General features: G+C 43.9%; 3 protein-coding genes across 8 annotated transcripts in view; all 3 read left to right on the top strand.

Annotated features, from left to right (window-relative positions):
* LOC146205780 (uncharacterized) overlaps positions 1-29,356 on the top strand; it is a 33,299-nt gene extending 3,943 nt beyond the window's left edge. For all 3 annotated transcript variants that reach the window (XM_084590463.1, XM_084590462.1, XM_084590461.1), the window contains 4 exons: positions 2,344-2,463; positions 11,643-11,769; positions 16,778-16,907; positions 28,793-29,356. In XM_084590463.1, coding sequence (XP_084446589.1) covers positions 2,344-2,463; positions 11,643-11,769; positions 16,778-16,907; positions 28,793-29,039 — 624 coding nt within the window. In that variant the 3' untranslated portion in view covers positions 29,040-29,356. The remainder of the gene's footprint in view (positions 1-2,343; positions 2,464-11,642; positions 11,770-16,777; positions 16,908-28,792) is intronic.
* A 9,468-nt stretch (positions 29,357-38,824) lies between these two features.
* On the top strand, positions 38,825-53,484 carry PDCD-5 (programmed cell death 5). 3 transcript variants are annotated; one of them, XM_084590458.1, is made up of 5 exons: positions 38,825-38,986; positions 39,653-39,761; positions 43,594-43,685; positions 44,146-44,217; positions 48,034-48,225. In XM_084590458.1, exons 1-5 carry the CDS (start codon positions 38,921-38,923, stop codon positions 48,208-48,210), a joined length of 516 nt encoding a protein of 171 aa, XP_084446584.1. In that variant the 5' UTR covers positions 38,825-38,920; the 3' UTR covers positions 48,211-48,225. The 3 variants fall into 3 exon arrangements, with proteins under 3 accessions (XP_084446584.1, XP_084446585.1, XP_084446586.1); XM_084590459.1 differs by lacking the exon at positions 48,034-48,225 and adding an exon at positions 53,363-53,484 and having other exon boundaries at positions 38,829-38,986; XM_084590460.1 differs by lacking the exon at positions 48,034-48,225 and adding an exon at positions 45,428-45,960 and having other exon boundaries at positions 38,829-38,986.
* A 9,575-nt stretch (positions 53,485-63,059) lies between these two features.
* Positions 63,060-129,396, top strand: LOC146205778 (C-Maf-inducing protein-like). 2 transcript variants are annotated; one of them, XM_084590455.1, is made up of 17 exons: positions 63,060-63,907; positions 72,609-72,788; positions 77,682-77,753; positions 82,883-82,972; positions 83,058-83,165; positions 84,171-84,251; positions 84,331-84,434; positions 90,060-90,161; positions 92,438-92,521; positions 94,311-94,376; positions 94,507-94,533; positions 98,299-98,352; positions 114,842-115,292; positions 115,373-115,519; positions 115,583-115,688; positions 123,304-123,374; positions 125,633-129,396. In XM_084590455.1, exons 1-17 carry the CDS (start codon positions 63,464-63,466, stop codon positions 125,684-125,686), a joined length of 2,241 nt encoding a protein of 746 aa, XP_084446581.1. In that variant the 5' UTR covers positions 63,060-63,463; the 3' UTR covers positions 125,687-129,396. The 2 variants fall into 2 exon arrangements, with proteins under 2 accessions (XP_084446581.1, XP_084446582.1); XM_084590456.1 differs by lacking the exon at positions 98,299-98,352 and having other exon boundaries at positions 63,062-63,907.
* The last annotated feature ends 14,783 nt before the right edge of the window (positions 129,397-144,179 follow it).

Below are 144,179 nucleotides of genomic sequence, written 5' to 3'. Positions count from 1 at the left end.
ACCATATCTTGGCGCATGGCCAAGAGTCGTCTTCATCGCTCAGATGATCGAGCGCACGGATCAGTGAGCTTTGCCTCATTAAAGACCAGCTGTGCTGTTTCGCTTCTGGCTACGCTTGTAGGTGGCAATGTTGACATTTTGGTTCCCAGGCAGAACTGTCCATAAAGCGAGTCATCTATAACAAAAAAAAAAAAAAAAAAAAAAAAACCTCTATGGTTAAGGTCAGCTTTTCTGCATGGATTGTTAAGTGAAATTGAAATTAAAACTGTTTTGGATCTACAAGCTCACTGACCTGTACTACGGGATGATTGAAATAATGTAGGTCTTGTGGTGTTTGAAAGCTTAATGGCATATCATGGATAAAAGAGTTAGCTTCTGCAAGTGTTAACATATATCACACCAGCACTGTCAGATGAAAGCAGTTGAATTTAGCTGTTTAGTTTGCACAAGCTGCAGAAAGCTTTCTTGACAGCCATTTATGCAATATGGAAACTCTGAAACTTTGCATTGTAAAGCATGAAACCACAAAAAAAACTGTCACCGATTAAGTCATTTATACTGACTGCATTCTTCAACTGGCCAGCACTCAAAGTGCAAGAAATGAAACATTTGAGTGGAGCAGTGGATATTTTGCTGTCATTGCTGTTCATATCATCATCATCATCATCAGCCTGATTATACCCACTGCAGGGCGAAGGCCTCTCCCATATTTCTCCACTTAACCCGGTTCTGTGCTAGCTGCATCCACTTGACCCCTGCGAACTTCTTAATCTCATCCGCCCACCTGACTTTCTGCCGCCCCCTGCTACGCTTTCCTTCCCTTGGAATCCATATTAATATGAAAAAAATGCATGGCCCCAGTGGGCTCCATGCATTTCCCCCTTTTAGTGGAGGCAGCTTTGGGCAATCCTAAAGAACCCTCGAGGCAGTATAACATTCCAGCATGGGTGACGCAAATTGTCACAGTTGTTAAGCTGAAAAGTGAGAACCCTGGAAGCTGTAAAAGCACAGGTAATCCGTTGCTCGATGCCTAACCTACCTCTTGCTGGCACACAAAAAGCTGTTTGCATAACTGTCAGTTTGTTCAGTTTTCTCCTAGCCTGATTTGGTTCAAGCAAATCAACAATTGATGGTAGACGAGGGAACAGCTAATGTGCTGAAAGTTGCCTCTCATGGTGGCCTCTTTCATGTTACCCATCTTGCATTTGGAGTGCATTTGTTCGTGCAGTCTTTCAGTGCTGCATGAATCTGCTGCAACCAAGGGCTAACAGATCCAAATCTTAGGGATTTGATGCGAAGAAGCCAGGTATACAATTGGCAAATGAAGATGTCAAGGCTATTCATGAAGCACCAGAACCAAAATGCAAGAGGGAGCTGCAAGCATTTTGTGGTGCTTAAAACTTCCACAGTAAGCTTCAAATAGTGGCACGAACACTACCCAGTTGTGTTGAGCAATGTGGCCCCTCGCCAGTCTGCAGGAAGTGAGGGGGCACCAGACGCCAGCATGTAATTGAGGAACGCCAGCTCCCATTGCTCCCACGAAAGGGCAGGACAACCGGAAGTCTGCAGAAAAGGTGGCGGCGGTTAAAGGCCCGAGAAGCTCATGATGGCTGGTCAGCAGTCCACGTCGAGGTTCTGGTTGAAGCTAACATCCTTGTTGCCAAAATATATTACATCGTAGACAAGACAGCAGGGCAGCAATCAACTGCTCTTCAGTCGTTCTGTATTTTTCTACTTCCTCGTTCTCTCCTTCGCGTGCGCGCTTGCAACTACATTTCGTCTTTATCACAATGCGTTTTAAGCTTTCCTGGTGGGTAAGAACAGAAAAGTCTTAAGGGACATTTCTATAATGTGACACTAGGTTCAGCGTTAACAGTGTGCTCAGGGAGAGGGGCGATTAATAGGGAACCTACATAACCAGTTGTGCTCGGGGACTTGTATTGCGTGGAGTAAATAGAGTGCTTCCAGTCTGCTCCATCCTTCTGGAGCTGTTTATAGATGGGTGTAACAGTAAAGTCACTGTGGCCAGAGGGCTTGCTGGTTCTTTATGGTTATGAAGGTCAGTGTGATGAATGGCCTGCTACTCTAAGGCATTATTGTGTCCCTCTTCAATCTTCGGTGCTGGAATTGGTGAAAGCACACAGTGCTGTGGTTGCATTTTACCTGCCACTGGGCTCAGTTGAATGGCTTTGGCATTTGGGATGCTGAGCGGCCATGGGATGAAATGCCAGCTATGGGTTGCTGCATTTTGACGAGATGAAAGGGAGGAACCTCCTGTGTGCTGAGCACTGTCAGATCATATTGAGCCCTATATATCTAATCTATGTGTTTATTATGTTTCAGTCTGCTTTAACAGAACGCCTTGGCTGTATAAAAGAACTACTAGAACAGGAACGTGAATTGCAAAGAAAGGTTGCCTTCTATGAGCAGCTGTCGAAGTTTAAAGGCCTGCTGAAAACAGAGGTAGGTAACTCTAAGTATCATTTAGAATTTGTGCTTAATCCGTTAATTTAATTATTTTAGTTATGTGCAGTGCTACAGCACAAGTGGTGACTGGTTTCTGTAGCAGATAATGTAGCCAGATCCCGCAGCAAATGGAGGGAGCATTTCTTTGCATTTTTCATCTGCATATGTTGCACAATGGCAAAAGGAAATTCTTTCAGTGTTATGCCTTGCAGAAATGAGAAGTGAAGATAGCAGGCTTTTTACAAATAAAAAATATGCCAGTATCTTTGTTGCTTTGCCATCTTGGGGTCCTGGGGTTCTCTTTTTGTCGCAGTACTTGTTTTTTGTGTCTACGGTAATGTGGTGGAAAGGACACTGAACTCAAGGGCCATATACATGACATTCCATTTTTAAAACAACATGCACACATCAGTATGCTGCATTGAATCTGCTGGATTTGACATGTGAACATAAAGCGAAGCCCATTTCAAAAATGGCTGACAGGTACACAGGGATTGCTGTCAAGCCTCTTAGCAGGGCACCTGCTACATAATTGTTCAAAGAAAAAGAGGAACTTGAAGAAAAGTGCCATTTTAAGTTCTCTGCATCAATGTCTAAATGTTCATTCAGCTATAGTGCTTTATTTAGTATGTAAAACATGAAACAGTACAGCTTCATATTTTTCGCTCAGAAAACAGTTGCCTTATATAGGCGCTCGTGTACTGAAGGTCAAGGCCATCAGGTAGTGCAGTCGAACTGTGCTACAATGAATGCCGCCTCAGTGAAATATTTCCAGTTCCTTTCATCTCGTTTTAGAAAGTAATTGAACAAATTTCTCACCGCAAAGAACAATTGTTGGGATGCTTTTTCACTTCAGCAAAATTTTTACTAAGCAGAAGTGGTTTGAAAACTTATCTGTCAATAAAATAAGCATATTCCCACCCATCTTTGCACTTCCATAGGTCCTAGCTGCTTTGGTTCACTGTATCATGAAAAGGTTCACTGTAGTGCCTTTGCACCCTTGCAATGACTGCATGAATAAAAAAAAAAAGAAGAAGAAGCGGTACCACTTGACCAACTTTTTCATAAAGATATTTTTGTGCTGTGTGGTTCAATCTGACAATGTTTTTAGACGGATTTTACCTCAGTTAAATTTTTCATGTGCCCTGTCAGTTTCCTAGTAGCGAGGTACAACTGTAGCTGTGTTTCCGCTATGGTTAGATCCAACGCAGTTAGTGAATGGTCTGCCTGAAGGAGGTTTTGACATGTTCCTTCTTGAATTTATCACTGTTGATGGCATAACTCGGGCTTAGAGTGCATGAGCATGCATCACTATCAAGGAAAGCCCAGAGTTGGCGACGCTAGTAACACAGAGTAAAGCAGACAAGTCTTCTTACATGTGTGTGGTGATGTCCTGTCCTCTGCTAGTGTCGTGTCATTGCTCTGTAAAGCACTCATCTTCCTGGAATATCTTTCACAGAGACTTTGCTGGTCTTCTCATCTACTTGACACTGCAAGAGATAGGTAGTGTTGTGGAAAAAAAGTGTGAATGAGGGGAAAAAATAAAAAGCGAAGTACAGATACTGAAACTGAAGAACCATGCTAGTATCTTATTTCTCACACAATAAGTGCGTCTGTTCACTGTTACTCTTGCGGTGCATTATCCGGACGGCAATAAGGTTACCACCAGTGGTGCGGATTAGCTGGTGTTACGTTTCTCCACCGACAAGTGTGACAGCTGACGCGGCCACCGCATAGCAACAGGCAGAACCGCGAGCGGATCTGCCATTTCGGCGCCGTTCATCGGCCGCGCAACGCTTCCTCCCACGAGCAAGTCTCGACGTGATCCTGCCACGCGCCAAATGTGTGTGCGTGCGTGTGCGTGTAAAAGCTGGCCAAGCCTGGAGCTCGAGGGAGAGTGCGTCGCCCTCGCCCATCTGCAGGAGGTGGAGGAGATGCGGTCGGACCACCTGCTATTGAGTCATCCCTTCGTGCCCAGACTTGTCGGGCTCTTCATTTCCTGTAAGGGCTTTCTCTTTCCCTGTGGACTGGCAAGCCTATAAAAAGCAGCGGCCGACTCCGCTGAGACAGAGACTACTTTGACGCGCCGTTGACACGACGCTAGACACCATCTGTGTGAGAGTGTCTGTATTCTCTCCGGGTCAGCTTCTCTTCCTGTTTCTTCATGATGTTGCAGTAAAGGTTGTTTCATTAGAAGACGCCTCGTCTTTGCTGGGACCGTTGATGCCGTCCGTCGTCCACGGAGCCGCCAGGCAAACGCTACCGAGGGGCTGCGCGCCGCAGGTAACAACTGGCGTTAGCGGTGGGCTGGGCACGCGAGCCACGAAAGTAATAACTACTGGCAGCGGTGCGATACTCAGGCGCACGCGACCCAAACCTAACAACTGGTTGGCTGCGGTGGGATGACGATGACCGCCGTAACCGTGGTCGGAAGGACGAGTCAGATGAGCCAGGCGACACCGTTGTCCAACAACTGGTGAATAGCGGAGGGACGAGGACGACCAAGTCGTGACCGTGGTCGGTGAAACGAGACAGGCCTGACCGAGGTGCAACATCTGGTGGGAAAAGCGGAGATGTCCCAGGCGCGACCCATGCAACAAGCAGCTCAGCGGAAAGTCGGGAGCAGTGCAACGAGCCCTGTGTGATGACTGGTTGCCTGCAGCGGAACGACTGCGTTGGATTCTTGGCTGCGAGGTTTGGTGAGTGCGGGACTTTCTTCTACTGAGTTTTGCCAGGCTTTTGTTAAGTAGAGAACAGAGCTGGTAATTGTGTTGTCGTTGTTGCTGGGTTAATTGCAGCAAGGCAATAGTGGGCAGTAGAGAAGGCAGCACTCGGAACAGCCATGGGTTTGGATTTGAAGTCGTTGCGCAAACCGAAATTGCTGGAGCTTGCGGATGAGTTGGGTCTGGATTTGTCAGACAAACTCAGAAAACCAGAAGTGTTAAAGGTTATTCTTGCGTTGAAAGCTGAAGATGACGAGCTTTCGGAATGCCTTGAGTTTATTGACGAACGTAAAGAGGAACGTGACCGTAAGGAAAGGCAAGAGAAAGGGGAGCGGGACCGTCAATTCGCTGTGGAAATGAAACGTCTCGAAATAAACGCGGGACGCGCTGGTAGTGCACGTTGGGCTCACGGTGCAGGAGAACGGGAATCGTTCAAAATGAGTGACCTGATGCGGTCGTTTAAGCTTGGAGGGGACATTGGTTTGTTCCTGGTTAACTTCAAGCGAACGTGCGAGAAGAAAGGGTTCTCTCGGGAAACGTGGCCACAGTGCTTGCTCACTTTGTTACCCGGTGAGGCGGCAGACGTAATCGCTCGCTTGACAAAAGAGGAATCGGAGGATTACGACAAAGTGAAATCGAGTCTGCTAAAAAAGTACAGGCTGTCAGCAGAAGCACTCCGTCGGAAATTTCGAGAGTATGAGAAAAGCAATAGTGAGTCGTATACAGAGTTTGCCTACAAGGTTATGTCAAACATGTACGAGTGGCTCAAATAAGAAAAAGCGTATGGTAACCACGATAAGGTTCTACAGTGTTTCGGGCTGGAACAGTTTTACAGTCGGTTACCCAAGAACGTGCGGTACTGGGTCATGGATAGGCCAGATGTTAGTACGGTGGATAGAGCCGCCGAGCTAGCTGAAGAGTTTGTGACGCGTTGGGCTCATGGAGCTAAGGACGGCCAACAGGGGGAATTCGGCTCTAAGTTTTAGAGACCGAAGTTCAAGCCCTTTAAAGCTAAGGAGAATAAACGTGGTGCGGATGCGAGTGAAAGCAGTTCGGCCGAGGATAAAGCGACGGTGGTGACCGAAGCCGAACGGAAAAAGAGGTTCGAGGCAAGGCAATCGCGCGTCTGTTATACGTGCCAGAAGCCTAGTCATTTTTCGGCACAGTGTCCAGAGACAAAACCAAAGATCGTGTTTTTGTCATTATGCCGAAGTGACGACGGGAAAAAGTGTCGAGTGCTTCGCGATTCTGCGGCTACCATGGATATGGTTCACCCCTCTTATGTAGAACCAGAGATGTTCACGGGTGAGTGCGCGTGGATCAAACAGGCCGTGGAAGCTCGCAGCGTGCGTTTGCCAATAGCCAAAGTGCTTATTGAGGGACCTTTCGGGGCACTTGAGACAGAAGCGGCGGTGTCATCTGTGCTTCCTCCTCAGTACCCGTACCTATTTTCAAACAAGTCCGATTACCTCTTGCGCGAAAATGGGCTTGTGTTTGGAGAGGGTAGCGTACAGGCCTTGACCAGATCTAGAGCTCGGGAGCTTGCTGCAAAGGCGGTAGTACCGGAGAGGTGGTCAAGCAATGAGAAAGGGTCGAAGGCACAGCACGCTGAGATTAAGACCACGTACACCGTAGACACAAGTGAGCCTGAAAAGTCAAAAGCTTGGGGAAGCGGCCGAACAACGTGACCGCACTAGCGAGCCGGCCGAGCCTCGAACAGAGGAGTATTGTGTTACCTTGGTCGAGCCACTAGCTGAGACGGTTAGCACAGGCTTCAACGGCGAGAAGTCCGAAGTGACGCTGTTAAGCGAGGTGAATTGCACGCCGACCCACGTAGCTGTAGGAGATACAGTTCCATCAAACAAGTGTGGGGAACTATCAATAACTGAACCGCTTCTCGAGACAAAAGCAGAAGCTTGTGTAGAGCGTGGCGGAGAAGGAAACCAGCTAGGAAATGAGAAAATTGTGGTTTCCGAAATCAGCTGTGTCATAGAGCAGGGCACGCAGAAAAACGGAGGGCCGATCAGGGAAACTGCGCAGCCCGCGAGTTGTGATCAGCCAGGGCAGACCGGCTAGAAGTGCGCGTGCTCTGTAGAGAGCGAGGCTTGCGAAGGCGACTGCGAGCGACCAGAGCAGAGTCAGAATCGTTCGTGCCCCAATACCACGCTAGGTTGTATTCGCGAAAGCAACCCCAGTGCGAACGCGGACGCGGCACATATGACCCTCACACAATCCGAAGCGTCCCAGCTGTCGAAGGAGCTTGATCGTGCGCCGGTTAGCGCTGAGCGATGCGGCTCATCGGAGGACCCTGGTAACGTGAGTGGCGAGCCGCCAGAGGAAATGCCTAGCTTGAGGGCTGGCATGAGCGGCTGTTGTTCGGATTTGACTGAAAGTGAGTCATGCGCTGCTGGCCGTGATGCAGACGCGGCGCCGCACTTTGACCAATTCGACGACACCCGTGCCCTACTAGCTCCAGTTACCGCTAGAACATTGACTGCTAGCTTGTCAGATGGCCCAGAAAGAATGCTGCCATCGTAAGGAGAGCAAACTCAAACGATTGCGAAAAGAAAGCAGAAAGCCTGTGTTCCAGTGCTGCCGCAGAAAAAAGCGGAAAGGCAGGCTCGAGAAAGAATGGTGCAAGTTGAAGCTATCACGAAAAAGAAAGCGACTATCCCAAAGGTACAAATGCGCCCGTGCAAAGAAAATGCATGACTGGCGCGCAAAGCGTAAGGAGAGGGATAGGTTGTTTAGAAAAGCAAGTGATTCATGCTCATGTGTTTTTTTGCATAGAAACAGGAAGGCAAGGTTGTTCCATGAAATGGACAGCCGAAGCTTTAGTGAAAAGGGTGATCTCAACGGTAACGCCGAGGGCTTAAGTTGGAGCCCATAACGTGAGAAGAAGCCTGTATTCACTAGTTGGTGTTTTTCTTCCTGACATAGGATTTTGAACATATTGTATTGTATTATTTTTGTTTGAGAATGGTGTTTTTGAAAGAGCGATTTTCAAATTTGTGGACGCGTTCCAAGTGCTGCTGAGCTGCCCTTTAATATAGATGGGGGCATAAGAGGGAAATAGGCTGGCATAGCTTAGTGAAGATTGTGCCGTGCTTGCTGGCTGACCGGTTGAGTTTTTAGCGTGGTTGTGACGACGTGGGTTGTCAGCAAACACTCCTGAAGACAAGTTGCAGAGTGCCTTGGAAACCAGACTTGCCAAGGACTTCTTCAGGCTGACTGGCTCAAGAGAAGCAGAGTCTGACGACCCCGGCTAGCAGCAATATCCCGATCCCTCCGGACAGCAGATGCAGTCCCCTGCCCTTCGGGATCTCCCTTCCCCGGCAGGGCAGTCTGTTACGTTTCTCCACCGACAAGTGTGACGGCTGACGCGGCCACCGCATAGCAACAGGCAGAACCGCGAGCGGATCGGCCATTTCGGCGCCGTTCATCGGCTGCGCAACGCTTCCTCCCGCAGGCAAGTCTCGACGTGATCCTACCACGCGTCAAATGTGTGTGCGTGCGTGTGCGTGCAAAAGCTGGCCAAGCCTGGAGCTCGAGGGAGAGTGCGTCGCCCTCGCCCGTCTGCGGGAGGTGGAGGAGATGCGGTCGGACCACCTGCTATTGAGTCATCTCTTCGTGCCCAGACTTGTCGGGCTGTTCATTTCCTGTGAGGGCTTTCCCTTTCCCTGTGGACTGGCAAGCCTATAAAAAGCAGCGGCCGACTCCGCTGAGACAGAGACTACTTTGACGCGCCGCTGACACGACGCTAGACACCAGCTTTGTGAGAGTGTCTGTATTCTCTCCGGGTCAGCTTCTCTGCCTGTTTCTTCATGATGTTGCAGTAAAGGTTGTTTCAAGACGCCTCGTCTTTGCTGGGACCGTTGATGCCGTCCGCCATCCACGGAGCCGTCAGGCAAACGCTACTGAGGGGCCGCGCGCCGCAGGTAACAACTGGCGTTAGCGGTGGGCTGGGCACGCGAGCCACGAACGTAATAACTGCTGGCAGCGGTGCGATACTCAGGAGCACGCGACCCAAACCTAACACTGGTCATCCCAAGTGGTCGTCACTTTCTTGTTCTGGGCGGCGAACGCCCTACTGATGACAGAATAGTTGGTTCCGGTGTCCGTTAAGGCAGTAATCGTGCGACCGTCGACAGATGGTCACTTGTTCATGTCCTTGTATTGCATGTAGGCCTCAGTGTTCGATCTCGGGTTTGTGATGAGCCGAAGTCTTGACTGGAACAAGCCGCTGTGATGTCGTTGGGCGGCGGTGTCACTTTGATGTCTGGGCGCGTGATCGTCTTGGACATCTTCATAAGGAGCGTCGCTGTAAAAGCGGCATCGACGGCGGCAGAGGATCTTTGTATTTTCGCCGTGAAGCATCCTCACCTCCAAAGGTTGCTCTCTTAAATTCCCCTGCGTAGGCTGGGGGACCTTCCTTGCAAGTAGCTTCGGCCCGGCGACGCAAAGCGGGACTTGAAGGGTGATGGGGAGCATGACAGACGACTTGGCAATGCATGCTCTCCCCTCCGTAGGAAGTCGTCACTTTTCTGTGATCGCTCGCCAGGATGGGGTCGTGGAGCGTCGATGGCGAAGGCACGCAGGCTGATACGTCTGTACGCAGGCTGATACATCTGTGCGGAAGATGTGTTCAGCCTCACCACAATGGAAGCATAGTGGGCGGTTGTTGGAAGTCCTCCAGGCATCGCATTTCCCGGGGCTTAGGCGTCGATCAGCAATAGTTTGCTCGTGACAAGGGGGGCTTGGCGGGTCTCGTTAGAACGCATGACGGTGTAACGTGCCCACATAGTTCATTGTAATTGCTTCTTGCGTTGCAGCCATTGGAGATGTCACTTGTGGAACACCCAATGCCTGCTGAATTTCTTCATCAACGACATTTGCGAGCAACTCTGATTGAGGCTGCATGGGCAATGGCAGGAGTCGGCGCAGTTCTTCCCTAACCAGTTCACGGATAAGTTCCTGTCAGTCGTTGTTAGCAATGGATGTGGTGTGCGGCCAAACAGAGCATGCTTGCACTGGACAGTTGTAATGTCTAGTGCGGGAGTCTAGGGTTGCTTTCTATGTTTGAGGCTTCCATGACGAATTTATCAACGATTTTCGGCGGGTTCCTGACGAAGCAGACAAAAAAAGAAACCTTTACGCCTCGCATCAGAGATCTCACCTTTTTCTCCTTGCTCATTTCAGGCTCAGCCAGACGAAAAAGGTGCTTAATTTTTGCCACGTATGATAGGACGGATTCATTGGGGAACTAGACTCTGGACTGAAGAAGTAGTTAGCTCTTTCCCTCCCTACTCTTAATGCTTGCGAATACCTCCAACAGAGCTGTAAATTATCTTACCATCATCAAGCATTGCCGTTTCATTCTGAACATTTTGACACCTTTGAACCCCCCTTGTTCAATTTTGTTCATTTCTTTAATTCATTGCCTATCACACACGAATCAATCTTCAATTACTAAGACCACAAATTACCATGGGATGAGCTTTTTACGCAGCCCCCGATTATTTCGGACACACGGTGCCGCCACTGCCGTCGGATGTCTGACCAAAGGAGCTGTATAAGCAATCGCTTAAAATCATGTACAACTCAGAGTAACTATTTTGCACTGTGGGCTGTTAACTGCTCTGTAGGCATCACAGTACACTGCACTTTTGCCAGTCAGCTTTTACTACACAGTTACGGCATCTTAAATGCCTAACTTGGAGTTTCGGGGTGGGGGGGCTTCTTGGTGAACGACAAAGATGCTATAAACCGGTTCCTTCTATCATAGAAACAAAAACATAAATTTTCTCTATTCCAATCATTCTCAGATCAATTAAGGGGAAATGAGGGTGCTCGTTATAATACATGAAGGAAAGAAGCCAACAGTCGGCGAGGCCGAGGAAAGCGTTGGGGATGGTACTTTTATGTCTTTTTTTTTTTTTTATGTTTGCTCTGATAATCACAGAAATTGTTAATGTAATCTGATTAGGGGAAATATAATTAAACAGAAAGTAGAAGAAGAAACAACGTGCCGATGGTGGGGACCGAACCCACGACCTATGGTTGAGGGTGGCGCTGGTGAACACTCTCAAGGTTCGTATACAGACAACATAAATACCTAAGAAAGTAGCAGAGGGGACAGCGGCCGATGTAGCTCAGTTGGAAGAGCACCGGACGCGATATTCGGAGGTCGTGGGTTCGGTCCCCACCATCGGCACGTTGTTTCTTCTTCTACTTTCTGTTTAATTATATTTCCCCTAATCAGATTACATTAACAATTTCTGTGATTATCCGAGCAAACATAAAAAAAAAGACATAAAAGTACCATCCCCAACGCTTTCCTCGGCCTCGCCGACTGTTGGCTTCTTTCCTCCAATCATTCTCAGTTTAATGAGGTTTGCTCTGATTGAAAGTGACTCAACTGTTTAAATTGGTTACACCATTATTCTTGTACAGGATGCACTTGATGAAGACATAAATTTTAAAGATGCCCTAGATGAAAACTGTGTTGAGACAATCAAGGAGAAGGCGGACAAAGGAGCCTTCTGGGTTGTGGCCAAAGGTGTCCAGCCTGCAGAAGAAGGTAAAGTGAATTTCATTCTCTAACAGCGCTGTTCTTTTGTTGCAGCTAGTGTGATGCCATAATCAGAGCATGGATATTACCATATCTTCACAGCATGCCTTGCTTCTGCTGGCTTGGCTACCAAGAACTATTTTGAACTCATTACGCAGGCTTACATAGGGAATTTTTCAAATTTGTTTTTAAACCAGTGGCATTGAGTTTGTAGAGCACGTGGAATCATGTGCCCATGTGCTGAACCTCTGGTTGCAGAGCAGTAACAGACATTTTTTATTTGTTTAAGGGTGCAACACGGTTTTTGAATCTCTACGTGATCAGGCAAGAGTAATATCTGAAAGTAGATCTTATGGTAAAACAGTGGTTCCATAATGTGTCTGGTTTGATGCAGTCCACAGCCGGAGGGCATGAAGCAGTTAGTGTGCGCACTTCATGGCACTTGTCTAGTAGAATGCTTAGTGCTCCAGAAGGCATGGGGGTAATGTGTCAGAGATATGTGATGCCCTGTTGTAGTGTGGTCAGGAGAGTTGTTTCCACCTGGGCAACATCTACAAAACTAATCTACACATTATTATTAGCACCACCTGCAGTAATGAGTCGGGCTCCTTCTCCTACTGCTGAAAGCAAGCTCTGAAATACAGGGTTCAAAATGAGATACGCCGAGAAGTATGCATGCATCAGACAACCTGGTTCCGGTACCTAAGGCAGGAGTCATCTTGCAGTTGCTGTCAGCTGCAGCCATTTTTTTGTGATCGTGAATCTAATATGATTGGCCTAATGTTGACACGGTGTTGCATTTCATAATGCAACATTTTACAGTAGGCTGGAATGCACACACCATGACGTAGTGAGTTAGTGTGAAGTATGCTGTACTAAACCATTCCTCATATACCCAGCCTGCCACTGTCATTACTTTTGTCATATGTGTGCTGCTTTATTTTGGCATTGACATTATGTTCATTGTTGATGTTGCAGCATCCAAATGTGAAGAGATTCAACTTCAGCAGCTAGCTGAAATATGTTGCTGAAGCATATTATGAATGTTTGGTTTGATTTTGCATTTGCAACAAGTGACTGTGCCATTTTTTCAGAAAAAAAGGTACGGTTGCAATGTGGCTGCTAGTCCATAGGAACCATTGTAGTTCTTAAAACACGCTTGAAATGAAATTTCAGTTTAACGGGCCCCTGTTCTCTAAGTGAAATCTTGGATGGTGTTCAAAGCTGCTGGTGCCACCTTCTTGGTACCTGAATTGATGATGGATAAATGAAATTAATCTCTAGTCCTTATTGAGGCACTTACTCATAGGGAGATCAATGAGAAAATAATACTTGCAAACTGTCAGGCATGAGAGAGGTAAAAACGCGTTTATTATATATCTGTGTAGGAGTGTCCAAAGCAATATTTTATTAATTGGTATGCCGGGCAGTGGCACTACTGTTATTAATTTTGGGAAAAGTTGTGAATGTGTACACAGAGTAAACTTTCAATTAGTGCTTGCACAAGGAAGTAGCGAGATGATATCGTGCAAGGAATGATGCCAGTGAGCATATGGGCACTGATGGTGCCCTGGGATGTGTTTAGAAGGTGAGCTTCCTTTGTTATTTTTTACTGGATATGTACAAGTAATTGGCTTTCTAGTAGTCATATGCTTAAAGCTGATGCTTTTTCCGTGCTCATGCTTATGTAACATGCACCTGATTCTGAGTACTAGCTTTGCCCGTCACACTGTCTAGCCTAAAAAGAAGGAAGGTTGTTTCCATCTTTGTTATACTATTTTCTCTTCGAGTAATAGGATGAAGCCTGCAATCGATCAGCTAGCTGCCGTGGCATTAGGTGTTTCCTAAGTAGCCAGTTTCTTCAGTAGTCACTGAGCCAGTTTCAGTATGCGTGCCTCCTGCTTTGTCTGTGATTTTGATTGACCTTCTTTTTCCGACCATGAAGGCAAATTTTCAACTGTACTGGGAATCTACCTGCATCCAAGCATCCAACAAACTTTTGATCACTGTACTGTCATGATGGAATGATGCAATAGAGCAATTGCTTTGACTTGATATATGCTGTACTTCTCAAAGCCCAAACACTTTGGTACACACCAGAAAAAATATTCAGCTAAAGTAATCTCAACTAGATGTGTTTGAGGGGTGTTCATAAAGTTCGTATTACAATTCTTCATCCAAGAACACACTTCTATCACTGATGGATGAGTTGGTGCAGGCCATCACTCTAGACCTCATCATTATTTGTGTTCTGGAATAGCATTCACCTGAAAAATCACTTCCTCGTCGTCCTGGCAGTATTCTTGCCTAGTTCAGTTATTGATTATGTAGGAAGACGCAGTATTTGTCACCCTGAGACGACTGTTTGTCACCATGCATTGTCACGGAGCAGGCAAAAGGCTTTTGCAAGCGTGCAGCAACCTTCATACCTTCGATATCTGCAGGTTGCTGTAATAAATGGTGAGTGCTGACTCGCACTCACATTAACATATTTCACTATTTATTTGGCAATTATTCGCTGGTCCACAAGTGTTAGAGCACTCCGCACTTGTCACCCTGTTGGGGTGGCGCAGTGGTTACGGCGCTCGACTACTGTTCCCAAGGGTGCGGGATCGAATCCCGGCTTCGGCGGCCGCTTTTCGATGGAGGCGAAAAGCAAGGCGCCCGTGTGCTGTGCGATGTCAGTGCACGTTAAAGAACCCCAGGTGGTCGAAATTTCCGGAGTCCTCCACTACGGCGTCTCTCATAGCCTGAGTCGCTTTGGGACAGTAAACTCCACAAACCAACTCCGCACTAGTCGCAGATTTTCGTACACCTGCCAGAGACAGTCGGCAAGGTCATCCAGGCTTGTGTAAGTGACCTAAAATCTTCCGCATCCTTTAACAACATTCCTTTAGACTTGAACATTATCGCTATGCACGACCATTAGCTTGCCATGAATCTTGTTAAAATGGTGGCCCTTCAAATAAAGAAAGTGGATTCACTGGGAGTGCTTCCAATTTCCCGATGGATGCCGTCTTCTTTAGTTCGATGCCATAGCAGTACTCTGTGGTGTTATATAGAATACAGTTTTTGTGATTCACTGAAAGTAGATAGATGTTTGTTCAGTGTGATGTGTCTCATGTGCACCTTTTTTAAAGCTATAATACTGATAATAGGAACTTTATTAATTCCCCTTGTACCCACCTTTCAAGGGACAGAACAGTGTCCAAAATGTGTCATGAAATTTTGGTGGAAATAGAAAAGTCTTGCTTCTTATAGCAAAATCTTTATCTATATGAGCTTGATCTTATAGTACAAATTGAGCTCTGCAGTGTCCAAGAAACGATAATTTATAATTGTAATTTGACTTTGAAAATTGCATACCCAACTGAAGTGACCTCTGGCGGTAAACGCCATCAACCCCACGTGATCATATTTAGGGAAAATAGTCCTGATTTTCTGAAGTGCACAGTATTTTATTTTTTTTTTCAGAGGAGCTTGTCATGTTTTATATCTTGCACTCTCTCTCTTCACTGTGTCCTTCAATAAAAGGCAGTGACGGTCCCCTCCTTTTGCACCGCTTTTAGGTGCTTTTCACTAGATGGCACTACCGTGTTTTGAATTCTTTGGATGAAGCATTATGGCCCATTGAAACTTTCGTCAATGAGGCATACATTTCTCTACCGTGACATCGAGTATGAAAACAAATAGAGTAGGGTCTGGTGGGCGGAAGTTTATATTAGTTTTTGATACATCATTTGTGTCGATACCAAGTCATCATAGTTGCTGTTTTTGGTTTCCAATATCAGCCTACATAAACATGGGCACATGCACTGTTCTAAAAATCATGTTAAAACAAAATCGCTATGGAATCGACAATTTCAGACAGTAAGCTTTCCGTTACAAAAGAAAAAAAAAAAATGAATGCCTTAATTTCGGTGTCCTGTCTGTCTCTTTCAATGTATACACAATGCATTCATTTGGAGCACCATGTTTCATTCATTGAGTCTTGTCCCTCACGCCCATCTGTCATGTTTACTTTGCGTTCAGAACCTATGAAAATTTGCAGAACTATACCACAAAAGTGAACTATTAACGGCACTAAGCACTGAGAAGTTATTTTGTTGCCTATACTTAAATGCAAATGGTAGCGAACATCAGACCACTCATTGCAATGCAGCGATTACACCAAGTATTTCTTGATATCAAAATATATGTTTGGAATGAAGGACATGAGAACATGAAATGTGATTTAACAGTGCCTTAGGTTACGCCTGCTAAGCTGGAGACAAGTAATCCGGTCTGCGGCTTTAGCATACTGAATGCCATGATGTTTGTTTCACAAAGTGTTGGCAGCGGACGACGCTTGTATCACAATATAAAAAAAAAAGCAATTCGCAACACAACCACTGCATAGACATGCGCAGCGACCACCCAGAGGGGCCAACTCCGGGTGTACATTGCGAACCAGCCATCAGAGGCGTGGCTGCCACTATGCACGCGGCCTATAGGGGACGGAGTAACATAGCAGGGTGTCAGGCAGAGGATTAGGGAATTAGCGTCCCACAACTGGCGGAGTACAGTGGTGATTGTTGAGGAAGGCTCTGGCCTGTAGCAAGGCAACTATCATGACGATGATTGGGCAGCAGAGTTACTTTAGAAATAAGTGGATTCGGCCCACTAGCCTTATTAAGCAGCCCTACACTGGTGCATTCTGTGGCTGAGGCCAGTTCACTATGGCCAACTTCATCAACAGCAGGGCCGCTGTAAACATCTTTGTTTTTGTTTCTGGAGGAATGTGGTTGGCCTGTGTTGTGACTCTCTTGATGCTACCTTGCAAGTAGTGTGCACACTCGTTGCTATGAGGTTTGGTACTGAAAATGGAATATATTTTCCTGCTTTGAAACGCTCGAAAAATGGCGTCTTTGCTCCTTCCTTTCTTACGCAGAAGCACCTTGTGCCATGACCAAAGATGCTCTGATGCCATTAAAATTCATCCTCATGAATGCTGTGTTTGATTCTCTTCTCTCCTCAGAGGATGTACATCATTGGCTTGAGATGGCTGAGAGTGTCAAGTCGCTCAAAGACTCTGGTGGTTTGGACCTTTTCTCACGACTTGTAGAAGCAAAGCTTGTGCTCATGGCATGCCAGCAGGAAGCGGCCAGGTAACTAACTTCCCCATTTCTATTGCAGTCTGCACTTTGAGCTGTGCCCAGCAGAAGGGAAGGGCACCAGTAATCTTCAGCATGTGCCCCCTCCCCTCCTCCCTCGCCACTCCCTTTTCCAGTGCGTGCACACATTTATAACTGCATATTTATACCATCTGCAACTGCTTATGTTTTAAAGAAAACAAAATGCACTCGATTTGAGAGTGGCTGCACATGGTTTCTTGCCTTTACACTCAATATGCTTTGTTTGCAAGGTGGTTATTGGTGCGTCTGCCTTAATGCAGATGGAGCAGCTCTGAAAGAAAGTTGTGTAGTGGTCTCTAAAACTTCTCAGTAATTTTCCTTATTTGTCACGATATTGTTGATAAATCTGGTTCAAGTTGTTCTGGTATATAGGCCAATTGTCGGCTGGTCTTGATTTGCTTTCTGAGGTAGTAGATCAGCCTTGTTAATATATTTCTGGTGCATTTTGTCGCTTCATCTAGAATGTAATTTTTATATAAATGATGGGGAGGGCCAGTACAGTCAGTACAGGCCAGTGCAGGATGATAGTGCTTCTTTATATAAAAAGAGGGGGAAGTCACTTTGTGCCAGCCAGCATTAATTAAAATCTTCTGGTGATGACTGCATGAGCTTGTTTGTAACTGGTATTTGTGATCAAGGGCACTTCCTGTACGTTTTGTTGGTAGCAAAATCTGATAACTGGGCTTCTTGCAGCACTTTTGACATCTTTTGGCACTGAAAGATGCTTAGGATGACTTAAAGTTGTAATAACTTTTTTTTTTCCATCACTGTAATTCAGACTTGTGACGTGGGAATGTCATCAAGTGGGCTGATTTTTCTTTTTAATTTTTACATTTCACTGTTACTTGCACCTTCCTTATGCAACAGAGGTGCAGTAGCGTTGGTGATTGCTAAGTTACCTAAAATAAAAAATCTAGGGGACCCTAAAGCTCCACCTTTAAAGCTGTAACTTGTTAATGGCTCTCATCTGCAGCTCCCTTTGCGGATCCTTGTTCACATGCATGCATTTTGTTGCCCGCTCAGCTACTCATATGATCCCTTAATTTGGGCCTTTGCTCTCAGAAATACTCATCAGCATACAGTTGTAAGCTGCCAGATTTGTGCTAGAGGTGTGCACGGGCTGAAATTTCGAGCCCGAGCTCGGCTCGACTTTGAAAGGGCCTAAGCCCGGCTCGGCCTGGCCCGACGCTCAAATTTAAGGCCAGGCCCGGCCCGTCATGCCATTTTTGCAGTTGAAGCTATGCTACAGAAGGAAATAATTTCAAGGTGATAATTTTTTTCAAGGTCTTGAAATGTTGAGTTCTCTCATTTAAAATGACAAATTTGCTGAATATATAGAGAGACAGTACGTACGTAGAATTAACTTATTATGCAAAGACAACAATTTATGCATTGAATTCAGGCATTTGTGACGCTCCTTTGATCGGTCACTGACCGCTACCAAAGATATTTTCTCGGCGAGGACGAAACCTGTGTCTACACCGGGAAAGAACTCTGCTCTCGCATGGGGAGGACGCGGTAAAATGCTGTGCATTCTGCTTATCGCACTATAGCCGCATTCGAGCGCTTTCGCATAAGTTGAATGTGTTCGAGATCGGAGTGTCTGGCCCAGGCCGACTCGCCCGAGACAACTGATGCAGTCTTATCTTGAAGGTCGGTTCCAGTTCACTGACATTAATAATAACAGGTCACGTTTGAGATGTATAGAATCGGGAGTTTCGCAAGGTAGTATTCTTGGGCCTATTTTGTTTCTTTACTACATTAATGGCATTGTAAAAATATACGAGTTATCGTTTTGTTATATACGCAGATGACTGTACTGTTTTTTTCTCTGGAAAGAACATGGCGGAAATAAAAATAAAAGCAAGTGCTTTTTGTTGTAAACTGAAAGCTTGGTGTGAAAAAAATTCCCTTATTTTAAATGAAGCGAAAATGAAATGCGTGGTATTTCGTTCCTGCAGCTCATTAGTTGATGTACCGAAAACACTTGTTTTAGGCCCGTATGTAGTTTGTACAGAAAAATGTGTCAAATCACTTGGAGTGATCTTTCAAGAACACCTGTCGTGGAATGATCATGTCAGCTACCTTTCATCAAAATTAAGCAGGGAAGCGGAAATGGTGAACCATTCCAGCTACAGTAAAACTCATGATCTACTATGCTCTTTTTCATTCCCATCTGTGTTTTGTGTTTTGGGTTGGGGCAACACCACTGCAACAAATATACATAAAATTTCCATCCTCCAGAAACGAGCTCTCCACGCAGTTGGAAATGTGTGAGCCTTGGAACACACAGCACCACTTTTTCATACACACAGGATCATTAAAGCGCAAGATATATATATATACGCATAAATTACTTTGCACCTATAAACTGGCCATTAAAGGTACCTTAGACCTATTTTTAGATTTAGCCCAACTAACAGAATCTTCCAGTAACTATTGTTTTCGTAATCCATCAACTTGGCTGGTTCTGTCAACACAAACTAATTATGGTAAAATGATGACTCAACATATGTTACCAACACTACTAAATCAGTATGATGCGCTTCAGATTGATATCGCACAACTGTCACAAAAGAGTATTGCTGAACTGTTTATATAGTGTCGTTCACTGCCCCCGTATATAATGTATTGTGGTATAATATACTATGTGTGTCCTAGTAATTGGAGTCTTTGATCATGTAAACCTTTTTACTTGTGTATTTTGCATGTTCATTTTTCTTTGATCATGTACATCTTTTTACTTATGTATTTTGCATGCTCATTTTTCTGTATTATATATAAGTGTATTATGTATAATTAATGTAGTCAAATTATGTATACCCCGCCGGGGTGGCGCAGTGGTTACGGCGCTCGACTACTGTTCCCAAGGATGCGGGATCGAATCCCGGCCTCGGTGGCCGCTTTTCGATAGAGGCGAAAAGTAAGGCGCCCGTGTGCTGTGCGATGTCAGTGCACGTTAAAGAACCCCAGGTGGTCGAAATTTCCGGAGTCCTTCATTACGGCGTCTCCTCCTGAGTCTCTTTGGGACGTTAAACCCTTCAGATCAAACCAAAACCAAATTATGTATAAGCGTAAATAGTGCATCGTTCGTCAATGCTGCTGGGTGACTAGAGTTCAGTCAAGCTGCAATAAAAGCAGCTTTTTCTCCTGTCACCCTTTTTCGCTGTACATTTTATGTGAAAATAAATTCATTGATTGATTGATGGAAATATACCTTGGCCCGGGCCCAGCCCGAGGCAGAGGGCTTCCGAGCGGGCCGGGTACAGGCTTTTGGGCCAGCCCGAGCTCGTGCACAGCTCTAATTTGTGCAAGACCACGAGACATAGATATACAGCCCTGCTTTACACCATCATATGCACCTGTGTGGCCTCTGGGTACTATATCTGATTTGGCTGAAGGGTCCCGGGTTCAATTCCCATCTCGCCCGATATCTTCCCTTCAGAGCAATTGATATACTTCATATACTTACATTTCCTAGTGACATTTGAGTCATGCTGTATGTAAAGTTTCAATTTTTTTCAATTCTGCTCCTCAAGCATTCTCACCAATGTGCATTTTCTTTAAGAAGCAGCGGCATCGGTGACCAGTGCTGCCAGGTCCTGCAATGAACAAAAGCCAAACTTCTTGTAATCCCTTGTTGTTCTGCTTTTCTCTGCATCGAAAGAAGCCTCAGTTTATGTCTTCACCATGTACTCATGGAAATGGTTGATGGAAGCAACATTAATCTCATTTTTATTCTTCTCCAGCTTATAAAAACGATCTATTTTCTGTGGCAGTAGCTTCACTGGAATAGGAAAGTGGCGTCATTGACCTAGAAAACCTCAATTTGTACTTAATATCCCTTTATTTTAATGGAACTGAGAGTAGTCAAACGCATTTTCAATCTGTTTACTTTGTGAATTTTATTGTAACCACTCTTGCCCGGGCCTGGAAGGGCCTGCAGTATCTAGAAATAAAATAATTAAAATATTGAAAGTACTGAGGTGAAAGGCTAAAAATCCCAAAATGCTTAAAGAAGCTTGGCTCCAGACCTAACAGCTGCTTGCAGTTTCATGAAGTTGGTTTGCTGATGCAATCAGCATTTGAAAGGTTAGAGAGGGGGGAGATTGCTCGCGAAAAAGAAGGCCATGAATTTGAGGAGAGATTAGCCTGTGCTTTGCACACCATTTCCAATTGTGGCAAAATTATTTGGTAGAGGCACTTAAGTCTGCCTTTGTGTATGAAGGGCACCGTGGCAAAACGGTATGACACAATTCATTATTAATTTAAACAGCGCAAACACGAAGACAAAGGACAAAATTAAAGAAAGCCACAGTACAAGCGCTGACTCACAACTATGCCTAAGCCCTTTACTCCAAGGCCCAGAAAAAACAAACATGAAGAAAATGAAACAATCACGTGAAACAATCCCTGGATTCACCTGCTGCACAAAAAATCACTTAAAAAAGACACCTCTTTGCTTGAAAGAGCAAGAGAAGTCTTGCTGACACACTTATTGTCCGTTGAAATAAAATATGATTCCACTATCTCTCTCGTCATCTTCTCTTTGTGGCGATACAAAATCCTAACCTTGTCAAACTTAGGAGTGCATTTCTTCTCCTTCTTCATTATTTCACATGAATGGCAATGTGATACCAGAAACGTTTTGTCCTTTCCACTTTCCAAGTTTTTCCGGTGTTCCAATAGTTAATACAGCGTCCTGTTTGTCCTATATAACAGGCTCCACAAGAGAGTGGAAGCCTGCACACAACACCACTCTTGCATCTAACAAATGGGTCTCTATGTTTCACCCCACATTCTTGCTTCTTCGCATCTCTTTCCCTTTGAATAGCCAGGCAAATCATCTTCATCCTGAGCGGGGCGGTCAATCCGACGTCAACACCATACCTCTTGCCTACATTTTTGAGGCCATGTGAAATTCTGTGCATATACGGTACCACCGCAACCTTCCTCTTCCTTTCACCCATGCTAGGCAGGGATTTCAGCCTGTGCGTTCTTTTAAGGCTCTTCAGTGCCCGGCAACTGGCCTCATTAATAACCGACTCCCGATAACCGCCTTTGCAATCCTTGTCACTTGTCTTTCAAAACTCTTGCCCATGCCGTGGTAACAAGATTTCTTCAACGCATTTAATAAGCATGTGTTGATCATCCCATTCTTCACTAACTTGGAATGCCCCGAATTGGAGCTTAGCAAGGGCTTCATCGATCTCTGGTTGTATTCCCAACAAAGATGATCATCACCGAATTGAATCAATAAATCTAAATACTGTAACCGATCGTCCACTGGTTCTTTTTCCTCAGTCTTTTTCGCAACCCCTGGGTCCTCATCTTCATTGTGATGGAAAATTACAGCCAAATGTCCAATATAAGTTACAAAATAACTTTTTATGCATGCGTATCGAACATCATTCCCACAGTGTATGGTAAGCAATTGCTGCTCATGGGTCATATATATATTGTAATGAACTATACGAGCGGATATCCCGAAGACGAAGAAGAGAACAATGTAGTGCCGCTGCGCTGCACGAGCTCGCTGGTGTTTGCCTAGGCTAGCTGTGTTGTTGTGTTGCTCGTCGTGTAGCTTAGAGAGGGCTATATTCTTTGTTAAAACACAGTAAAACCCCCTTTCACTTAATGGAGGTGAGGATTTCCTGCCGCCCTGGAGCTTTGCAGCCGCACACTCTCGACAAGAGTCATGACCGACTCTAGCACCTCTAGTCCAACCGGGCCCTCGTCCCCCGTAAAGCTCCAGCGGGAACCTCCTATATTCAGCGGAACCGGCGACCATGACTTGGAAGACTGGCTGGGCTCGTATGAGCGGGTTAGTACTCACAACCAATGGGACGACGCCCAAAAATTCAGTAATTTCATATTCTACCTAACGGACAGGGCCAACCTGTGGTTCCGCAACCACGAGACCGATATCACTACGTGGTCTGCTTTCAAGACTAGTTTTGCCGATATCTTCGGCCGGCCTGCGCAAGCTGCGTGCTGAGCAACGCCTGCACGCTGAGCAACGCCTGCGCGGCCGTGCACAGCTTCCTGGCGAGAATTTTACCAGTTATATTGAAGATATTGTACACCTGTGCAAGCGCGTGGACGCTTCAATGCCAGAGCATGCCAAGACTGGTCACATTATGGAAGGAATTGATGATGACGCGTTCCAGATGCTTCTGGCCAGAAATCCAGCAACCATCGTCGATGTTATCAATGCATGTCAAAACTTTGATGAATTACGCAAGCGCCGCAACATCACTCGTTCTTCGCTCTCACACCAGGAGCCTCTTGCAGCTTTAACACCTGACGCAGACCAGTCGTCCTTGCTGCCACAAATAAAACAATTTGTTCGAGAAGTTGCCCGTCAACAATCACTCGTTCACGAACGTCCTGACGCTCCATCTCCTTTGGTGCCAAAGTTGCAGCAAGTCGTCCGCGAACAAGTCACAGAAGCACTTCCCACGCATCCTGAAGCTCTTTCTGTTGCTCCTTTGGCATACATCGGAGCACCAGTACAGTACAGCCAACCTTCTGTTGCAGCCCCTTTGACCTACGCGGCTGGGGCTGCGCGGCTTCCGCCTGAGTCGTTACCAACCATGCAGCCTGTCCTGCGCCCCGCACCGCTTCCTCCAACGACTCCGCTTTATACTCCGACTCCACGCTATTACAACCCTTGGCGTACTTCGGACAATCGCCCGATTTGCTACTACTGTGGTTTCGCTGGACACGTGCCCCGTCGGTTTCGTCGTCGCATGGCCGCGCCTCCCGAGCCTGCGTCTTCTGATTTCTCCCCACCGTTGTTTCGTTCTACTCCCTCTTTGCCTGCGTACGCCGTTGAACAGCGTCCGTATACGACCCATTGTTCTCCATCTCCACGTCGCCGGTCACTATCGCCAATGCGCCGGCGGCCACCACCTGCTGACGAGAGAAACTAAGTTTCGCGGTTCCTGAGGTGAGAACTGCGTGCCCTGCGAAAAACTCAAGGCCTCATATTTTACCCACGAATGTTATAGTGATCTCTATCGATTGTCTGCCTGTATATGCGCTGGTCGATACGGGTGCTGCAGTGTCTGTGATTCATGAGCGACTTTGCCGACGATTGCGAAAAGTTACGTCATTTGACTGTTTGTCGCTCCGCACTGCCAGTGAAGAGAGGATTGCACCTTTAGCAGCATGTACAGCACGTGTTGTCATTGAAGGTGTTTTGTACAGTGTTGAGTTCGTAGTTTTGTCGTCTTGCTCCCACGACGTGATCCTCGGATGGCACTTCTTGTCTAAAAATAACGTCGTGATCGATTGCGCCCGAGCTGAGGTGGAATTTTCTGCACTATGCGACGCACTGCCCGACGACAACAGTTCAGTGTGTCCTCAAAAGCTTACCATCGCTGAAGATGTCGACGTAGCACCAGAGGCTTGTGCCCTTGTGCCTCTATCGTGTCCTGCCGTGTCAGCCGTTAGTGTTTTATTTACGCCGTCTGCATCCTTCATCCATCGCAAGCGCCTGCTGCTGCCGTCTGCTGTTCTCGATGTTTACGGTGGCTTCACGATGCTACTCATCTACAATCCGTCTCCCTGCCCGATTACTCTGCTACGTCGGGAATCTCCCGGTTCTATTCAACCAGCCAACCTTCTCTCTGACCTAGAGGCCTCCGAGACCTACCGTAGTAACTACATCGATGCTCTGCAGTCCGATTCGACGCCTTATTCGTTGCCAGACGACTTCTTCCGAACCGCCATCGATGACGCTCTTCCTTTCTCCTACCGGATGCAGCTTGTCACCCTTTTACAGACGTTTCGCTTCGCGTTTGACACCGCCCAAACACCTCTCGGCCGGCCGCACTTCCACAGTCACGCATCACATTCAGACCGACTCCAACTCACCTTTTCGACAGCGCCCCTATCGTGTGTCAGTGGCAGAGCATCGTGTGATCAGTGAGCAAGTTGAGGACATGCTACAATGTGGTGTAATCCGTCCATCTCAAAGCCCCTGGTCTTCACCAGTGGTGCTAGTAAAGAAGAAAGATGGTTCGTTTTGCTTTTGTATTGATTACCGGCGCCTCAACAAAATTACCCACAAGGACAATTACCCGCTTCCGCGTATAGACGACGCTCTTGATTGCCTTCAAGGTGCCGAGTACTTTTCGTCTCCTGATTTACGTTCCGGATACTGGCAAGTGCCAATGGCCGCCTGTGACAGAGAGAAGACTGCATTTGTGACACCGGATGGCCTCTATGAATTCAGTGTGATGCCCTTCGGTTTGTGCAATGCGCCCGCCACATTTGAGGGGATGATAGATAACATCTTGCGGAAGTTCAAGTGGCACATCTGCCTCTGCTACTTGGACGACATTGTTGTCTTTTCCACCGACTTTGCCACGCACCTAGAGCACTTGCGGCAAGTTTTGGTTTGTCTTACTGATGCTGGCCTACAACTGAATCTTAAGAAGTGTCACTTCGCTGCCCGGCAGTTGACAATTTTGAGTCACATCATCTCTAAGGAAGGTGTTTGCCCTGATCCGGCCAAGCTGCGCGCAGTGGCGAAGTTTCCTAAACCGGTCTCACTCAAACAACTTCGAAGCTTCATAGGTCTGTGCTCGTATTTTCGGCGCTTCGTACGGAATTTTGCTTCTATTATTGCACCCCTGACGAAGCTACTCGGGGGAAACAGTTACTTAACTGCCTGGTCGGCCGAGTGCGACGCAGCGTTCACCACATTCCGCCACCTTTTGACATCGCCACCAATCCTTCGCCACTACGACCCAACAGCACCCACCGAAGTCCATACTGATGCAAGTGGTGTTGGCCTTGGAGCTGTCTTGGCTCAACGGAAAAACGGCTTTCATGAATACGTCGTCGCGTACGCGAGTTGTGTCCTCTCCAAAGCTGAATGCAACTACTCAGTTACGGAAAAGGAGTGTTTGGCAACTGTGTGGGCACTAAAAATTCTGACCCTACCTGTACGGTCGCCAGTTTGACGTCGTCACGGACCACCACGCATTATGTTGGCTGTCCTCTCTTAAAGACCTGTCCGGCCGCCTCGCACGGTGGGCTCTCCGCCTTCAGGAATTTGGCATCCGCGTTATATATCACTCTGGCCATAAACACATGGGCGCCGACGCTCTGTCTCGTTCTCCCCTATCCAGCAGACCTGCTTGCTCCACGGCGGCTGATCCCGTCCTCTCGTCTCTAACCATCGCTGATATACCTGTGGAGCAGCGCAAAGACCCGTGGCTCGCATCTATTATCGACATCGTGCCCACTTCTCCAAACGCCGCGCCTTCTCAGACTTTACGCCATCAAGCACCACACTTTGCCCTACGAAACAGTCTTCTCTACCGCCACAATTATATGCCTGATGGTCGACGGTGGCTTCCGTCATTCCCCGCCATTTACGACATGAAATTTGCGCCTCTTTCCATGCCAAACCTCAGTGTGCCCATCCTGGTGTAGTCAAGACGTTTCAGAGAATTTCTCAACGCTACTATTGGCGCGGCATGTACGGTTATATTCGCAAATACGTCCGCTCCTGCATCGCCTGTCAGCGCCGCAAGTCATCCACACCTCATGCTTCTGGCCCCTTACAACCCCTTCCATGCCCGGCCTGTCCTTTTGATCGCGTTGGCGTTGATCTTTACGGGCCACTTCCATGCACGGTCTCTGGGAACCGCTGAATTATCGTCTGCATCGACCACCTCACCCGGTATGCGGAGACCGCCGCCCTACCTGCCGCTACTGCCCGTGAAGTTGCCCTGTTTTTGCTACATCATTTTGTTCTTCGCCACGGCGCGCCGCATGAGCTGCTGAGTGACAAAGCCCGAGTCTTCCTTTCCAACGTCGTTGAAGCTCTACTGGCCGAATTTCGCATCATACATCGGACCACCACAGCCTATCGCCCTCAAACTAACGGGCTGACTGAGCGCTTCAGTCGTACTCTCGGAAATATGCTTACGATGTGCGTCGCCGCTGATCAGACCAACTGGGACGCTGTTCTTCCTTTCGTGACGTACGCTTACAACACTGCCACGCAGTCAACCACCAGATTTAGGCCATTCTTTCTCCTTTATGGCCATGATGCATCGACCACGATGGACACTATATTACCATATCGTCCCGAAGGATGTGAGATAAAATCAGATCACGACAAGAATTTGCCTCCATAGTGGCGGCAAATACTGATTGCATGCTACGCAGCGCAAAGGGTGAAGCTGGCGCGGTGCAGACAGTGGGGGGGAGGGGGGAGGACGCCGCTGAAGGAGCACGTCATGTAAACTTCCGCTCCGATCTGCAGATTTCGGCAGAGCAGCCTGATTGGTGCATGGAGCAACGTTGGCTCGGCGATCACTCGCTATCTACATTTGGAAGATGCAATCCGTGTTCCCGGACATCTACGTTTGGAATACTGTTGCTAAAAAAAGAAAAACCAATAACATTGCTGTGGAAGTGTTCCAAATTCTGCAATTGGGATTCACCATTAGCTGCTTATGCACCACAAAACCCAACACAACACAGCATACGTTTTTACCCTGCACAGTTTATTTTATGAGATTGGTTGTGCAGGTGCATGCAGTTCAGGCCACTCTGCACACTTTCTTTCTCATGGGTTATAATTTTGGGCAAGATACGAGAATCAAACGGACCTGAAGTCAGATATGCTACCCCTTGGCCACACAGGTATGTTCGTGGCTCTTGGCTAAAGTGCAGCTTTATATCTATGGAAGATTGTCTTTCACATAATTTGATACCTTATAACTATATTCTAATCAGTGGATAATAGAGGTACACTTTAAAGAGTTGAGTAAGCGTGCTTCAAAGTGCAGGCATGTGAATTAGGTTTCATGAGGCCAGCTGCAGGTGGCAGTCATTAACGCCTTCGCTTTAACAGGCGACACGTCTCTTATAGGCCGTTTCACGGCGATTCTCACCGCAGTAGATTGCGATTTCAGCCGCACAGCGACAGAAGGGCACGCGCTCCCGTCTCAGAGCAGCTGGAGTAGACTTCCAACAACTTAGTCACATGCCGCCCAGTCACAGCGATTGTTGCGAACGAGGCGGCCGCCAGCCAATGAAGTTCAGAGATGTAACTGTTGTACGTAGTTGTATACAAAACTAAAAGTTAGAAATGTCTGTTTTGCATAAAGTGCTTTATATTCTAATAAAAAGACATAAATTAGATACAATATTAAATCGCGTGTCCTACATTTATTGTTGATAAAATATGATGGTGCCGCCGCTCGTGCTGCACTGACAGAAATCGCTGGCGCCACAAGTGTGAAAAGGGCTGTTGCAATGCCCGACACTGCGACTGGATAGAAATTTTTCTCTCGTGTAGCATCGTGTGAAACGACCTAGACGTATTTTAAATGTACAGCAAATGTTTTTTTTATCATAAATAAAAATTATACTGTGTGCGCAAATCTTCCTGCCAATTTTCTCGCTTTTTTGTGCATTTTTTTAAGAGCTCTATAATGAAAATTTGGAAGTAGGTTTTTATTTTGTTTTACAGTAATTGTGGGGAACACTTAAGCTCACTGACTGGAAAGGCTGATATTTTGCTGCAAGTTACAACTCCTCCTTTTGTGTGCTGCAATAGGCAAAATTTTTTTGACAGTTAAATTTTAATTAATTTTTTTCTGCTACAAAGCCTGAAATTGCTGCTACGAGAAGCCTGCAGTACTAGCTCCAATGTCGCTGAAAGTACCGTCTCTGCTGTTAGAATTAAAGTATTACTGTATTGATCTGGCTGACTATTTTGTCCTCAGTACCACTTTAATAATATTTTACAGTTCACAATGTGTTCTACACAGCAAATATTAATAGATTTCATTGCGTCACTTATGCAAATATTCTTTTTCCTTTAGCGTTTCAGCTCTGTTGACAGACGTGAAAAATTCAGCGCAAGATTTGGAGTGTCTTGCACTGCTGGAAAAAAGATACCTTTCTACAGAGAGGGAGGAGGCACCGAGTCTGGATTCTCAAGGTTCAGAATCTCAGAGCGGTTCCAGCTCTGTTAAGAGACGTGGAAAATTCAGGGTGAGACTTGGAGTGCCTTGTACTGCTGGAAAAAAAAGGATACCTTTCTCTGGATTCGCAAGGTTCAGCATCTGAGAGCGGTTCTGGATGCAGTCCAGTGGACTGTGAAGTGGATATCAGCAAGAATGAAAGTAACTTTGAAGTGGACATCGGCAAGATTGACAGTCCAGAGGACTCTGAGCTGGACATCAGCAAGAATGACAGTCCAGCGGACTCTTAAGTGGACATCAGCGAGAATGAATGTGTGACATAGATGTAAACTTGATTGCAATTTGTGTGTGTGTGTGTGTGTGTGAAAGAATAAAATGGGTTTTGAGCACGTACCGGAGCACTTACCTGTGTTCATAAACTGTACATATTTATACCAATAAAGTTTGGCGAGTTGTAAGAAACTGATGGATGCGTAATTCATGCTTATTTTTGTCCTAGTTTATCAGGAGGAGATTAAATGTAGTTACAGTTTACCTACTTAAAGGGACAGAACACTGGAATTTAGGCATGAAATCTCTTTCAGCGCAATGGAAAGATTACTCTCTAAGTGTTGGTGCCATAGCAGTTTGGCTAGAAACGGCATAGAAAATTTTTACGGAATTTTTCGATCAGTGCATGCGCCCGTTTTTATGTAGTTTGATGCTGAAAATCATGAGCAGCGACCCCGATGATGCCTGGTGGTCAACGAAAGACGTACAGAAAACAAATGTAAATTTAACCCACCTGACAGTAATTAGACATTTTTAGTGTAATGTCCGTCTTGTCGAAGAAAGTTCTAGTCGTTCCTATCACCGTTTTATATAAGGAATTAAAAAAACTGTGGCACCAGTGACAGAAGCTGAAATCATACTATTAGTGATGTGAAAGGAGTGGTGGGTTCTATTTAATGGTGCACTGGGGAGAGCGCAGAATATAATAAAACTGCATTTATGAAAATCAGTGATTTATTCCTGAGATATCAATAATACGATGATAGTAACAGCGTTTCTCCGCAAGATGTCGCCTCAGTTTTTATGCGATTTTCAATGGCAAATTAAAATTATAAAGCCTCATTTCTTTGATATTGTAGTGCTTGATCTGTGCTATGTGAGGCAAGACCTTGTCATTTCTAGCATGATCTCAATACATTTTGGGCAGTGTTCTGTCCCTCTAAGGTAATTGTTAGGTATAAGTGAAAGGCATCTGTACTGCATTAAAAGTAGCATTGAACTTCTCTGTTTAAACTGATAAATACTGCAAAAAAAAAAGTGCGCAAAATTTTGTTCCGAATATTTTGTTTTAACTAGAAAAGGTAAGTATTCTTGCCTCGCAAGGCATTACCAGATGGCTGTTAGAGTCAGCCACAGTTGGAAATGAACTAAATGAAGCTAGCAGCATGATGTGACGCTATAGCATTGTTGGGTAAGCAGTACAGTCGTGCAATTTCGGGTATTGTTCAACTGGCCTACATTTCTCTGTAGACTGTCAGTTCACTATTATTCCAGACAACAGTTTGGTAGGGTTATAAACTGTATGCATGATTGAGCGGCATTTGCATCGCTTCTTCCTTTATGCACACCACGTGGTACCTCGCCCTCTTGATCAACCCAGTGCACAATTCAATGGTGATATGCAAACCTAGTTCTGAAAAGAAAACATCCATTTCAGGTTTCGTCTGTTCTATATTGTTCAGCCTTGCGTTACTTTTATCATGACAAAAGCTTGCTACAAACACTGCTCCAAGTACTACTATTTAGATGTTAACTGCTGGCAGGTAAACTAGTTCACTGTGACGGAAACGCCGAGACAGTGTTGAAAAGACTCGCACAACATTGCGTAGTAAATCACCGAAACTAGTCAGCAACTCATTCTACAAAAATTGTTTGCTGAAAAAACAACTAAACTTGCATAGAATGTCAGGCAAAGTGTTTAAACACGAAAGCCGAAAAGTACATCTAATTATGTCGCTTAGCTGTAGCCCATTTTTGGCTGTTGGTATTGAGTACTTTCATTGGTGCTAAGATTGCAGGTGCTCATGTGTTGCTGAACAGTGAAGGAGCCTGGACCTACTTGGGAGTCTGCAGCCTAGCCAATTTTTTGAAGCAATAGCTTCACTACGCGAGGTAAAGCCTAGGTCACCGCATGATGACCTTCAAACAGATTTGTGGTCAACTTGGAACTTAAGCCATAACCATTTTGGGTAGCTATGTTCCTACCAGAGGTAAAAGGTCAACTGACGTGGGAAGTAGCTTAAGACGTGAGCAGCTGCGTGGTGAGACACATGATTGCTGACACGCCTCGGCTGGAGCTGCGCCATGAACTCGGAAGAAGAGCAACTGAGCAGCCGTGCTTGTTACGGTAACCAAAGGAAAACCTTCTGCTGAATAAAGAGCTTTACCATGTGTAACCATGCTTCAGCTATCGCTTCACACTAAGTTTAACCCCTTAAGGGCTTGCGATCGACACCTTTTTTGCTTATGACGAGCTGAGGTCGTCATAGCTTTTCTGCAATGTTTCAAGGGGCTTTTGGCGAGCCCAGCTCTTGAAACGGTACTTTACCGCATAAAACATAAATAGCAGCACAGGTTCCATCGTTGGCGTTTTTCTTGAATGCAATTTTCAACACTAAATGGCAGAATTCCTGCATCCCGTCCGCGTTTTCTAAAACATGGCATCATGCGTGCGTGGATCTGATGCGGGAGATTATTCTGCGTCGGATCGTAGCACAAGTGATGACGATGTCTTTTGTTCTTCAAGTGAAGAGGATAGTGATGACATTTTTACCGACAGCGAGTCAGAAGCAGAAGACAGCAGCGATGACACGATGGCGAGCTCCCGTGACTGGTGCCGGATAGACCTGGTGATGCGAGAAGGCCCTCTGCGCAGTGCCATGCTTCGAACGCTACCACACGGATAGTGGTCTCATCTAGTTTGAATGCATCTAGAAGCAATGGTGCATCTTTTGCATGGCAATTCTAAGCCACTTTGTACTATCTGTACTTTCAAGAATTTATTTTTTATTTCTCAATGCTCCTCAAAGGTGTAAGGCATGGAGTATTGCACAAGGGAGCAGGTAATGACTAATAAAATATAATTATCCGCCAGAAATTGTTTGTGATTTTTTTTGTGTTTCAAACAAGTTACTGAATCATTTTACGTAATAAAAAACTTTGGCAATTTGGAAACATAATTTTTTTATTTATTTGGCCCTTAAGGGGTTAACAGAAGCTAAATAACAGTTTTTTTATTTTATCACTTTGTTGTCTGACAGCTAAACTACTTTTGGCTCTAGAGTGCTACAGTGTTGTATTTGCCAGCCTACATTGTTGGCAAAAACTGGGAAAAACATTTGGGAAAACTGAACAGTGTTGTTTGTGTGTGGACCCTATTATTCCTATTATTATAGTCTATTCTGTATCGTTTATCGACAAGCTTTACAAATTTACAATAACAGCACGATTTGCAAGGAACAAATATATTACTTCCCAAAGTACATACAAATTATGGCAAACGAAAGTTTTCATTCCTCTGCTATATCATATGCTCTGGAACGCACTGACTGTCATCATCAAATCACTAAGCAGGTTTGCTACAATGTGAAATGTTCCTTTTAAAGTATAGAAAATGATCGTTGATATCTCGACTACAAATTTTTGTCATGTGAGCTCTGTACTTTTTCTATATTAAGATATAATAATTCTATACTATTAACGTTAGGCCCTTTCCACCCAGTTTTCTTAAACTACTGTTTGACATGCCGATCAGTTTGTTTGTTCACTCCAATTTCTTTTGAAAAATCACGTTATTTTGATTATTTGCGATCATTATATGCACAATTTATTGTGTTGTGTGTTATTGCCACTGTATACTAAGATATTTAGTTATTTATAAAAGGCCCTTACACAGTTGCCGACTCTGCCGCCTCCGCCTGTATGTCTTGCGATGAATGCTAACCTTGAACAATAAAAAAATTTCAGGGGGCACTTTGACTCTCTAAAGTGTGTAGAGGCGAAACCCTTTAACCACTACTGTCACTGCCCTATGTTTGGCCACTGCTTGGTTTCATTTGGCGACTCTTGCTGCTGACTTTGTTTGGCACATTCTAAGAGCGACATAGGCCTCGTGTCGCTGTGCTGGAATTCATTAACGAGACTTGTTTTGAGACTACAACTTTACTAACACATATCCATTGGAAGACGACGTTCGGGGTCGACATCTGCAACCATTCCTTTGTGGTCCGAGAAGATCTACTACACTGTGTATGTGCAGTGCATGTGCTTAAGGTGTCTTAAAGCTTGCCAATTACCATTGACTAATACACTGATTATTATTGATTGCTATAGCCAACGAGCATAATTAGGTGCTAAGGTGCTAGCATAATTAGTACCGCAACCTCTGCCACACTTTCCTAGCCCACTGAGCTCAAAGCTTTAATAGACCTTGCTTCACAAACCGCGTTCTAGGTCATGCCGCACCATTATTCCGTAGCTAGCTTAGCTATAGCCAGGCTGAATTAAGCAAGTGCCTTAACGTTGAGTGCCTTGTCATTTTCGATGGTCCACCGAGCAAACACGTGGCTTTTCGTGCCACGTGTTTGCGTGCCCTTACGTGCGTGCAATTGTTGGCAGATTCCCGAGGAACGTAAGCGTTGATGCTGTGCCTGAAAAATCAGGCGCGCTATGGAGAAATGCACAGCAGTGCGATGCGGACCTGTTCAAGCGTGAACTACTGACTGGACCATGCGTCTGGACCTGGCCGCCTGTCGACGTCGCCGACATTCATGATTTCAGTTCTGCCGAGTAGTTTGATACTTGCCCAGTTTGGCGCCAATCTCACGTGTGCTGGCCCGTGCGAGCCATTCGCGTCGGCATCGCCAGAGGGATCCTTTGCTATATCGCCCTTATGCAGACGTATTTTTGGAATTGTGAAGAACCCGATGTCAGCCTGTTTGATCGCGCTAGCATCGTCTGCGCGCACTATGCGACCATGTAGACGAGGCTGTGTGGCAGTGCCGTGCTGCGTCATCTGCTGCCAACGACAAAACCATGGCGGATTACCCAGCATGCATCGCTTCATGCAAGCTCCCTATATGGTGAAAGCAGAACGCCGAGGCTGAACCACAGATGCGTCTGACTAGCTGTTTCAACAACTTACAACCAACTCGCCCAACAAGCCACTTAGCTGTATTGTATTGGCCTTGTTAACTTCACCGATGCGTGCTAAAGTATGTACGATAGCAAATGTAGAACTGAAGTAATATATCTTAGAGTTATTTTGTTGCTAATGATCGTGTTGAAGATGTGGAATTATATGAGTCTATTTGAAAAAATTCCGGCACTTCACTGGCATCAGATGTAGAAAATTCGTGTTGGAATAATGACCTGGCCGAAAAACTGTCTAGCTCGTCTCAAAGGCACGCCTTTTCAGGTGAGCCTTTCTTGCTTGTTCTTCAAAGACTGCTTTAATTTATCGCTTGTCTGGGTCATAGGTTTGTGTGTCCTTTTTCGAGTTGCTGTATTTTTTCTTTTTTGCATTCCTTTTTTTTTTTTTTTCATCCTTACTTTCCTTCATCCTTTATTCTTAGGTATCCAGATAGTTTTCCACACAACCTTTTTCTGGTGTGATGCATTTCCATAATGCTCATGGCAGCAGCGGTTTCTGGGTGCCTATATGAATTTCCATATGACTAGTTTTTGATCAGACATGAGAGTGCAGTATTCTATGCTTGTACCAAGCATGTAAGACATATTTAAGTGTCAAAAAGTCCCATAAACATTGCATTGACTAATATGCTGTAATTAATATTAAGCAGTTATATTAGTTGTCATATCTTAGTACTTAAATGGAGAAATATGCTAATAATACCTCACTTTGTTCCTCAATGTTGTTTTCGGCTGCTTATCACTTTGTATATTTTTCTTTGCTTGAGCTCATCTGAGCATCTGTTCTCCATTAGCTGTGCTGCCATCCCAAACACTATATGTTTTTAAACTCCATGAGTGGGTTAACCTCTAATATTTATGGTAAAGCAATACGTTGGCATTTGTCCCTAATTCAATGCATATTTTTTTTCTCTCTGTACAACCTGCGGAACATTTTTCACGCAGGGCCACCAGGGTGGGTGCTTCCGATTGCATTTATGGTAAGCCAGTGTATTTTGAATATATATCAGTGGCCTCTAGAATGACAGCCTGTGGGCCGAGTTGGTTCATGACTTGAGAACACTGCCGCAAAGACGACACCACATGCACACAACTACCAACTGTCTATTGGAAAATGGAGGAGATTAAATTTATACCCCTCGACCATTCATGTATCCAACACTTAATCACTTTTAACATTGCCGATAACAGTAAGCAGCAAATGACATGAGTAAACACTTATACGAAGGTTACTAGAAAAAATAAACCAAACAAATTATAGCAATTGCATAGTCAATCGTAGCAAAAGTACTTGAAGTATTAGTGGCTAAACCTTAAAAGCAAAACAAAAACTAATAAACAAAACAAAGGTAACTAACAATAAAAGCCACCATGCCAGCACCATCTCGAGACAGGTTGTCAGACAGTAAAAAAAAAGAAAAAAAGCAACGCTCTTAACCCTGCCATAATGGCAGGGTTGATAGTGGCGTTGGACACATGCTTGACTGAGGGGTATAAATTTGCCCCTTTTCTTTCAATAAATAGTTGGTAGTTGTGCGCATGTGGTGTCCTATTCTTTTTTTGTAGTCATCTTTGCACCGTAGTGTTTTCAAATCAGTGGCCTCAGCTCACTTGAAGGTTTTCTGTGTATGCACAGGGTGAATAAAGCTTTCTCTTAAAACCCACTAGAAAAGGCAGTTCTTGAAGCTCACGGTAGGTCAGTGCCTGAAGCTTAAGAAGGCCACTGCCTCGACCTTTTTTTTTCATGCATGGCCAACTATGTGAATGATTTCAATTGCGTTCATGGTAGGTCCTGGCATTTTGAATAGATGCTAGTGGCGTCACCTTAATTATTTGATGTTTTCTTTCTTTGTGTATGTTTTTTAAGAACCCCACAAAAGCCAGGCACGTAGCTCAACTGCCACTGCCTTTGGCTCGTTTGATTACTTTGAGCTTTTTTGTGTCTTTGCAGGTTGTTGGAATCTTGTCTGTCTTAAAGACCCCTGGAAAAGGTAGATCCTGGAGTTTACGATAAGCCATTGAATTTAGCTCATCAGCCAATGCCTTCAGCGTGCATCATGATTTTATATATCTATGCAAATTATGCAGGACCTTCTGGGTGGATGGTTCCAGTGAGTTTACACCAGTGCATTTGCATGCATGCCTGTAACTGAACTGTTTTTTTGCCAGTGCAGGTCGTTTGGAATTTACTTTTGCAGAAAACCCTTCAAAAAAAGGCTCCTCAAATCCATATTGTCAGCCAGTTTATTTACTGATTGCTTTTACTTTTGTAGATGGAGTGCAATAAAAATTCATACTGGAGAAGCATATGTGTTATTTATACATTCAGTATGTGCATTCACTATTAAGTGTAGCGAATTGTAGTTTGTGCTAATTGTCCTCAATTCTGCATGTGAGATCGCACAGTACTCTGCTTTGAGAACATTTTTTTTCTAAAATTTGGAATTATACAGTTAACAGGGAAGAGGGTGAATTGTTGAAGGCTTGCATTTTTTACAGCATTATAAGACACAGCTAGAGATGGCACAAAATCGGTAGGGATTGTAAAGAAATAAAATTTAATATTCTATAAAAATGTTTTTTTAAATTTTACTTCTCTTCAGCCCGACTGATTTTGTGCCATCTCTAGCTGTGTCTTATTGTGTTGTACAAAGTGCAAGCCTTCATCAATTCGCCTTCTCCCCAGTTAACTGTATAATTTCATTAAATTTAGAAGAAAAAAAATGCTCTCAAAGCAGAGCACTATATGACCTCACATGCAGAATTGAGGACGAGAAGAAACTGCAAATCGTTAGACATCTAAAACAAGAATAGAAATGTTCTAGGCAAGAGGGTTTAAAGACTTCTACTAGCACAGCTATAGCAATGCTACAGCTAGAAGCCATGTTTTCAAGACTTCTACTAGCGTAGCATTAGCACAGCTATATCGGAGCTACAGGAAGGCTTGCAGCTCTTGTGTCTGCAGAACGTCTCAAATGAGACTTCTTTTAGAAGTGCCCACTTTTTGGCTTTGACCCTTGAAAGTAAACAGAACGCCGCGAAATCTCGCGAAGAAGTGTATGACACATAACCCAGATGGAAAGCAGATTTCGCACCTGAAAGCGCCTTGCCATGGCCTTGCTTCGGATGTACCCGGAGTCGCACGAAACTCATCGTCCGATCATCCGCCTCCCGTACACGTACCCCTCTCCCCCACCACACACACATACACACACCCTTCTCTGGGGGCTGGGGGAGCTTTATGTGTTCGAGGTGAGGGTCCTATCACGGGCACGGAGGCTGCGTACGGTGACGCGTCTCGAAGCGGTTGCAACGTTCATGTATCGCTTTTGCGCACGGACGGCTCCCCATCCGCAGCAGAGCGTTCACACGAGCGAGCTTGCATCCAGTTTGCCCGTTCTGTGGTGGTCGTGAAGACATGGTGCACATCTTTTCACAATGTCTTTCCCAGCAGCCCTCCTTCGACGAGTGGCTGACTTGTTCAGTGTTCCAGGAGTGCCGTATCAAACTGTCAGGTACCTCAACCTGTTACCCAGGCATGCTGTGAAACAGTTTGTGCTCTTGCTCGTTGAGTGCATGTACCAATTAAGTCTGGTCTGCCAAGTGCGCCGCTGCATTCGGACGCAGTGTTCCGGGCCCTGATGGTGCTCGCACGAGTCCGCAGGGAGGTCTGGTTTCACCTAAGCCGTGAGCAGCGTCACCTCAGCGAGCAGAGTTCATAGACATGTTGAGCAGGCCACCGATTATTTGCGATCGGTTTCTGGGCGTACCATAACAGTGTTAATATGAAGCACTTTAGGGTTACAGTTGTCCTTCAGGACATCCGAGGTCCAAAGAAGGTCCGGTCTCCCTGTGTTCGGCCTGCTGTCACAGCGCGGGGACCTTAAACACAGTTGGCATAGTGTTCGGTGACTGCTGTGTGCGTGTCACGTACCACACGACTGCCCCCTTGCCAGGGTACGACCGTCATCCCGAAACAAAATCCTCCTCCCCCCGGACATCCGGGAGGAGGGGGAGGTACCGGGGATGATGTATGAATGATGATGGGCATATAGGTTATGCGAGACCTTGAGGTGCGGCGCCTTCTGGAGCCAAACCTCCTCCCATCTGACAACGGTACCTGACACGAAAGCATGCAGCCTTGATCACCACTGTGGCGGCAAGCCGACAGGGTGACCGGGCTTCATCTGGAGTGAATCGGAACTTCAAAAGGCAACTATTGTTCTCCACTAGAAACCAGGCAAACTACAAGCGGCTAGCACCAAGTGTCCGCGAACCTCTGCTCACCGTGGAAATGATGCCTTAACCGCTGCAGGGTGAACCAGGAGAACCATGATCTCCTTCCGCACTTTCGGAAGTGTTTCATGAAAGCTCGAGCGGGACAGTGTTGCCGTATGCGGCCGCGAGCACGAGCTCCACGAGCGAAAGGACGTGCCCGCCTTGACGTGCCTGCAGGCAATGGATTCAGCGAGCTACACGACTCAGTAGAGAGAAGAAGACATTCTCAACATTGTGTCCACACGTTGATTGGAACGGTGGTGAGCATCTGCTGGAACCTGCCGGCAAGGCCTTGGCGCCAGTAAGCGCCATGAAGGTAGCGCCAAGGCAGGCCCAACGTTACTAGTAACTAGAACAAGGCAGACCAAGCAGACCAAGGGCCTATCGGTAGAGATTCCGGCGCTGGAAAACTTGAGCCTGCGGAAGCCAACGTAAGCCTCTTCAATCCAGGCCGCAAGCCTGCGGGAGCTGCCTTTCGGCTCTTCCAAATTTCCAAAACAGTCGACAGTTGCGTTGCGTCACGGCAGTGAGAAGTAACTCAAAGTTATGGATGACGAAGAGTTAGCGGCCCTTCGCGCTAGACGCCTCGGTGATCTACAAAAGGGACTTAGCGTAAGATGTTTGTATGAAAAAATTTTGCTCGTGAAGGAACAAAGGGACTCTGGTTGTGCGCGTCAACAGTGCTCCTGTCAGCAGGGCGTGTAGAATTACGCTTGCAAGAATGTTTATCGCATCACTTAAATGGCATCTCTCACCCATACCATGGCTGTGGCATATTAGAAAACTTGAGTGGAAATTGCGTAGAGAGGAAGTGGGTAACGCAGTTGATATAACTCTTCCGCGCCTCGAGTGAGGCAAACGACACGTGCGTTTTGTCGGCGCTCAGATGTAAACATATCCTTGCCGCCTTGCGCCTTGCGGCGTTGTGTTTGTAGTGTGCGAGGTCCGGGGCAATGAATATTATCGGTACTGTGCTGAAGGGGGCTAGATAGCGGGCTTAACTAGAGTATGATGGACGTGCGCTTAATTCCGAAGTCGTCATAAATCGCTAGTGCAGAATGCCGCACATGCACGCGGGACCTAGACGACTCCTGCGTGTTTTATGTAATCAGCTGGTGTAACCGTGGAAGCTCTCTGGCACCGCATTTCCTATCATCTGAAGTCAACTGGCCGTGACTATTTAGGCCGGTTAGACTGGTTTAGGCCAGGGTGCTAAAAAAGGTAATAGCGTACTGCTCATTGTATGGCATTTATTTTTATTTAATTTTCCTTTGGTAGGGAAATGGACCCGCAAATGCTGATCGAGAAGCTGAGCGAAAGGCGAAAGCTGAAGACTTCAAGAACCAGGTCTTGAATCAAGCACTGACTCAGGAAGCAAGAGCGCGACGTGAGCCTTGGTTAAATATGCTAACCATGTGAATAGTTGCACAATAATAAGTTTGCTTTCTTCGCCATAGTGTTGTAAAGCTTGTCACTGACAAGACCTTTGCGTGTCTAGGTGTTATATTGCGATGCCTAGAAAAAATTCAAAGAAGTTTATGTGGATGTCAAGCAAGTGGGGCTTAACCCCTCCACAAAGCGAAAATTGTTGCATAGGAAAACCGTGCCGGGGCCTTTTTTTTCTTTTTTTTTTGACAAAAGTTTAAGAAAAACATGGTCCAAACAAATATGCCCCCTCCCCCCACCTTTACTGACCCTTTACAAGAGTGACCCATAAAATATGTCTACAAGAATGCGAAAACTGGTGCATCGCATTGCATCCTGCTTCTAGCGCATCACATTCACCAGCCCTGTATACATGGACTCGACAGAGTCGGATCGAGTAAGCCTATCGAGTAAAAAACCAGTTGTTGGGTTCATGTATACGCAGTCGGGTCGAGTAAAATAGCCGCGGAGCGGGTCGCATTAACTCGCTTGACCCGCTTGTCTAAAAGCATGTAGATGCTGTCGAGTCAGGGAGTCAGTCGAGTTATGGCAAACTCTGGGATTAAAAAGCAACCGGAACGGCGAGGAGCGTCAGCGAAGTTGAATGCTTTTTAGCCCTCATCAACGATAAAAAATAATCTAAGCTCTCGAAAGTAAAAGGCAATGGAATCAAATACGAGTAAGAAACTTGCACAATAACTTCAAATCTCGACGCTACACGCCGCTGCGATACTTACTCGCTGGAAAACGAGTTCATGTAGACACCAATAGGGTCGAGTAATGGTGACCTCACTTACTCGACCCGGTGTTGTCGAGTCCATGTATACAGGGCTATAGAAATGGGTGATGCACTAGGAAAGCGTATCGCATGCACCAGACGGCTGGATTGAGAGGAGTAAGTCAACTTTCACTGCGCATGTAAACGCAGTCGCATTGCCTTAGGAAGGTCGTTAGTGCAAGCGGGATGCCCTCACCAAGCACCAAAACATGTAACATCGCTTGGCTCAGCTCTGCCTGTCCTTCCTTGCTATCGCTCCCCTCTGGACTCCTCTTTGCTATCCTCCCTACACAGCAGTTGATGGCCAGCCAGAGAATGTGAAAAAAAAAAAAAAAAAAAAAAGAAAACCTGTTTCGACAGAAGCACCACCTCACTTTAAATATGTGACACCATGTGCTACTGCCATCAGACTAGGGGCAATGCACTAGGTCTAAATGCAGGTGCATCATATTGCTGTGATGTGCTACTGTTGCCTTGGAAACATGGCTGTAAATCAGGCCATGTTGGCAAGCATAAATCTTTGCTGTTTGATTTAGCAACTTGGTACTTGCAAATATCCCGTATATCTAATGTACTGTTGCGCTCACTATGGCCTACACTGGGATAGCAATTCCCTGGGTGCTCAAGTGGCGTAACTCGTACTGAGCGCGATAGCACACTCTGAGCAAAGCTATTGGCAGCACGGCAGCGGTGGCCGCTTCTCGATATAGGCAAAAAGCAAGGCGCCCATGTTCTGTGCGATGTCGGTGCACGTTAAGGAACTCTAGGTAGTCGAAATTTCCGGAGTCCTCCACTACGGCGTCTGTCATAGCCCGAGTTGCTTTGGGGCGTTAAATCCCAGAAACCAAACCCTATTGGCTGCACATCATGCGCAGTGATTTACCGCCTTCAGTACGCTGAATACAAATGCTCGACAGCGTGGCGTGTACTTACGCCAGTACTGCGAAGCGTTGCCTGCTGGAGCCAAGACAATGCCCAGAAATGTGGTGCAACAAACACAAGCGAAGAGACAACACACGCGCACACTACCAACTGTAATATGGGATCTGAACACACTTCCTCTTCACCACTCCTCTTCTTCTACACTCAAGTACCATCTTTGCCAAAAGTAACCAGGCTGCTGCGAAGGCTGACGGAGCAAGTGCGCGGCCGTGTGGCGGCGTTGCGCTCCCTGTGGCTTATTGGTGCTCGTCAGCTCCGAGGGTACAACAGCTGACGTAACTTCGCACCCTCATCCTCGCTCGTTGGATGATAAAAACTAGGCGCGTATGATGTGCGGGCTGCGGTTTCACGTGTGCGAAGCTTGGTTATGCCCAGCGAGGGCATTCAGTATACCGACAGGGCTATTCGCTCTTCTCGGCAACTGCCCTGAAGCAGATGTCGCATTTCTCGCTATATAATTATACGTGCTTGTGTTCTGCAATCCGCTACTGAAACACACCAGCAGAATTGCGCTTTACTGCGTGTTTGATGTGCCTGTACATAAAGAATGATAACGCACCTTGAAGTTTCAACATGCTTTCTCCGAGAAGCCTTGCGTACTGCACTTTTGCGGACCGTAACTCCAGTACGAAGTTATGGGAAAGCTTGTGAACCCTTCCAAGCCACCTTATCTCTCTTATAGGCTTGCAAAATTGTGATAGTCCCTTGGGGAGGCTGTGCATAAATAAGATCAATGTTTGATTCTAACAAATTCTTGCATTTGCTTGTAGGTAAGTTTTGGTATAGGTAACAAACGATAATGAAAGCTTACTCACGCTTAGCCATTATATGCACAGGACTGCTTTCTCGTTTGCGGAACCCTTATTTCAGAACAGCATTTTCTGGCAAATCTAGCACATATTCGTCCTAGAAACTAACAAGAGCTCACCGTGTCTACTATCACCTGCTTTTCTGTTTTCCGCAGTTGCCGAGAAGAGATAATAGCCCCGTCGCTATACTAAACGCCCTCGCTGGGCTCAACCAAGCTTCGCACACGTGAAACCGCAGCCCGCACATCATACGCGCCTAGTTTTTATCAGTGAGGGTGCGAAGTTACGTCAGCTGTTGTACCCTCGGAGCTGACGAGCACCGATAAGCCACAGCGAGCAACGCCGCCACACGGCCGCGCGCTTGCTCCGGCAGCCTTCGCAGCAGCCTGGTTACTTTTGGCAAAGACGGTACATCTTCTCATCATCCTCTTCTTTGCCAAGGGGTAGCGCCACATTTCTGGGTATTATGCAGCACCAACTAGCCCCTCAAGCTGTTATTCCAAGACAATGCTTCACTATGTTTGCAACTGCTGATGATAGCTGGAGCGCAGTTTGATATAACTTGTCTTTTATCGTCGGAGTGAGTGCCCTCTTGACGGGCCCGTGTCATCGCATTTTTCTCGTGGCTGCAGCCAAGCACACATGCACACGCAAAAATCACATTGCGGTTTGCTTATCTCACCAACCCAACATGGCATGGAACTGCTCATGTGGGTTTCGAGTTTGGCCTTGAATCTAAGGAAGTAAAACGTTTGGCCTCTAGAGGCTAAACAACTCAAACCAGCATATTTATTTGTCATCCAGCCTTACAAATACCACACAATCTGTGCTTGCTCTGCCTTTTTTACTCTCCTTGAGGCCAAACTTGAAAGTCACATGAGCAGTTGGGCACTGTGTCGGTTTGATGAGATAAACAAATTGCAATATGTTTTTTTGTGCATGGGTGTTTCACTACAGCCACAAGTGGAACATGGCAACACAGGCCCGTCAAGAGCCCACTCACTTCGATGGCAAAGGTCCAGTCATATCAAACTGCACTTGTCAGTCATTGCAAACATATTGAGGTATTGTATTAGCTCCAGTGGCCAACGCGTCTTGTTGTTGGTGTCAGTCCAGGACGTGCTGTTCTGCTTTTGGGTTAAGCTTGCTGATGGTGGTACTGGCATGCCTTTTGTTGTGTCCATTGAATGCTTCGTCATGATATGTCACGATATGTTCTGATTGCAAATTCTTCCTGTTGTGCTTAGAATTGTTATTCTTTGCAGTCAATACAATTGCTTTGGCCAAGCCTGAGAAAGCAACCCTTGTGGAAAATATGTTAATAAGAATGGTGCAGATGGGACAGATTCAAAGCAAGGTATGTCGAAATTTCTTTGCATGCCCTTCTTGACAGTGAATTGTATTAACTTGTTTAAGATTACTTTAGTCATAGTAAGTGTAAGTGTATATTTTTCTAAGCACATTTTCATCCATTATAACTGTCTTGTTTTCTTTTCGAGTACTATATTTGGGGCTGTGTAGGCAGATAAGTGATTCTTTTACTTAAAACCCATGCCCAGATGTCTGCTTTGAAAAGCAGCAGCACCGCTTGCAGTAAGTAGTGTTTGCAGCAGTTTGTGTGCATGCATGCATGCACGAACACACACACATTCTCACAGAGAGCAACAGGAGCTTGTTATATGTGGTTTATAATTGTTGAAGTACAGAATTCATACAAATATGTTTCCTGCAGTTTTGTGGTGAGTGTGTTCAGTTGAATTTTCTATGATCCACCAGTAATTTAAATCAAATGTAAAGTATTGCATTCAACTTTGCAGCTTCCAGAGTCTGGTCTTATCAACTTACTGGAAAAAGTCAGTGAGCAGACACAAAAAAAGACTACTGTAAAGGTAAGCCTCATTATATTTGTGGCGCCCCGCCGCAGTGGCTGAGTGGTCAGGATTCTTGATTACTGAACCCAAGGATGCGGGATCAAATCCTGGCCGCAGTGGCCACTTTTCGATGGAGACGAAAAACAAAGCAACCATGTGCTGTGCGATGTCAGTGCACATTAAGGAACCCCAGGTGGTTGAAATTTCTAAAGCCCTCCACGGCGGAGTCTCTCATAGCCCCCCCAGGTTGCTTTGGGACGTAAACCTGATAAACCAAACTAGTCCATCTGTGGCTTTGTGTGTCTGTTGCGTACACACAGCTAGTGTTCCCGTGCGGAAAAATGCCGTTATCAGAGCATGTCACCATGAGCTGTAAATAGAGCTGTGGACAGAGCGTCCACATTCTGCTGTCATTTATGAATAAAAAAAGAATCCTGTCCATGCCAGGACTCGAATTACCAGCTTTCCGTGTCCCAGCCGAGGGCGCTAATCTCTAGTCTATGCCGGCTTCATGCAAATGAGTCCAGTATTCTTGTCTAGCATAAGGATGCTGAAGGGTGTTGAGGAAACATAAAGAAAGGTGACTGATAAGTAAACTATTTAAGTAAAAATGAAATAAGGGAAAGAGGAAAACAAAAACAAAAAATAGAAAAAAACAAAGGTACAGAAAAATTAACACTGATAAAAATAAAAGTAAAAATAAACTTGTACCTGTCGGAGAAGGAACAAAATGCAGAATGAGCTCATTAGAGAACTAGGCCTAGAAGTCTCGATGCTTTCGCATTTCTGCATGTAAGGAAATGTGCACCCCTGTAATCTTTTCTTATGCACCTGTAGTATTTGTTGGATATTTTGTTAAAAAAAAGTAGCATTGTACAGAATTCACATGTTTTATTCATATACTTCATGTGTTCGAACAATTTTTTCATGCCAATTTTATCGTGGTCAGTAAAGAAGTGAAGTTCAGAAGAGCTCACTCTAACTAGGATGCTATCCCTGTCTTGTTGAAAGATTTGAACTCTTATTTTTTAAGATTATTGCATTTTGGTATGGTATGCCATTCAGTGTACTTTTTTATTGCAGTTGGCTTTTAGTTCCTCAAAACCAGCATGTAGATGTAAATGGCAGTTTATAGCATGCTTATATATTTTGTAATTTGCAGCAGTAGCTGCATTAAATACAATGTGCAAAACTTAAGAGTACCTCCACCTCCTATGACATGTTTCAGTTGTGAATGGCTCTGGAGGAATAGTGGTGAAAGCAGGCACAGGCTGTATGCCAGGATCCCAAGCAGCACACCACTATTGGACCACCGGTGTTCCACATCTACGTTGGCTCTAGGAGAAATTACTACCTTTTCTTATATTAGATCATTGTTCATGCCATCAGTTGGTCCAGCGTTAATCCACTATGGCACTACCAATATGAATTTACTATTGGCGTGTCCATTCACAGCCCAATAATGACGGCCTTCCTAATCCACTTTCATTCCCAAGGTTGGGAAAACAATGGTTTTCTTATATTGTCATATCGATGGCTTTCCCATTTATGTCGCAGAAATTGACAAGCCTTGCAAAAGTTTATCCTACATGATTGCGCGACTAAATTTTTCTATTGTATGGTGTATGGAGGGCACACAGTTAAATCCCCACTCACTGATAAAGCTGCCATTTTTATCTTTTTATGGCAACCAGTGCAATGAACTTTTTTACTCGCAAGCGACAACGCATTTAAAAAAGAGGCAGCAAAATGATTCAGAAAAAAAAAAAAAAATTTATTTGACTCTTCAATACATGCATTCAGTGCCTGCTAGCACAACACGCACGGGAGGGGAAGGTTTAACTACTGGCTATTTCATTAGAGTGCGAACAGCCTTTCAATATTCAGTCTATACTTATTCAAAATTGTAGACTTGTATCGTTATTCAGCTGCTGGCGATTCAAAATAACCCAATACTTATAAGAGACCATTCGTTATGCATAGAATGCATGAAGGAGGAGGGAAATGGCTCGGGTCATCCAGGGAGATGAGGCTACGCCGCGTGATGAGGCGCCCAGGTATTCAGAAGTATTCCATGGACGGGAACAGTGCCTATCTAGACAGGATGCGTGCAAATCCGGCAAGCATTTGAAGATGAAATCCCGGGAATCAGAAGCAGTCATTCCTTGGTTTCATTATGGCTTCTGCAAAAAAAGAAACACAAGCATTACTGAACCACATAGAAATCTGGTTATTTGTTGAAATACACAAGCGAAAAAGAAGGGGGAACATACATGTCATTTAAAAAATGTGTCCCATGCTGCACTTAAAAAAGAAAGCAGTCAATAATAATTTTAAAATGTGACAAAGCTCTTTCATAAAAAGTAAAAAGTAAAGCTGGTTAGTATGCTGTGTTTAATGATGTCAAGATGACATTGTAGGCGGCTGGAAATTTCCAATAGTGCCTTGTCAACAGATGGACTCGAATGGTAGCAGAACTCTATTCCGATTGAAGGGCATCTGCTCTTTCACTGTTGAGTTGTTTCCAGTTCTAAAATCTTCATAATTAATTACACAAAGGTCTTATTTATCTCCTCTTACAAAACGACGGGGGTTGTGAAAAAAAATGAAACAGAACTGGAAGAAAATAGCAGCAATACATGCGAAATGTAAAAAAATGTGAACATTTCTTGGTATTTTTGGCATTCAAATTACGCTAATTAACAAAATAGACTGCTGCCTTGTACCTACTTGCTCTGAAGAGAGAGAGAGAAGAGGGAGAATATTCTACCTGTTCTGAACAGTTTATTTTTGTAATTTCGCCTAAATCCACGAAACGCGTGAATTTCAATGCAGCTTTGTTTTCTACAGCATAATTTAAAGCAAACAGAAATCTGCATCGCTTCTCATGCTGTAGTTCAGGAGAAGACATTATAAATTAAAAAATCACACGCGACAACCTCCTGACAAAGCAGTTATGGGTTTCTCATGGAAAGGAAACTTAGCAGAATAAGCCGGAAGTATGCATTGTACACCTGGAGCAATTCATGTGCGGCTAAAATTGGGCTAGCAAAAGAAAAAAAAAACAGTACGTAAGCATTACGCACTTCCGTAAAGAGATTAAATGCAAATGAAAATGCTCTCCAATTCTGCTGCTACGTTGCAAAAAAATGTATTCCGAGTGGTTTCGGTGGCTCAAGCAGGAAGAACGACATGGTATCAACAAGTTAGAAATATTTGGCTTCAATGCCGCCGATTATGACGAAATTGACTATTATTTGCATGTGGACTAGCCTTAACTGGCCTGCTGCATTGCAAGAGCAAGCGCTTCCTATCTCCGGTGGATGACCGACATGCTACCCGACGCAGCCGATGGCAGACGACATTCGGAGGATCAGTCTTACCAAAGACGAAAATTAAAATTCTCACGTATTCGGAGAATCAGTCTTACCAAAGACGAAAATTCCAATTCTCACCATTCATTCAGCGCTGCTTTGCGCACATATTAAGCTTGGCAGTTTTCAAAAAGTTACTAAGAACTCGTCCCAGAATTCTTATTCTCTATTCCTGCAGAAAAAAAGACACAGTGTCTCATATACTGTAATATTTTCTGAATGTATGACGAGATGAAATGGCGGGTTTACTCACATATAGGGTATTCCAGGCAGAGCTTTAGAGGTGCACTGGCGCTCCCACAACGTGTCAGATGAGACTTTGTTTCCACAGTCTATGAACAGCTCCAAATATGCTGAGCTGAATCGTTCGACGGTAAATCTTATGGAGGATGCAGTGACGACACAGAGACGCGTTCATTAACACAAACAACGAAAACTATTTAACTTTTGAATTACAAAGGGGGCCGTCGGCCAGAGGCACTGCACAAACGTCTTTCCCGTCCAAAAGGCAAGTGTAAAGGAAGGATTCAGGGAGCCAAGAATGAGCGCCTCTGTTTTTAGATGGGCAAGTACATTTCCCTTTCTCTCTAGCCCCGCAGCCACTGACAAAGAAACCGTTGACTTGGTTCGAGTATGAATATTAAGTATAGAAATATCGATCCCTCTTTTGATTTAAATAATAAAACTCAATATTTTGTAATTAAATATAGCCAGGCCTCAGCATGGTGCAACAATATCGGGATACTGAGGGACGTGATCCATTGTCGGCTGTTTTTAAGAATGGCTTGGCAGATATTGGAATAAGACGAGATAAAGTAGTCCAATATAGACAGCTTTTAAAACCGGCACGGCCCGTAATGGGAGCACAGTACAAAATGGTCAGATGTAGGCAATTCTTAGAGGTGACGCGTACAATAATGGGTGAATGGAAAGTAAATTGGTCCAGGGTAGCCAATTTCTAAGGGTGGTTGTACCAATACCGGGAAAGCATGGGATAAACATGTCCAATATCGCCAGAATGTTAGAACGGTAGCACCAACATTGGTATAGAAAATGAACGTTGTTCCATCGTAGGATGTGTTGTGGACTGACTTAACCAATGTTGGTCAGACAGCAGCAAAGTTGGGCCTCTGTAGGACCACCATTTGCCAGTTCATTACCAGCATTGGCCCACTGTCTTGTGCTGCCTGGGATGTCGATGGTGGATGTTAAGAGGGGCAGCAAGCCGCTGCCACCAAAGCAGTGTAGCGTTGGAGGAGATGTTGTAGAATAGCCTAACATCAGAGTGGAATTACAGACTGCCTTGTCTGTTGATTTATGTCACTTTTGAATGTTTCTGTTCACTTCTTGGGTGCTGGTTATTTTAAATCAACTTGGCACCAGCAAAGTGCAGAAAACAACCAGGCAGCACATTTTGATCCAGTGGTGATCATAATACTGTGCATTGCTTAATCTCTAAAGAAGGCCAGGCGACTTAGGTAGCTGTATTATTGGCTTGTCATGTTCATTTAAACTTGGAGGAATGCTATGCTGCCTTCAAGACTAGGCCTCCAGCACATCCTAATTGCAAGCTCAGCGTGCTGACTCACGCTTATACGAGCAGGGTGTCGAACCGGAACCGAATCCGAATTTTTGCCCAGAACCGGAACCGAACCGAACCCGAATTTTTTCCGCCATTTTGGAACTGAATCCGAACCGGAGCAAATCGAAGGAACTGTTCCGAACCGGTTCACGGTACGGTTCCTACCCACTTTTGCTGGCAAGACACATTCATTCTTTTTTCTTTTACCGCTGCTTGTAAAGCGTTCTCCTCACCTCTTTCGTAAGCGACACTGCAGACCGCAAACATCCCAACTGTTGAAAAATCGTTCATTGCAGAAACATGGCAAGAAAAAAGAAAAATAGGTTGCCACGTGCATATCATCATGCTCTGGTGTCTGGCTAACATTTCATCATTAATAAAAAGACTTGCGCATATAACACAGACATAGGAGAAGACAGGACGAGCGCTCATCCTGTCTTCTCCTATGTCTGTGTCTGTGTTATGTGCGCTAGCCTTTTTGATTAATGATGACACACCAACTAGCCCAGCTTACTGCCTTGACTGTATCGTTTCATGCTGAACACAATTTGCCGCTGCACTGCACAATGGCACCACTCATGGAGAAAGTTGCCACATTCAAGAGCCTTCCTATGCAGTAAAATAGCAGCGATAATTCGTAAGCTGAGTTACATATTTAGATGAAAAAGAAATGACGAATCTTAAAACTGTTACGCAAATAATTTTATTTTCCTATCGTTCGATGGCGTCGCGATGAGTCACATAGCGTGCACAGTAGTCGTATGCGATGCGACGCCAACATATGCAATATGGTTGACCGAGACATCAGAATTATAAGCAGACTGATGGGGGAATGCTGTTCTGTGTAGCAGTTACCCGCCAGTCCTTGAGTTGTATCTGAAGTAACTTAGCACAAAGATCAATCCATATGTCGATTCCCCTTTTGTCTTCTCTTTCTTTTGTCTCTAGCGATGACTGCTCGATTTATTTTCCTTAGCATCTAAACTATGCTAGGATTGAAACTCCGATGTTCAAATGTGCATTCTGGGTGGAGCAAGGAAGTCGGCAGATTTACTAGTAGGGGTAATAATTCACAAGCTCTATTTGGTGCGCTATCGTTTCGGCCCATACAACCACGGTGTCGAAAAAAAGAATGCGTTTCATCGCTTTATTCACCGTCACTGATGCGAATACCTAAGAGATTTTAGAAAGTGGTACAGAAAGCTAGAAGTGCACTATTGAGAGAAAATGTATTTAATGAGTAAGCTGGTGATTGGTTTGCACGGTGACGAGGGAGGTCTGGACAAAAACCTTGAAAAGCAGGGAGAGGGACGAGGTCAAGTGGACCGAAGAAGCCTGCGACTAAGCCCTAAAAAACACAGAAGAGAAAAGTAATAGTGCAACCGGTGAACTACTGTCTGAGGTACGAATTTACGTCGACCAGCGAGGAAAGGTGCTGAGCAAAACAGCATTTGGTCGTTGCCACATGGTAGTGGCATCGTAGGATCGCCGGCGGCACTGAAGTACTGCTACAGTCAGCAGCAGAATCTCACTCTAAGTGGTTACATGCAAAGAATAAACTTCAAGCGTTTCTTATGAAAAGAGAAGACTTCCTGCAGAGATTCGGAGACAGCTGCAGTTTTCTCAAAATTGATGAAGTACAGATGCTGCTCTACGCATTTGAAACGTTGCCCAGAATAAGCAAAGACTCGAGTGTTTTGAAATTTAGGGAGGAGGAAAAGTTGCGACGCCCAGAATTGTAATTAATACCTACAACAACTCTTGCTCTGTGCCGTGCCATCTACATAAGTCAGCGTCGAGAGAGCATTTTCTAGACTAAAGTACAGGGTGTGTCCGGAAAGCAATGCAATTTTACCGGTAGAAGACAAATCATTCAAGATATAGTTACAAACGTTTAAAATTCTTGTTAGTGGTCTTTGGCATCTACACATTTTTACCAGCGACTCTGCCATGGACTGTACGCATCCTGGAAGGCGTTGACAGGAGCCTCGTTTAGAGCCTTTGTCACGGCGGTTTGGATCCATTGAATGTCCAAAAACGGACTCCTTTCAGGGTGCTCTTGACCTTTGGGAACCGGAAGAAGTCTGGCAGATCCAGGTCAGTGCTATAGAAGGGCCTGGGCATCGTCAACTCCCGTACACGTAGAGAGTGTGGCTGGAAACGTTGTCGTGCAATTCCCAGGTATCGCCGATCTCCTTTCCCGCTTGAAGGACCCTTTTTCTCAGTCTCTCGAGCACATCCACCTGGTAGACAACATTGATTGCCTGTCCTTGGAATACAAATGAGTTGTCAACTACACCCTTCATGTCAAAGTGACCATTTGCATTGTTTTAATTACGGCTCATCGTTGCCGTCTTGGGGGCTCCGAGATTTGCCATCCGGAACTTTGGCGGTTTGCGGTGCTATCAGAATAAGACAAAGCAGATTTCCCATATACTTGCTGAATCATTTGATAGATCTCGGCGAGACTCTCATTTAGTTTATTACAGAACTTGATTGCGTATCGTTGTCCGCATGCTGATGTCATCACACGTTGTGACAAGGGCACTATCAATAGGTACACGGAAACAGCGGTTATGACGCTCCTAGAGCTCAGAGCAGTCTGCGCCAGAAAAAAAATATTTGCCTTACATTTCGGACACACCCTGTATATATCCTCTCATTTCATCGAACCCGGATGACTTCAACAATCCTCGACACTGTCCTCTTCCTTCGGTCTTTCTATGCTGGCAAATAATAAACTATTTGCGACCAGCCATGATATCATGTCATGCTGGTTGTAAATTGTGCGATTTAACATACCAGTCTAGCCACAAAGTGGTTCTAGAAGAAGGTATATAGCACGCCTATACAAGCAACCATGACGCGCAACAAGACGGCGGTCGCATCACGTCGCGGCTACCAGAGTGAGACACATGCGATATTGACTCCAACTCCAATACGTGGCGAAGGGAATTTTTGTCAGCATCTTTCGGAATACAACACATAGGTGCATTTGCGTTTCACCTTCATAGAAATGCCAAATGCAAAGGCGTTCGCATTTTGTGCGGTGTATAGTCGCACATGGTATATACATAGTTAGTCTCAGGGTGTGTGCTTGGTTCGACCTTGACCTGATTTCAAAGTCCTTTAATGGGAGCTGGGCGAAACATTGTTGTACATGTAGTAGTAGAGGGTTCGCTCTGAAATAAAATTCATTTGAAATTTTATGTACCTGAAAAGCGCCGCTGGAAACTTTATTTTCTTTTGAGTTTCAGTGAGTGACAGCTTTAGTTGATTATGTGCAAAGGAAAATGATTATTTTCCCCCTTCCTGATCTAATCGTTAGTCACTCATAAGCATTTTGCTGGGGTCCGTACAACCAATTTGAGCCCGTCACATCTGACGACAAACACGATAGACAGGCTGCTATAAAAATTTTATCCTTTTTATATATTTGAATAAGATAACTCAGTATTAAAAATGTGGGGTAAAAAAATACACCTGAATTTTTTGTTTTTTTTTCTGAATCTGTTTGAACCGGTTCGGGCAGGGTTGAACCGGTTCGAACCGGAACGGAATGTGTCACCGGAGCCGAAACTGAACCCGAACCGAACCCGAAAAAGTTCCTGTTCAACACCCTGTATACGAGTGCCAAGCTTCTAGGCTTTGTGATGTAGTATTAGAAGTATGAATGCAGTACTTGGATTAGGTTAAGGGGGAACATTAATATACCAAAGTTTGCATTTTTCTGTGCCATTTCACATGTCTCTTATGTCCATAAATAACTTCACCTATCAAAGCCCTCTTCCTTGCCCTTTCTCCACTCTACCAGCACAGAAAATCATAGTTGCGGTATGCAGAGAATCATAGTTTATACTAAGCTCTCTGCATTTGCTGTTAATATCTCTCTCTCACTCTTTTTGTGTGGTCGGATGTAAGGTCATGCTTTCAAATGTACCTTCCTAACCTGAGCAGCTGAAAATAGATAAAACAGTAGTATTGTCATGGTGAGTGTTACGTTAAAAGATGTCTTGGAGAAAAACTGCAATTATTACATTGCAGGTGCTACTTGGAGGCCATGGACTTAGTTGTAAGCTGTGTAAGGAAGCAAATACTAAAAGTTCACATATTTTGCAACTGTTACAATGCTCAGAGACCTGTTTTCATTTGAAATGTGCCACATTTGCTTGCTGCAATGTTAAAGCTATGTTTTTTGGTGTTGCAGTTTGACAGGCGCCGAGCTGGTTTGGACTCTGATGAGGAATACTGAGGCAAAGTGGGAGGTTCTTGTAAAAGATTTGGAGCAAGCGCACTTATGTAATAAATTCAACTGCACAATGTCTCGTATGTTTGCCTTGTGTTTTTGTTCAAAGGCACACTTTATAGGTTAATTGGTATGCTTTGAAAAATATTTTTTTTGCATGTGCAACTCCATTAGATGATGTCAGCAGATGCTAGAGCAAACAGAGCTGGCTGTTGTGCTGGCCTAAACACTTGGTGCACCAGTTGCACACTAGCGTCTTGGACGAGCAACGTGCCTCTGCATCTGTATTTTAAGTTGGGTGGCCCAGAAGTTTGGGGACATGTTTCTTGAGTGAACCTATTTTGCCGAACTTATGTTGTTAAAGTGATATTATTGAAGTTACAGGTGCCCATAAAAGTTTTTGGATCACTGAAATTGCAAAAACCAGAATTTCATTGCCCCCTGAAGGTGCTGCAAAGCATTGAGGGATGGATTATTGAGGTCGCACAGACAAGTGCTGACAACACCGTTCAGGTCATGGCTGTATGATTAGATTGCTGATAAACTAAATTTTGTAGCGCTAGCTACACTGGCTGTGGTTGAGCAGTTTCACGCGGCTCCTGGTGAGCCGTGCTGCGCAAGTGCAAGGAGCAGTGACTTCATACGGCACGCAGCTGGCACGCTGGAGCCGCACGCTCCGTACTTGCAACGCAAGTACGCGTGCGCGTGCCTCGCCGGTGTGCACATTCCATAGGTGTGACGTCTTAGCCGTGGCAGACGCGCTGGCGCGTGCCCAACTGTGCACCTTCGTTGCGTAGTAGCTAAGACTGACGCTGCCTGAGCGCTCCGCCACCGCCACGCGCGCCTCGCCGGTCTGCACATTCCAGAGGAGTGACGTCTTAGCCGTGGCAGACGTGCGTGTGTGTGCGCCTCCGTTGCGTAGTAGCCAAGTCTGACGCTGCCTGCGCGCCTCGCCGGTCTGCGCATTCCAGAGTAGTGACATCTTAGCCGTGGCAGATGCACTGACGCCAACGCGTGCCCAGCTGTGCGCCTTTGTTGTTTAGTAGCCAAGTCTGACGCTGTCCTGGAGCTGCTTCATAGCGCCGCGCATGCGCAGAGTTATCAGTGGGCGTATATATACAGCGGGGCGTTTGCCAGTGTGGTATAGCCATGGAGAAGGAGAGCGAAATTGCTGCTCAGCGGCGCAGAAAAGCAGAGAAGCTTAACTCAGAGGATCCCGAAGTAGTTGCCTTGCATTTGGCGGTTGAGCGTACGAAAAATGAACCACACTTCAGAGGAGGTGAAATTCAGACTTCACTCTTTGCTAATGCATGCTAATGAAGGCAAGCAGTTTGCAAACAACATTGCGGTTTGCTTAGATAGCCATTTGCATATTGTGGAGGCTTCATCTCCAATACTACTATGACATGGCTCCCAAGCTATTCAAGCACAGTCATTCTTTGCTGTACCCACCTACATCAATACAACTAGGTTTTATTAGTGGTTCATTATGTGTTGAGGTAGCTGTGTGTGTACCTGTTTTGAGTCGCAATATTGGTAGTGAAACGCAGTGTGGTCAGTATAACCATGATCATATTACACTGGTGCATGAAATGAAATTGAAATGAACAGACTGCTGCACTGAAAATGCCAGCCAACCTGGACAGCAATCAATCTGTATATTCCTTAATTTATATATTTGCAAAATACATGGCATAAAGTGGGAGGCTGCTTTGCTTCGGAAGTTGACTGACTGCAAAAGCAAATTCATATCGCAGTACATGCGTTCAGGTTCTGAGTAGGCGTAGTGTTACCGTGTGGTGCTTTGTTATGACCACCGACATCTCTCTTTGTGGTTCGCTGCATCATGGTTTCTCCTCTGTGCCTTCAGCTTCTGCCCTTCGTTTATGCTGCCTACTTTAGAGATTTTCAACAATTTTTTTTACCTCTTTCCTTATGTTACCAGGTACTCAGAAATGCGAGTCTTACTACATGTCTTAATTCTCAGCTGAAACGGTCGGGCACAACATGTCTCAAGTGACGCTCCTCCACATTCATACTGTCACACAAAATTCCTTGCAGTGAAGTAGTTAATTGTTTCGCAGTTTTCTCATTATTTGAACAAACAGCATATATCACAGCAAAGTTATAAGCTCGAGGATTTTGTACTTTTGCTTCTTTTTCTTTTATTAGGTAAACATTTAGTTTATAGGAAAGGCATAATCTGTCGCACTTCTTGATAAATACCTGAACCGCACTGTATGGGACGGGGGGAAGATTGGAGTGAATGACGTACCATAGTAGTCAAATGTTGTTTGCTTACAATTGTGGTTAGCCAGCAGGGTAATAAAAGACTCGGCGAACCATTGTTGCTACTATTTTTTAGGTTGTATTTTACTATAAGTCTATTTCATATCCCATTACTAGCCGACCAGCACCTAATAGACTCATTTAAATCACTACCAAATACCGCTACCGTGCGTCATCAGCATACGCATATTGGCTTCCCGAAGCAGGTGTGCCAACAGCTGGTGGGCAGGCATTTGACATCCTCAAGGCTATCTAGGCATGCACACTCACGGTATGCAGTAGTGATATGCGCTTTATGCTATAGGTCTATTAAAGAAAGTCTGACTAGGTTTTGCTTCTTTTTTTTTTTTTTTTTTTTTTTTTTTTTTTTTTTTTTTTGTGGGGGTACTTGGGGGATTCTCTTCCTGGCTGCTTTTTTTTTCCAGGTGCATGTGGTTGCCCTTTGCTGCAGCATCATTATGCTGAACTTCACCAATGCCTGTAATGCCTAGCTGAACAAATGTTCGCAGGTTTTCCACTATAATATGAAGCCCCATCGCAATGGCTTGGTGGTTAGGGTTTGTGTTATGTCTAAGACGCGGGTTCGATCCTGGCTGTGTTGGCCACGGTTCAATGTAGGCAAAACTCAAGGCACAAAAACCCCAGTCAAAAAAAAAAATTAACAATTGGAACCATTTCGATTCCCAATTGAAACCAATGGTATTTTTGGACACTTAAGCCATTGCAGCAAATGGGTAAGACCTATTGCATGCAATGAGTCCAATGGGACATACCAATAGAATTCAATGGGCAAGACCCATTGCATGTGATAGACAAAGTGAGACATGTCATTTGGATCTAATGGGTCACGCCCACGGTGTACAATGGGACATACCAAATGGGGCAAAAGAAAAAATGCCAATTTACATGTTTGCTAGGCATGTGGAAAATATGGGGATTACATGCTTTATGGGAATTAAGGCTGACAGGTAAGCATACATTGCACACGAGAAACCCTATACCATACAGTCGGACGCTAACAGCATAATACATCATATATACATCCAGTGCACACACTTCTGCCCCCTTTATTACACCACTTATTAGATGCAGGCCAGTGGCTCTTGTTAATGGAGTGTTTTCATTGAATTTTTTTTTTCGTGGCTGTATTGTAGGTGATGAATATGATTTAGTTAAGTTGCTAATAGCTGCTGTTATGAAAAAAATATTTGTTCTGCTTTATGTGAATGTTCACGTGGACACATTGCATTTGGATAGACCCTTTGGATGCAGTGGATAAGGCCAATTGGGCTGACCACTTGGTAAAGATTGATCCATCTGAGTACCTATTTGGAACATGAATAAACCAATACTACAGTTGTGCATAAATGGCAGTCTATACAGGCACAACTCCAATTGGGCTTTTTGACTGGAACCAACTGAGAGTTCCTTTGGAATGAGGATTCTCACTGGAGCCACTATAACTCTCCAATGTCTTCCAGTTGGAATCTGAATTTCAACTGCAACCCATCGGAATCAGTTGTGATATGTCAGTGGGTTCTGATGTCGTAGTACCATGAAATTATTAATGGTGGTCCATGTTATTGAGGAGACCTCTCATACACTTGACGACACTAGTCTCGTGCAACATAGGGTCTATTTACCCCCTAACTCTACTTCCCTTTTCCTCCTCCTCCAGTGGGGAGCAGCAGAGCAGGGCCTCTTTACTGCCAGCCGACCTCTTCACCTTTCTTTTTATTAAATCACTCTCTCCAGTCGTTTCCAGCTGCTTTATTTTTTTGGCTGGGGCCCCAGGTAGTAGAAATTACCGGAGCCCTTCACAACGGCGTTCCGCGTAGCAGACGTAGTTTACCTCAACATTACCATACCATTATTGTAGTAACACTGGGAAAACAGGATAACACTACGATCTTGACTTCACGAATTATGTTGCGTGTCGGGCATTCACAAATTAATTATCGGCCCAAAAATACCGAAAAACACTTGTACGTGTTAATAAACTTTTTCTGTATGCAGTATTTCTGAAGTCTGACATCTATGCGTCATGCTTGTCTGCAGATGAAATGTAGCTTTTAGTAATCCCATGTTTAGTGTCATATCCCAGACAGCACACAACGCCCGATTGATGTCCGAACTTGGCGGCAGAGTTCGGACGTCCGCTGGAGTTCATACAGAAGGTTGAACCTGTACGTCTAGTGGACAGCTGCCGTACATCTGCCACTGGATTTGCTTTTACACAGCTATGATATAGTTTGTAGTCGTTGTGCTCATCTGAACTGTGTATAAATCAGTAATGCCATTGAATCTGCATTATATGATGCCAGAGCAAATGATGCGATTGAACGCTTTCGATTAAACGCTTTTTTTTTTGTTTTGTGCATGTTTCATTGTTGCATTCAAAATTTTTTGACAAAAGATGCAATGACCATAAAACATTTTTCTTATTGCGATGTTGCGGTGAAACTTTAATCATAGGCTGAGTAGACGCAGTAAGCTCAAAACAAGTGAAAGTGAACCTACTCTCAAAAAGACCTGAAAAAGTTACAAATAACTACGGCTGTTAGGAACTGCTAGTATTGTTTTGAAGTGAAAGCTTCACTATAGCAGTAGTTTGAGCCTTCAGCGTTGCGCCGGTTTTCACCTTCAAGTGACCTTGGCAGATACTGCACCTTTCCTTATAAGCCAGTTTATAATGGAAGCGAAACCTACTACGCTAGGTATAGCAGCTCTTTGTGTGACACTATATTTGCTCTTCAAATGACCTTGACCTAATTAAGTGCGGGTATCCATAATTTCCTGGTGTTTACCCAAATGTATACTGAGCCTTCCTTTCCCGAAACCTAACTTAAATGGAGAGGCAGCCCTGGGTTGTGCAATGTCACCTTGAACAACCTTAAAGGTCAAAGACAGATACTGCGCCTTTCCTTATAAACCAATGTACAATGTACAAGAAAAAAATATGAAAACATGATCTTGACCTGGTGTCTGCAATTCCATGGTGTCCACTGAAAAGTATAAGGCTCCTTCCTTTCTCAAAAACCTAACTTAAATAAAAATTATGAAAAAAAATTACAGATTTCAGATTCCACGAATTCATTTCAACCTGCCATAGACACTTTTTCTTGCGCTGCATTATTAGCAATTCAATTTGCATGCACTGTTATGGCAACGTCTATTTTTCTGTATTTCATCTTTTTGCCACTTTTGTTTGCTATAGTTGATTTTACTACATATTGTTATTTTGTTGTGCTTTGCTATATGATTATCTGTATTTTGTATGCACTGTATCGATTGCCTGACTTTTCTTCTTTCCTTAATGCTTTTTTTTCCCATTCGTCATTGTTATGTATTTTTGTATTCTTTTCCTTTGTTTTTATGCTAATGTATGGCCCTTTCACACCATTGTCTCCCCCCCCCCCTTATGTAATGTCCCTGATAGGGATCTTTTAGGGAATAATAAATGATGATGATGATGATGATGAATTGAAAAGTGGGTGTTAGGTTATCTCTGCAACACAGCTTTTACTCTATCACTAGGTTCAAGCTATGGTTAAACCCCCACAATTTTTTGTTGTGGCTTGGTGCGGCTGGCGCACTTTGTTCACCCGCCAACCCCTATGTAAGTATTTCACTGAACTTGTTTATTTAGTGGAACTTTTCGATGCATCGACACATTGAAGGTGGTGGTGCTTGTTGCACTTTCGCATATGAGGACGGTAAGGAAATGGCTCTGCACAGCAGCCGAACGGTCGAGTGTTTTAGGCGAGACTGAAAGGATGGCTCCGCTCCAGGACTGACATGCGGCTTTATTATTTCAGATGCCATTTGCAGTAGCCAATTTCGTAGGCCAGCATGGAGCAGCACTGTGAGCATGTGCGCAAAATTTCCGTTAGCTAAACTGCCATCCCTGGTGAAAAAAAAAATCTTTTCATTCTCATTTCTTTGGCATGACTAAAAGTGAATATTGTATTATCTGTATTATTAATGTTGAATGATGATTGTCGGTGTTGAATTTGAGCATCATAAGATTTTAAACACACAGGACTTACCTTGACAAGTAATGTTTCTAGCTTGCTTACGTGTAGTATGTAGCACTGACTTGAGCAATCCTTATACTGCAAATTCTTTTCACATTGTCCACCATGCCACTTTTTGGCATTGTCTCTTGAAGTAAATAGCTAGTGTTTTATGTACACAAGGTTGTCCACTTCTAGTTTCAATATGCGAGTCCGTGGCTTGCGCTTTGCAAAACGCCATAGCATCTGTCGTACCTGCACATCGAGACAAAGTGGCTTTTTGTAGAGGCACCAGAAGCTTCAGTTTCACGGTGTCTGCCTCTATGCTTTGGTGCACAGGCGTGCATCGAGGCAAAGTGGCTTATGCATAGAGGGGCCAGGAGCTGCTGCTTTATGTTGTCTACCTCTGTGCTACTGTTCGCAGGCACCAGGAGCTGCTACTTCATGTCGTCTGCCTCTTCGCTGCGGTGCGCAGACATTCATCGAGGCAAAGGGGCTAAGTGGCTTTTGCGTAGAAGGACCAGGAGCTGCTGCTTCACATCTGCTATGGTGCATAGCCACGCAACGAGGCAAAATGGCTTATGCGTAGAGGGACTAGAGGCTGCTACTTCACGCTGTCTGCCTCTTCACTACGGTGTGTGGCTGCGATGGACGCAATGGCATCTCGAAGAGTGCATACCACGTGCTCACATTTTCATCCTAAGAGTGGATGACCGTGTGCATGCTATGAAGCTAGGCCAAGTTGGATAAATTATATCGCACCTCATATGTGGCCAGCAATGAAAAGCCAGACCAGAAAATCAGATGCATGAAATGTCATAGGATCATTGTTATTCATATACTACTGACAAGTCAGATTCTTCATCCTTATAAATGCTAGACAAACATATAACCAAGGGTGTGTCTGTAATAGTCTAGCTTGCTTTTTCTCTGCAGACTCGAGTCAGATATGTGTTCCATTGCTATGGGTGGGACTTCAGTTGGAGACATGAACCTATTTTAAGCTTGCAACGAGTATGGCATTGGCAAAATGGCACTAATAATTGTAGCCTTATCCCTTTATGTGTTACCAGACACTGAATTATTAGTTTACTCTGCATTCTTTTTGTCTAGTTGATGTGCAGAAATGTACCTATACTTATATGACCCAGAATGATAGACTTTACAGTTGGAAACGTAATAGCATCATCTGATGCGTTTTTTTCATTCCTTTAACGATTTTCATTTGTATATAACTGTTGGATGCCTTTCTGAAGATGGCGAACTGTTTTGTCCAATCCTGCAAGAAAGCAGCAAAGGGCTCCCAAGTCTTTCACAAAACTGTGTAATATCTTTGATGCTAACTGAGGTTTGATATCACAAAAAACATCTGTTGAGACAGCTTTATATAGCCCCCCCCCCCCCCCCTTTTTTTTTCTTCAAATGAGGCCCAGCAGACATTAACCTTTGCATTTGGAATGCCCTAGGCCTGCCCTCATGCAGTACTCCATTATCAATACCCATTTGTATAGCTGTGGTTGTGGCACAGCACTCATGTCTTTTATACACTTCTAGCTTTCATGCAGTACTCCATTATCAATACCATTTGTATAGCTGTGGTTGTGGCACAGCACTCATGTCTTTTATACACTTCTTAATTATTACTAATCTCTTACCCAAGTGGTAGCTTGTAGTACATAGGGCCAAATTATGGGCCGTCCTTGGACAGGGGCAGTTCAAGCAGTTATTATAAATGTTTGTTCAAAGTAGCATGTTGAAAAAGACTGCATAAAAGCATTAAAATACTGAATGCCAATGTTTTGGTCAAACTATACGTATGTATCTTTGGTATTCTGCATGGGTTTTGCTGCAGATATATATCACCTTTCTATATAGTATATGACCTTTCTGAATGGAGATGCAGCTATGCCATCTGGAAAAAGCAATTGAGGGAAACTGGCTTGCCCTTAGATCTAATCAGAGTTCAGTACAGATAACTTGAATTTCATTTTCCCTTCTTTTGCAGGAGGAATCCAGCCTGCTTTGTCCAGCTTAGACTTGCAAGACTAGCAATGGCTGACCGAGCGAGTGCGCATAGTAGCGGCTCCTGGCATCCAGGCTTGAGGAGGCCGCCCGACAATTGAGCACTCAACCATCTCCTCACCAGTTTCCTAATATTAGGTTTCAATAAATACCTTTTCTTCCTCCATTCCCTAAGGGAAGAGCTGTCACGGCCAAGGATATTTTTAAGAATTATTTAAGTAGATTCTTAGTACTCCAGTTGGCCTGCTTTTTACCATATTTTTACTGTTATGTCTATTTTTGCATGCAGCTTTAGCTAATGGATAATTATTTTAGTGTAGGCTGCTTTTGCAGTTTTTTTTTTTTCTGCTCCGCCGGGGTGGTGCAGTGGTACGCTCGACTACTGTGCCGGAGTACCCGGGTTCGAACCCGACCTCGGCGGCTGCGTTTCGATGGAGGTGAAACAAAGAGGCGTCCGTGTGCTGTGCGATGTCAGCGCACGTTAAAGATTCCCAGGTGGTCGAAATTACTCCGTAGCCCTCCACTACGGCTCCTCTTTCTCTCTTTCCACTTTCTCTCCCACCTTCCTCCCTTCCTCTACGGCGCGGTTGAGGTGTCCACAGAAAACAAGTGAGACAGTTACGGCGCCTTTCCCTTCCTATAAATCAATCAGTTTTTTTACAGTAAAGCCTAAAAAGAATCGAAAATGCTGTTTTTACAACCATGTATGCTGGTGTGCTTATATATGGACTATGCAATGTTTTCAGAGGCAGTGCGCTTGTGTAAAGCTTGGCTAGTATACGTGCCTCTTGGATGAAAATTTTAATTCGCACTGCTGTTCAATACTTTGTTGTGTTAAAATAAAGCAGACAACAGGAAACTTTAACACCTGCTGCATATTCTATTGTTCGCTTACTCTTTCATGACAAAGGCATTGAGCACTATATATAGTATATGTGACTGAAATTTTCGTGGCACATGCTTGCTGAGCTTTACAAGAATGTTATTGGCGAGTTTTTACACCAATAGCGGGCCCTGCGAGCAAATTTCGGAAAACGTCCGAATGTCCGCCTCCGGTGTCCGTCAGACGTACGTGATCCGGAGTCGCAAACGATAGTCTAACGGATGTCCGCGGTACGTATGTCGAACATAAACGGATTTCCATCGGACGTCCGAACCTTCGAAATAGGCGTTCGTCACGGACGTCGTCGTACATCAATGAACGTGTTCTGCCGATGTGCAACCAGCGCAACTCTTTGTAAACCGTTTGTTTCGGTTTCGCCTGCATAGCGCGGCTGTTGCTAAGGGCAACACGTGGACGTCATATCCTTATTTGCTGTTACAGCGGACAGCGGGGAGCAAGGCACTTCCTGTTATACAATGGCGACAGGAGGGTTTAACTAGCGTCGACATGCAGAACCATGTTTCTTTACGAGAAGCGAAGGAAACGCGATAGTGGATAATGCATTCGAGTTATGTTTAAGCCTGAACTCTCTCTAATGTTAGTCCGAAACTGATCCTCCGGCTGATGTAGAGCTCTAAAGAGTCGCAAGTCGCAACAGTCGGTTTGGGCAGGTTGTACCGAGTCGTTTGTACAATTTGCTGTCTGGTAATGCTCCTACGGTCATACGATGTGAAGCCGTGCCATCATGGGCAAAGTATAGCTCGGACGCGCATGCCGGCTGTTAGGCTGCATGCACTTTCCGCGCTGGCTTAGTCGGCTACTGTGCGAGTGAAGCCGCGCATACCGACAGCGATGGAGGAGCAGCCGAACAACAGCCGCAGCGTCCAGGAGCCTGGTTCGCGACGATTACTGCCACCGGACGAACAATGCAGCAGTGGCATAGCTGGCAGCAGTGCTCAGACCAACTTCGTCCGCAATGTGTTCTCCACGGGCGGAGCCCAGACATCTGTCGACTCGATTTCGAGCGACAGCAGTGACTGCTCAGCCCTTGCGGGAACTAGCGCGGAGCGGCCGGGATCGCCACCGGGTCCAGCCTCGGCGCCGCCTGCTGCTGCTGCTGCTGCTGCTTGCTGCGCCCAGGGACCCAAGTTCAAACTAATGCACGAAGGCGACGTGCAGCTCTGTAGGCTCAACCACAGCCGCACTGTCATTAGCAAAATCCTCAGCTCCAAGTTTCTTCGACGTTGGGAGACTCACAAAGTCCTCCTCGGCACTTCGGAGATGTCGTCGAAGATGGTATGTCGCCGTTTCCTTTTGACATTTCGATACTTTCCTCGTGCAGCCCTTCAGCCGCAGTATTCTAGATAATTATACGTGCACGATTACTTTTACTGTGGCGAGATTTTCTCGTGTCGCTTTCTGTGCCGTTTTTGTTTTCTGGGGTGAGGTCTGTCTTCTATACCATGCATTGAAGACGAGTAGAAATATGTGCACGTTAGCCAGGTTGGAAGTGCAGTACTTTGTTGCCCTATCGCTATTGTTAAGAAACGCTGTGCCATTAGCTCGCGCTTTTGCAACACGTGTATCGAATGAAATCGAATACGTAGGTTCTGAAAAGAAGAAAAAACCGTTATGACTAGCCTGGCGTTCGGAACTAAACACCCGAAACATGCATGTCATATAGAAGTCTTCCATGCAAAACTTTTGTGTTGGTACTTTACCCACTATCTGTAGGGAATGAATAAAGCAAACAAACAAAAACCAAACAAAGGTTGTCATGTGGTGCCCCTTTTACCGTATATCGCATTATGCTGCACTTGCTGTTACTGCAATACCACTATACAGCCATTCATAAACTTCGGAAATCGTCCACTCTTTGCAGGTGTTTTTGATGGATCTCTCTTCTTGTGAGGCATTGTCTGTTAGTACGAATCCCACTTGAAAGTGCACAAAAATTGAATGAGCGTGACATTTTCCCTACAGCTCTTGCTCTAGCTGTACGGTATGTGCTATGAATCGACTAGGAGGTTGAGCTGTGTTGTAATCACATTCGCTTTCAAAAACTATGAATGCTTATCTGATTGTAATGCTGTGTTGCTTTTAATCAAGGCAATGGAGATTTTTGTTCATCATTTCACTACATCAGTACAAAAATACCTATTTAAGATTAGTGTGCCACACAGCTTAGGCTGCCTGATGAGTTTTGTTTTCTAATTCTCCACCTTGTTGGATGAAAGCAATTCTTGGAACTCATGGAGCACCTTGATGGTTATTGAGATGAAAACCTTATGGCCAGCTCCTTTTGCTTTGATATATGGAGAGCTCATTTCTTGTTGAAGGTTGCTTAAAATTGCAAACAAAAAAAAACACTTCCACAACTAAACATGAAACATTATTCTGTGTTATTTGCGAAATATAATATGAAAACATGATAAAACTCAAGGTTGCTGAAATTTATTGGACATCAGTTGTATGTTAGCAGTGAAAATTAGGCTATAGTTCTACAGCAGGCAAAAATGGTACGCCTGTTTTTTGAGATGCTTAATAATGTGCATTAATAATGTGCAAGTATTTTCCTTTCAAATGTTCATGCACTTGCAAGCACTAGCGCTGTGATATTATGTGCTACTGAGGTTAGTATTCAAATGCTCTGTATTTTACGTCAAATGAAGATACCAAAAATTCGAGCCAGAGGAGCCTGGTAAATTTTTCGTTGTGCACCTCTTGCCTAGATTTTCGTTTTTCCAACAGTGTTTGAAAAATGGCTGTGCCTTGTTATATTCCAGTTCATTTCGTAACTGCTCTTTCAATTTACACTTGTTGACTGGCGGGGTATGACACTTGAAGTAGCACCTAATATGGAACTGCTGTGGCACTGTTTGTGCATGAGCTGAATTCGTGTTACTACAAAACAGAAATAAGACAAAAATACAACTGTTGATATTCTGGTGGCTGTTAATGTAATAGCATTTAAAACCTAATCGAAAAAAAAGAAATTGCCTGTTGTAAGATTCTGTGATTAGCTGGCAGGAGGTGACATCGCCAGACCACAAGGGTTCCCATTAGCTGGAGGGCAGGAATGTCACTAGACCAAAGTGACACCTTCGTTTCACAGTATCTTCATTGTGTCCATGTTGTCACCTCTGGACACCTTTGTGATTAACCAAAGTGAAGATAGGGGTCTGCAAAAACAGAGCCATGAAATAATTGCACAAAACTTATTGAAAGGCATCGACAGCTTTTAATGCTGTCTCATTGCTAACACCTGATGCAATTATGTGCCCTGAACACATCCCAGATGTTGACAAACAACTCAGTGTACTGAGTTTGTTTACTTAAGGGTGGGTTGCATTTGCCAAAAAAGAAACGTCAAAATGCTGCAGCACAACTTAGTGCCAGCTTCATGCGTTTCTGTGTGCATAAAACATTTCTCTTTGCAAAGATTTTTATGTTCTCTTATGCCAGAAAAGACCTGTAACCAGTATGCTGCTGGATTATGGTTCTTGGCCAAAAAGATATCTGGCCATGCCTAGCAAGACTTTCAGGCAGCTTTAAGGTAATCCTTGTGAGTCATACATGATCACTTGAACATAATCATATAGACTGTGCTCACAGTTTATATCTCCTTGTTTGCACAGACCAAACTATTTGGTAAGTGGTGAACACGGATATTTTTTTATCATCTTGCCTTGACCTGCTTTACCTTAATCTTAGGACTCTTACCACTCTCCTTCACATGAGGTCCATTAATTTGCCCCATTGCCATAAGGCATTTTGTAATGCCAAAAAGAAAAGCTCTTTGGTATTACAGTTGCTTCAGGGTTGCTTTATTTGCTGTGCTATTTACGTAGGTTAGAGAGCTTCAATGTGATCATTATGTGTATGGTAGCAGTCCACATGTTTGAAGGCTGGTTGTTGTCTCATACTTCCTGGAAAACTTGGGTAATAGATTAGAGTATGCATGCATGCTTACCAAGAGTAGATTATGCACTTACAAAGCAAAAAATAAACCGGTGCAATACCAGCTACCTTACCTTATGCAGTAATTCAGCTGCACTGAATTAATGCATAAGGTTTTGCACATGGAGATATGTCTTTTATTTAGGGGTTTGCGAATATTATAAAATTTCGAACAGCGAACCAAATATTCTATTTGATGCATCAAACAAATCAAATAGTGCATGCTCAAAATTATTTGAAACGAATCGAATAGGCTCACTTGTTTTCAAATGCATTTTGAATAATTGGCACGAAGTTCAAATCAAGCCTCTCATATTTTCTTTAAAAACAGGGACCACACACACCATATACCATGCTGCTGCGATCGATATGCACCGAATGGCGGGTTCAGTGGTGCGACACTAGCAACTTAGTTCATTATGTCTCATTGGTGATAGCTTAAATGTACCTCTTGCCCATCTTGTGTACTAAGATGTGGCACTAGTTTAGTCCTTTTCCTCATCAACAGCAGACAGTACCTTTAAAGAACACGGACTCAAGAACACACGGAAAAACAGGGCTAGCGCAGTTCTGCGCTAGTTCTGTATTTCCCTATGTTCTTGTGTCCATGTTTCCTTGCGCTGCTCCTCTTCATTATGTGCCCCATCAGGAACTCTGGACATCCAAAGCCAGGTTTTGTTCCTTATGTGGCCCATTAGGAACGAAACCTGACTTTGGATGTCCAGAGAAAGTGAGGCCAACCTCATATGACTTTGTGACATCATTAGCAGTGCCCTGCTACGGGGGTTACTCAACTGCTGTGGCCAGGGATGTGGGATGGAATTGTGGCCATGGCAGCCATTTTTCAATGGAGACAAAAAGCAAGGCGCCCGTGTGCTGTGTGACGTCAGTGCCCGTTAAAGAACCCCAGGTGCTTGAAACTTAGAGCCCTCCACTACGGCATCTGTCATAGCCTGACTTGCTTCGGGACGTTAAACCCCTTAAATCAAACCAAACCGTAATCAGCAGTGCCACATCCTGATTGTAACCATAGACTAAGTAGGTAGAGGATGAGCACTACATTGTAAATTGCTGTTATGTGTTTCCTAAAAATTGCCATCTCTGTGCCAACCATAATAACATTTAAAAGAGTATAGATGCCGAATTTTCGTTGACATGTTTTCTTCCTTAAAACGGTGATTAGACCAAGGATCTCAAGCTGATATTGATATGTGGGCCACATCTAGGAAACATTGTTCCTCGCAGGCCAGGAGCTGAAAAAAAAAAAATGGCAGCAATAAATGAAAGCAATAGAATAAATTATAACTGAATAAGAAATAAAAAACTTAGAATGCCTCACTCCAGGACTGCACCTTCCCACTATTGTGGGAAAGAAAAGTGGCGCATCCATGATTCTGCCTTAAGTCCAGACGGGCACCACTTCAGGATGGGTCGGAGGGAGCTACTAAAAGGCTACAGTGGTTAGTAAATACCACAGCCACTTATCTGCAAAAGAAAATATGTACACTTCGAGATGAAAAAGCGTGAGGTGAGAGGAAATGAAGAAACACATTTCTTTGAAACATTGCAAGGTCATTGTGAAATGAATAAGTAGTTTTGGAAGTGACTAACTTTGTTATTGACTGTGGCTGGTAATGTCATGTGTTAATAATACTGTCAAGGCATTGAACATTTTAGAGACTTCATTTACATGTACATCTACAGCATTAACTAAAGAGCATAATTTCATCATCTCTTCCTGCTCCTTGGAAGGGACATATGAATGTGCAAATTACCATTAAATCTAGAGCAGTATGTTCTCGGTGCGAAGAAATGAAGTAGTTTTGAGAAAGTCACGTTTCATGAACTTTAGAAGACAGGTGTACCTTAGTTTACTAGTAAACATAAGGTTCGTAGCAGTCCTGAAGCCCTCAAAAACCTTTGATTTCCAAAACATCGCATTCGAGGTCTTGAAAAACCTTGAATTTATAGAAGCACTGGAAAGTCCTTGAATTTTGCTCTTGGCTGCGCTTAGCTTATTCGACTTCGGCCACATTATAACGCTTAAAGCCAATCCATTCTGATTTGTGCCAGCTGTGGCTCATGTTCTAGGCACCAACATGTCTAGAACATCAGTTGCAAAAGCTCTACCCTACCCTTTCCTTTTCTCTTTTCCCTCTCGGGATAGCAGACAGTGCCTTGCTGCGGCTGCTTCGCATTGTGGCCCTGGGGCGGCTGCCAGTGTGTTTGAAACACATGGGCAGATGACATCTGTATGTTGTCTCTATTTCTCCTGCAAATGGCAGTCACATTTTTTAACACTGTAGCATTAAAGGGCACATTACACAGAAAGTCTGACATCGGCGGTGGGAGTGAAAAATCACGAGCACTGTGCTGGCAGGTGGTGGTAGCTAACATGGCTGAGCACTGATTCTTTGACGGCTTGTGCGACTTAATGAGACCTCATGGTATCAGAATGTTGGAAAGAACTGCCAACTCTGGTTGCATTTGAAGTGGAAAGGTGGAATAAGAATCCAGTGCTCATGGATGCCGAGTTAGGAATGCTAGTCCTTAGGTCACGCACGCAGGTTCCTGCAACTTGGTTAAAGGGGAGTTATGTCGGATGGTAGTCTATGCTGTCACGTCATATCCACAAAGGCAGAGCTTAAGTGTCCCTCGTAATTTTTTTCTGTTCTTCTGTCGTAATGCTGGCGGCTTCATACTCAGTCCTCTGGGAAGCAGTCAGTATTGTCCTTATTTTATTCAATGGAAGGTACTGTTGAAAGCAGATTCAGTGTCAATTGCCAAATGATCATTGGAAGCATAAAAAAAAAATTCTCACGCCTGACAGAGATTTGTGCTTGATGCTGTAAAGAAGGCAGGCAGTGTCCTTAAAGTTGCAGTTACAAAGGAGCTGCAGACATTTGTTTCAGTTGCATGACACTATTAGCAAGTATACCTAAAGAAAAAAATATGGAATGTGAAGTCAAAGAGAACTTGACCATAATAGACCGGAGAAGAGCAAACTAGAAAGAGCAGTTGCTGACTTGAGGCCATCTGCTGACAGCTGTGTCAGAAAAGTGAATGCGCTGAATAATATCATATATAATGTGAAATAAACAGCCTTAGAAAGGCTGCAAAAGAGAAGTTACAGGAGCTTGAAGCCATTGGTCTTTCATTAGTAGAACAACTGCAGGAGCTTTCTTAAGGTACTTCTTTTGCAACCTATAGCCGAGTCTGCAATTTAGTATTTCAGCAAGCAAAATTGCTTATACTGTGATACTGAACAAAGCCTGCAGAAAGTGCAATGAAACTGATATATTTAATGTGTGATTAACTATTGTGTTTCACGGCAAGGTATGTCTTTTTACTTTTATAATAAATATGAGCGGTCTTATTGCTGAAGGCATTATATTCCGAGCGGCTAAACATAACATTGCTTGTAGTTCTTGAATCACTCTGCCAGTGCTTTAAAATTAAAAATAAAACTCTTGAATATTATTTCTTTAAAGCTACTACGGGACCCTGTACGTACATATTTGGCATTTTTTGGCCAGGCTGCCCTTGTGCTTGAAAAATCTATTAACATTGTCATCAATTTTTTATAAATAACTTAATGAAGGAATGAAAGCATTTAAAAATCAGTAGTGAGGTGTGTGTGGATGGTCGAGTATAGCCATCTGTTGCAGAGGTTCCATTTTGGGATGGGGCTCGGCATAACAGTAGTGAATATCAATACTTGTTGGTTTTGTAATTAAAAGTGATGGTGATGAATTTCACTATTGCTCCTAAAGCCGCATAACAAATGAGCGCAGGTATTGTTCCAAAAGAAACGTGCAACCCTATCTGGCATTGGGAACTTTGGCTTGCAGGGCTGCTGTGACTGGAAGAATGTGCAGGAGTGTGCCTCTTCAGAAGCACCCAAGGTCACAAGTTTGTTTCTTGGCTCTTCAGAGCTTCCATATAGCTTCCCATGTACAGGACATATTTCGACAGAAAGAAGAAATTTCATCCTAATCCTTTAAGAGCTTTGAATTTTTAGGAGAGCTACTGTTGTTCTACTACGCTGTCCAGCAGCAAATCTAATGGCTTTGAGAAGTTCTTCTCAAATGTTTCATTTGAGAAGAACTTCACCAACATTGAGTAGTTGTAACTGGTGCACGATAAGGTGTGGAATAAAGCTCGTGCAGCAGCCATCATTTTGTGCCATCAAAACGTGCCATATGTATGCTGTTCGTACCTTCTTATTTATGCATCTAGTTTCTGGGCCAATTGTGTCAGAAGTGAATGGAACAGAAGCAAACAGTAAACGGTAACAGTCATGCTGACATGCCATTTCTTCAAATTATGAGGCGTTCTGGCCCTGTGTGTTAATATTTGAGATTTGAGTGCCACATTCATAAATCGAGAAGTATGACCATAAATGGTTTGGTTTATGGGGTTTAACGCCACAAAGCGACTCGGGCTATGAGAGATGCCTTAGTGGAGGGCTCCGGAAATTTCGACCACCTGGAGTTCTCTAACGTGCACTGATATTGCACAGCACATGGGCGCCTTGCTTTTTGCCTCCACCTGAAAGTGGCCGCCGAGGCTGGGATTCGATTACGCATCCTTGGGCACATAGTGGTCGAACACCTAAACTACTGTGCTACCCCAGCGGGGCATATGACCATAAATGTTTCATATTGCAACTAAAGCGTGCACTCAGCTTCCTTATAGAGTGCTGTTGGCTGTACCTTGAAGTTTTTATAAGCGTTCTTGTGTTTCTGGCAAAGGTTCCTATGAGTCAAAGCAGTTGAGAACTTACACTTACGACAAACAGAATGAGCTTTCAACTTGTGCTATTATAAAGTGCATTGTAGGGGCTTTGTGACATTAGTTAAATATATCGTTTTTATGCTTTGTATGCATCGTATGGGACATTGTGGTACCTGAGCCGCCAAAAAGATGGCCAAAGTCATAATAATGCTTGTTTCGAGCCAATGGTACTTAAATGCAGCAGCAATTTTCAGGTCCAGAAATGGGTGGTAGCCAAATTGTGTCTCTGGTTTGAACTTCGTTGCTTTATACTTGAAAAGTGGGATTAAAATATTAAAATATGATATGAGTGGTAAACTTATCACAAGAGACAGAAACTGAAATGAAGGTGTGAAGTTGAGTGAAAAGTAATAGGAATACCGTTAGGAGCAACACTTTGCATTCAGCTCCAAACTTTTGCAGAGTCATGCGCTGCTGTTCAAACAGCACCAAAAAGGCAGCAACAAAAAAGTGAAGCTAGTTGACACACTCTGATTACACCCTGGCCAAAAATTTGTAGAGATCGACTGTACATAATGCAAGTTTGAGGGGTACATGTGTCTCCCAAACCTACCTGCTAGGAAATGTCAGACAGCTTCCTTTGTTGAGTAGGTCGCCCCTGCCCTGTCTACGGTGTGTATGCAGAGGTCCAGTGCCGTCAGTATGCGCAGCTGTGAGCTGCCCTGGCAAGGCAATAATTGCTTGCAAGCTTCCGCTGCACATGTGCAAGGTGCACTTTTGATTGATAGTGCCCATTCTTGGCTCTGGGTGGCCACTGTGAAGTGTGTTTTATTTTGATCTTTTATTTTTCTGATTGTAATTTTTGAAGTTAAAAGGGCATATCCTTGCATTAGGCAATAACCAGCACCAGCAGGAGCATTGTTCCAGCTTCATTCTCACCACCTGTACCACTCCATTTTAACTGTACCGACCTGTGTACATCTTATGTCATGCATACTGCCAAATGCACTCCCTTGCTCGGAGGGTTTTGGCTGTAAGCAAGCATAATGCGATGATACAGTATTCATTGGTGTCAAAAAAATAAGATGTATAGGCTTAATGACAGTATAAGCTAATTGCGATTGTTTTTAAGGTTTACAAGGGTTGTGCTAATAAAGTATGATTTTAGAACACTGGACCAAGTTTAGGCCTGTGTTCACTGACCACGGTGGCAGTTAGATTTTCCAGCATTCATGTTCAAGAAATTAACTGTACTATGGCAACTTGTTTTGATAGTGCATGCACTTTAATTCTCTTGCAGCCCAGTGGCTTCATGGAGCAGCCAGTAAGCTACAGTGTTATGGAAGATGTGTATTCCCTGTGTCGATGGGACCCTAGTCACAAGTTCTGCCTCCGTGTAGTCATTCCTGAGGGCTCCCTTCTGCTCCAGGCGGCCAATGGATATCTGCGTGATCAGTGGCTCCACTCTATCCTTTGGAAAGTAAGTGCCTTTTGTCAGTTTCCAATTTTAAATTTCTACTAATCGTAGGTAAATGGTGAAACTGCAGTTTAGTAGTGTTAATAAATCCAAAAATTTTACTTCTGTTGTTCATGACATATGTCCACCTTAATTACATACAGGAAATGATTTGATACTATTGGTTGTAATTAGTGCTTGAATAATAAAGGTTCACGCAGTTTAATATTGATTCTGGTCTTATGCCACTGCAGGTGCTAATATGCACTGGGTAACATATTATTCACTTATTGTTAATGTGCAAGCAAAAAAGAAAAAGAATGCAGTCTGCAGCAGTTGTGTGCAGTGAAACTGTCAGAAAAAATAATGTTGCTTTGTGCACATACAATAAAGATTCTTTTCAAGTCTCTGTGCTGCAAAGGACGCTCGCGAACAACCACTCATCAAGGAAAGCTGGATTGTATTTTCCATGAACAAAAAGTGCTCACGTCCCCGGTGGCAAACAGCAAATCGGCAAACATAAATGATTGGGCTCACAGGCAATGGCGAATTGTGGCCACTGAGCTGTAGTCATGCTAAAATTTTTTCTCCTTCCGCACCTCAGATGGATCATGCTTTGTCCTGCAGATCTTGTATGTGGACATTTTCACACCAGTTACACTGTTCTCCATCATAAGATGATCTATAGTGGTTTTTACGTTTCATCATGGTTTCATTGGGAAGCTGCTGGGCTGATTTTTGTGAAGTTTGGTGGGCTTAAAGAGGAATTTAATTTTTAGTGACTATATTTTTGTCACTTTTACTTGATAGCTTTGAGTACTATCAGTTGCGTCTCACTAACTTTAGATCTGTGTGTTCATTGTAGAGTAGCAGAATTGTCATTTCAGAATCTGCAATACTGTGTCAGCTCATTAATTCAATCCTTGTTGATTCGGAAATACTAACTGCTGGTGCAGTTCTGGTCAACAACCATGGAAACTTATGGCGTTGGACACTCCCTAATTATGACTATCTCACCAGTTAGTTTGGACAGGCTCCTGAAGTGAGGTATAACCGCCCTGGCAAAAGCTCGTCAAAATAGTCGAGCCAAATCTGAATTGCATGTTACAGAGTAGCCCACACAACTATGCTGTGCATGCAATTGAAAGCTTAACAAAATGTGGATGGCCCCAATTCTCTCAGCATAGTTTCTGTTCGGTCGTTGAGCTTCACATTAGCCCAAAGCAATGGTAATTGCTGTCAACACATCAGCCAACCAACCGAGGTCAGCAGTACACCGTTAAAGATGCTGATTGGTTCTGCTGCACATTTCTCTTGTTTTCATCCGCATGTTGTTTTTTTTTTGTAAAGTGTGTTGAAACTGCGTGCTCGTCACATACCGCTTGTATGTGCAGTAAAGCCTCCTCACATGTGATATAGACTTTTATGAGGAGACTTCATTGCTACCACATCATACTGTCAAGGATGTTGCGTAGACCCTTAACATTTTGGAACAGCCTTAGTAATTGTTGCGCTGCTCTCCTCTCCAAAGCAGGCAGCCACTGTTTTCTTTTACCAAATAAATTTACCATAACGTAAGCAGCTCTCGTCAATTTTTTTCAAGGTTATTCAGTCATTCAAATACTTTTTTCTGTCCCGTGAAATTCAAATTAACTCGATTTTTCTGTGTGCTGGTGTAAAGAACTTGGGGCTAAACGAAATTTCTGCTTGGAAAGGGCACTTGATTTCGACTTACTTTGTGTGTCTACATGTTGTTTTCCTCTGTCAGCATTCATTTCCATTTGCCTCATCTCTGCTGTCCTGTCTGTAGGTAGATACCGCACCTGGATAATAGAAGAGCATCATCCCCCCTTACGTAATACCCTCGAAGGAGGGCTTTTAAGGGCACTTTAAATAAATAAATAAATAAGCCCACTTGATTATATGGTCATGCATAGTTTGCACTTTTTTGTGTAAAACCTGGCATCACCCTATTGTAGCTTCCTAAGCAAATATAATGTAGCCTGCCAAGCACAAAGCTGAGCTGAAAGCACTGCATGGGAACTAGAGGATGTTTTCTATAACACGTGGAAATTAGAGTAAGATACCACCAAAACAAAGAGCAGTCAGCAGTAACATGCCACGACCTGCTGGGGGCTATATTGCTTTGGTAATGAATCACAGCAGCAAATGAAATCAGCTTTGTAATTTAACACTTTGTTAAATAAATCAGAGGTGCCAGATTATTTTGCTTATGATTTTGCTTCATGGTTAGTTTTTCGCTCAGGTAACAAGAAAAGCTTTAACAAAAAACTATTCACTTGCTGCAAAGGAAAATTGTGTAGTTGTCATGAATGTGTAGTGTCTTTTCAGTAGGCTGAGGTTGTATTTGATTTTACTAGACTTCTTTTACTTATCCTGGAGAGGCTTATTTGGTTTACTTGTAGTTACTTTAAACATTTTTAATGCTTGTTATCCATAGAGCAGTTCAGTCTGAACTTTTGAAAACTAGATTCTATAGTCGGATACAGGTCAAGATAAAAGCGGCAAACAGCACTCAAAGGAGCCCCCTCCAGCCAGTGGCATCACTCCAAATGTGTGACGTCACGGCACACATAGGAAAAGGAAAATGCGAACAGAAAAACTTGTTCTTTCACGTACACGGTCTCACGGACTTCTACCAAAATGGCCGCCTCAGGTTGTTGCGTACGTCCGTCGGTGTCGCCAACGGTGTAGTGTCAGTGGTGTCATCTCGTAGGGCTCCATGGAGCCCTATGAGGTGACTCCGCTGATGCAGTGAAGTGCAGAATGAAGCGGTTTCGTGAAAACTCGCCAGTGCTGAAATTCACTATCAGAATTCATCGTTTTACTTGTTGTACTCTAATGAGCAAATGACTATCGATCGAATTGAGTAAAAGTATGTATTTTTGCTGGAACTCGCGAATAATTTAGGAACTATTTGCCAGCACGTACTAACTCGAAGAAACCACGTTGCAAGCACTACTTGTAGGTGCAAGGTGGTCGGCCATAACGTCATGGTATAGCTCGGCAGCTATTGGTTGGAGGGGATTCCTTTGATAGCTGAATGCCGCTTTTTTCGTCTCCTGTATCAGACTATAGTACCTAGGGTTTACAGTGCAGGTACTTACATTGGTGCATGCTTCATGTCATTGTGTTGTGGCTAACCATTCGCTATGTCCTATTTGCACTAGTGTTACATGTTCAGAATGGTTACTGTGATGTTAAATGAACATTTTTATAGTGTACAAATGCAGACAGGTCAGCATAGTGGTGGGAGTGCTGAACATAGCGATGGCAACGTACAGGGTAAAATAGTTCTGCACAAAAATATCACTGAGGACCAGTTTCTTTCACAACCTACCACATTTTGAGATTATGTAAGCACCAATACTCAATTATCTCTGGAGCAAAAAAGTAATTTGAATAAACCCTAAATATGAAACTTTCTGCTAAATAGCATAATTCATACCATCTTGAACAAAATAAATAGTGCCTTATGTTATACCATATATTCTAGAAAAAAATTGAACCCTAAAATTCCTGGGGTGCCCTCAAATACGCTTAGGTGCAGTAACGCAAAAGCATTGCGAGCTCTGTTACGCTGCCCGGTGGATTCGCCCTACACTGCGCTAGTGGACCTTGGCTGCACTCGGGCAGATGGTGTATGGGTATGCCGTATTTACCTGGGTGAAATGAAGGAATGGTGCTGTTAAAACCTGATGAAGATGACAATGTCCACTGCACAGTGTGAGAGTGTGTTACAGTCTTACGTGAGGCGGGATCAGCTGCAGCAATAGTATAGTGTTCTTGAGCATGGACCAGGGAAGCTGATCTGTTCTTTCTGGCACAGGTTCGAAACCCAGTTGTGGCAGTGTTTTTTTCTCTATTGACAGTTCGTGTGGACACGCTCTGTCCACAATTCCGGTCTTCCCACGGCACTCGTGAAACAAGAAATGCTTTCACATTAAAAATGAAGCACCCTACTTGCACTTTATGCAGTGCGAGAAAAGAGCCGAGGTGGTACTGCATTTACGTGAGAACAGTGATCTTAGGCACAAAACTAAATAAAACAACACCTGAATGTAGTGCATGCATTGCATGCGTGGCTACTTAAATTGAATGCTACCTAAGCTTTGCATTTTACTTTGGGTGAGTTTAACATAGGAGGATGGACATTTTTGGGAACTCCGTCAGGAAAAGCACAAATAAAAAGTGTGCGAAAGGCATCTACTGCATAAAGAAATAACCTGCTGCGTTCAGTGCAGTAGGTGCAGTGCACCGAGGCATTAGCATAGCAGGCCTTAGCTTTTATTTTTATAAAATACAGCTTTCATTAAAATCTGTTCAATTGATGCTGCGAGCAACCATTTATCATTTTCATATATGTATGGTAGAAGCCTCCCCTCCCTCCCATATTTTTTTTAGTATGGCTCTCAAAATTTGCATGATTTTTTTATTTTATTTTTTTGCTGGTGGACGAATGAGAAGCAAAAAAGCATTAAACTTTAGCCTGCAGTTCTTGCTTTATATAGCAGTTGACAAGAGTGCCGGGTATTTGTATTTGAAAGCATTGCCTCCTGGAAAGCACATTGGCACCAAAGTTGTCACTGAACTTCATGCGTAAATTTGGTATTTTGTGGAAGTGCAACATAAGGATCGCGACACGTTTGGTAAGTTGTGAGTTAGTGACCCTAGGTATTAGAGGATTAGTTTCATTGCAGACTTTATGGATGATGGTGCACAAGTCATGTGGGGTGCCTCTATCGCTCTTTTTACTTGTCAATCTATATTTTTATTTTTGTGCTGCCTTTCTTTATTTCTGATGAAAAGGTTGTGCCATTCATAAGTGCCAAGTACAAGTTAGTGGTGGGTTGCTTGCTCATATAAGTCATGAATTGCATTTTTCCTTTTAAACAGAAAAGCCTACTGAAGCATGAAAAGATTCTCATGACATCACGAAGGATGGAAGTTGTGACTAAAGAACTGAAGGTAAGTTAATATGAGCTCATTTTGTAAGATTAGCTACTCGATAATATTAAGTCACCATCACTTTTGTGTGAACATTGTTCTGTAGCTTGAATGCAAAAAAGAATTGGTTTTGTGGGCTGCTTTCGTTATAACTGCCACATATTCCTTCTCTGTTTCATTGGCCACAAGGTTGAGCAGAGCTGCCACCTGAATGTGGAAACATGTTTGCACTGTCTGCTAGCAAGCAGTATTTACGTGCCTGTGTACGGTGGACATGCCTGCTGACTGTTTCACACATTCAGTGCACTTTCATTTACTTGTCTTTCACTAATGAAAGAAAAGCGAACCTGTGCTACAGTGAAAGCAATAATTGTCCATGTCGAGTGTCATGATAGATCATGATATCCTCCTTCAGTATTTGGCACAGGAAGTCCTTTTCTGTGTGGTGTTTTATACATCACAGCGATATCGTTACGTGCCGTGGCAAAGCTAAATGAACTGGCTGCTATCATGTACTGCTGTCATTCTGTTTGCAATACAGCTGGTACTGAAGCATGAGTCTGCCTGAAGACAGCTGCAGGGCAGAATGCAGTTTGAATGGGCAATTGTTGCCTTTGTTATACTCAGTCAAGTTGTCCGATTAGTTTCTTTATGCTTTATTAACCACATGAAAGCTACTTATAAGGCATTTATGTCTTCTTTATTTTGGTGCGGAACACCTACCTCGGTGGCTCAGTGGTTCGAGTTCTTGACTACTGAATCCGAGGGCACAGGTTCGATTCTAGCTGTGGCGGCCACATTTCGAAGAAAGGGAGAAATGCATGTTAACTCTTTCATTACCGGAAGAAAATAGCCGTTTTTCACACAGGTCTCGGAAGATGTTTTTTTGCGAGTACAAATAATACTGCAGCACACGTTGCAGCACACAAAAATGCGCATAATGGAATGCCCTTTCAAAAAACATAAGTTACAAAGCAAAAAATTTATTAGAGAACGCACAAAAAAAAAAAAAAAACGAGAAATTGCCATTCTTGTGGCTAGTCGAGTAGATAGAAAGGCACGATTGATTTGGATAGGCGTGGTAACGAAAGAGTTAATGAACACCAGGTGGTCAAAAATGCTGGAGACTTCCACTACGGCGTCCCTCACGACCAATGTCGCTTTGGGACATCTGTCACTGGGGCAGTGACAGATGCGCAGATCAGAGAACTGTGAATATATCTGAGAGTTCATGTCTGGCCCTCAAATATTACATGATGAAACTAGATAAATGTGTGCCATTGTTAACCTAGTTATATTGCCATTGTTGACTAGTAACATTGTTAACCTAGTAACCCATGCAAACTTATTTCTTGCGCTCAGCTACTTTGCTTCTCTTCTTGTATGGCGGTGTGCACTTCAGGGATTAAGATGTTGATATCCGCATGACTACGAATACAATTAATTTCTTTCGGATCAGTGAAATAGTATGGAAGGTTTTATTTCTGGTACTCGTTTTGCAAATAGACTAAAAATTATGCTTTGCATAAGACTGAAGTCACTGCTAGACAATTACAGTGGCAAATAAATATTATTCCCTCAAAACTTCTTTTCCAGAGCCTAGCTGTATTATGAGGAGTTATCTGCAGTGTGTTCATAGGTTGGACTTCAAGGTCATAAAAAATTGCTGGCAGAAGTTTTGGCGAGTGTGTACTACTCCTGTCAGACGGACTAATTTAGTATCATTTCCATAAACCCTTACGCCACTCATTTACCATTTATCAACATTACTCAGAAAAGACAATACTTTCTTATGCTTTCCTTAGTTTCAGTCGTTGTAGGCCTTCTTCATACTTGCTTTTAGAGTCATTAGTACACCGTCATACAATTAACTTTACTGACAGTGACTGCACACTCTCCTCGTAATGAGTTCGGCGAACTTTCTCCACTCACTTTTACTTGCAGTGAAAATTTTTTTACCTTGTTGACGTGATCTCACTTTGAGAAAAATTTTCGGAACTGTGCGACAAACTATTGTCAGGGCTAAAGTTGATGCGATTAATCCTTGACTTGGAGACGATAGTGAACTGGACTGTGTCTCTTCTTGAGGCAGGTCAGAGCATAAAATGAGCATTTGCACGGGCTCCGAAGATGATAGCACATCAGCTAATATACTATCCCTGCGATTCGCCATATCCTGCAGTGCACCTTTTGTGGAACAAAGGCACAGTGGCTTTGCTTTATAAAAACAGAGGATGGTGAGCACATGTAGTATTTTCCATATGGCAATTTTCTTCTTAATGCAGCACCACGTCGCCACAGTGATACTTTATAAAACAAAATGCGCTAGCAAGAATTGACACTAAATTTGCTTCCGTGACATCCATATAACTGCCATTTTCATAGAATCAAGCACACACTGCTGCGAAAGGTTTAGAAAAAAAGCTGTCATTGGGCAAGTGGGGCTCAACTAAAATAGCAGGCTCATGAGTGCAGTACTACTTAAACATGTGGAGAATGTCAGCAAATCACAGAAAATTGGTTATGGTGTTGTGTGCCTCGTTTCTTTCGTAGTGAACTTTATATCGTACAGTGACATGAAAGGTAAGCCAGAAGCACACCAGCTCACACAGACCACTCGAGATGACACCCCTGCAACCTTTTCTGGTACTCCAGCTGCTTCGTTGGCTGGGCGCCAGCAATTCAACACAGTATTTCTTTTATGCATATTTTCAATTTAGGTTATTCACTCGTTCACTCACTTCATGTAAAATTTAAGGCTACATCTTTCTATCACGCTAGCATCAAAATCTTGTATCATTTTATAGTGCTGCCATGAAGACAGTATGGTCCCCAGGTAGACACACATTTCTTGCATTACTTCCAAGACAAGTTTCATTGGGTGTGCACTAAACTGGGTGTTGAAAAAATGAAAATCTCTTGATGTGTAGCATATTCAAGCTCATGAACTGGTATCTTTTGACGCCATCACTTGATTATAAATTTCTGTCCTGTTGTTCTTTTCGCGCGCGCGCGCGCGCGCGCGTGTGTGTGTGTGTGTGTGTTGTTTTGGCACCTTTGATTTAAAATGAATAGACACCAACTAGCCCAACAAGAAGTTCTCTTAAGCCACTTAAGCCATCACTTGAGTGCGACAGCATTCAGGTTTTCGCTTTAAAAAATATATGCAATGTCTTTACAAAATTTCTGGATTGGTTGAAATGGTGATTTCATCAAGGTCACTTGACCCCCAAGGAACCAATTAAAGGGTGCTGCCAAATTTGAAAATGTCATGGTTCCTTGAAATTCGGCTGAGTGGGCCACTGCTTGACTGTGCTAATGTGCTCTACTGATCCATCTTAATCCACCAACTGATCTGTACTAATCCGTATTGGTGGATTGTCAGTATGGATTAGGTCAGATTGGTGGGTCGGGTTGTGCACTGAGGACCCTGAAAATTCAGCAGGGGTGGGTTAGTAGCTGGATTGTACTAATCTGACTTATCCACCAGTGAATTCATTTTAATCTGCATAGATGGATTATATTTACGGGGCGAGGTGGATCAGTGGGTTGGATTAGTATGATCCCATATGCCAATCCAAAGACAGGTATTTCAACATTCTAGGGGATAACTCATGTATACCATATAAAGAATGTGAGCTGGATCCAATTAGGTGGGAAAAGGTGGCGTAATTTGAAAATGGCTGGAAAATTCGGATCCAACCTGTTCTTGGCACGAAACGAGTGCGAGCGTTGGCTGGTGCAGAGCGTCAGTCTGCTGAAACTCATATGGAAAGAAGCCGCATGTCTGTGTCTGGAATATCTGGAATTCCATGCCAGAACACAGAGATATGTAAAGGTGAAAAAGAGACACAATTTAATAGCAGGAAAGACATTAGGTACACAATATAGATTCCAAAACTTACAACCTTAATGCTGTCTCACTTCCTTTGTTAAGAATGTAGTCAAAAAGGCTTACAAGTTTTTTAGTTGCTTGTAGCTGCTCTTTGAGTAAACGATTGTGCCTTGTTTGTTTTGTACATTTCATTTCCCCTTGATGTTACTTATGTTAATATTAACTGTGCAGCACATTTTGTCATTATGGCATGAGCCTACAAATTATCTTAAACTAATTTTGTAGCAGTAGCATACCTTAAATTTAGTATACATATTTTTAGTGTGTCATATAGTTGCCATTAGGCTTTCCCTAAAGCTCTCTCATGAAATTAAAAAAAAAAATGTTTCTCAGATCTCTTAAAAAGTGGTCCAGGCATTGTTACTGCAGAGCTTGAAGGTATATTGAACAAATATCAAGAATACCAAGAAAATTGAGAAAGCGCCACAATTGCATTCTTAAAACATGATTACACTAGTACAGACACATAATTCGGGGTAGTTTTGAACGGATGGCTGTATTTTTGATGTTTTCTGAGTGGCTACCGGGTCGGAAGCAATTCGCTCCATACTGAACTGTCGTATGTGACGTCACATTTACCCTCAGCAACGTCATGGCCTCCGCACCTGAGCTGGTCGACCAGCTACAGGGCAGTGTCGGTTCTCCCGCGTCACGTCGTGCACAGTGCTGTGGAGAGTGGAAGGCTGAAGACGAGGGAGGTCGAGGGGGGCGCGTACAGAAGGCAATTGTTTGCACGCTGGGAGGGAAGGATGAGTTGTGTTCAGCATGGTTTAAAGCTGCGCGCTGTGTCCGCTGTTTCGTAGGAACACAAGCGGCAGTTTTAGGACATGCTGCATTTTATTAAAACAAAAGACACGTCTGTCCTCGCGCTTTGTGAATCCTGAGTGCCACGGAGGAAGAGAAAAATCAGCGGGTGCGATCGGTCACGATGGGGCCATGAGGGAGGCAGGTAAAAGTGATGTGATATACAGTTTTGTCAGAGCTTTCACAGGAGGCCGCTAGGTGCGGTGATTTGAAAAATATTCATTAATATACTTGCTTTCTGCTCATTTCTTTTCATAAAGTGTGTTGTTTTGGTCACTCTCAATGCAATAGCTACCATCTGCGTTAGAAATCTCGACGGCAATTTTTTTATTCAGTATACCTTTAATAAAAGAAAAAAATTAGTTTGTGTAAGACAAGCTAAATAACTGAAATGGTATTCTCTAAGATTTCTTGACTGAATAAACAAATCTGACTTTCTACTTTATTCTAGAACTTGGTTGAACTTGCATTGACAACCCCTTTGCAAGACAAAAACATCTATCAACGTCCTCTAGAAATTATATCCAAGTTTCTTGTCTTGGTAAGTCCTCTGTTTGTTTAGAATAAGTAAAGTAGACTTTATTATTGTAGCATATATACATTCACTTCTGTTTTCTTTACTGCAGAGTCAGGAATGGCTATCTGGGAAACCTGTTGAAGCTGTCATTAAAGCAATTCTTCCTCTCTTGGAAAGAACCACACCCACTCCTGAGATATGTGAATATTTTTGTAAGGTTAGTATCTTTGCGGCAATTTGGCCTTGTGTGGAACACAAGGTTGTTTGTCTTATCTATTTTATGAAAATAGTAGTTAGAGCCGTACTTGCTCTTTCTTCACTTTTTATTTACTATTCATACATGTGAAATGCTTGCAGGTTCCTTTATGAATGACTTTTGAAACCAATGCCAAGCTATATCGAGAGCCTGTTTAGCAGACCTATTTAGGATGACATTACTACACTATCAGTGTGTTCATGTCATGCTTCTTGGAAAGTAATGCAGCCCTTGGGGGGGGGGGGGGGGGGGGGGGGTTGAAAGTTGCTAGGGCTCATTATGTTTGCTGCTACACAAGAAAGGTTGATGCAAGTGCATCTCCTGAAGACGCTGTGTTTTTAATATTAACTTTGAGAATAATTTTAAGCATTAGGACACAGAAGGCACATCTGCATAAATTAGCAATCTGCATGTAAGGAACTCGAGGTGTGATCAGCACAGCTATTGTATTTAAGGTATTATAGTACGTTTTATAGTGCTTAGTTAAGGATTTAGATGTCTGTATCAGGCCTAAATGTTAACAGACAATGTGTGTAGTCAAATGGAAATTAGTTTACTACAGGATGACTCATCAAGTCAGCTGAAAATTACACCACATTTAGTGCCTGTTGAGGGAATAAATTACATATGTTGTTCAAGCTGTCTTCACTACAGTGTGTGTGAACATCTTATGCTTAAAAAGGGTGGAAATTTGGGCTGGTTGGTGCATGATCTGAGGCTAAAAACAGCGCAAACAGAGACAAAGCAGAGAGTGGGACACGACGCTGTCCCTCTCTCTGCATCGTGTCCCTCTTTCCGCTTCGTCACTGTTAGCGCTGTTTTTAGCCCCAGATCTTATGCTTAGCTTACTGTTGCGGGTTGATTGGAATGTCTCTGAGAAGAGTAGTACCCTCAGTTATTGGTTGTGTTGTAGCTTAACGCAGATTCTGGGGTAAATGTGTCCTTTTTATGCCTCCCTCTTTGCAGCATTGTAGAGAATGTCCTCGATCAAAGTTGGTTTTTGAGATGTACACTCCTGTGGTTCAGCGAATACTGAAACGCAACATGGTAATTTGCATGTTCCGTTCATTTGGGTTTGTAACTTGGAGTTATGTTATCCTAATTTTTCTCAATTCTTTCTCTGCAGGATTTTGGCAAGTACCCAATGACACGGTTGCTTGTCCAAGAGTATGTTCAGTCCTTGAACTGCCAGAACTCTGGACTGGAGGCTGTGGAGGAATTTGTTCGAAGGTTAGTTGTGTTGTGACCTTTGTGTGATGTTGCCATCTGGCTGCTACTTTGGATGAAGGAAACAGCTGGTAGCAGTTGTATGTTGCTTACACTGAGTTCCTGGGCCTTAAAATGAGTGACCATTGTTGAAAATATGTTACAGCCTCACTAGGTACATCACTAGGGTTAGCAACACCTAATGCAGTGGCCTGGTGCGTTGACCCGCTCCCCCTGTACCATTTCACTTATCACCATGCTCTGCTTCGATGTGGAGCTCACTCTGTACCAGTTAACACATAAATTCAAAATCATATAAAACTAAATCTTTCCAGTGAATATATTTTTCTATTATTATTTAAAAAAGGCATGAAGACAAACATATCAAGTTTGTTTTTGAATATTTTGCTTACCACACCTATTCAAATCATTCACTTAGAACGATAGCATGATATGCTCCATTCTTAGCAATACTGCCAGCTTCTGGACAAGTAACGCCATTCATTATGTTGCAAAAGTACTGGGCTCCAGTCTCATAATGGGATTTTTCGTAAGCCACATAAGGGAGCATATTTAATTAAGCCACGAAGCCTGTCAGTGTGGAGCGATCATGCCAAGCATGGCAGCCAAAATGGCTCCTCGTCCTGTACTGACCCTTCTCAGCAATGAGCGTGTTGCAATTTTGCGGCATCAACACTTGGCTTTACAGATGCATGTGAGAAGGGATGATTTTCATTCATCTTATCTAAGTTCGAGTACAGATAATTAATTTGCCCAGCCCGGTCAGATGCCCCTCTGTAATTTTCTTGCTAAGGAGGTTCACTGATTTCTGGACATCTCGGAAAGTACCAAGTGTGTAAGTGTGTTCTGAACAATTCCATGCAGACACAGTTTTCTCTTGAGGTGGCTCATTTTCTCTATGGTCAACCTTGTCACTGCACTGAGTAGCAGAAGTCCTGCACATGAGCAATTGATTTTTTTTTTTTTTTTTTTTTTTTGCTGAATAGGAAGTTTAGTTTGAAGAATTCTGTAAATTTTAATAGCCTTTTCTGACTTAGTTACATGCAAAACATATGTCGTAGACTTTTTTTATTTTTCTGTTTTCTAAATGGATATACTGTGCGATGTCAGTGCTTGTTAAAGAACCCCAGGTGGTCGAAATTTTTATAGCCTTCCACTACGGTGTCTCTCATAGCCTGAGTCGCTTTGGGACGTTAAACCCCATGAACCAAACCAATCCAAATGCATTAAAAGCTTTTGCTTACTTTTATAAATGACATGAAAACAAAAATCTATTGCAGAGAACTTGCAGAGAAAAAGCTCAAGGTGGTAAAAAAACAAAAAAGAGGAGGATATAGAAAAATGCTACATTTTTTTCTTTCATTGTAAAAACATGGCCTGCTTATCTGCAAGTTTCGTTTTTTTGGTGCTGGTCAGAACCACTGGTCACCGTTCAGCTCCTGTGGCGATTATTGGGAGCCTTGCATATCCATTCTCTCAACTGCACTAACAAAAATGCAGTGAAGCTGAATTACTAAGTAACAGATATGTTGTGTGGTGAAGTCTAATTTGAAGGTGTGCTGGTCTCGTAATGACTTTGCTAAACAGATAACATTCGTTTTCCTCTTGATATTTCTCTGCTCTCAGCATAGCTTCCAGCACTTGAGTTTTTGAACTTTTTGTGGCTTATGGCTGGCACCTTTTGCCGCATGGTTTGTAGGTGGCGCCGGAATGTAATCTAAGTTGGCCGTCGAAACTGAAAATTGCTTGAGGAGCTGTTCTCTGAGGTCTGGGGGCTCAAACCTCATCTAATGCTGTGGAAAGAGTTCACACTTGTTGAAGCCAGTTTTGGGGGAGCCACTTCACATGCCTGATTTTTCGTTGTTGCTGTTGAAGCCCTAGTATAGGTTGCCGGCACCCTAGGGGCTAGAAATAAAGCAGAGGGTACTCAGAGTGAGGATGTGCAACTGCTCATGAGCAAGCTAAAGTTGAAAGTATGCTTTTATTGGGTCCTTAGTTAAAGTATCAAGCTGATTGATATGTGCCTGATTTATCCTCCAAGCTGAAGTCTGGGCTCGCAAAGCCATTGTCATACACTTTATTCAACTGCTATCAACAAAAAACAAAAAAATTGCAGTAGAAGCAGTGGAATCAGGCGAAAGGTGCCAATTTTGTAGCGTGTCCCAGTGCGACCGCAACAACATTTTCGTGGACATTTCAGACCACTCGACTCCGACTACTTATTTCTTCTACATCACCACCGGCTGAAAAAAGAGTGAGCCACGTGGGAACTGAAACTACAGTTGTCATAGTATCTGACTAAATGCGGCCACATATTTCATTGCACGGTGATTTGCATTTGGCAGTCCCAAAAGATTTACCGTCAAATTCCGAGCAAGCACACTTACCCGTGCAAACGTCCTCCCTACTTTACTGCTAATTTCGCATTTCTGCGCCATTCCAGGAAAGCGCCCCTCTTCCCTGCACTGCACCTCCCCTCTCCCTACCGCTCCCTACCGCTCCCTATTCTCACCCGGGCAGCACTGCTGACCCCACCTAGTCCCAGAATCCAATCCAATTTCAGTATTTGTTCCGAATTAAGAGGGCGCTTTCAGCAAAACAAGGGGATGTGTACAAGGGATTTGTACAGGTGCATACTACCACTGCTGAAGGGTGGCGTAGGATGACAAGAACGAACAAAACATCCGATGTGCGCGGCCCAAAGACCAGATGGCCAATGTCTAGGCAGGAGCTGGTGGCGAAAAGAAAAATACGGTTGCTAACATATGTTTAAACAGAATGCGGAGTGAAAATGCTTGCACTGACGGCGGCGGCGCATCGAGAGTACACTGCGTATATAGCAGCTTGGTGATGTCTCGGCGCACACGTCTAATTCCGATTGCCCCGATCAAAGATTTTTTTTTTTTTTTTTTAGGGGGGGGGGAATCTTATATTTGGGTCCAATTCCGGAAGAGCGCTCCCCTCCACTTTTCCGGTAATTTCTGCGTCTGAGGAGGGGGGCACTTTCTCGGAATTTCACGGTAAATAACTGCCTGGGACTGTGCTGAAAAATTAAATGCATATTTTTATAAGTGAGCAGAAACGCAAACATTTGCTGAGCTTGTTGAAGTGTGCATGTATAAGATATAATGATTGTTAATTTCAGTTCCTCATTCTTAACTCCCCATCTTGTTATTTTTCAGTACCTGTGTGTTCTCGCAACACAGTCTTTTTTTCCTTCGGCCCAAATTTCTTGCTTCGAACATTTTTTTCGGTCCCAGTGGCTTCGAGTTAACGGCGTTTTATTGTGCATCATTGTCTGACTGATGTTTTCTTTGCATTTTTTTTTTTAATTCTAGTAAAGAAGCACACTTGGGAATTTACAAGGCTTTGGGGCTCTTGAAATCATCCGCATGTACAAAATGCTCTAAATGTCCTGTGATGGCTCTGCTCTGCTTGAGCAGCTGTGGGTGAAAGGAAGGCAGCAGTGAAAAGAGAGGGTACATCGGAGTATCCAAAGTTGGAGCATGCGTGCACATTTATTTATTATTTTTATGGTAGCTGCTTCAATCGATACTCGTTTTTGAAACCTAGAAATTGCGTTTTTAAGCTGCAGGCAAGAAGGAAACCGCGGACGACAAAAACATGCTCAAGAAGTATGCTTTGAAGCCAACCTGTGTAATTATTGTACATGGTCTGGTGTTTGCTTTGTCACAGTTTTGTTTTTGCACCTTCGATAGTACTGTATCAAGAGTGGAAACAAGATTCACACCACCCGTAAGGTGCTTGGGATTGGCCTAGCTGCACCGCACTGAATGTGGTTGCGGCCAAGCACCAATAGAGTCTAGTTTCGCTTTAGGTGGTCTGGGGCCACCCTTCTGCGCCTGCTAAACTTAGGCTGTTAAAATGTCAGCACGGCGTAAAGCACTATCACGAAGTTATATTTGCAGTGTACCACCCGAGAATGCTGCCGCATTTGCGACATCACAGCTCATAATTTCATTTTTGGATAATGCGAACTGTACAGCTTAGTCCGGCCACACTCCATATAGCTCTGCATAGAAAAAGCTTGCTAATTTGAACTTGAGTCTATTTGTTGGTTTATTTCAAGTAAGCACTGCTGTGCCTGGGCAGTCTGGCACTGAGCATATGGCCAGAGAAAAGCACCCATGATATTGGGGCTCCATCACCTCCAATTCAGGAAGAGAATGGGGAAAGAAGTTAAAACTGCTTCAAAACAAACTGGGGTGGCAGCAGCTGTATCCTCCCTGTTCTGCTTGATCTCCTAGACTTGCAGCTGCAGTTAAAGCTCGCAATTCAGTCCCTGTTAACTGAGAAATCTAGGCAATTCAAACTTTCGGCGCGGTCCTGTGACCAATGCCCTTGTAAGCTGCTCGAACACTTGTTAATTAAGGCACTGCAAGCCTCGCACTGGTTAAGTCAAATGAGCTCTCGAAGGCAGGCTGTGTACAGGTATGATCAGCATGGCAAACAATTGTGAAATTAGCCCTTCTTGAACCTGAACTTCATGCTGCTGAGTGCACGCGATGGCAAGTAGGAGGAAGAACAGAAGGCCTTAGCACTAGGACTGTGCCGACTGCATAGTTTATCTATCACTGTATGAGTTTCTCACCAGCCTGCAAGGATGGTAGCTATCGGCTGTGCATCACCCAGTCGACTGTGCTCAGCTATGCATCGCTTCAGACAGTAATTGGCAGTGTTGTGCATTTTCCCCGCTTTTATGTACGTGGATCTTCCATTGTGCATAAACTGTATTTCAAGTGCTGTTAGAGTGCTGTGCATTGGAGTCTTCTCACATGTGACACAGTTGCTTATAAGCGGACACCACCGCTACCATGTTGGATCATGAAGGTTGCAAGGGATGAAAATGTGAAAAGCCATTGTCATGCTGTTTTCATCCAAAAAGCAGGCGATCATTGCCCAGTCTTCCAATGAGCAAATATACCATAATGCAAGCAGTTCTCATCAGTTCAATATTTTTTCCAGTCCCTTGAATTTCAGGTTAACAACCTTATTCGTGCACTCCTAGTTTTTGTAGTTCACTCAATTCTCATTGTAAATGCTGCTGTCGGCTCCACTTTGCATGGACTTTATTGCCATGTGAACATTGTCAGATTTGATTTTCTCACTCACTGCTAGTCTTTTGTTTAAGTATGCAGGGTACCCTTCATTTACTTTGTATCATCAAAATGTTTATTTTTATTTTTTTTATTTGCGTGCAAAATGAAATAAAAAACTTATAGTTTATGATTTTCAGGCACCTTCTTTTTTTGCTTGGTGTCCTTACTTTTGGTATGAATTGGACAAGGTATTCTAAATGTAACACTGTGTTTTAATGCAAGACATGGCTAATATTACGAATCATGCACTTGGCATTCAACACTGTTTTGGAGCAAAAGTTTGCTAACTTTATTTTTAGTTCGCTCCATTGCTGCATCATAACCGACTGGTCGGAGCTTATGCAGCTGATTATAGTAATTGTATACATTTTATATCTGGCTGATAACAGTTGATTACATTTTTCTGGCTTTTATGATTGCCACAGAAGTTGCCGCAATGCCACATTTTAAAGTGCCCATATGTGCTTCAGGGATGTTGTGCGCATTCTGCGTTGTCTTTTTTCCACAGTGTGCATGGGGAAGGAAGCACGTGCCCTCATCCTCGTGTCCTGCCAAACTTGGTGGCTACAGTGCTGGCTGGTGTATTTGCCTTGTTTGAAGCTCGTCGCAAGTGAGCATTTATTTAATTACTTATTTTCTTTTCTTTTTAAATTCATGTTTTAAATTCAGTGTTTGGCATGATATTTCTAGGTAGCATTTTTTTTAGTATCAACGTCCTCATTGTTTCTTGTCAAGGCTATCCAGAAATGAACCAGAAGTGCATTGTGGCTTTTAGTGGAATGCCTGTTAAGAGTTTAGACATGAAAGCTGCTTAGCTGAAGTTTTTTGAAAATGAGGTGCTCATCTGAACTCTTTGCACTGAGTGGTGACCGGCTGCTGAACATGGTTTCACGCTGAAGAACAGGCTGCTGAAGCGTTTGGCATTGAAAAGGTCCATTCTGAAGCTTGTATGTTAGATTTTCTGCAGCAGCACTTTTGCATTTGCACTGCTAAAGTCCTCTGGATAACAATCCTGGATCTATTCCACCTGGATGACAATGTAGAATGGCCATACCTTTGAATATGTACACTGTATACATTGCCATGTGTAATAATGCATGCTGCAATCATGGCTACTGCTTTGGCTGGAGGACAGATTTGTTAACATGTTAGCTTTGAACAGATAAACAAAAAGGACAGATCAGATAGCCTTGATAGAATGCATAGGTTCTCCTGTGTGCTTCTCTGAGAAAAAGAAGACTACGAAGAAGAAGCAGATTAAAGGCACAGTATAATATTTTATATCACAAGTGCAGTCAGTGGGAATGCATTCCTGTGGCCGTTACATGAAGCATTTTGTCAATGTTTTTATGCATTTTTTTCAGCAAGTAATGTAAAGGAGGAGGAGGGCCCTGGCATAGATGTATGATTGCATATAAGGTAGTCCTTCATGTCAGCCTGGTGTTGGGTGATGTGTCATAGCAAGGTGTCCAAAACAATTTCAACAAAAGACATGGAGTTCATGTGGCTCTTTTGTGTTTTAGTTCATTACAACTTATGCTTTTGGAAAAAGTGCTTTCATGGTGCTGTATATTTTCTTTTTGTGTATATTTTTTTGTCTTGCAGGTGTTACTGAAGGAGGTTTTGTTTAGATTTTTCTGCCGATTCCAAATATACAAATAGATTTATTATATAGCTAGATTAGATCAAGGTGTACACAATATTGAAAGTATATATTTAGCCTATTTCTTGCGTGGGATATCGGTAGCACTTTTTCAAAGGTAAACCAGGGGTGTGCGAATATTCGAAATTTCGAATACGAGTCAGATATGTTTGTTATTCAATTCATATTCGAAAAACTGATATCCGGAGTTTTTTTAGATATTCAGAAATTATCGAATGCACTGAAAATTTTCAAATTTACTGCAGTTTTACTGCACTGCATGCTTCACTGCAATGCTTTGTTGCATGGACTGCATGCATCCTCAAAACGCGACGAGGCCGTTCTATGAAGAGGGTATTCCTGATAGTGTGGACAAAACAAAGCACTTGATGGAACTGTCAAAAAACTTGGTTCACACTTGTGTTTAGTTTCAACTGCTGATAACCATCGTGCAGGTGTTCATCAGATAAAATTACTAATATAAAAATGGTTTTTGGCAGTTTTGTAAGGCTCATTCGATAATTCCAACTTTCGGTAAATTCGGGCATTGTTCTCTGGTCCCTTGATGGCTGAATTAATGAGTTTACTGTATTCATCAGTGGGTTTCATACATGTCCTTCCTGTAGAAAACAACTGGCAAATGGAACCTTGTATAAAGTTTGTACTGGATTTTACAGTAGTGCATACACTTCTGTGCAATTCTAGTTTAATTTTATTTGCAAATACCATGTGAAATCCGAAATAAACAAGAAAAACAATGCTTGCTATATTTTAGATTTTCTATAATTTTAGTGATCAGATATTCAATATTAGAAGGTATTTTGTTTCATATTCATATTTGATTCGTATTAAAAAATTTCAATATTCACACATCACTAAGGCAAACACCGAACTGTTCCATCATATCTTAGTGGTTTAATAACAGGGTGTGTTTGTAGTATCGTTGCCCACCTTGGCATTGTTTATCCTGCCCATTGTAATGATACTTAATTGGACTAAAAAAAAAAAAAAAAAAAGCCGCCTTTCTCATTGCAATATTATTGTTCTTCCTTGTATGGGCCACACAGTGCACTGAGTGCATTAATTATGGAATGAGCTCTGTAAACAAGGCTTAGTTAGTTTGCTTTTTTTTTTATAACTGTTTCATAGCAATGCGTTGTTTATTTTGTGTCAAGATTTCTTATTTGCTGATGTCCAAAGTGACTTAAAGAGTATTTTTAAAGTATGCCTTCACATTATTTCAGCCCTGAAGAGCACAATGATGCATCGCATTCCACTAGTGACTGGGAAGCCAAGCACGACTGCTTTGTAAAAGTTTTAGATGTAATGTAAGTTTCTTAGATATGTTTACTTCGGAATGAATGTTCCAGTGTTGTTAATAGGTAGCCCTTGTGTATGATTTGTGCTAGCTTAAGTTTTGCTTATAGTTCTCTTTCTTGGTGGCAAGTAGAGAGGACTTATCCATGCCTGTATATAAGGATGTTCTTGTGTGGAATAATAGTTCTACTAATAATTCCTCCTTTTTATGTTTCTTGCTCACCATAGTGGCTTTCTGCTAGTTTCAAGATCGCAGGTTCAGTTATGATTCCAGCGGCCACATTTTGTTGGAGGTGAAATACTAAAACGCCTGTGTGCAGTGTGTTGCTTAAGGATGTTAAACCCCACAATTTACTGATTACAGTGAAGTCTTGTTGCCACAGTTCGCACTGGCATCAAAAATTAAACATATAATCAGAAAATTTCATTATCCAAAACTGGCTTCAAGAAGGCCATGAATGAAACATACTTGGCACATAACTTATTTTTATTACAGCACTTTGAAATAGCCTGTTACTTTGTGCTGGTGGACTTTGTTTCTCATTGTCCAGAAGTAAACTTTATTGAAACTGGAAGAAAGAATGGCAGTTTCATCCCTTTGCTCCACACCTACACACCCACTACAGAGCCGTTAAGAAATCCAACTTCGTGAAGAGCGTCATGCCTGCCCCCCCCCCTTCCCCTCTCCTCTTTCACAGGAGATGGAGATCTCCTGAGAAGATAGACATGCAGAGATATTAGAGATGCTTTTCCGGCAAACAGCATCTTGGCATGTTGCCGCAACAATAACAATGTAAAACTAACTACTGAGGGACATGCTACATAAAGAACATTAAAAAAAGTAAATTCTCAAGGACAAAAGTTAAGGGTGGGTGCTCATTTTGTGAGTAAATACAGTATCTATCAAAGATTACCACAAACATATCAAAGAGCTCTACTGTTACTCCGACTCTATTGCCTTCTGCTGAACCTTACAAGTTTTTCATAATTTTCATGATTTTTATTTTTATTTGCTCCTTTGGGCAAGGTACAGGTATTACCCACGAGGCAAGACAAAAGGAAGTGCTGAGCCTCCTGACTGTGTCTTGACCTCGCATGGGTACAGCACCAGGAGTGGTATTACACTCTACAGCAGGAAAACGCTAACTTCACCGCAATTTTCACAACAGCAACAAATGATTTAACAGCTCTTGTAAATTAACATAAATATGAGTAATAATATGCACTGAATCATGCAGAATAATGTACAGGAATATAATACAAAAGATAACAGTTTACCAAATTTATCAAGAAATATGCATTTTTCATCTGCGAGACAACTATTATACACAAAGAAAAGACGAATAATGCACTTAAAACCACTGGTCGTAAAACCATTTTTAGCTGCATCTGTAAGAAATAGATAAGCATTACACAACATGATTTGATACCCTATTGATTGTGTTCCATAGTTAGTAAGAGGCCTATTTACCACAACTGATGTCTGGCACAAACTACAGCCAGTAGATCTCTCAGAATTATCCAAACCACATGGAATCATTCATAGGAAAATTCATAATAGTACTTCTATAGGGTGTTGCCGGGGGATGGAAAAAAAAAAAAGAAAACAAGCATATTATGCCGAAAAACATACTGAGTGGGATCGTATCGTCAAGATGCCACTGTATCTTTATGCCTTTCTGTGGTAGTAATATCTTTTTATTTTTTTCAGCTTCTTGCTATAATTTGAATCAGCTTATGATTATTTGATGGCAGTGCTGTGGGCTAGCATGTGGTTAAAGTATTATCTTGTACGTGCAGTGTGAACTATGAAGATTGGCGTCTACCACTAGGTCAGCTTTTGCAGCCCTTGCCTTTTCCAGATGAGTGAGTGTGGGATTTTTTCATTCTACTAGCTCTGGCAGTGTTTAGCTCTCTTGCTGCTTGCATTGCATGTCATGGAAATGAGTGGTACTGGTGAACCAACAATAATTATTCATCCTTGTTTCTTCGACAGCGCTCTTGTCTGCCAGCGGTTCACTTTGTGAGTACTATGCTTCCTTTCATTCTACCCTCAGCATGTCTTTGCAAAGTACAGCTTACTATTCTAGAAATGTGCTCTAAGGGCACAGGCAACTGATACCCGAGGATTAATTTTTTAACTCTTTCACATAAGAAACCTAGCTTTTCAGAACTGCTAGTTCTGCATTGGTTGCTGTAGAAACGGCGTAAAATATTTCAGTAAAATGTTTTCTCTCAGTGGATACTTTCTCTTTTGTAAATGTTTCCTCTTGTGCCACAGTGCTGAAATTAGAATGCTATTACCTCAAGAAGAGGCCCGAGTCGGTCTGGTGGTTCATTCTGCAAGAAACAGGGCTGACAGACGGGACATTAAAGTAGAGACAGACACAAGTGGTGTGTCTCTCTCTTCTGTGTCTAAACCAGTGACAGTTTCAGATAGGTTTCCCGAAAAGTTTGTCATGATTATGATTGTGCCCCTTTTGATTTTGTGTTCTTACTCGCCCTGCCCCTTTGTATTGCTGCCTTTTTCGCACTAAGCTTTATGGTTGCTAGCAACGCTTGTGTCCATCTCTTCTCTACTGTCTCATCTGTCAGCGCTGTTTCATCGTTTCTGCATTACTTCCCTGCTGAGAGATTTTTTATGCATGATTGTATACAAAAGCACTTTTAACGTGACTTCCTACTGTACGAGCTGCTGCTGTTTCATTGTCACTCGTATACAGTGTGCGAATGCCGAACACTAATTCTCGAATCAGATATCAAATCAAATCAAGAAAATGCCCCGAATATCAAATCGAATATTGAACTTCGTTCAGCAGAGTCAAACATATGCAGCGTTTTAAAGACGTTCATTTGGCCTTCAAGGGCCCAGAAGAAATGTTCGAGTCATATGAAAGTTTGAATGATCGAATGTCTCTAAAAAGCTGCTGAGAAATGTTTGCATTGCAGTAATTTTATCTAATGAACGTTTGGAATATGGATGTTTATACTTTTGAGATAAAAACGAATGGTAATATTGCGTGAGTCAAGTGCTTTGCTTTGTGCACTCTGTCCAGAAAGTCAACCAAATTCGCCAGTGCCTCTGCAGCTGTTTTCGCAGTGCGACGCAGTAGCTGTTGCACCTGTTCGCAAATGGCCGTTTGTGTTTTGAGAATGCTTCACTGCATTGAGCGTGCAAGGAAGCACGTGCGGTGAAGCATCCTCAAAATGCGATGGATCAGCATACTTGAAGCTCAGAAAAAGCACTTAGATGCAGGAAAGGGAACTATGCATTGGTGTTAGGACGGCGTGCGGTCCTCCCAAAATAGAACTGCAAGATCAGTGATGCGCAAAGCATTGTCAAAAATTGCGTTATTGGCTGATGCATGCGTCCGATAGCAGCGGCAGGAGGGTGTGAATTTAAGAGAACTGAAACAAAATATTCTGTTGGGCTACATTTTGGCCATGGGGATTTTCAGTCAACATTGCGTCTGCTACAGAGTGCATGCCTGAGCTGCGCGGGCACCACTTTTCCAAGCAATTCACGTTCGGGGAGGTCTCTTTGGACAATCACTGGCTTTGCGGGTCGCGCCTCGATATTACCACCCCCCTCCCCCCCCCCCTCCCCGCCTGTTCAAATTAACGAGTGTCTGATGCCACAGATTTACGTGGCCTTCAGCCGGAACCGGGCATCTTGTTCGAATTTCCAAGTTAATGGGGGTTGAAATATCTCAACTTCCCTGCGCCAGCGCCGAGCCTGCTGCAAAATATATTGAATATTCGGTCATCTGAATACTAGATATTTGATTTGTGAATCTAATAATTTGAGAATTTGCTATTTGATTCATATTCACTTAATTGAGTATTCACACACCCCTCGATTCATATTTTGGTCAGGCTGTATTCTAGGAGTATTCATACATAAATTACTTTTACTTCCTGAATTATAATTTTAAGAAACTCACTTTATTTTCTCTAGACAATCAATTTTCATTGTTGTCTTTGATGGTCAGGCCAGAATGCCTTCTGACTGATGAAACTTTGAAGGCATTGAGCATGCTCATTTTAGGCTGGCGCTAGATGGGGCAAATTATTGTGGTCTTAAAGCGCGAACAGACTGGAGCACTTCATTTAAACAATCATACTGTATAGTGTATACTCGCTTGTAAGGCAGCCATGTGTGAGTCACAGCAAGGCCGAGACTAAAATCCAGTCACGAACTGCGTAAACCTTTCGTATGGTGCCCTGCCGCGGTGGTGCAATGGTTAGGACACTCGACTTCAGTGGCCAAGGATGCGGGATTGAATCCCGGCTGCAGTGGCTGCTTTTCGATGGAGGCAAAAGACCAGGCGCGCCCGTGTGCTGTGTGAAGTTAGTGCATGTTAAAGAACCCCAGGTGGTCGAAATTCTGGAGCCCTCCACTGCAGCGTCTCATATGGCTTGAGTGGCTTTCGGACGTTAAACCCCCAAACCAAACCAAACCTTTCACGTGATCCCTCTTTTCCAGTAGAAAGAGAGCCACATAAAAGATTGTCAGGTGAGGCTAATATGAAGCTGTGCAGTTAGAGGCATTGTCATAAAAACAAAACTTCCCACCATAGCTCAGTCATATGTTAAGTCATGCCTCCTGCATGTGATTGACAGTTTTTGGCAGCATTTAAAAGAGCTGTCATCTCACTTGTGGAACCATAAGAAAACCCGACAGCACCAAACGCAATTTCAGTGATGCTGAAAGTGCATCAGGGGCTAGGACAGCAGTAGAAGTGCCTCTCCATCTCTCACAGTGCCACCGGCGCTCTGATTTGTGGTGCTCTGTGCCAGTGGCCCAAACCCTTCCTTTACCGTGAGAAAAGTGGCTGCTTTTTCGGAAGGTTTCGGAAAAAATTTCTTCCTGCAAATTATGTGAGGTGTAAAAAAGAACTTAAAATAGACAAAAATGATACCTGTAGAATGTGCTTTCCGAAGACTCCTTTTTCAACACAAGAACTTGGCTTGAATGTTACAGAAAAATAAATAAAACATGTATTAGCGAAGTACTATTTCTTGGAGGAAAACAGTAGAAAAATTTTAGAAAAAGATTTGCTGCAAAAGCCACAGAATCGCATGAAGCACAATATTTTCGAGCGTTCGCCGTAACTGAGGCTGACACCTTGCTGCGAGCACACTACACCGGAATCTCAACCTCATGGCCGTTTAAGAAAGTTCTGCCTTAGAGAAAATATAAAAATTATGCAAAAAGAAACTAAAAATAATTTCTAAAGAACCGACAAGATGGTTAATCATGTCGGTTATAGCCCAGGAATTGGTAGAAGTTGATCAGTGATAATTCGCAAGGCAGCACTCTCTTCTTTAATTCAGGGTGTCTTAGAACACAAAGCTGCAAAACGAAATTTAAACAAGGCAACACGGGTGCCCTATGTGGTAAATCTGTAGAAATAATGGACCTTGGTCGAATATTTAGGGTTTATAGCTTTCCTTTGTAGCCGTGTGGCTGCGCTTGGGTGGATATCAGTGAGTAATTACTCCCTTATTAAATGATGGACCTTATTTCGTTAGAATATGGCAGTATCTGTTCTGGTGTTGATACAGGCACAGTTGCTCTCCCCATGTCCTTAAGGTTAGAAGATAACCAAATTAATATTAACGAATCTGTCGTAGACATTAGCAATTGTTTGCATTTTCTTTTTTTCACTGTTCAGGTTTTTTTTTTTTTTTGCACTGCTCACTTTCTCATATTCATATTCAGTTCATATTTGAAAACTAAATATTTGCGCACCCCCACTTATTTCACATTTCCGTGCTGTTACAGGAAAGGGAAAGCTCCCCATCCCCCCTTCCCGCCCTTATCACCCACCGCACCCAGGTGACAATGGCCAGCTCCATCCAGTCCAAGAATCCTATTCAATCCTGCTTTGCAGCTTGAGGCATGATTAGATTACAAGTGATTATATGTATGCACCGGAGAGGTTCTGACCAGCAGTGGCTTGTTGGTCTTTTCTATATTGCATATGCTGCACGTGAACTGTCAGAAACATCGCGAACAAAAAGAGCACCTTACCGGCCCTGACTTGAATGAAATATGCACATGCTCAAAAGCTGACAGAAGGTGTCGGACGACCACTAGGATCGACACATCTCGAAGCGCATTTTCGAAAAAGTAGATGGCCGCTGTTTATACAGGAGCTGACACCGAAATGAAATAAGACAATCACTGACACGTTTTAGGGAGGACGCGGGTCTTAAACTGTTAAAAAATGGGCGAAAAATCGATTTTGAGAAAAACGCATTTTCGGAATGTTGGTACCTCTGAGCACCAGCCTTCATAATATCAACACTGAATTTGGTCGGGAAATACGATAAAATCGACTTTTAAAACTCCACGGAAGCCTCGAAATGGCCGAAAAGGGGTGAAAATTGTTCGAACTTCCCGCGCGCGCATCGGGTGAAACAGCCGGCTGGCCGCCGCTATCTTGGGCTTGTTTTGAAGCTTATTTCTTTGTGCGCATTTTGCGGCACCTCTAAATGACGTCGCTGAAGCAGAACGACCACCGTCGTGGGTTTTCTAAAAGCCGTTTTCGGTCCGCTGATTGGCTGAGCGCGCGCTCGCGAAGCAAGCCCCTCGTTTCATGCTTCCCATTGGCCAGCGCGACTGACTTGTCATTCTGTTTTTTTTTTTTTTTTTTTTGGTTTTTTTAACGTTCAGCATTGCGGCTGCTGCTTCGCACGTTTCTGTTGCACTTTCACGATCGTATCAACCGTTCTCGCGGCCGGCGCTGGTCTTTAGATGTAGCACTGTGGACGTCGCCGTACCAAGAGTATTAAAAACGAAAGCGCCAAGCAAGTGCGCGTCGAAGAACGAGTACGGCGGCGTGCTGCCAGGGTTGCATGTTGCATCCGAAACAGCGTAGTCTCGGCTTAGCTGCAGCACGTCTGGCGGCATATAATCGTTTGCGAGAGGTTCAGAGGCATTCAAGACAGCATCGATAGATTGCACTGTTCAGCTGATACTCATGGTCCCCACCGACGTGGCCACTTCGTTGCTTTCATATCGCGATGTTTCAGACAACAGGCGAGCCTGACATCACGCCGTTGCCCGCATTCCTCGGCCGCAAATTCCGCTATAGTTTCATTTTTTTTCTTTTTTTTTTTTTTAAGCAGGTTGCCGAAGAAATCGCGTCGCTGCGCTCAAGGGGTGTGGAAGTTAGAGCTTTAGCTCCAGCAAGGGACCCTGCGGTCCTGCATCCGCTGTACAGCAGAGTTTCGTTCTGGAGCATTAGCCAATTTATTAGGTCATTCTAGTATGCCGCCGCCATGTTTTAGCCTTAAACTTTGTGCAAGTTTATTGATATAGCTAAATCGTTTTTTCGTGCATTTTGAGTATTTTTTTGCCTTGAAGGGCACTGCCACAGACATATGAAGTGGTAAATGAAGCTTCTCACGTTGGTTCTAGTGGCGGTATATGTAGACTTTGTGGCAAGCTTTTGCCAGTATTTGGGGAGGGTACTGTTATATATTTAGTATACTACAGGGTGTTTCATCTAAGATTTTACCTATTTTTTAAAAATAGGAAAATTAAGTTTTATTGTCGATTCTTCTTTTAGCTGTTGTATTAAGAGTAGAGAAAAATCAGGAACCATAAAGGGTACTAATTAGCTTAATAATTAACTAAGATTACCTAATTAACTTCTTATTTATACCAGCTAGGAGCTGCTTTCAAATTGCAACAGTGAGCTACCGGTGTGAGAACGCCAAATAGTATTTTAAACGACAAGAAACGCGCATTTCTTAAGGACTGCAGCGCTGGCAATTCTAGCCGCTTTCGACGCACGAAAACGAAACCTAGCAGTCGAGGCGCGCACTTATGCACGCCCATGAGTGACGCAGCCGTGACGTCACCGAGAGAAACCAGCCGTCTGGAGGCGGCCGCTGCCGCCCGCGAAATACGCGCCTGGAGCAGCGTCATTGTCTGGTAGGATCTTGAGATATCACCAACGCATTGCGGACGAAGCTTGTCATGGTGCGAGCGTAGCGCTGATGGTATGGGCAAATCAGCCCTCCCTTTTGGCTACAAGCTTTGGCTCCCAGAGGGTGAAATAAAAAGAAAAGCAGTACATGCACAGATATCGCACCACTGGATGTGATGACGCAGCGCCAGACGAGTATTTCACGAGCGGCAGCAGCCGCCTTCAGACGGCTTGATTCGCCCGGCGACGTCACGACTGCGTCACTCGTGGGCGCGTACAATTCCGCGCTTCGTCTGCTAGGTTTCGTTTTCGTGCGTCGAAAGTGGCCAGAATTGCCAGTGCTGCAGTCCTTAAGAAATGCACGTTTCTTGTCGTTTAAAATACCATTTGGCATTCTCACACCGGTAGCTCACTGTTGCAATTTAAAAGTAGCTTCTAGCTGGTATAAAGAAAAAGTTAATTAGTTAATCTTAGTTAATTTTTAAGCTAATTAGTACCCTTTAAGGCTCCTGATTTTTCGCTCCTCTTAATACAACAGCTAAAAAAAGAATCGACAATAAAACCTAATTTTCCTATTTTTAAAAAATAGGTAAAATCTTAGATGAAACACCCTGTATAGCCTTTCTCATAAAGAACAAAGCCTCACAATGATTCCATATATATTGCCATAGCAGCAGTTTAGCAAAAGTTAAAGGTTGTCTCAAATTGCAAATGCGTTTTTCTCAGTGCTGTTTCTGGACGCTGCACTCAGCTTTACTGGGCTTTTTCTCTACATTCTCATTGGGTGACAATAACAAACTTAATATCACTGCAGTCATATTGAAAAGATCAGTGGGTGGTCCAATATTTACATCTCTCTGTCGAGATTTTGCAAATTACCATTAAAGCAGTGTGGAACCCGGATATATTGAACTCGAAGGGGATCGCGAAATAGTTCGATATACAGAAATCGGCTTGAGATGCCACTTGCGATCGTAAAAAAATGATACGGTATTTGTCACGTAGTCAACCCACTCGCATAATGAACCCACTCCCCATTTTTGCCCCCGAGAATTTGAAAAAAAAAGAGAAAAGCATTCGGTGGCGCGTTCCTCCGTTTCGACCGTCGCATACACAGCTCATTTATAGGGAACCCAAGCTCAAGTTTCGCCGCGCGATGGCAGCGCCGCATTCCTGGCATGGTGGCGAAATGTGAAACGATGGGACGTCGCCGGAGCAGACGCTCCGCTAGCTTCCTGTGCACGTGCGGCGATCGAGTTGCGCCTGGCGGTTATTTGGCGATACAAAAACGCTTCCGCTCATGCGAAACAGAGGTACTAAGTAGCATTGTGTAGCCACAATAGTAGGCGAAGCGCCAAAAGACGAGGCTCACGTGTGGAACTTTGCAGATTGCATTGGAAGCGTTTCCACAAGACCTGTTTTCCAACCACATGACACCATTCTGAGAAGTCTCGCGTTCTTTGTGGAGACGAAAAGGGCTAATTTTCCCCTTCTCCATGAAACCAAAAATGTTCGACAGTTGACAAAGACGTCTTAGAGAGGCATCAAAAGAGTACAATGGCTTAACACCATGTATACGAAGTGAAGGGGGTGGAGAATTATCCTGCTCTTCGCTCCGCGCGTGTCTTGCTTTGCCGATTTTCTGTGCTCTCGTCCTGCTTTGCGAGTGCTCTGAAAACAACCAAATCAACAGATATCCAGCGTGCGACGTCCACGATCGACAATGATGTGCGAATGAGTCCTACGACCAAGAAAATATCTAGGAAGGAGGCCTTTTTTTTTTGTGTGTGTGTGTGTGGGGGGGGGGGCATGCTTGGTTTAGCCGCTTTCACAGACTTCCGCAAATTGGCCAATAAATGAACCAACGTTATTATTATTCATAACAAAAATATGTTGGAAGTGCAATACAAAAGCGATCCTAGTTATGGCTCGATTGACACTACTCGCACGGAGCACCCTATTCGCGTCGCAGGTTTTGTAAATGCAAACCAAATATAAATGAAGCACAACCATTTAGTAAGAACTGAAATAAAGCACGATTGTAGTACAAGCTTGGATTTCACCTTCCTTCCGAGCCAGCGAGGCGGTTATGTCGCGTGCAGCGCGCGGAGCACGTATGTGCTCTTGAGACTGCTAGCGTTCGTGCCTTTGAAGAAACATCTCATTCGGACTATAGCTTATTCTTCTACTGCAAGATTTGCTTTAGTAACGTCGTAATAATAAAAACGAAACAGTATATAGATCTCATGCTACAGGCCAAAACGATGATCAACAAGCGAGCAGCTTTATTTCAGAGTGCTGATAATACTTCCGCAGTTTTTAAACATATTATAATGTAGTGTGTGCAACAGCAGCCGCCCATCGAGAGTCTCGTGTGCAGACTCGAAGAAGTGGCCCCGTGGCGTTCGATGAGAAGAAGCTGAAGTCGGCTGCTGTCACTCGGTGCTCTGGACTTGCTCTCCTGTGCCTGCTAGGTCAACCCCCTATTAAAAACCAACCTTCTCGTTACGGGCCTAAACAGCTACGGGACAATATACGACAATATAGTTACATAGCTGACTTACCTCGAGATAAACTCCTACGTTTTCGCTAACGTGGGAAATGCATTCACAATCAATATTTACTCATCGCCGTCTGTCTTCTGCTCTACAGTGCAGACGTGAATAAAACTTTTCTCGCCTGTAATTACGTTTCCTCCATGGAAATACGCGGCAGGTTCTCCAATCATCAAGACGGAATGCAGGCGGCATGTCGCGATGCACCTGCGGGGGTGCGTCAAGGCGCGTGCTCGTTCGAGAGAAAGCGCGCGGCGCACGTCGCGAAGGCAGCAAGCAGAGCCGGCGGCGTCCCAGTGTTTTTCTGCCACAGATGGCGTTGTCCATCAGGAGCCGCAGCGCCGCCCAACGATGCTTTGGGAGCCTATTGGCAGCGCGCCAAGATGCTACGCAGCGATAACGTCGCGACGTGTTTATCTTTTAACTACACTTTTCATAGATCTAACTATACTTTTTATAGATCCTGCGGTGGCAGGGAGCGAACTTGGCAGAGTGCCCGCGTGATGGCTTGATTGCACAAGCCTGGTTCAATTTATCGTGCCGCGCTTGGGGTGGGGAGGGCGCAGTCCACTGCTACAAAATTATTGGCAAGCATGATAACTGCAAATGCCGTTTGAGGTGAACAATGCTAAAAGCCGGTGGCATGATAGCAGCTGACCGCGTGCTTTCGTTGATTCATAACTGCAAGAATGAATGACTCTCGCAAAAAAAAACAAACTGCCGCTTCTTAACGTCCGCAGCCGCCTTAGCTTACGCTGCGCTGCACGTTTAGCTCGACAAGAACAATTCTCGCGAAAGAGAAAAAAATGCCGCTTCTTAACCTCCGCAGCCGCCATAGCAGCACGACGGCAATAAACCACTCTCGCAAAAAAAAAAAAAAAAAAAACTGCCGCTTCTTAACTTCCGCAGCCGCCATGCATACGTTCAGCACGACGGCAGTAAACGACTCTCGCAAAAAAAAAAATAATTGCCGCTTCTTAACTTCCGCAGCCGCCATAGCATACATTCAGCACGACGGCAATAAATGACTCGAAAAAAAAAAATGCTGCATCTTAACGTCCACAGCAGCCATAGCATACGTTCAGATCGACAGCAATAAACGACGAGCAAAAAAAAAAAACTGCCGCTTAACGTCCGCAGCCTCCATAGCATACGTTCAGCACGACGGCAATAAACTACTCTCGCAAAAAAGAAAAAAAAAAGCTGCTGCTTCTTAACGTCCGCAGCCACCATAGCATACGTTCAGCGCGACGGCAAAAACTACTCGCAAAAAGAAAACTGCCGCTTCTTAACGTCTGCAGCCGCCATAGCATACATTCAGCACAACGACTCGCAAAAAAAAAAATTGCCGCTTCTTAACGTCTGCAGCCGCCATAGCTTACACTGCGCCGCACATTCAGCCCAACAAGAACAGTGCTCGCAAAAGAAAAAAAAATATTGCCGCTTCTTAACCTTCGCAGCCTCCATAGCATACGTTCAGCACGACGGCAATAAACAACTCTCGCCAAAGAAAAAAAATTGCCGCTTCTTAACCTCCGCAGCCGCCGTAGCATACATTCAGCACGACGGCAATAAACGACTCTCGCAAAAAAAAAAAAAAAACTGCTGCACCTTAACGTCCACAGCAGCCATAGGATACGTTCAGACCGACGGCAATAAACGACAAGCAAAAAAAAATTGCTGCTTCTTAACGTCCGCAGCTGCCTTGCATACCTCCAGCACGACAGCAATAAACTACTCTCGCAAAAAAAACAAAAAAACTGCTGCTTCTTAACGTCCGCAGCCGCCATAGCATACGTTCAGCACGACGGCAATAAACTACCCTCGCAAAAAAGAAAAATAGCTGCTGCTTCTTAACGTCCGCAGCCGCCATAGCATTTGTTCAGCACGACGACAAAAACTACTCGCAAAAAAAATCTGCCGCTTCTTAACGTCTGCAGCTGCCATAGCTTACACTGCGCCGCACGTTCAGCCCGACAAGAACAGTGCTCGCACAAGAAAAAAAAAATATTGCAGCTTCTTAACCTTCGCAGCCGCCATAGCATACGTTCAGCACGACGGCAATAAACGACTCTCGCAAAAAAAAAAAAAAAAACTGCCGCTTCTTAACTTCCGCAGCCGCCATAGCATACGTTCAGCAAGACGGCACTAAACGACTCTCGCAAAAAAAAAAAAAAAACTGCCGCTTCTTAACTTCCGCAGCCGCCATAGCATACGTTCAGCATGACGGCAATAAACGACTCTCGCATACGTTCAGCACAATGGCAATAAATGACTCTCGCAAAAAAAAAAAAACTGCCGCTTCTTAGCATCCGCAGTCGCCATAGCATATGTTCAGCACGACGGCAAAAACGACTCAAAAAGAAACTGCCGCTTCTTAACGTCTGCAGCCGCCATAGATTACACTGCGCCGCACATTCAGTCCAACAAGAACAGTGCTCGCAAAAGAAAAAAAAATATTGCCGCTTCTTAACCTTCGCAGCCTCCATAGCATACGTTCAGCACGACGGCAATAAACAACTCTCGCAAAAGAAAAAAAAATTGCCGCTTCTTAACCTCCGCAGCTGCCATAGCATACATTCAGCACGACAGCAATAAACGACTCTCACAAAAAAAAAAACTGCTGCACCTTAACGTCCACAGCAGCCATAGTATACGTTCAGATCGACGGCAATAAACGACAAGCAAGAAAAAACCTGCCGCTTAACGTCCGCAGCCGCCATAGCATACGTTCAGCACGACGGCAATAAACGACTCTCTCAAAAAAAGAAAAATGCTGCTTCTTAACGTCCGCAGCCGTCATAGCATACGTTCAGCACAACGGCAATAAACGACTCTCGCAAAAAAAAAAACTGCCGCTTCTTAGCATCCGCCATAGCATACATTCAGCACGACGGCAATAAACGACTCGCAAAAAAAAATTGCCGCTTGTCTGCAGCTGCCATAGCTTACACTGCGCCGCACGTTCAGCCCGACAAGAACAGTGCTCGCAAAAGAAAAAAAAATATTGCCGCTTCTTAACCTTCGCAGCCGCCATAGCATACATTCAGCACGACGGCAATAAACGACTCTCGCAAAAAAAAAAAAAAATAACTGCTGCATCTTAACGTCCGCAGCAGCCGTAGCATACGTTCAGGTCGACGGCAATAAACGACAAGCAAAAAAAAAAAATTGCTGCTTCTTAACGTCCGCAGCCGCCTTGCATACCTCCAGCACGACAGCAATAAACTACTCTCGCAAAAAAAAGAAAAAGAACTGCCGCTTCTTAACGTCCGCAGCCGCCATAGCATACGTTCAGCACGACTGCAATAAACTACTCGCAAAAAAGAAAAAAAAAAGCTGCTGCTTCCTAACGTCCGCAGCCGCCATAATACGTTTAGCACGACGACAAAAACGACTCGCAAAAAAAAATCTGCCGCTTCTTAACGTCTGCAGCCGCCATAGCATACATTCAGCACGACGGTAATAAACGACTCGCAAAAAAAAAAATTGCCGCTTCTTAACGTCCGCAGCCGCCATAGCTTACACTGCGCCGCACGTTCAGCCCGACAACAGTGCTCGCAAAAGAAAAAAAAATTTTGCCGCTTCTTAACCTTCGCAGCTGCCATAGCATACGTTCAGCACGACGGCAATAAACGACTCTCGCAAAAGAAAAAAAAAATGCTGCATCTTAACGTCCGCAGCCGCCATAGCATACGTTCAGCACGACGGCAATAAACTATTCTCGCAAAAAAGAAAAAAAAAGCTGCTGCTTCTTAACGTCCGCAGCCACCATAGCATACGTTCAGCACGACGGCAAAAACTACTCTCAAAAAGAAAACTGCCGCTTCTTAACGTCTGCAGCCGCCATAGCTTACACTGTGCCGCACGTTCAGCCCGACAAGAACAGTGCTCGCAAAAGAAAAAAAATATTGCCGCTTCTTAACCTTCGCAGCCGCCATAGCATACATTCAGCATGACGGCAATAAACGACTCGCAAAAAAAAGAAAAATAACTGCTGCATCTTAACGTCCGCAGCAGCCATAGCATACGTTCAGATCGACGGCAATAAACGACAAGCAAAAAAAAAATTGCTGCTTCTTAACGTCTGCAGCTGCCTTGCATACCTCCAGCACGACAGCAATAAACTACTCGCAAAAAAAAAAAAAAAACTGCCGCTTCTTAACGTCCGCAGCCGCCATAGCATACGTTCAGCACGACGGCAATAAACTACTCTCGCAAAAAAGAAAAAAAAAGCTGCTGCTTCTTAACGTCCGCAGCCGCCATAGCATACGTTCAGCACGACGACAAAAACGACTCGCAAAAAAAATCTGCCGCTTCTTAACGTCTGCAGCCGCCATAGCATACATTCAGCACGACGGCAATAAACGACTCGCAAAAAAAAATTGCCGCTTCTTAACATCCGCAGCTGCCATAGCTTACACTGCACCGCATGTTCAGCCCGACAAGAACAGTGCTCGCACAAGAAAAAAAAAATATTGCCGCTTCTTAACCTTCGCAGCCGCCATAGCATACGTTCAGCACGACGGCAATAAACGACTCTCGCAAAAAAAAAAAAATAACTGCTGCATCTTAACGTCCGCAGCAGCCATAGCATACGTTCAGATCGACTGCAATAAACGACAAGCAAAAAAAAATTGCTGCTTCTTAACGTCCGCAGCAGCAATAAACTACTCGCAAAAAAAAAAAAGAAAAAAAAACTGCCGCTTCTTAACGTCCGCAGCCGCCATAGCATACGTTCAGCACGACGGCAATAAACGACTCTCGCAAAAGAAAAAAAAATTGCCGCTTCTTAACATCCGCAGCCGCCATAGCATACATTCAGCACGACGGCAATAAATGACAAGCAAAAAAAAAAAATTGCTGCTTCTTAACGTCCGCAGCCACCTTAGCATACCTCCAGCACGACAGCAATAAACGACTCTCGCAAAAAAAAAAAAACTGTCGCTTCTTAACGTCCGCAGCCGCCATAGCATATGTTCAGCACGACTGCAATAAACTACTCTCGCAAAAAAAAGAAAGAAAAAAAAACTGCTGCTTTTTAACGTCCTCAGCCGCCATAGCATATGTTCAGATCGACGGCAATAAACGACTCTCGCTAAAAAAAAAAAAAAAAAATCTGCCGTTTTTTCGCCGCAGCTTACGCAAGGTCATGGCTTACGCGCGTTCAGCCGTTCACCACGACGACACGAAACCGCTCATCGCACACCGGTTGCCGCGCGCAGAGCGTTCAGAACTCACGCTAGAAAAGCGACTGCCACGGGTTGAGCTGGCTTGTCTGCGCGTGCGTAGTGCATACTGCTGCGAGCGGAGACCGGGAAAGAGAGAGGAAGGGGAGGGATAAAGCTCAGCAGAAGAGTGGGCACGCTCTTGTGCTTCGCTTTATCGCGTTTTTCCCCTCTCCCAAACACCACGGCTGCATTGGTGACCTCTCGTTCCTTCTCCTACATGACTTGCAAACGTCACGTGCTAGCGCGGCAGCGATCACCGCAGATCACCGCAGATGCGCGCGCCTTTGGGGGAAGGGTGCGGCGCTACCCCCATGGCTACCCTAGACCAGCTGTCTCAGAGCACGGCTGGTCTCAATGTGCGCGCGCTCCCTCCCTTACGGCCTGAGCAGGAGTCGAGGGGACAATGCATTTTTTTCTGCGCTTCGCCACCGCTGGTCTCCTCGAGAGGGCGCTGCGAGCCAACTCTAACCCATGCTAGGGGTGCTGCGGCGGCATCGGAGCACGTTTTGAGAAGCAAGTCGGCGCGCACGTGTGCCCATTTTTTTGCGTTGGTTTTGCCGCTGTGTGCGTGGACGAAAAGTTTCCTGTGTGGTTCAAGCTTTTAGCGCCCTGCTGAGAAGATCATGTTTCTCAGTAAGTTTTTGCCTTAGACTTTTCATGGAACTTGTGAAGTGAAGCTGCGCGTGTTGGTGGCTATGGTGTACTGTTGTGTGCTGCTTTGTCAGTCGCGATTCGGGAAGACTCGTGGTGTGTCGTTTCATCAGTTTCCAGTTGACCAGGAACTGTGCGCCAAATGGCAAAGAAACATTTCTCGGGAAAATCTCGTCATTAATGACAGATCACCGTTGACTACAGTATGTAGCAAGCACTTTTTGGAGAGTGACTACGTAAGTGACCGCAAGATAAGAAAACTAGTTCACGGGGCAGTGCCAACCATATTTGAAGGATATCCTTATTACCTAGCACCCAGTGTGAAAAAAGTGCGTAGGACCCCAAAAGTTTGAGACACTGCTCCTTCTAGGAAACCATCAAAACGAAAGGCGGAGCCAGAATGCGAGGATGCAGTGCTAGAGTTGCCGGAGCGTGAGACCAAACAGAGAGATACCATAGGCACTCAAACAACAAACAACGATGCATAGCGAGCAAGTCAATACCTTTTAATGATATCTAGGCTTCGTTCGCAGGTAGCGTACTATCGCTCCAACTGCTCAAAAGCACAGCAGCAATTAGAAGCAGAGAGGAAGGTGATCTCATATCGAAACGACAAACGTTACTCAGCTCTGAAAAATATTGCTTCAGACACGAAAAAGGCTGTTTTCCTGCTTCACCTAGTTGACGGATACCAGAAGAAATTCCAGTCTTATCCTGAAGAAGTGATCAGACAGTGTATCATTTGGCGCTTTCTTTCTCCAAAATGCTATGATCATGCCCGTACCAGTCTGCTGACACTGCTACATAAGTGCACACTGCAGCGCTATGTCGGTCCCAGCTCAACTTCTTCAGGAATGAGTGGTGCCATGAAGGAAAGGTTTGTTCACGAGGCTTCTTTTCTCAGCCACAAACAGCACATGGCCTCATTAATAATAGATGGAGCTGCAATAAAGCCAATGTGCGCATATACGACCAGAAGTCTGACGTATTATTTGGGATGAAAGACAAGCTGGAAAAGGGTGCACCGCGTACCAAGAACGGAACACTTGCTAACCGTGTCCTGTGTTTCGTGCTCCATGGAGTCGCCAGCTCCTACAAGAACCTGTGTTCATACTATTTCACCAAGCAACTGAGCGGGAGAGACTTGTATGCGTGGACGAAGGACGTCATCGCTGCAGCTGAGGAATGCGGCTTTGTAGTGGTTCGCATCGTTACCGACAACTACTCAGCAAACAGAACCATGTTCAAACTCATGGGAAATGGTTCTTTGTCAACTGTAGTGAAGCATCCTCACGACGAATGAGAAATTTTTTTAACCCTTTCGCTGTCATGAACGTACCGGTACGTTTTCGCACTTCGCCCCCACAGTGTCAGCGATGTGCCGGTACGTTCGCTATCGTGCATTCAAAACTTCGCGCCTGAGCGTGAAGCTGGCGCGCTTGGACAGGCTACGCCATCTGTCAAATCTTTCTACACGTTTGTATTTTCACCCGGCGTTGTGTTGATTCGTATGGAGCGACTAAGCCCACCCCGGCTACCTTCTTTGCTGGGGGGCGCGGTCGCTCCGCGCGCGCTACTCTATCACGCTTAGCGGTTTTGTGGCGCGCGCGTTTCACGGCGCATGCGTGCGGTTGTGATTTCAAGGGTTGTTCTGCCATATTCCGCAGGTTTGCAGGTTGTTATTTTTATTCTGTTGGCGTGTCAGCTATGACGCGTCACGTTCAAGGGCTCGCGCCTTTGCCTCTCGACACATGACTAGATGGCTGCTTTCGCTCTCTCTTGGTGCGCTCTTGCTTGCGGCTAGCAGCAGAAAAGGAGGTCCATCTCTCTCTCTCTCATCTTGATTTCACAACGTGCCGTTTATCTCCGTTGTGTGTACTACCGAAAGTACGCCCTCCGTGCGCGTGGTTACTTTCGGATAGCTGACTGTGCGGGACTTTCGACTGCGGACTGGAGCGATGGCTCTTGATTATAAACATGAGTGTTGAGCTCGGATTCAGTCTCTAGAGAAGTAACGAGCAGTTTTTTCTTATATTATTCTTTTATCTAATTTATAATCAGACTGATAATGATGATGATGTTAATTAACAACCCCTACAAACACTGAAATGTACATATTCCGTGGACTATGTTATTTGTATAGCAATTATAATCAGAAATAGATCGCTATGCTCGTTCCCAGATATGCTAGTTCCCTGAAACCAAGCTGACACTGGGGGTGCGTCACGGCCAGAAATGCCAGACAGCGAAAGGGTTAAGCTTCGATCCTTGCCATGTTTTGAAGAATATCCGCAGCCAATTTTTGGAACGGGAGCTCACAGACGGCACTGGAGTCATCAGTGGAACATTTGTCAAGAAACTTCATGAGCATCAGAAGGACATGTCAATAAAGTTGGCAAGAAATTTGACGAGAAAACGTGTACCCGTCGAACCTCGAAAAAAAGAACATGTTGCGCGCCGTGCAGGTGTTTTCGCCTCAAGTAACTGCCGCTCTTGAACATCTCCAGCAGAACTCACGAGTCAGCTTTCTTCTCTTCCCTTTCAAGGATGCCACATCGACGATCAACTTCATGAAAGTGATCAAGAAATGGTTCGATATTCACGACACGACATATAATGGAAGTGGCTGCAAAAGGCCGATCTCGAAAGAGGACAACGAACGTCTACTGTGGCTGCAAAATGAGTTTTGCAGCTACATGAAAAAAATTCAGGAATATTTCATTGCCACTGGCGTTGGGAACTTTACAGAAGAGACGTACAATGCTCTACTATTCAGCACTAAATCTACTGTAGAGGTGACCCAATTTTTGCTAAGAAGAGGCATCAACTACGTCCTGACAAGGAAATTTAACAGCGACCCTATCGAGGCATTGTTCGGAAAACTGCGCTTCATGTGTGGAGGTAATTACGCGCTGGACGCAAGAGCCGTTACAACAGCTTTGGACCACATTGTTAAGAAACAAGCATTACCATCCAGAGGAGTCGCTATACAAGGTGAAGACGCAGAAGAAGCGGCCACCTATGTTCCTCAAGAAAGCTTTGTGAGCACATCTTCCAGCTCCACCTGCGTCTGTTACTTATTCAGGCTTGGTCTACATAGGTGGATATATCGCGAAGCTTATAAGCGATCTTGGGTGTGATGCTTGCGTCATGCTTGTGACATCAGACAAGACCAGCAGTCCTCTCTACAAACTTCTGCACTCACAAGAGAATGGTGAACTACACTATCCGAAGCCAGAGTTTCTAGCTCTCCTGGAAACCATTTCGTCTTTTTTTGAAAATGTGGTCAAGGATCTCCCACGATCAAGGATTCTGGAAACCTTGCAGCTAATAGTTGAACCAAATCTAGAAGATTCACCTCTCCTAAGCTTCCCAGAAGGTGTTGACCGGAGTCACGCCAAACGATTAGCCCACCTCATCTCTGAAAAGTTTCTCCGGATCCTTCTCGTAAACTACACAAAGAAATTAACAGACCAGAATGACAAGCCATCTGGATTCATCCACAAACCAACACGAAAGCATTTCAGATTGTAATTGATATCCCTTGGAACTCTAAGTGTCACGACAATGTTGTATACGTCAATACAGGCAATGCTTGTTATTGCGTTCAGTCCTTTTAGGTGTGGTGAAACAATGTCAGAATTTCAAAGAACAAATGATCTGTCTGATAAGGCGTGTTTTGCGCAGTGAGAGCAAACTGGAGCTTTTCGGAACGGCAAATGCTGTTATTGCCAAAATACACTTTCAAGTACCCACATTGACTGTGCCGGCCTTTAAGAGGAAAATAAATGGTTGCTAACGCTGGTTTCTTACTGAAATATCTTGCTTCACTTTTACTCCTGTCAGTCGCAAATGATCCAGCTGTGCCAGCTATACTATGCGCATTCACACAATGCCAAATTCAGTGTTTTCAGATCCACATACTAGCCCCCACTTGCACGTCGTGGCTGCAGAAGACATGGTTGTCATGTTCTTGCCCAACGCGCTGGGAGCGGCCGTTCAATAACTCTATGCAAATGTCTCGAACAGCGCGCGCCGAGGCTACCTCGAGAACATTTAGCGGCCCCCATCGAGCGAAGCGGGGTTGGCTCGCAGCGCCCCAGAGAATAGCGGCCATAGGTGGCAACTGCCCCTCCTGCGCAGGTCGTAAGAGGGGAGGGAGCGCGCGCCTTGAGACCGGCCGTGCTCAGAGCTGTGCCCTTTCATTCCTTCCGCGCGTGGCTTGAAAACGTCACGCGGCAAACGGCCAAGGTGATGCGATCGTCTTTGGGGGAGGCGCACCGTCTAATGCGTGGTGCGGAGTTCGATATATCGAACGACCGGTGAAATTGAGTTCGATATACGACGCAGCTTTCCTATACTTTTACATGGGATTTTCAAGGGGATATTCCGTGAGTTAGATATAACCAAAATTAGAAATATCCGGGTTTGACCAAAATTTTGCCGATTTCCTAATGGCATACACTATCTTGGCCATAGGTAATGGCGATTGCTTCAGTTTTAGTTGACATATTCAAAATCCGAAGACAGTTTTGGAAATGGGAAGAGCATGCTATTTTTGTGAGAAATATCACAGTGAGGCTACTGATCGTTCAAGTTATATGTGGTCAAACTTCAACTCCGTTTTCAAGGTTTCATATTTTTGGTCGGATCTCTACAGTCTTACGCAGGTTCTTGATAACATCTTTTTAGTTCACACAAATAACTTTGGTGCCATTTTCTTCAGAGAAAAATGAGGTACCCGATGACATTTTTAATTTTTTAGTTAAGGCAATGAACAACTATCAATTTGAGATTAGCTTAATGAGTTCCAGTGTCAAATAATAAAGCCTTTTACTCTCTACATAATATGTGTGGATGACGTGCCTTTAGAGGAAAACAAAGGTTGTCATCTGGCATGGGAAGTCTTTGGCTATCAATCCATGTAAATAAAAGCAACGAAATGCAATGAGAAAATTAAAGCTGCATAAGAAATTCACTAATTATGCTCTGGACTTTGTTAGATAACTTTTGATCTAAGACCATCAGCTCAATTATGATTACATTTTTGAAATCTAGAGGAAACCAAATCTGTGTGCAAAGTTTTGTGAGATTCTAGCCATAACTAAAAAAGTCAGTTTTAAGACCCTCGTCCCCCCTTGTGCCGAGAGAAAACCTCGACGGCGCATCGATCAGCTTCCGTCAGCGATGATGTCGGTGCTCACCTCTAAGCATGATCAAAGATTTAAAAAATTAATATTAAATTCACGTGCACTATGCTCTATTTTTTCTTTTCCACCACAAAAATTTTGTCGCCATCTTGAATTTCGGTGCTGTTCTCGGATAGTGTCCTCCCTCACTTTGCTGATAATTTCGACCTGGGGGGAAAGGAGTGCTTGCTCAAAATTTTATGGTAGAATATTTTTGCAGCATAGTTTCAGTTGTTTCCAAGCTTGCGTTTTAATTCAGCTGCTCAATATTTATACTCAGGAGTAAACTTGAAATCTTGAGCTAAGTAAACATTTGACTGCTGATAGCCCGTGATCTGAAAAGCAGATTTTTCGCACTTTTTCAAGAGTGTACAGTCGTGCACAGAAGATTATGGACCACGCTTCAGAGATGAAGGCCTTATGACATATTGCCTTGTAGAAAGTAATATGTATTTAATGCATATGAAAGAAATATTTACTTTTGCTCTTGCTCATTAAGACAGTAAACATTTCTGTGTCCGCTATGCAATGTGACGGAAGAGCTTGAACGCAGAAGTGTGGTCCATATTATTCTTTCTGTGGCTGTAATCGGTGCTAATCTGATTTGTTAGGGGAAGCGTATTCAGTAATGTTGTGTATTTTCATTTTATTGCCAAGATGATGTACACTGACTTTTTTGTCAGCTGTTCAGCTGCTGTTAATAATGCCTGGACAGATTTACCCTCCTCTCCTAGTGCACACTGAGTGGATTCGTATGTGCAGGGGCCTGGAGCCTGTAGTGGAGTGCCTAGGCACGGACCCACGGTGTGAGGTGCATGGTGTAGTGTTGGGTGCACGCGAGGGCAAGGATGGCTGGCTGCAGCTGTATAGCCCAGGCAGCAGTGCCTGCCAGGACGGCGGTGCCTTGTGGAGCCAGCTGCTGGGCACCCTGGTGGGCTGTGGCTGTGGCAGGAGGCGTGCTTTTTTGGGGCCTTTGTCAAAGTGGCTGGAGGCTTTATGTGAGCGTGCTGTTGCTGGTGACACTGCCTGTCAGATGACACTGTGTGCCATGCTAGAGCTGGGTGCCCTTGAATCTCAAGAAGCCAGGCTGCAGGCCAGTGCTGCCCTCCAGAGCTCACCCCACTATGGTGCCCTCTGTCTTCGTCAAGGGCAGGCACGCCAGCTGCAGCAGAAGGGTGGCCCTACCAAGCTCACACTGCCTGCACGCTCCACGGCAAGTGCTCACCTTGACGCTGCTTTACAACAAATGAGCGCATTTGCAAAGTGCCTGACAGTATCTGTATATCATTTCAGGATGCTGACTTGGAGAAATTGCTTAGCTGTGGATCATTTGGAAACCTGGAGTGTCTGTCCTTGGCTTTCACCCAAGTGACTAGTGCTTGTGCTGAGCACCTCATCAAGCTTCCATCCTTGCGGTATCTGAACTTGTGGTCTACACAGGTGAGCAAGAAGCACAAAAAGTAGCCATGCTGTTCACTGCTAACTTTGGTTAATTGGTTTCAGTTTGGGGATGCTGGGCTGAAACTCATCTCGGAACACCTTCCTAAGCTTCAAGTGCTCAACTTGTGTGAGACTCCAGTTACTGACAAAGGGCTGTCATCACTCGAATGTAAGCTTTTTAACTTTGTTCTAAACTTTTATTCCCATCTATTTTATAGTATCGTGCATGGTTTCTCTTTTTTTCTGAACAGTGTTTGTCTTGTTCAGATCTTACAGCCGATAAAAGAGTTACCATCATCATTTTGTCTGTACTCACCTTTTTCATTAGCTGGCATAAAGAAAACAACAACCACAATGTGGGGGTAGTGGCAGTGGGCATATGATGAGCTGCTGTTTTGTGCCAGTGTCAGAGTTTGTTGGGGCTGTGGTGCTCCAGAAAACAACCTGTGTTTTATAATATCTAGAACAGGGGTTCTCGAACTGGGTTCCGCGAGCTTTCACTTAAGTCCTCCACCCCTCTCCACTACTTCTGTTCTACCTCTTGCTCCACGTGCGGCCCAGGAATGGAGCCTTGTTCGTTAAAAACCAATTTAGATCATTAGATAATTTTATCTCAGCTCGCTCCTGAGTGTCGCACCATCAGCGTAGGCTCATTCATAACGCAGACCTTGCCATAGCGTGGAGGTGCTTCGTGAGAGGAGGAAAAGGTGTTCTATGTTCATTTATTTCAATATCATTACAGATGCTGAGGACCTTGAACAAAAAGCCTCTAACTGGGCTTGACGAGGTTCATGACACATATTATGACTGTTAGGGTTCCCTGAGGCAAAAATGTTAGAGAACCCCTGATCTAGAGGCTAACCTTTAATAGATACTACCAACAAATTGAAGTCTGCTTGTATCCTTAAGGTCATCATCATCATCATCAGCCTGACTATACCCACTGCAGGGCGAAGGCCTCTCCCATATTTCTCCACTTAACCCAGTTCTGTGTTAGCTGCATCCACTTGACCCCTGCGAACTTCTTAACCTCATCCGCCCACCTAACTTTCTGCCGCCCCCTGCTACGCTTTCCTTCCCTTGGAATCCAGTTTGTTACCCTAAGCGATCATCGGTTATCCTCTCTTCGCATTACATGTCCTGCCCATGCCCATTTCTTCTTCTTAATTTCCACTAGAATGTCAGTAACTGCCAGACAGTTTTGCCAGTGACCGCAGTCGTGGCCGAGTGGTCTGGGCGCCCGTCTCGGCTGCGGGAGGTGGTCAGTTCAAAACCCGCCGCCGGACACGCACCGGTAAAATGAGTACAAGCGTCCCCCGGCCCTTTCGGTGCCCGGCTTTCTCAGGAGTGTGCGTTTGGAAGAGGCTCTGCTAACCCTGCTGTGCTCCTTGTGTGTCAACCCAACCTGCAAAGGTTGGGTTGACAGAAAAAAAAAGGGGGCCACATAATGGGCTTTTGCCGCACAAGGCGGACTTTTTGTTGTCCGATGGCGACATTTTTTTTTTTGGACCGAAGCGTGGCCTTGTGGTAGAGCATCCGCCTCGTGTTCGGGAGGTACCAGGTTCGATCCTTGGTGCTGCCGGGTACCCACCGGCTTTTCAATGGGTACAAGCTTTCCCCCAGCCTGGTGCTCGGCTTTTTGGGGTGAAATGTTTGGGAAAGGGGTCATAGGTCTCAAATAGTTGCTCTGATGTGGCAGTGATCAGTTCCGCCATCGGACAACAATAAGTCCGCTTTGTGCGGCAAAAGCCCATTATGTGGCCCTTTTTCACTGTTTGTTTACTCACGACGTCCCCGAAATCAAAAATTGTGTTTAGCGTTTTTGTTTGTTATGGATTTTTAAAAAAAAATTTCTTCCAGGCAGTAAACTTACTAGATTTTAAACTGTGTTGCTAGCTGTACAAAGGATATAATATTTTACCTTGCTTTAAAGTAAGTTTCATATTATATTTAGACATGAAGTATTGCCAGGGTGTTGAACCCTAATTTTTTCGGGTTGGGTTCGGGTTCGCGCCTTTCGGGTTCGGCTCTGGAGACACATTCCATTCCAGTTCGAACTGGTTCGACCCTGCCTGAACCGGTTCAGAAGGGTTTAGGTTCGGAAAAAAATTCGGGTGTTTCTTTACTTCACTTTTTAATATCGAGTTTTCTTTCCTATTTCAGTATATAATAAAAGCTAAATATTTATATAGTAGTCAGTCTATTGTTTTTATCGTCAGATGTTACGGACTTCACTGGCTGTTTAGACCTTAGCAGAATGTTTATAATGAGTGACCAACGATTAGAGCAGGATGGGAGAAAAACAATTATATTTTCATTCACATATAATTAACTGAAGATGTCCCACGCTGAAAGAAAGTTAAATGAAAATAATGTTTCTTGCTGCACTTTTCAGGTGCACAGAATTTCACATGAATTTTATTTTGGAGCGAAACCTTTACTACTACATGCAAAATAATATTTCACCGGGCTCCCGCTAAATGACTTCGAAATCAGATCAAAGCCGAACCAAGCACACACCCCAAGACTAATGATGCATATACGAAATGTGTGGCTACATATCGCAAAGCAGGCGAACACCTTTGCATTTCGCGTTTCTTAAATTCGTCCCTCTCCCTGCTTTTCAAGGCTTTCGTTCCAACCTCCCTCGTCACCATGCAACCCGTATACCAGGTTTCTCATTAGTTACGTTTTGTCTCAATAGTTCGCTTCTAAGCTTTCAGTACCACCTTTCTGGACTGTCTTAGGTATTTGCATAAGTGATGGTGGATAAAGCGATGAAAGGTATTCCTTTAAGGCGAAAGTCTTTCTATGTTCATGGAACGAAATCCGGTGCGCGAGAGTTGCGCGCAAGATTCGTACTCGAGATGTATTTTGTCTAGGGTTGCTACCATCTGCAATGCCACACTTGAACGCTCGCCAAGGAGCGCCATGCGACAGGAGCGTGGTGTACTGTTCAAACGCACTTTCCGGAGAAAGCGTGACAGATACTGCGCATTTCCTTTCTTGTAAACCAATTATAATTATATGTAGCACTGCAACGAACATCGATAAGAGGCAAAAGATGAGAGGAAAATAATAGGAAAGGAAGGGCAGGCTTTCGCCATTCTCTTCTTAAGAAACATACCCTCTAATTTTTTTAAGGCGATCGAAAGCCTTTCTTAGCTACGTCGGCGGGGTACTGTGTACAGAACGTGTCCGCAGCTGTTCTGTCGTCTTCAGAAGGGGTAGGAGCAAATGTAAGGTTGTAATCGAACAGGATGATGCGAGGATGCTGCAGAAATAAAATTGCCAATACGGTGATTAGTTCAACTAAATTAGAGCTAAATTGTAAAATAACAATCAATCAGAAGTCAAAATAGCTATACGACCAATTTCGACGTCTAAGACATATGACGTCACGCCAACCGGAAGTGGATGTGTTTCTGACTTAATGAGCCAAATAGATGCTTGATCATGGTCAGAAGTGTGCAATGAGTGTCAAAGTCTAGCATCGACGAAATTTGTCTGCGAGATGTGTCAGCGAGATTCTGCAAGTAAGAAATACTGTGCCTCTCCTTTTCTGTAAACAGATTATAGAACACCGGTGAACTTTGATGCGTTCAGTGTTACGCTGGTTGTGTTCGACAAGGGGTGCGTGATGTACCGTGTGCACTAGGAACGCTCAGGCTTTTTGCATTTCTCCACTGTAGATTCTGCAGTAATGATAGCACACCGAATGGAGCTCGTGAATTATTCTGCTTAACAGTAATTCCACTCAGTTCCTTGCTCCACCCAGTCTGCACATTTGAACACCGGAGCTTCACTCTTGGCATAGTTTAACTTGCCAAGGCAAATTAAACAAGCAGATATCGCCTGGGACAAAAAGAAAGCAGATTGACAAAAAGAGAAATCGAATCCTTCATATACAACTCATGAACAGACTGGTAAATTGCTGCCCTAGGCCCACCATCAGCATCGGCTTATCATTCTGAAGTCTCGGGAAACCATTTCGCACCTGCTGGCATCTCTTCGCACACGGCTGCTCTGCATGTGCCATATGACTCATTGCGACGTTGTGGAAGGATATTATTTTAAAATGATTTCCGAAATTGTTAACAGATTCGTAATTTCGTTTTTGAGTTTGTCTAAATATTTAACTCAACTTATGAATTATATGCTATTGTTTCGCTGCCTGGGAAGGCTCTCGAATGGGGCAACTTTCTCCGTGAGTCATTTGCACCATTGTGCAGTGCAGCGGCCACCCATGTTCTAAATGAAATGACAGCCCGACACCAGAGATTGGTGATATGCATGTGGCAAGGCATTTTTCTTTATTCTTGTCATCTTCTTGCAAGGAACGATTTTTCAATGTGGTTGTGGTGTTTGCGGTGTGCAGTGGGGCTTTGGAAGTAAGTGAAAAGGCATTTTACAAGCAGCAGTAAAAGAAAAAAATAATAAGGGTAAGTTGCCAGCAAAAGAGGGTCAGAACAATACTGTGAACCGGTTCGCAACGGTTCCTCCTTTTTGTTCCACTTCGGGTTCAGTTCCATGATGGCGAAAAAAATTTGGGTTCTGTTCGATTCCGGCTCCGGACTAAAATTCGGGTTCGGTTCCGGTTTCGGTTCGACACCCTGCATATTGCTACATTTGACTTTTTCATCTAGCATCAGCTGGCTGCTCACCAGCCATATTTTGTCTCTTTCTACTCTGGCTTTAAATAGGCATTCAGGTGCCGCCTTTGCCAAAAGTAACCAGGCTGCATGGTTTGTTTCAAGGTTGTATTCTAAAACCAACATTGATTCCCAGGTGATCACAACTTCTTAACAATTGAGGACAGGAGCTCACCTTTATTTTGCACAGATTTACAGCTTCAGAAGTGATACGAATCCTCTGCCACCCGACTGAGAAGCGAAACATGCAGCCTGGTTACTTTTGGCAAGGACTGTACATTTGAGCTGTACTCCAATCTTCCTGCTTTAAAAATGTGACAACATTGCTGTGAAAAGTGCATAGAAGGAAGTTCTCGTTTTCCTCTCTTACACACATTTTCACACAATTCATGCAGTTGTATGTCATTTTGAGGGCATATCTTTCTTAGCTTGATAAATTGGAGAAACAAATGAAGATGAATCCACTTGGCTTGCAGATTAGATAGATAATGTTCCTCAGCGCTGTGTACTTGTCCTTTGAAAATGTGCAAACTGTAGGTCTGGAAAGTGTGTAAATGACCTTAAGAGCCTGTACTTGGCTTGGCTGAGGTTGCTGTGCATGCGCAATAATTGACTTGGCAGCACGTAAAATGAACAGTACTTTTCACTCTTGTACAGGGTTCGTAGTGACCCTTGAAACCATTAAAAAATGATTCCTTGAAGACCTTTGAATTAACGGAGGTACATTTATAGCCCTTGAATTTTGCCTTTTGCTAGGCGTAGCAGATTTTGCTTTGTCATGACACCGGAATTGAGTCTATTCCGATTAGTACTAGCTGTACCTACTACCAATGCCTTCTTTACTATACTCCATTTCATACATCAGGTGCAACGCAGCGAAAGCTACGCAAGTAGTCCGAAAGAAAAAAAAAAAAAGGAGGCGTATCACTACGTGCTCGTTCTGTGGCCAAGTGGTTTACGCGGAAACGGGCTCTATTCCGATCATACGCGTTTGCAGTAACTTGCTTCGCGTGCCTGGACATCTTCGCAGTGTGGATCTTATAGAAAAAACCCGCTCCTAAGAGGCAGTCACGGTCGCTGCGTTGTGCAGCGTGGAGGGCACCGCTGGCAGGGTTGCGAGGCAGCGAAAATGCGACACGAACGAAAACGACAAACAAAACATACAAATTCACCAAATCCGATCTTTTCTCCTTAAAAAAGGTGCTTTTTATGGAGTTGATGGCAAATGTAAGATGCATTAAGCTTGCAGACAAAGCAACTATTATTTTCTCTCTTCAAGAGCAGGCACTATTTTTCCTCGTGGATGCGGGGGGCGCGAACATGAGCTCTAGCTTTGGCAGTGTTGCACTTAGTGTATGAAATGGAGTATACAGCTGCAAAAGCCCTGCCTACCTTTTCCTTTCTCTTCCTACTTTGGGTTGGTGTCCAGCCCCTAGCTCTTGCGTCGGCCATTTTCTGTGCACAGACGGCATGGCTGTTGCAGTGTTTGAAATTCGTGAGCAGATGATATTTGTGCATTGTCATTTCTGCAATGGACGACTGCTGTCACATTTTTTTTTTTAGGATAATTTGTCGCCAGCAGTGCTGAAATGCTGTTCGTCTGTTCTCCACAAAGAAGTAGGCTAAACCTCTACTGAGGGTTAGCCTACTTCTTCAGCTGCCTGTAGTTGTGTCTGCACATTAATACTAGCAACAGGCATAGATTTTGACACTTAATTAAAGGCCTGAAAAAAGTGTGAAAAAAACTGAAGTATTCAGTGTGAGATTTTTTTTTTTTTTTAATAAAACTAAGTGATTTTGTTTAAAGCATTTATTATTGTCCATGCTTTTAAACCCTACATTCCCCACCGTGGAGGTGCAGTGGTTAGGGTGCTTGACTGCTGTGGTCAAGGATGTGAGATTGGGAGGCCACGGCAGCTGCTTTTCGATGGAGGCGAAAAGAAAGGTGCCCGTGTGCTGTGCGATGTCGGTGCATGTTAAAGAACCCCAGGTGGTCGCAATTTTCGCAGTGCTCCGCTGCGACGTCTCTCATAGCCTCAGTTGCTTTGGGATGTTAAACCCCGTATACCAAACAAAACTAAGCTCTACATTCTTTAAGGCCCTTGAAATTGCTATGCTAAGGCCTTAAAAAAGTCATTGAAAGCCCTTAAATTTCTTCATATAATATTGCTACAAACCCTGTTGTAGGCCTACTGTTTTGTTTGTACTTCCCAGAGAAATATTGTTGCACATTAACCCCTTAACCGTTTCGGACGAGCTGCGCTCGTCCTTGCAAAGCCGTCCCCAAACCGTTTTGGATGACTATAGCTCGTCCTCACTGAATAGGTTCTTCCCTTCAGCGTTTCGAACGAGCAGCTCTCGTTTGTGGCTTAGATGGCATTTTGCTCGACAGATGGCAGCACTGACCTGTTAACTTCGTTTTTGTCTACCACATAAACGTCTTTTACGTATGGCAGCATAATAACCGAAATCAGCACGAAAAAAATAAGCAGTTTTGTGAAGAATTTCGTTGATATAAAAAAACAGTGAAGGGGTTAAAGTGATGCACCAGTCATGGCCAGTGAACTGTTGACATGACCAGGTACACTTTCTAGAATTCTCCAGGGTCATCACAACATGCCTTTTGCTATCTATATTAAATCTTTTACCTTATCCAAGCTCAATTCTTGCTAAAGATTACATACCAGTAATTTTGAAGTAATAATCCTCAATCAATCTTTAATGTATACTTTTATATTCCTTTAGTCTTCTTTTAGAGAGGTAAATGCTGTGTAGAATGAAGAAACTGCCTAGTACAAGAAATTTTTTCTGGTACTGTGTCAGAGGTGTTTTATCATTTGCATTTTTTTTTTCTTTATTCATGCATTTTTGCCATAAAACCTACTTCCTTAGAGCAAAAAATATGTGCTGTATAGAAAAGATGCTAGATAACTTATTATGATTAGGTAGATACCAAAAACTGTGAATTTCCAAGGGCTAAGATGCATTTTCCATTACAGGAGTTGTAAACCTGGTGCAGAGGGCATTACTGGTTATGCTTGTGTTGTTTTAGAAATAACTTCAGTGTTCCCTAATTTGTAACAAAGCCATAATATTGTCTTCTGTTATTTTCTTCTTTACTTTTACATGCAGCAATGAAAAGCTTGCGCAAGTTGAACTTGAACAGCACCAATTTGTCTGCACAAACATTTGAGTGTCTGAAAGTAAGTGGCAGTTCTTATGTATATTTGTGAAATTCTGCTCATGGTGTTATATTTGCATGTTGTAGAATGAGGTGAATTTGTGCTAGTGTAATAACATTTGCATTCACTTTCAGCATTTTCATTTCTTGCTTGCCTTTTATTTGTGGTTTATTTAAAAACAAAGGCTTTGTGCACTGTAAGATGTGGTCTAAATGTAATTTCATCAAGTGTAGTCATTCTGTAATTGTACCCTTAAGTACAGCGTTCAAAATTTACGTGAGTAATACAGGTGTAAAAATTTCCATTTCTTGTCGTTGGTAGTGCTGTGGTGACTTGAACACTTGAGTACTTGAACACTTAGTGCCTTACGTTGGGAAGGCTGTGCAACTACACCCACACAAGAATATCACTTATCACTGCACCATGTAACACTCATACTTCTTGAAGCCTTAGTGAGGGGTCCCGCCGGGGTGGTGCTGTTGTTGGGCGCTCGACTACTGTGCCCAAGGACGCAGGACCGAATCTCTGCCTTGGCGGCTGCTTTTCAATGGAGGCGAGCTAGGCACCCGTGTGCTGTGCGATGTCTATGCACGTTAAAGAACCCCAGGTGGTCAAAATTTCCAGAGTCCTCCACTACGGCGTCTCTCATAGCCTGAGTCGACGTTAAACACCAAAAAATCAAAACCAAACCTTAGTGAAGGGTTTTCATGGAAGCATGGAGCAGCAAACATGCTTGGCATTGCAAACCATGGACAAGGCAGCCACAAGTTCAGTTACTGAACCATCTGATCTTAATGAAGGTGAACTACTACTACTTATTGTGATTTGAGTAAGGGGTCAGACGAAAACTTATTAAAATGAAATGCAAAATGTTCCTGCTCTGGGCACTTGAGCTTTGTCTGTATAAAAGATGCTTGCCTGTACTTTAGACTTGTGACGAGCTACTTTTCAGACTCAAAAGTAGCTAGTACAAAGAAAGTATAAAAGATGTATTAATATATTGTAACGGGGGTGGGTTTATTATTTACAAGATAAGAGGGGGATGCCTGAATGCAAGGCACAATCAGAGTAAGGCTTGTCCTCGTCTCCAGTCCACACTCTCCAACCTCATCCTCCTCTCCTTCATGCGCTGCGCAGCGCAGCGTTATTGACGTAACAGTTGTCCCCGGGGCAAATGAAGCTCGTCCTCGAGCTACTCAACTAAATCTATGATTGCAGCGTTTCAGTCGTGCCACGTGAGTGAGCTGCGTCTTCCGCGAGCAGTGATTTGTCGATGTCACTTTAGCTATAACGTAGGTTACTTCGCTCGACCGACTTAATACAACAAAAGGTCTGGCCTATTGCCACAGGAACTTTTGGTACAGTCCGCGGCATCGCAATGGAGTCCAAAGCCAAACCAATTCTCCAGGCTCTTAAGTGACTGCCGCATGAGCTGCATTATATCGGACCTTTGCACGGTCTTGGGAGGTGGCGGTTTGCAAACGAGCAAGATGACGTGCTTCTTCAGCAAGACAGAGATGTGGCTATACGGAAGGGTCATCGTGTACGGAGAATGGAAGAATTGTGTCCAGAAAGATTGATGGTAAATGGGCGTAAAGAAGGAAAAAAGATGAATATCTGGTCACTTCATGCATAGCAGTGTTATAGGCGTAAGTAACAAATGGCAAGACGACGTCCCAATTCTTGGTATCCGACACTACATACATCGATATCATGTTGATAAGAGTCCGGTTTAGGCGTTCAGGGAGGCCGTTTGAAGGTGGTAAGGAGTAGAATAACTGTATTTGGAGCCACAAAAGCGCAAAAGTTCTTCCACAATATCTGCAGTGAACTGTCGACCGTTATCACTGATGATTACTTGGGGCATGCCGTGGCGAAGAACGATTTGGTATAATAAAAAGTTCGACATGTCGGCTGCTTTGGCAGAAACAAGTGCAGTCTCCACATAGTGGGTCAAATACTCAATAGCTACGATAATTCATTGACTGCCATCAGACATCTTCGGAAAAGGACCAATCAGATCAATTCCAATGTTTTTCAAAGCAGCATACACTCACCTAACTTAGTATTATTGGACCCTGCACTGGCTTCCCTTTGGATTACACTTTTCATGAGCAAGTCATTAGTTTTGCGACTATTAGGGATGTCTGAACATGGTAGCCTTTCCATAGAATCACACTACCCATCTTCATATTTTTTTTTTTGCCTTTTTTTTGGTATAAACCAGTGCTACCATTAAGCCGTTGTTTCTTCTTTTTTTCTCTCTCTCTTTGTTTCAGGAAAAGCTGCCTGCACTGCAGGAATGTGACGTGCGCTACACAGATGCGTGGTAATCAGTGCCAGAGAACATTTTAGACCCATATTTTAAAAGGGAGCCTGAGTTTTCCTTTTGCCACCGTCCTGCCCGAAGCCCCCGCTTTGTGTCTTCTGTGGTCATCGAACTTGTTCCTATATCTAGAAAGATAATTGAGTGGCCACTTGCGTAACCCTGTGGCACTATTTTTTAAAGGCCAGAAATTTGTTTTGTGATGGTTGATTTGATGCAGGTTTCTTATCTGCAGTATGACATTCCTTTTGAAGTTCTGCATTTGGTACAGGCCTTTGACTGTTAGTGTTCTGCAGTTTGCTGTTGTGGTTATTCCTTGCGTCATGCATTTCCAGGGTTTTTGTAATGACAAAATGTCAAAACTTGTTTTGTGTAATTTCAAGTTTATGTACGTGCATTTATGCACAGAATTGGGCATGCTGCAAGAAGCCACCAATTAGCTTGGCTACCTGTTTCAGTGGTATGAACACTGAAATGCTGATTGTTCTGGCGTTATTTATTAATTTATTCCACCATTTAAGGTTTATCAAAGATAGCACAGTTTTTATTTTTCTGCATTGAGTAATAAGTATCAAAGCTGTGCTGTTTTCAGTCTGCAGCGTGTTATAACTGTGCACGTTGTGTGCTGTTGGTGATAATGGCATTCTTGTCTTGCCTCCCTGTGGTGCTTGTGCATTTGCTTCCATTTATAAGCAGTTGTCTGTCTTGTCATGGTAATTACATCATAATAACTGTGATTGTGAACCGTTTGCAGTATAACCCGCTACTTGTTCAAGCTGATATACAAAACCATTCTTGTGTGGCAGGGTCCAGAGTGACTTTCCTGCCTTAAATTTTGAAGTGTTTTCGTTAAAGGTAGAAAAGTTGCTCTTTTAAGTTCCACACAGTCCACCCAAGGCTCTGACAAATTGCTGGAGCACCTTCTGTTACATTTGGTAACAAAGCAGCAATTTCGGAGAGAGGCATTAATGTTTTGCTCTTTTTTCTTCGTTTCTTGTGATACAAGGTTTGCCATAACATGCTCGATTGCTTAATATTGCATTTGCGATGGAGCTTTTTTCTGAGATGTCACATACCCCCATTGTATGTTGTATGTAAATATATATATTAAATACATTCAGGGATAGTATAGTGTGTATGAGTGCATAGGTGTGCCATGTGCAGCTGGTTCAATCTGTGGGCCGTGCGGAGCCTTGAGGTATCAATTTACTCTTTACTGCTCAGAGTACTGTGCCGTGTTGTATTGGTGATCATGTGTCAAGCATTATCTGAATCTTTTTTGGAGTACCGCTGTGTTAATTTATCGATCATACTATATTATGTAGTGACCCTTATAGCCTATAAGTATGCTTCTTGTGCACTACACTGCTAGAAGAAAAAGGTGTAATTAGTAGAAACATACATAGCTTTGCTTCTCTAGTATAATGCTTCTTCGTTGAACTGTGAGGTGCTGCGTGTGTCTAGATGCCACCAAAAGGCCCCAAACAAATTCCTGCAGCCTGTGCTGCTGTGTTCTAAGTCCCTAACCAGCTGTGGAGGCTTGACGCAACGCCATGGCTGGGCTGAATCCCGAGCCTGTGCACTCGGTCATAACGAGCTTCTCTTTTCTGGACCCTTTTCAGCCTCCTTTCTCCCTTATGCCTCCCCCCTCCCTTCCCCCAGTTGAGGTTGTGCCCATATTCTCTGAGCTTGCATGAAACAACAGTGGTCAGATGAAACACAGGTGTCAACCTGCGTTGTTCAAACAGTACAAAGTAGAGCATATATATATTGATTGTAAAAAGCTGCTGCAAGGGCCCATTTTCTGTGAATACTGGAATGTTTGGGTGACCTCCTTTCAGACAAATTACTCATTCGTTTCCTAGTGGCATTTGGTTTTTCGAGCACCTCAAACAGTGCAAGGTACAAAGGTTTTCTGGTCTTACAGGTTCTTGAGTATGATAAAAAAAAACTGCGAAAACTATCTCTATTCGGCTATCTGTTTATCCTCCCTCTCTTCGTTTTGGCGAAGTCTAGTAGCATGGTGAAATGGTATGATAGAATGGAAAGCTGCTCAGATGAGCCAACAAACAAGGGCCCATATAGTGCCACCCAAATGAAAAGTTGCCTGCCCGGCTCACTAAAGCGTGTTCGGAAAAAGAAAACAAGGAATGAGCAGCACAGGGCATGGGCTTGTCTGCTGCAGTTGTGTCAAAAAAAAAAAAAAAAAAAAAAAGATCTGCCTTAGCAAGCAACGTACAAACCATCTGTGTGTGCTTTCAGACTATGTTTCTGTTGGCACAACATGTTTACACACTTTCTTGTAAGCCTACTTACTTTTTCTTGGCCTCTGCAATGTAGCATTTCCTTGCGCAACATAAATTTATGTGAAGCCCTTTTGGTTTATGCTGCTTTTCTGACCTTCCGATATCAAGTTCAACACTTATCACCTGAACAGCACAAATCATGGGGGAAGCCTGAACTCTTGAGTGCTAGCTCACTTAACACAAAGATTACATGTACAAATTATAACTTTCACTTATAATGTTTATGAATTCAAAGTGTTGTCCATCTTGCAGGCTTAGCTTTTCATGTACAAATGTCTTGGCAATGTTCAGTATGTAGTCTAGTGCTTAGTGGGTTGGTTGTCGTGTAGCGTGACTTGCATGTCGCGTGTGTCAAACTTTCCCCCATGGAAATTAAAGAGTAGTTCAGTAGTGCTACAGAGTTGCATATTCGTTTAATGCTTGTAAGCCACTAAATTGGAGTCACTGATGTGGTTTTAATCGAAGGCTCGCACTGATGTTTTGAGAGTCCTTGCAAGCTCGTGTATGTACTGACAAGTTCAATTGGCCTGTGTGGATTTTCACTGGCTTATGTACATGAACAAGAGGACTGATTCTTCGTGCGAACTGTTGATTCATGGAAATATATTTTTGTGATTTGTATTGTGGTGAAAGATGTAATGCTTGGCCATTCCCCTCCTCTCTGCCATCAGATAGCTTGCTACTGTGCACTTGACGGGTGCCACCACATCACTTGCTTTTTCTTGTGCTTCTATGCTGATGAACATCAAATAGGCTGTCGGGTCGTTTTGAAATGGGAGCATACACGGTTTTTCGCATTTGTATGCACAAGGTTAGAAAGGCAGAATATTAAAAGGCTGTGAAGTCTGAACAAGTGGTGGTACGAGAACATGTGTATGCATTTCACCTGTTACTGTACTATTCACTATGCCCTTCATGAAGTTTACTGCTGATGGTCAATCCACATCTGATGCTATCTCATGGGGACAGTGCCGTATAATAGAAAGGCAAGTATTATTAACATCAATTGATTAATGGTGGATGCTTTTCTGCTCTGTTTCTGGTGCATAAGACAGGTCATGCGCTATGCTTGGTGGCCATGTGCAAGCATTGGAGTACTTAAAACGTGTGTTGTGTACTTGCATTTTGCAAGCATTGTTGTTTGCTGTGCATATTTATAACTTCAGAAGAGAGCAAGTCTGACATACTCTGGACACTTTCATGTCCACCGCATGATGAGCTAACTACTAAAATTAATTCAATTTGGGAGCATTGCATTTCATATTGTTCACTGTACCGCCTTTCATGGATCTGTATGTTTTAGTGTATGATCTCTGCTATAAATATTTTGTTCTTGTGTGTGTATGTGTGTAATGCCTATTGCATTTTTTTCTGCATTAAATATAGATTATGTTTATGAATTACCTGTTTTATTTAGACCTGCACTGTTCAGTGTTACAGACCATACATTGCTTTCTTATGTAACACACACTACATTTATGCAGGCTACTTGGAGCTTACTGGCAGCTAATTTTGTTTCAAATTAATGCGACTGAGAAGGGATGCATGCATTAAAGGGCAATCTGTGCTGCAGTTTTGTGAAAGACTGCCAAGGCAGAACAAGTACCTTCTTGTCCAACAAACCATATTGCTGCTATTGGACAAGTATTTTTAGCACAATTTTTGAAGCAAGTTTTTGTGAAATTGCAGGTAGTGTTCATGCTTAATCTAGAAAACAGTAGAAACATTTTTTGCACTTACATTCAATGTTAGCGATGCAGTTAGTAGAGTTCATATTTTCGGACGTACTACAGCCGTGCACATTGTGACGTGCAACGCATTGGCTGCAACGCGAAAGCGATTTGCATTTCAATACAGTTGCATGCGCAAGATAGTAGCTGCAAAAAGTTCTGCTCTTTATATATGCATGAATTTTTGCCACGTGTAGGCTGCAGTTTATGGAGGAAGCTAGGGCACTATGCTGAACGCGGCGCTGCACGGCACAACGCTTGCAAAGGTGTGCCTGGTCAGCAGGTAGGATTACACACGAGGTGATGCACACAGGTTTATAAATAGCACTCGCATTTTGGGTGAGCTATAGCAACCGGGAATTGTCACGGAAATTTTTGCCCGGGGAAAAATCAGTGAAGTCAGGGAAACCATCAAAAATTTCGCCAAGTCAGGGAAGTTAGCATGCCATATTCTGCGATGCATTTTTATTTCAAGGTGGCGCAGAGCAAGTACGTTATTTATGCCTTTTATTATTTTTTTTTTATGCTATCGCCAGCGCTGCAGCGCACGCCGCAAGGCGAGACGCGATATATTACTTTTACGCCAGCGCATGGCTGAGCTGCCGCAATAGAAGAACCAATACGAACTTTGAGGTAGTACTGAATAAAATATGCTGAGGCGCTGCGTGAGCTGCACGCGACAAAATGCAGGAATACGCTCCGGCATCGGCCAGCGCGAAAGCAGTTGTCGAACTGTGCGGTTATAGTGCTCTAGAAGATTGGGCAGTGTGTCGACCGCGCCGCGAAATGCATGGGAGCGAGGGGCCGCTTTTGCGATGACGGAGGCGCCGCAGCGCAGAGGGCGCCACCAGCAACTGGTGTGTCAGCCGTCCGGGCGGCGTATTGACCAAGACCGACTGAAATACAGACCTGCACAGATAGCACTGCTCCAGCGCGCACCTTCTAGTTCATAGCCTTCGCCGCTAGGGAACGAACACTACGGGTAACCTGGCGATACTGTAAACCTGTTAATAAGAAGGGTCTATTAGTTCTGTCATTTTTCTTCGTCGTTATAGTTTATTTATCTGTCCACGCTGTAATGCACAAGCACCTGTTCTGCGCATGTGCAGCGAGTAACTGCAGTGCCGTCGCACAAAGCGGAATCGCGGTATGTCTTCTGGCGACAGAAAAACATTATAAAAATAAACACTGTCCGCTAAAATACAAAAAGGCAAAATTTTAGAAGTATAACTTGGGCAAAGATCTTTTTTTTTTTTAATTTGGGTACAGTTTGTTTATATTAATTTGTGATTTGATGATGATGAAAATGACAGACGAACAGGTCAACCGAGCGCCCTCAACGACGAGAAAGGTAACGAAAGTTGGCGCACGAGGTCCCATAGGACCCTGTTTTTTGTGCAGGTCTGTATTTCAGTCGGTCTTGGTATTGACAAACCATATCCCGTAGGAGCACTCGAGCAGACGAGCGTATTGACAAACCATATCCCGTAGGAGCACTCGAGCAGACGACGCTCGGACGCGCTGGCACGTGACACAATGTCACTTCCGCGAGTAGCAGCGACACTGTTTCTCCCTAGCGCCTTGTGACGAGACTACTCATGGTTTCAGTTTCGTTTCTCGCAGGGCTCGTATTTACGTTTTTTTTCCAGCTGGTATTTGTCAAAGGTACTCATGTTTCAGTGTCGTTTTCGAGCAGCGCCCGTATTTTCGCACGGCTGTCGGCTGAAGTTCACGTAAAAATAACGCGAATTGCCGTCGGCTAAAAGTTCGGGCGCGCCTTATGACGAGACTCCTCATGCTTTCAGTTTCGAGTTTCAGTTTCGTTTCACGCAGGGCTCGCATTTACGTTTTTTCCCCACTGGTGTTTGTCAAAGGTACGCATGTTTCGGTGTCGTTTTCGCGCAGGGCTCGTATTTCCGCACGGCTGTCAACTGAAGTTCACGTAAAAGTCGCGCAAATTGTCGTCAGCTAAAAGTTCGGTCACGCGATCACGTTAATTTCGGTCCAGTGACCACTGCGCGGGCTTTTTGCTCTGGTGTTCTATAAACGTCGGTCGGTTACCGGTCACGTGTCACGTAAATTTCAGTCCAGTGGTCACTTGCGCGGCTGTTCCTGTTCTGGAATCGTCGCTCGGCTCGGCTACACCCCGAAGTTTGCACTTCAACCCATCCGCATAGCTCCGCGCACTTCGTCCGGTGCTTCTGGGTTGTACGCACGTGCACTTGGCTCATCCGTTGCACGCTGCGCTAACCAGGGTGATTTTGAGCTTGACGAACTTGTGTGTCAATTGCGGATAACTAGAGATGATGGACGAGCTCCCAGAGCCGCTCGAGCTCGTAAAAGATGAGCTCGTGTCTAAAGGGCACGGATCAGTGTATCGGGCGAACCTGGCAAACGAGGCAGCTGTCAACGAATGGCTGGAAGCCTACAGCGTCGAAACCAACACGTCTTGGATCGTGCAAAAGGTTCAAAGGGATGGAGAAAGGTACGTACATTGCCGATCAGCCCGTATTGCTCTTAGCAATATATTTCAATCATTGTCAAATAATTTATACTCGGCTAGTGCTATATGTGGGTTGAATTTTAGTCAATTTAATAAAAAGCGGAGCTACATTTCTAGCTTATACTGGAGTCGAAAGTACACGAGCGCAATATATTAGGCGATAGTTTCCATGCAGACCTATGCAGTTAGCTGGCAAGCGCGAGAGAAGAGACTTTTCAACGAAGTCATCACCTCGAAGCTAAATGACTAATTGTAGAAATGATGACACAAAGTGCTAGTCACATGCCGTCAATCTGATAACTTTCCCTTGTAAACGTTCATAAAATCAGTTTACAAAAAAAAAAAAATAAAAATCTTAGCCAAAGAATTTATACTCAGTGAACATCCAGTGAATATCTGCCGCAAATATTAATAATAAATCATTATAGTATACATTGTAATGTCCACGTTGAAGAGAGTAGAGAGTGGACATGTACCAAATACCCACATATGCCCACACATCTCTTGATGGGATATTAAATGATATTCTGTAGATATGTAGCCAACATATTTTTATGGGTTGTGAGCTGTGTAGTAAGAGTACAGCACTTTATAACTAGAGCAATTGCTGTAAAATGCCAAAGATGATAATTGTTTATTTAAGGTAAAAATTTCCTACTTGTTTCTTGCTGGGATCCTACTAGTTCCAGTAGTACTGGTATATTAACACATTCCCCATAGCCACTGGAATCGGTAGCGGCTGGGTCTCCCTGCAGAAGGTCGGTCGGGTGCATTGGTTCTGGTGGGCCTATTGACCTATGAAAATCTTGGTGCAGCAGCTGCCTAGGGCCGCACTATCAAAAAGAAGACAAGGGCAAAGGTTTCATAAGTATGATTCATACTTTATTATTTTCCATGTCTACAAAAGTTCTGCAATCTGCATGGACACTTTTGTCTTGTTGTCTGGTACTGCTGCAGGTGTTCCAGCTTCAATCAGATGTTGCAATGAAGTTAGCTGCACAGAAAGATTTTTTCAGAAAAACATGCTAGCAACACCACACTAATTTAAATATCAACAATTTGGAAAGCAGCCATTCAAGAACAATGCATTTGGATTACGTTTGTGTACTTGCCTTGCCAAGGGCTTAGATTACTTCCAACCAAAGCCATCATCTCAGCTTTTAGACATTAGTTGATGGCATGGTACCCTGTCAATTTAACAGTCAAACCATTCTATATGTGACACACCACAAATTGTTAGTGCTGTGCTTCGCATGCCTATACAGCTGCTTACAGTGCGATCAATCATGTTTCTGTCTAGTTTGAGCTTATTCAGAATCAGTTCGCGGCGAGCCTGTGTATGCATTTGGACCAGGATATGAGAGTGAAAGTGTGTGCAATGACAACTGGTGCATGTGGAGAACATGCACTTCATGTGTGATACGTCGACTTTGCGAGACGAGTGCAATCCACTGTGTGCGTGGTCTTCTCTATAACTCGAACCAATTCACTGCACTACAACATTGTCATCAACCATTTGTATCCTCATTCTCCTTTTATTTCCCTTTTCTCCCTTCTCTAGTGTGGAGCAGCACGCCAAGGTCATATTGCTGCTGGCCGAACTCTCCACCTTTCTTTTCATTGAATTATTTTCATCGCTATCTTGCTTATTACTGTGCTTTGGGCCTCCTTGCAAACACAAATGTGGCTATTTGCAATTCAAAGTAGGTTCTTTGATGGCTGCATGGCTGCCCAGTGTCATTTGTAGAACTGCAGTCACATCTGCCACTTTTTCCTGCCAAAAAGTTGAAGGCATTTGCCAGTAAAACAAACTGCTTCTGCATAAATGGTTTACAATGTATTGCTTGCCGTGCATTTACTAAACAGTAAAGGCATTGTTTCACCTAAATTTAGAAGCAGTGCATTTCACTTTTATTTAGTAGTGTCCCAAATTGACTTAGGCTCTGCAGGATTCTGTAGTGTAGGTCTCCGGCTCATTTTTGACCAATGATTTTTGTTTTTTAACATGCACTGACATCACACAGTAAATGGGTGCCTTACATTTTTCTCTATCAAAACATGGTCGCTATGGCTGGAATCGAACTCGGGTTCCTCAAATTTAAATGCCTAAAACTGGTTGTTGCATATTATTTCCTAGACTACTTTCATCGGGGTAGCCTTGTAGTACCTAATTTACTATAAACACACTTGTGGCACATGATGATGACATTAACAAGCGTTTCTTCTTGATTTCCTCTACCTTTTCCTTGCTATCCCTTTATTTCCGCCGCCCCAGTCCAGGTGCTTCAGATATCAGATAGCAGATACCGGGACTGGCAAACATCTTTTCTTTCCTTTTGTATATACAATAAATAACCACTACCACCACCACCACAAGCGTTTCTTGAAATGTTGGATTGCTAGCTGACCAGTGTGCAAACCATAAGGGAATGATGTAAAAATACTCTGGTTCTCCCCTCTTCAAGTGTTGCTATAATTTGAGCTTAATTCTTTAATTTTGTAGCAATGCTTCCTTCTTCAAAAATATTGGTAGGCAGAATGGTGCAAGTACAACATGTCACCTAATTCAGAAGCTTTTGAAGTGGCTGTAAGATAGTTTGGAATTCAAGTTAGCCAAGGTCACGTTGAGATGTATACTAGGAATAAACAGTTGCTGTGAAAGCCAGCACTTATTTATTTGACTCAATATTGAACTGCACCATTCTGCATAAGCATGTTATGAGGTGCCAACGACTTCAAAACTAAACACTCTTGTTTCTTCTTGCCATGACACATGAGCAGAATACCAATCACATACATAAAGAGTTACAAAAAACAAATTACACAGCATGCTATGCCACTGCCTCTGCTTAACAGGTGCAGTTATGTTAGCTACTGCGCTAAAAAAAATGCCTATTCAACGCAGTGCTCTCAAACAAGCGTGAGTACTTTAAGAGGGTGGAAATTCTGGCTGGTTGGTGCATGACCTGTGGCTAAAAACAGCGCTAACACGAGACGAAGCAGACGAAACAGCGTCGTGTCCCCTCTGCTTCGTCTCGTGTCAGCGCTGTTTTTAGCCACAGAAGCGTGAGTACTTGGTTACCGAGTTCACCTAATATCTCACTTTCAGAATCAGTAGTTTGATTATGGGCTTCAGAAAAGGGCGGTTGCCGCTATGACCAGGGAGCCGTAATCATGCGTGCGTTCACAAAACGAGAGCATGTTTTCTTTTCAAGGATTATTACTGCTAGTTTCAGAAAACTAGCTTCGCTGTCCCAGCATGTTGACATATAGAAACATTTCCGTATTTAAATGCCAGAAACTAGAAAAAAAAATCCCGAGTGCAAACAGCTGCTCACAAGGTAGCATAAAATGAGAGACGGTCTTTGAGATGTAATTTAGCATCGGTAGTAGTCTACATACGCCCTTGGGTAAGCCAGTAGCTTTAGCATCCTTAGCGAAGACCCCCTCGAGCAGCGATGCATCATCACAGCAAATGTTTCACAAATACACCACGTAACCATGTTTTTTTTTTCTCTTTTTCCCCCCTTTTTACCCCCCATATTCCAGCAGTGCTCATCCAAATATTGCAGTGATACTAACCAAGGCCCTTTGAGCGACTAGTGGCTCCAAGGCGAGCATCCAACGGCACTGCGCAGCTTTCTTGGAATCGACGCACTTGCACATCCAGCACCAGCACAGTCGGCATCCAGCATGCTTAGGCAGCAAAAGTTCAGCAGTCGTGGCTTCACAAAATCGCTTGCTGTCAGAGTCAAACACCAGACTTCGAGATGACGGCCAAAACACTTGTTTCGAACTGCAAGCATCACAGTATCCAGCATCCAAATGGCACGGCTTGGGCCACTGCGTTTATAAAGCCTCAAAACTGCAGCCGCAGCACAGGCACTACTCTAAGCCATGGTAGAAGGATACGCGCTTGTCTGGCTAACCAACGCCCCAACGCCAGCGTCGGCGAAGCAACGGCGCGCGCGTCTGCGTCGCCATCTTTCTTTGGCGTAAGAAAAAATAGAAACAAGCAAAAAAACAACTTAAAGAAAGTGACGTCCTGTCACGTGCTTGCGCGTCATAGCGTCGTCTGCTCGAGTGCTCCTAGGGGATATGGTTTGTCAATACGCAGCAGACGACGCTCTGACGCGCAAGCACGTGACACGACGTCACTTCCTTTAAGTTGTTTTTTGCTTGTTTTTATTTTTTTTTATGCCAAACGAAGATGGCGGCGCACGCGCTCGCGCCGTTGCTTCGCCGACGCTGGCGTTGGGGCGTTGGTTAACCAGACAAACGCGTATCCTTCTACCATGGCTTAGTGGTAGTGCCTGTGGCTTAAGGGGTGCTGCGGCCGCAGTTTTGAGGCTTTATAAATGCAGTGGCCCAAGCCGTGCCATTTGGATGCTGGATACCGTGATGTTTGCAGTTCGAAACAAGTGTCTTGGCCTTCATCTCGAAGTCTGGTGTTTGACTCTGACAGCAAGCGATTTTGTGAAGCCACGACTGCTGAACTTTTGCTGCCTAAACATGCTGGATGCCGACTGTGCTGGTGCTGGATGTGCAAGTGTGTCGATTCCAAGAAAGCTGCGCAGCGCCGTTGGAGCTCGCCTTGGAGCCACTAATCGTTGAAAGTGCCTTGGTTAGTAGCACTGCAATATTTAGATAAGCACCGCTGGAATATGGGGGGTAAAAAGGGGGGAAAAAAAGAGGAAAAAAACTTGGTTACGTGGTGTATTTGTGCAACATTTGCTGTGATGCAGCATCGCTGCTCGGGGGTCTTCGCTAAGGATGCTAAAGCTACTGGCCTACCCAAGGGCAAATGTAGATTACTACCGATGCTAAATTACATCTCAAAGGCCGTCTCTCATTTTATGCTGCCTTGCGAGCAGCTGTTTTCACTCAGGATTGTTTTTTTTTTTTGTTTTTTTTTTTTTGTTTCCGGCATTTAAATACGGAAATGTTTCTATATGGCAACATGCTGGAACAGCGAAGCCAGTTTTTCTGAAATTAGCGGTAATAATCCTTGAAATGAAAACATGCTCTCGTTTTGTGAACGCACGCATGATTACGGCGCCCTGGTCATAGCGGCAACCGCCCTTTTCTGAAGCCCATAATCTGGCGACGTCAAACTATTGATTCTGAAAGTAGTGGGATATTAGGTGAACTCGATAACGAAGTACTCACGCTTCTGTGGCTAAAAACAGCGCTGACACGAGACGAAGCAGAGGGTACACGACGCTGCTTCGTCTCGTGTTAGCGCTGTTATTAGCCACAGATCATGCACCAACCAGCCAGAATTTCCACCCTCTTAAAGTACTCACGCTTGTTTGAGAGCACTGTGTTGAATAGGCATTTGTTGAGCGCAATAGCTAACTTAACTGCACCTGTTAAGCAGAGGCAGTGACATAGCATGCTGTGTAATTTGTTTTTTGTAACTCTTTATGTATGTGATTGGTATTCTGCTCAAGTGTCATGGCAAGAAGAAACAACAGTGTTTATTTTTGAAGTTGTGGGCACCCCATAACATGCTTACGCAGAATGTTGCAGTTCAATATTGAGTCAAATAAATAAGTGCTGGTTTTCACAACTGTTTATTCCTTGTATACATCTCAAAGTGACCTTGGCTAACTTGAATTGCAAACTATCTTACAGCCGCTTCAAAAGCTTCTGAATTAGGTGACATGTTGTACATGCACCATTATGCCTACCAATCTTTTTGAAGAAGGAATCATTGCTACAAGATTAAAGGATTAAGCTCACAAATTATAGCAACACTTGAAGAGGGGAGAACCAGAGTATTTTGACATCACTCCCTTATGGTTTGCACACTGGTCAGCTAGCAATCCAACATTTCAAAGAAACGCTTGTTAATGTCATCATCATGTGCCACAAGTGTGTTTATAGTAAATTAGGTACTACAAGGACTTGTGGCTATAGTAAATTAGGTACTACAAGGACTTGTGGCTATAGTAAATTAGGTACTACAAGGCTACCCCGATGAAAGTCGTCTAGGAAATAGTATGAAACAACCAGTTTTAGGCATTTAAATTTGAGGAACCTGAGTTCGATCCCAGCCATAGTGACCATGTTTTGATAGAGAAAAATGTAAGGCACCCATTTACTGTGTGGTGTCAGTGCATGTTAAAAAAAAATCATTGGTCAAAAATGAGCCGGAGACCTACACTACAGAATCCTGCAAAGCCTAAGTCAATTTGGGACACTATACTAAACAAAACTGAATACACTGCTTTTAAATTTAGGTGAAACAATGCCTTTGCTGTTTAGTAAATGCATGGCAAGCAATACATTGTAAACCATTTATGCAGAAGCAGTTTGTTTTACTGGCAAATGCCTTCAACTTTTTGGCAGGAAAAAGTGGCAGATGTGACTTCAGTTCTACAAATGACACTGGGCAGCCATGCAGCCATCAAAGAACCTACTTTGAATTGCAAATAGCCACATTTGTGTTTGCAAGGAGGCCCAAAGCACAGTGAATAAGCAAGATAGCGATGAAAATAATTCCAACGAAAAGAAAGGTGGAGAGTTCAGCCAGCAGCAATATGACCCTAGCGTGCTGCTCCACACTAGAGAAGGGAGAAAAGGGAAATAAAAGGAGAATGAGGATACAAATGGTTGATGACAATGTTGCAGTGCAGTGAATTGGTTCGAGTTATAGAGAAGACCATGCACACAGTGGATTGCACTTGTCTCGCATAGTTGACATATAACACATGAAGTGCATATTCTCCACATACACCAGTTGTCATTGCACACACTTTCACTCTCATATTCTGGTCCAAATGCATACACAGGCTCGCCACGCACTGATTCTGAAAAAGCTCAAACTACACAGAAACATGATTGATCACACTGTAAGCAGCTGTATAGCATGCGAAGCACAGCACTAACAATTTGTGGTGTGTCACATATGGAATGGTTTGACTGTTAAATTGGCAGGGTACCATGCCATCAACTAATGTCTAAAAGCTGAGATGATGGCTTTGGTTGGAAGTAATCTAAGCCCTTGGCGATACAAGTACACAAACGTAATCCAAATGCATTGTTCTTGAATGGCTGCTTTCCAAATTGTTGATATTCAAATTAAAGTAGTGTGGTGCTGTATGTTTTTCTGAAAAAAATCTTGCTGTGCAGCTAACTTCATTGCAACATCTGATTGAAGCTGGAACACCTGCAGCAGTACCACACAGCAAGACAAAAGTGTCCACGCAGATTGCAGAACTTTTGTAGACATGGAAAATAATAAAGAATGATTCATACTTATGAAACCTTTGCCCTTGTCTTCATTTTGATAGTGCGGCCCTAGGCAGCTGCTGCACCAAGATTTTCATAGGTCAACAGGCCCACCAGAACCAATGCACCCAACCGACCTTCTGCAGGGAGACCCAGCCGCTACCGATTCCAGTGGCTATGGGGAATGTGTTTATAAACCAGTACTACTGGAACTAGTAGGATCCCCGCAAGAAACCAGTAGGAAATTTTTACCTTGGATAAACAATTATCTTCTTTGGCACTTTTCAGCAATTGCTCTGATCCCTAAAAAGATGTTGGCTACATATCTACAGAATATCATTTAATATCTCATCAAGAGATGTGTGGGCATATGTGGGTATTCGGTACATGTACACTTTCTACTCTCTTCAACGTGGACATTATAATGTATACTATAATGATATATTATTAACATTTGCGGCAGATATTCACTAGATGTTCACTCAGTATAAGTTCTTTGGCTAAGATTTTTTTTTTCTGTAAACTGATTTTACGAACGTTTACAAGGGAAAGTTATCACATTGACGGCATGTGACTAGCACTTTGTGTCATCATTTCTACAATTAGTCATTTAGCTTCGGGGTGATGACTTCCTTCAAAAGCCTCTTCTCTCGCGCTTGCCAGCTAACTGCATTGGTCTGCATGGAAACTATCGCCTAATATATTGCGCTCGTGTACTTTCGACTCCAGTATAAGCGAGAAATGTAGCTCCACTTTTTGTTAAATTGACTGAAATTCAACCCACATATAGCACTAGCCGAGTATAAATTATTTGACAATGATTGAAATATACTGCTATGAGCAATACTGGCTGATCGGCAAAGTACGTATCTTTCTCCATCCTTTTGAACCTATTGCACAATCCAAGACTTGTTGGTTTCGACGCTGTAGGCTTCCAGCCATTCGTTGACGGCTGCCTCGTTTGTCAGGTTCGCGCGATACACTAATCCGAGCCCTTTTGGCGCGAGCTCATCTTTTACGAGCTCGAGCGGCTCTGGGAGCTCGTCCATCATCTCTAGTTATCCGCAATTGACACACAAGTTCGCCAAGCACAAAATCGCCCTGGTTAGCGCAGCGCGCAACGGATGAGCCAAGTGCACGTGCGTACAACCCAGAAGCACCGGACGAAATGCGTGGAGCTATGCGGATGGGGAGAAGTGCAAACTTCGGGGTGTAGCCGAGCCGAGCGACGATTCCAGAAAATACCAGAACAAGAACAGCCGCGCAAGTGACCACTGGATTGAAATTTACGTAACACGTGACCGGTAACCGACCGACGTTTACAGAACACCAGAGCAAAAAGCCCGCGCAGTGGTCACTGGACCGAAATTAACGTGATCGCGTGACCGAACTTTTAGCCGACGGCAATTCGCGTTATTTTACGTGAACTTCAGCCCACAGCCGTGCGAAAATACGGGCGCTGCGCGAAAACGACACCGAAACATGAGTACCTTTGACAAACACCAGCGGGAAAAAAACGTAAATGCGAGCCCTGCATGAAACGAAACTGAAACCATGAGTAGTCTCGCCACAAGGCGCTAGGGAGAAACAGCGTCGCTGCTACTCGCGGAAGTGACGTTGTGTCACGTGCTTGCGCGTCAGAGCGTCGTCTGCTCGAGTGCTCCTACGGGATATGGTTTGTCAATACGCCGCCCGGTATGCTGCCGTGACGAAGGAAGCCTTTCTTCGCCGCCGCCTTGCTGCATGCCGCAAACGCTTTCGAAGTGTCGGCTGCGCGAGGCCGATGTTCGCCTCGTTGCCAGTAGCGGTTTGGAAGCCACTAGGAGCTCGGAAAAAGCGCAGTGCACACATTATCTGCCGCCACACAGACAGCGCACTCGGCCGCACACACCTATCTCAGTTCGTCGCGTCGCACAGTCACTGTCCTATATCCTTCTCGAGTAGCAACATGCGTCGAAACATCTCGCCCGGCACCTCAAACAGTCTTCGTACACCGTCCTTTGCCGATGATCGCGTCGGGGCGCCGCCGCTACCGCCTCACGAGAACGCCGGCCGCCGCATAGACCGCCGCCATTTTTCCTTTGTGAGCGCGCTCACAAACTAGTTGTGAGCGGCTCGCGTCGCTCACATCCCCCGCTCACAATTGGCCCGTAGTCGACGTCACCACTTCAAGTGTGTTCATGACGTAAACAGCAGACGTCGATGATGTAAAGGACGGCCACTCCCACCGTTTTGCCGCTGGCCAATAGGAAGATTGTGAGTGTGATTGTGAGTGTGAGCCGTCTGTAATACGGCCCCTGCTCCGTGCTAGCAGACAGCAGATGAAGGAAAGTCTTGGACCCTATGCCCTATGCGCCTATGCCCTATGCTGTGGAAAAAAAAAAAAAAAAAAAAAAGTTTCTACGTGTCCGTGACGCTTCCAATATCTCATAGCAGCAGTTAGCTCATTGTGGCCACTACTTGAAAAATACTTAGCTTGTTTAAAACTATTTTGATGAAATGTCTAGAATCAAATTGGAGTAAAAATTGATAATCTAAGTGCAAAAAGAATTACAAGGAACTTTAGCGACAAAGTAGTGAAAGGCGAGAGCCAGAATGCCGCATTCCGCTACGCAACTGGCACTAATAAATTTTTATTAAGTAATTAGGTAGATAATTAATGATTTATTGGATTACTTAATTAGTCATTGATTAGTGATTAATTATTTAATTATTAATCATTTATTAGTAATTGACCGTTGATTAACGCATTCCGCATACTGTGGTGGTGCTAGAGCACTATAGTGGTGCTCTGTGACTGGACGAGACCTCTATAACGCCTATTTATGCACAATACCATAGGTTATCCAACCGGGACCAGTAGCGCGACTGGTCCCTGTAAACAACATGCTGAAAACATGTAGTTTCCAGGTTTTCTCCTGGAAACAATAGAAAACCATTAGGCTGTCTGCTGGGACCAGCGCGCTCGTTATTGGTCCAAGTAGCTACTGGTCCCAGGACAAAAACCATTAGGCACCCTGCTGGAACCAATAAGGCCAGCAGAAAACTATTAAGAATTCTTAATGGTTCCAGTAGAAGACCAGTAGGCTTCCTAATGGTTCCAGTAGAAACCAGCAGGTTTCTTTATGGTCCCAGTACAAACCAGTAGATTCCCAGTAATAAATTTTCATGCACATCCTAACAGTGTAATTCGCACAACGTCCCTGCTAGCCCACTTCTGGGCTATGTTCGAACCGCTAAAGAAAGATCTCCTAGGGACGTTCCGTTTACTTTTCCTTTATAAGACCATGCTAAATACATTCCAGGGCAGTTGAAAGGGGTCATATGCGCCCTGTCGCACGAAAGCGAGTGCACGAGAACATTCGCTTGAAATGTCAAAGACAAAAAGCACACTGGTCGTCATAAGTGGAAATTGGCGCCGTCGCTGCTACGATACTCAACAGTTGCTAACTAAATTTCGGTTGCGTTTTTCCAAGCGTCTGTGTAGGGGGGTTGCAGCTGATTGTTCATTGTGGTTTTTCAGAGCACATGAACAGCGAATGTAAAATAATAGCATTAGCTGATGCAGGGGAATTGGTTCTTTCGGAAAATATATAAACGGCGGCCACGAAATATGCTGAAATGCATGCAGCCTGCCATATGATATGGGAGGTAATATTGAATGTGAATCACATGTTCACTAAAAGGGCATATGTCAATTGCAACAGTTGTACATGGCATCTAACTATCGCGGCGTACAACTTCTCCGAAGAACACAAAACAGCTCTAACTAATCGCTTTATTTTTATTGTCGACGAAGAAATGAAGGGGCTCAACTGACAGAATGTTGCATGTGACACTGTACTGCAAACAAAATAAATAACTATTCAAGAGATTATTTTATATAGCTTTGCTCATATGCAGCATAGTGCCGGCACATACCAAGACACCCTGCTTGATAAAGTGTAAATCTTAAGATGGTGACTCCTGTATGCATTGCAAAATGCGAATGTGTGCGTATGTTTGGAGTGTGTGCAATTGCCAAGAAACGGCGATAATAAAAAAGAAGTTCCTGCTGTGTGTTCTTTTACATAGTATGCGACATTCCCTGTGTGTCTAAAACGACACCCAGTACTAGGCATATGCAGATAACTCAAATTATAGTACAGGCTGCAGCATGCAGTGTTCAATGCCCATGAATTATTTCTTCTGCACATGTGCATTCATCGAGTGTTTTTAGCCAAATATTACACGTGTTGAATCAGCCCATCAACTCACTGAGTTCAACACAAAATATTTATAACTAGAAATGTTGCGAATGGTCAATTCCAGCACAGCTAGTGGCCACTTTTCCACTGAAATTCAACTCTGCCTCATTATTCTTCCCACATCAGCACTGCCCTAATTGTCCCAATACAAATTGAAGATGGCATCTTGAAGTCTGCTCATAACACCAAAATGAGCTCAGGATTATTTTGAGAACTGGAAACAAAGCATTTTTAGAAGACAGCATATAATTGCATGCTTCTTACAACGCCTCGGCAAGACGGGGCTTAAAATGAGGAAAACCTCATAAACAATGTCCCAATAAGCTCCCAAATACCCCAAACATGTCCCAAGGCCACATTGTTTGGGACGTCCTGAGGAAGTCACATCTTGTTTCATTTGGGATGTTTAGGAGATTTTTGTGGGATTTCTTTGGACTTAGGACATTCCAATCTCCCATAATCGGAATCCCTGTAATGT

This window comes from Amblyomma maculatum, chromosome 1, assembly GCF_055883805.1.
Source record: "Amblyomma maculatum isolate TAMU_Amacu chromosome 1, ASM5588380v1, whole genome shotgun sequence".
Lineage (NCBI taxonomy): Eukaryota > Metazoa > Arthropoda > Arachnida > Ixodida > Ixodidae > Amblyomma > Amblyomma maculatum.
This window is presented reverse-complemented; position numbering and strand designations above follow the sequence as displayed.

What these genes read in the sequence shown, in the direction of transcription:
- PDCD-5 (XM_084590458.1), top strand. Translation starts at nt 38,921, where the DNA reads ATGGATGACGAAGAGTTAGCGGCCCTTCGCGCTAGACGCCTCGGTGAT. An exon ending in ATCTACAAAAGGGACTTAGC is followed by an intron (nt 38,987 to 39,652) that starts GTAAGATGTTTG and finishes TTCCTTTGGTAG; the next exon opens with GGAAATGGACCCGCAAATGC. An exon ending in TCAGGAAGCAAGAGCGCGAC is followed by an intron (nt 39,762 to 43,593) that starts GTGAGCCTTGGT and finishes TATTCTTTGCAG; the next exon opens with TCAATACAATTGCTTTGGCC.
- LOC146205778 (XM_084590455.1), top strand. Translation starts at nt 63,464, where the DNA reads ATGGAGGAGCAGCCGAACAACAGCCGCAGCGTCCAGGAGCCTGGTTCG. An exon ending in CGGAGATGTCGTCGAAGATG is followed by an intron (nt 63,908 to 72,608) that starts GTATGTCGCCGT and finishes ATTCTCTTGCAG; the next exon opens with CCCAGTGGCTTCATGGAGCA. An exon ending in GTAAAAGTTTTAGATGTAAT is followed by an intron (nt 92,522 to 94,310) that starts GTAAGTTTCTTA and finishes TTGTACGTGCAG; the next exon opens with TGTGAACTATGAAGATTGGC.